Genomic DNA, 144,179 nt, shown 5'->3' on the forward strand with positions numbered 1-144,179 from the left:
TCTTGTTTTACTTAGTATTTTTTAATGACTTCTGAGGAGAAGAACTTAGGATATTTTTATACAGTATTAGGACAGGGGAAGAGATGACTTTAGAGCTTGAAGCTGTGACTCAGCGTGGAGAATTGATTTACAAAGAAAAGTTAGGGAAATGAATATGCAGAGACACAAATAGTCACCTAGGAGGAGAGGAGATAGCAGGTCTTTGAAATCTTAGTAAAACCCCGAATGTAAGATAGGTATATATAAATTTACATACATATAAGGAAATTGTGAATAGATTAACAAGTGTGGGGAAAAAGGATCCATCTTCCCTAAATAAGAATCGCAAATAATCTATGCAAATGCTCTCCTTCTAGGAGGTGAAACTTAACTCACTCCCTTTGAATTGGGTTGGAGTGTGGAGGGGTAAAATAGTAACTTTACTGTTAAAGAAAAGTCAACTGGCAGACACAACTTTAACCAAATGATCAAGGATCAAATTGCCATTCATAAGTCATGTCACTATCATGTGCCCCAGCTATGACATGAGAGATCCATGACACAATGAAAAGGGCATGTCACCTCTGTGGTATTTCCCCCTCAAACCCACAACTCAAACTCATCATGCGAAAAGCATCAGTCAAACCCAAAGTGAGAAAAAGTATATGTAATATCTGACCAGTACTCTTTGAAATGATCAAGGTCATGAAAGCAAGAACAGACTGAGAAGCTGTTCAGATCAGAGAAGACTAAGAAGTAATGATAACTAAATGCAATGTAATAGCCTGAATTGAAACTTTGAACAGGAAATAAAAATTAGTGAAAAACCTAGTGAAATCTGGAAAAAAATCTGTACGTTAGATAATGATCGTGCACCAATGTTCATTTCTTAATTTTGGCAAATTTACCACAGTTACATAAAATGTTGACTTTAGGGAAAACCAGGTAAAGGAATATGAAAACTATATACTTATTATCAAACTTTTTCATTAAATCTAAAATTATTTCAAAATAAAGTATTTATTTTTAAAAGGTTCTAGTAAAAACTAAAAAAAAAAAGGTAGAGTTTTCTAAAGCATATAACCTGATAATATCACCCACACACGTGTGTGTCTCATAAAACAGTATTTACTCTGAGGGCATGCACTCTATAATATAAACTAAGAATAAGTGAAAAAATTTGGAGTAAAAATTGGAATAAAAATTTAATTAGAAATAGATGGAAACAGGTTGACTTAATTGAAATGAAAAATATAAAGACTGAAATTTAGTATTTAATCTATTATTCACATATTTTGCCATTGGGAAACTTCATAAATCCACTGAAGTTTTTGTAATTGAAAACCTCCATAAGGCAGGCCCATGGCAACTATTCTGGCTGGAGATCCTCAGGAAACTGACATTTGTGTTAAAGAACACAGCCTTATGCAATGGCCACCCGATCTTCTGTTGTACTTTCCTAATAGTGCGGGGAATAAAGAAACAGTAATCTTTAGCCATCCTATCAAATAAAAGGGTGATATGCAAATTAACTGTCACTCCATCACAAAGATGGCGGCACCCAGTCCTCTCAGCCCAGCTGGAGTCCCCCAGTCCCGGGGGTTGGGAGGAGGGCAGCCACTGAGAGCGCACAGCGTGAGCAGCCTGGCGGAATGCTTGCTTCGTTGTCCCGGCGATGGGCCTCTGGGCGGGCGCGGAGCAGCCAGGCTCCGCAGAGAGCTACTGCTGCACAGATTTGTGCACAGGGCTACTAGTAGGATGTAAGATAACACAGACTGGGGAGCTGGATGAAGAAGGGTAGAATGCTGTGGTGATAAGTTCTCCAGACTTTCTAAATGAAGCATGCAATCACCATTCAAGAGTGTCAGGGGTTCTGGGCTGGGATAAGCAGTGTCTGTCTTCAGGGTTCAGAGATGAGGAGTAGCTCAGCTTGCTTTGTGGGCTGCACATTTGAGTCATAGAAAGCAAGAGGTTTGGAGACAAAAAGTGAAAGTCATTATTGACTCCTCTTTCCAAATTTAATTAAATAATTTATCAGTTCAATTAAATACTGCACAGGACAGCACATAATAGAACACTTCCATAGTAGTTCTACTAGACAGCACTACTATGAGGTATGGTTAGCGTAACTTCGATTATTTTTAAAAATATATATTTTTATTGATTTCAGAGAAGAAGGGAGAGAGAGGGAGAGATGATGAGAGAAAATCACTGATCAACTGCCTCCTGCTCACCCTCCACTGGGGATTGAACCTGCAACCCAAGCATGTATACTGACTGGTATCAAACTGTGATCTCCTGGTTCATAGGTCAACATTCAACCACCGAGCCATGCCAGCCAGGTATAACTTAAAATTCTTTAAGTTCTTTAAAATTCTTTAAGGTACATAACAAAAATGTAACTAAAACTAAGGAGAAAGATAGGATTTCCGTTTGAATTTAGCACTTTAAGGGCATTCGAGCTTATGTAATACTTTTGAACATGTGGGCCCAGTTTATGGCAATAGCCATGATTATAACGATACATTACAGGTGGTGACTGAGGGAATGAGACAGTGGTTGGCAAACTCATTAGTCAAAAGAGCCAAATATCAATAGTACAATGAAATTTCTTTTGAGAGCCAATTTTTTTTAAACGTAAGCTATTTAGCTAGGTACATTGTTATTAACTTAATTAGGGTACTCCTAAGCTGGCCTCCGCTAAAAACTCAAGAGGCCAAAGAGCCACATGTGGCTCGCGAGCCGCAGTTTGCCGACCACTGGCATGGGCACTAGGGCTAAGAACTTTTCACACAGGTTTTCAAAAGTGAGAGCTAAATAGATTCATTGGTGAGTTTATAAAAGAAACACAATTATTTGAGGAATTTGAAGGTAATGCAATTAAGAGGGATGAGCAATGATTAGAGAAGTGTGGGTTGATGCTACCAAAGAGACCTTTTTGTAGCCTTTACTGTAGTTATCCGAGCCAGCATGGACTTCCGAAGTTCACATTAATAAAGTTAACTAAAGGGAGATCACTTCGGAGAAGAATGAGGCCTCAGAGAGAAATTGTTATTACAATTTGATTTGGAGAGGAAAAAGCTGGAGTATAAACACCTCCTAAAAATTAGCCATAGGAAGGAGCTGGCTGTGTAATCAGAGCTGGAGGATTAAATAATTGCTGAGTGAATGAATGAGACCGAGGAAAGGCCCAATTGTGTGAATTTATAGGACAGTGGGGGCACTGACCTTCCTTAAGACATAGGATGAAAGATCAACCTGCTCCAATGGAAAGATGAAATTTTGTACTATATGAAACTTTAGTTGGCAATTGAATGTTTATAGATATAATTATTATAGATCTTATGTTATTTTATAACTTCTGCTAACATTTTATTAAGTTGGCATTGCTTATTTTAATATCATTAACGTTGTAAATCCAACTTCCTTGAAAGAGATACAGGTAGGTCATCAGATGATTACCAGGGTTTCAATAATAGCAGATGGAACATTTTCTTACATTTATACAAATTAATTAAAAATATGATTTTAAATCAATCCTAGGTGGTATCCCCACATCACTTTCTTAGGGAACTTAATTTGCCTAAAGCACATCTTGTAATATGTTTCCAGTGAATTTTTCACTGTCGCAGGAAGTTTAACAAAGGGGATCTGTGAGTATGACTCTGGGACACTCTAAAGGAAACACATAAGAAGGGGAATTACTTCTTAAAAGAGACCTGGCCACAAAGAATGAGTATTTTTAGTAAAACATGGTGATTAAGCACTAACACCATTTTGTCAAGCTAGAAATAAATAAATTAATATTATATATATATATTTTCCCTTGGAATTTGTTTTCTGCATGATTTTAATTTAGAAGGAATGTTACTAATGATTTTGTGGAGTGTTGTTGGTTGTTATCAGAAATTTATTTCTGCTTTACCCAGGTCATTGCTGTGACTTGTGAATTTGATTTGCTACAAAATTGAAAAGCGGGGTTTGGTTATTTTTACCCATATAATAGAGAAATTATTTTATTCACTAATTTTTTTGTTTCTTTTATTTTGTAAATGATCCTAAATTTTCTCAAGTCAGTACAATTACTTATAACATTTATGTTTGGCATGTGTCATTTTAATCTCTTGACTATTAATTTATTTTAGGTTGGTATATATTCTCTTCCATATCTATCCTTATCTATAGTCTATAATGGCATTATAAAACCAAGATAGATTTACAGAATAATTTATAGCTTAAAATTATTTGTGAAGAAGAATAAATGTTGAAAATAAATTATCTAGAATTCATTCTGAAAATCAATTAAAAAACACCAACACCATAAAATAAGCCCAAAAGTGTAGAAGAAAGAAAATTGATATGAAGGCTATATTATTAAAATAGAAAGTTAGACAAACCATATAATAGAATTGTCAAATTATCCACAAACTGCTTTTTGGAAATATTAATAAAATAAAAAATAAATTCTAGCAGAATTAATGAAACAACATTGGGGTTTTAAAAGTGGGTATTAATGGATTTAGTAAAGAGTAAAAGATAATAAAAGAAGGTAAACTTTATTTCAAGTGGTTTGAAGTCAAAATGTGATGAACATTTTTATTGAAAATTATAAATGGTTATACTAGTAAGAGCCAAAGGAAAAAAAACTACAACCCATAAATATGCCCGTTACCATAAAAATGAAACCTAATGGCAAAGTAATAACTAACCTAAAAAGTCCCAAGCGCTTATGTGATGGGGAATTTCAGGATATAAAAAAGACAGAAAACAAAGTCATCTTATGAGGCTAGGCTATCACAACAGGAAAATACCACAGCCTGACAAAAAACAAAACAAAACAAAACAAACAAACAAACAAACACAAAACTTGAAACAAATTAAGCTACAAAAACACCCAATAACTGTTATCCAATTGCTATCAGCCTCCAAATATATTACTAGACATAGACCTGATAAAATTTTATGAGTATAATATGGAAGCCAGTGCATAATTATATCCCAAAATACCTCTTGTCCATTTCCCCCCAAATATCCTATATAATGAAAGCCCAGTGACTGAATAGCAGAAGGACCAGAATGACCCACAAACCAGTCACTATGAGGGGCCCTGACCATTATGGAGCAGACGCTCAATGCAGGAGCTGCCCCCTGGTGGTCAGTGCACTACCATAGCGGGAGGGCCACTTGGCTGCCCAGGATGAACAGCTGCTCCCACTGAGAACCCTGGGCCGATGGCAAAAACCCGGGCTGTGATCGTTGCCTCCTTGCCCCAGGCTCCTCCTCCTCGTTCCCTGCTGCCTCCTCTGGATGCCCACAGGCTGTGCAGTGCCGCCACCACCAGGTTGGCAGAGTTGACCCTGGAGGTTGGGAGGCGGGTTCATGGCCACTGCAGGATTGAGGTCTATTCCACCGCCTCACAGTGCTATTGTCCCTGGGCTGGCCCTGACCGGGTTCCTGGAGAGGCGAGTGCTCTGGCTCTATGGAAGATGCTGGAGCAGGGAGCAGCCGCTCAGAGAGTGGGTCCACAGACACTCAGCTGACCGGGATGAGCGGCGCTCCCAAGGTGGGCCTATCCCTGCAGGCCATGCCCCCACCAGGGCATGAATCTCGTGTACTGGGCCTCTAATACATATTGAGTGGCCAGATTATGATGATCTCTGAACGCATAATAATCTGGCCGCTCAGTGTATATCCTATATAATAAAAGGCTAATATGCAAATTGTCCCCTCAACCACTAGTTCAACCAGCAGGCAGCTGGTCAACCGCCCATGTCTCCTTCCCCTGGCCAGACTGGCCAGACCCCACCAATGCATGAATTCATGCACCTGGCCTCTAATATATATATATATATATACTTAAAACAGAGAAGCTGATTGTAATGCTATTTGAGAAGTTTTGTGTCATAAAATACATGTGAATTGTTGCATTTTCTTCAGTTCCTCAAATGGGTATACTTCTCTCTTTACTGGATCTTAGCGTAAGCTTTGTTCTCTTTTTCAGGTTAACTCCTCATCCTCTCTCAGAATGCAGGTCTGTCATCACTCTATGGGAGCCCTTCCCGATCTCCCTCCCTTGGCCCAGGCCTCCTATCGTTTACCATGGCACCGTATACTTCTAAATTTACTGTTTATGATGGCTGTATTTATATATTTATTTGTATAACTCTTTTCATTCACACTAAACTCCATCAGAACAAGGAATTTATACCTCTTTATCTACAGTTAATTTGCTTTACTATGATATTCTCAGCTTTTAATAAAATGCCTGGCATATAGTAAATGCTCAATAATTATTTATTAAAACAACCAAATTTAACATTTTCCAAGATACAGATAATACTATTTATTAAGTTTAACTTAAAAATATAACTTGAAAGAGAAGGATAGATATACAGACATCTACACTTCTTCCTATGGCACCGTGTGCTTGGCAGATGTTGTGCAGCCCATTGCATCTCCTTGCAACAACCCGTATGCCTCGAACCAGCCAAATACCTCCAGCTAGTCTCTGTTCGAACTGGCCCAAATGGACCCATGCATCTCAATGCCATCCTTCCCAAATGGTGTCATCCATCTTCATAAATGATACCGTGCTACCTCCTCCTGGGCACTCTTTGTTTGATTAATCCAAATTGCTACCATGCTGTGTCAATCCACTCTCTGTTCTCACTGCCACTGCCTGGTTCAGGTCACTCTCTGTTGTAAATCGCATTGCAAACTAGGGAACTTTTCTAAGTGCTATTTTAACCACCTCAATCTTCTGCTCAAAATCCTCCACTTCCTTAAAAAACAGAAGAATTTTTCAATATGGCACCTGACATCAGGCCCTACTCTGGCCATATCTCTTTCCTTCACCTCTGGTCCCTAAGCTTCAACATCCACTTCCCTCATCTAAGCTTCTGTACATTTCGCCTGTAAATTAACACTGACTTTCTAGTATGTTTTACTATGTGATAAGGCAGGTCTTCCCTTCATTATTTTTCAGCAAAAATATGTAGGATCTTACTCCTTCCCCTCACCCCCAGGTTAAAAAAAAAAAAAAAGTCAAATCTACTTGAACTTTCTGTAGAACTAAAGGGCTGTTACTCAAACAGCCCCCCCCACCTCCCCGCTCCCCTTTATATTTCATGCTCATGATGCAATGGATCCTTTAGTTTCTAGTAAAAGCAAAGGACGGGCTGTAGGGGTCCAGATGCCGTAGTCCCTGCTTGGATTTCCTGCAGGTTCAGTACCTGTTTTCAGGATGGAGTAATTTCCCAGGCTTATAACTCTGCTGAGAGACATTCTTGGGTGACTGCCATGACCAACTGCTCTTACAGCCGGAAACTCAATAAACCAGTGTTACTAAATAATTCGCTGGCTATTATCAGCAAGACCAGTAATAGTAAGTGTTGGAGAGGCTGTGGAGAAAGAAACCCTCACACACTGCTGGTGGAAATATAAATTGTTATAGTCGCTATGAAAAACCAGTATAGAGGTGTCACAAAAATTAAAAGTAGAGTCACCTTATGACCCTGCAATCTCTTAGTTGGTTGCTACCTGAAAAATTGGAAAGCATATAAAAATATATGCTCCCTTATGTTCATTGTAGCATTATTCATGGTGCCCAAGACATGGAAACAACCGAAGTGTCTCTCCATAGATGATAGAGCAAAGAAGACGTGGTACATAAAAACAAGGGAATATACTCAACAGTAAGAAAAAATGAAATACTTTCATTTGTAACAACATTGATGGATCTTGAGAATATTATGCTAAGTGAAATCAGTTAGATGTAAAAGAGTAAAAAACTATGATTTCACTCATAGTGGGATGTAAAACTGAAAGCAACACATGAACAAACAAGACAAACAAAATAAAACTTATACACAGAGACAATCAACAGTATGGTGGTCACTCGAGGGAATGGGGGTTGGGACGAAGTAGAAAAGAGTAAAGGGGTCAAATACATGGTGACTGAAGAAGACTTAATTTGGGTGGTGAACGCACATCACAAATTACAGAGAGTATATTATAGAATTGTACAATTGAAACCTCTATAATGTTACTAACCAACCATTTAAAATAAAAAAAATTTTCATTTTTATATTTTGTATGCTTTTATGTACACTTATGATATTTGCATTCTAATATTTGTATTATTTTTCTTTTGCATGTATTTTGGGCTGTGGATTTAGAAGCATTTTATCTGCTTTCCTTTTTGCTTTACTTTTTTCCCCTCTCTTTTTTTGTTTAAAATCTATTTTTATTGATTGCAGAGAGGAAGGGAGAGGGAGAGAAAGATAGAAACACATGATAAGAGAGAATCATTGATTGGCTGCCTTCTGCATACCTCACACTGGGGCCTGAGTCTGAGACCCAGGCATGTGCCCTGAGCAGGAATTAAACTGTGACCTCCTGGTTCATAGGTCAACCCTGAGCCATGCTGGCCAGACTAAATTAAAAAAAAAAATATATATATATATATATATATATATTTGTTGTTGACCTCTTCTCGTCCATCCCTGCCACCTGCCCCAGGCTTTCACTTACCCTGCTGTCTGTGTCCATGCGTTATGCACATACCTGTATAAGTTCTTTGGTTGGTCTCTTGCTACCCACCTACCCTCCCTGGCCTTCCCTCTGAGATTCTACAGTCTATTTCATTGCTTCCATGCCTCTGGATCTATTTTGTTCATCAGTTTATTTTGTTCATTAGATTCCACATAGGAGTGAGATCATGTGATACTTGTCTTTCTCTGATTGGCTTATTTTGCTTAGCATGATACTTTTCAGGTCCCTCCATGCTGTCTCCAAGGGTAAGAAATCCTTCTTTTTACTGCTGCCTAGCATTCCATGCTATACATGTACCACAGCTTTTTATCCACCCATCAACTGATGGGCCCTTGGGCTGTTTCCAGATCTTAGCTACGCTCTGAACATAGGGGTGCATACATTTTTTTCTGAATGGTATTTAGGGTTTCTTAGGTTATATTCCTAGAAGCGGGATCACTGGGTCAAAGGCAGTTCCGTATTTAATTTTCTGAGGAAAATCCAATCTGTTCTCCGCAGTGGCTGCACCAGTCAGTCTGCATTCTCACCAGCAGTGCAGGAGGGTTCCTTCTCTCCGCATCCTCGGCAGCACTTGTCCTTTGTTGATGGGAGCACTTCTAGCAGGTGGGAGGTGATAGTTCTCTGTAGTTTTAATTTGTATCTCTCTTTGAGCATTTTTTTCATGTCTCTTGGCCATCTATCTGTATGTCCACTTTGGAGAAGTGTCTATTTAGGTCATTTGCCCATTTTTTTTTTTTAAATTGGGCTGTTTATCTTTCTTTTGTTAAGTTGTATGAGTTCCTTATGTATTTTGGATATTAACCCTTTATCAGAGGTATCATTGTCAAATATGCTCTTCCATGCAGTGGCCCCGATTTCATTTTGTTGATGGTTTCTTTTGCTGTGCAGAAGCTTTTTATTTTGATGTAGTCCCATTTGTTTGTTTTCTCCTTAGTTTTTCTTGCCCTAGGAGATGTATTCACAAACATATTGCTAAAAGAGATTTTGCTGCCTATGGTTTCTTCTAGCATTTTTGAGGTTTCACGACCTAGTTTTTTTTATTTATTTTATTTTAGTTTTTTTAAGTCTTTTATCCATGTTGAGTTTATTGTTGTGTATGGTGTAAGTTGGTGGTCTAGTTTCATTTTTAAATGTATTGGTCCAATTTTTCTAACATCATTTTTTGAAGAGACTATCTTGAGTCCATTATATGCTCTATGCCAAATATTAATTGAGTGTCAAATGGCTTGGGTCAATTTGGGGGGGAGGGTCTCTGTTCTGTTCCATTGATCTATATGCCTGTTCTTGTGCCAGTACCAGCCTGTTTTGATTACAGTGACTTTATAGTATAACTTAATATTTGGTATTGTGATCCCTCCAACTTTGTTCTTCTTTCTCGAGAATGACTCCTTTTAGCCCATGTATCACATCTTTTTTAAACATTCATAAATCCAATGGCACAAGTAATTTTTATGTCTTGGCTACTGTGAACAAGGCAGCAATGAACATAGGGGTACATATATCTTTATGAATAAGTGTTTTCAACACTTTAGAGTAGATACCCAAAAAGGGATTACTGGGCTCTGTGGGAGCTCTATTCTTTTTTAATTAAAAAAAAATAAATTTATTGTGTGCCTACCACCCAAAGCCAAATCGTCTTTTGTCAGCATATATTTGACCTCCCTTTACATTTTACTAAACTCTCACCCTTTCCTCTGGTAACAGCCATTCTGTTGTCTGTGTCTCATTTTTTTGTTTGTCTTTCTTGTTTGTTCATCTGTTGCTTTCAGTTTTATATCCCACACATGAATGAAATCATGATGTTAGCTGAGGTTTAATTACCTTATTATGTTGAAGTAATTTTCTTCTATAACTAATTAATTGGATATAGATCCCTTTGGAGGGGAAGGAAGAGGGAGAGAGATAGAAATATCAATGATGACAGAGAATCATAGATCGGCTGCCTCCTGCATGCCCCACACCGGGGATCCAGCCCACAATTCAGGCATGTGCCCTTGACCAGAATAGAATCTGAGACCCTTCAGTTCGCAGGCCAATGCTCTACCACTGAGCAAAACCAGCCAGGGATAATTGGGGGTTTTAATTATAAATGAATGTTGTATCTTATCAAATGTTTTTCTGCATTTATTGATATGATCATATAATTTTTATCCTTTGTTTTGTTAGTGTAGTGTATAACATTGATTGATTTGCTTATGTTTAACTATCCTTGTGCTTCAGAAATAAACTCCATTTGATCATGAAGTATTATCTTTTTAATGTATTGTGTTTGAATTGCTAGTATTTTGTTTAGGGTTTTTGCATCTATATTCATCAGAGATATTGGTCAATAGTTTTTGTTTCTTTGTTTTTGTGGGGGATTTATCCTTGAAAAGTTTTGGTAATGTTGGCATCATAAAATGTGTTTGGAATTATTATCTTTTCTCTAATTTTTGGGGAAACATTGAGAAAGATAGGTGTTACATTTTCTTTGAATATTTGGTAGAATTCACTAATAAAGCCATCTGGTCCTGAACTTTTACTTTTTGGGAAATTTTTGATGGTTCTTTTAATTTCCCCACTCTTGATCTGTCTATTGATGGTTCAGTCTAGGAAAAATATATATTTATGGGAACTTATCAATTTCTTCTAGGTGGTATATAGTTGTTTATAGATTTTTTGCGTGATCCTTTGTATAATCTTTCTGTAGTGTCTGTGATAACTTTTCCTTCACTTCTGAGTTTGAATATTTGAATGTTCTCTATTTTCCTTAGTGAGTCTAGCCAGAGGTTTGTCAATTTCATTATTTTTTTTTCAAAGAACCAGCTATTTGTTGATTTAAATTGGTATTATCTTTTTGTTCTCTATTTTATTTAATTCTGCTCTAGTTATCTTTTTTTTTTCCTTTTTCTGCTGACTTTGGGCTACATTTGTGTTTCTTTTTCTAATTTTTAAAGATATAATTTGAGATTTTTATTGTGTGTGTGTTTTTTTTAAAGATAGGCTTGTAGTGATATAAACATTTCACATTACTACTTCTACTTCTTCCTAAAAATTTTGATATGTTGTATTTTCTCTATATAATTTTTTATCTCTCCTCTTATTTCTTTTTTGACCCAGTCATTTCTAGTAGCATGTTTTTAATGTCCATATATTTGTGTGTTTTTTTCTGCCTTTTTATAGTTGATTTCCAATGTGAAAACATTGTAGTCAGAGAAAATGCATGGTATAATTTCAATCTTCATAAATTTGCTCTGACTAGTTTATACTTTGATATGTGGTGTATCCTTGATAATGTTTCTCATACTCTAGGATGAAAGGCTCAGTATATGTGAGTTATGTTCGTTCGGTCTAGTGTTTCATTTAAGGTGATTTTCTTCCTGATTTTCTGTTTTTCTGATTTGTCATAGCTGTCAATGGGATACTGAAGTCTTCTATGTTAACTGGGTTTTTATTATTTTTTGTTTGTTTGTTTTTAGTGCTGTTAGTAGTTGCTTTATATATTGGTCTTCCTGAATTGAGTGCATAGATATTAAGAAGTGTTGTGTCTTCTTAATATATTGTTCTTTTAGTCATTATAAAATGTATATCTTTGTCTTTTGTTACCTTTTTTATCTTGAAATTTATGTTGTCAGATATAGGTAATGCTATACCTCCTTTTCTGTGGATATCATTTGCCTGGAGAATTATTATTTTTTGCCCTTTCAGTTAGAGTCTGTATTTGTTTTTGCAGCTGAGATGTGTCTCCCTAAGGCAGCATATGTTTAGGTTGGTTTTGTTTGTTATCAAATCTATGCCTTTTTATTGGTGAGCTGAGTCCAATGACATTTAGTTATGGGTGTTTTTTGTGTGTGTTTGTCCAGTTACCACGAGGTTTATGTAAAAGAAAATTTTATATGGACAGTATTCTTTGTTCTTCTGAATGCATGTATTCACCATCCCATTTCACAAATTCATTCTTTTACTTCTCTTTTTTTATGCTTTTGTTGTTGTCACGGATTATCCCTACTTATGTTATGTGTTCATTTCTGAATTCGAGTAGCTTTTGTCTTCTTCCTTTTTTAAAATGCTATTACCTGCTTTTGCCTTCGTGTGATATTTAAGTGTACAGTACAGTGCCCTATTCTAAAAAAGGGTTGTAATATCATGCTTCTGTCTGCCTGTGGGTATTCTTCATGTAGTTTTATGACCTTTTGTTCTTTTGTTCTTTGTTTCAGTTGTATTAACCGCCGTGAACATTTCTTGCAATGGAGGTCTTCTGTGGCAAATTCCCTCAGCTGCTGTCTGTCTAGAAAATGTTTTATTTCTCCTTCATACCTAAAGGATAACTTTGCTGGGTATATTATTCTTGGCTGGTAATTTCTCTCTCTAAGTAGCTTGAATATTTTATTCCCAGCTCTCCTTCCTTGTAGGATTTCTTCTGAGACATCTGATGATAATCTAATGAGATTTCCTTTTTAGGTCTTCTTTCTGGGCTACCTTGGTAATTCTTTGATTGTTATTACTTTTTGACAGTTTTAATATAATGTGCCTTAAGTAAGGCATTTTTAAATGGAGGCAATTAGGTGTTCTATTTGCTTCTGGGATTTAAGGATTTAGTTCTTTCCATAAGTTTGGAAATTTCTCACCAACTATATTTTTTGGAGTAGGTTCTCTGTTTCCCATTTCTTCTTATTTTTTTTATATGCCCATTATTCTTATACTGCTCTTTCTGATGGAGTCAGATAGTTATTGTAGAGTTTTTTCATTAAAAAAAATTTCCAGTATCTCTCTTCTTTGCCCTGCATCATTTCTAGATTTCTGTATTAATAGCACTAATTCTTTCCTTCATCTGATCAACTACATTTCTTAAGATTGCTGTTTTATTCTATATCTATTTTATTGAGTTTTTCATTTCCAGAATATCTATGTGGTTCTTTTTTTTTTTTTTTTTTTTAAAGTTTTAATCTTGTTAGTAAAGTACTAGTTTTGCTCATTGATTTTATTTCTGGGTTCATTAAATTGCCCATCTGTGTTTTCTTGTATCTTGTTGAGCTTTTTGTAACTGCAATATTGAATTTTTTTTTTTTACTTAAATCACTTGTTTTTATGTCTTTAAGTTCATTTTCTCAAGATTTAAAAATTTTTCTTTCTGAGCTGCCTAATTATCTTGGTTATTCATGGTGTTTGATGGATTTCTTTTCTGTCTAGGTATCGATGTGTGCATGGCACTACCCTCGTAGATTGATTCAAGAAAAGTCTGATGATTTCTAGTAGGTGACACTGAATCACAGGTTTTTTAGTCTCTTGAACTGTTCTGGCTTTTCAGATCTCTGTGAGTTGGTGGAAAATGTCCTGTGATTTCTGGGAAGTTGGACTTCTTTTCTGTGTCTAGGTCGCTTCAGTGTCAGGGGACAAACTCTGCAGGGAATGCGGTGAACATTAGCTTTCCCAATCTGTAACATCCCTATGATGTCTGCTGAAGCTAGACACTGCTGGCAGGTAAGCACAGTGGGTGGGTGTGGGGTTAGCTGGGAGAAGCAGGCTGCTATCTTTGTGGCTTTATATCCAGGAATGGTGACTGGCAGACCACAGTAGTCTCCCCTTTGTGTTTCCACTGACTCTGGAAATTGGTTGCAGAGTGCAGCTCTTGCTCAGGGAAAAATGTTTCTGTAGTATTAGCCGTCAGGCTTGCAGATAATGCACTCTGCAATCCCACACTCACTGCTACCGTTTCTTCTGGGCCCTGCTTCTAGCTCTGGGAGGGTGAGAGGAGCAGTGATGGGAGGTGGCCAGGCTTGGTGGCTTTGTTCCTCAGTCTGAAATGCCAATTGCCAGACAACCATAGCCATACGTCTGTTCTTTGTGCTTGCCCAGGTCCCTGGGTTCAGCTGCAGCATACACTGACCACTTCCCTAGGAATCTCACTGTATTGCTCTGTTCCTCTCTGAAGGGAGTGCCAGTGACAACCCAATCCCTTCCCTCTGTGGGCTGAGACTCACAGTGAGCTCCAGGTTGCAAGCTCAGGGATTCATCCCCGGCACCATCTTAGCTCTTCTCTCTCCCAGCTCCCTGGTTTGCTCCCCTTACCCTCCTTCAGGTGTTTCATTGTGCAGCTCTCTTAGGTGTGTTTGTGGGTTGAGGAGGGAACTCTTTGTTGAATTACCGCTGTTTAAATAGCGGAAACTTCAAGGGGAGAAACCAAGGTGACCTCTCACTGCACCATTTCTCTGACCTCTATTATTATTATTATTATTATTATTATTATTATTATTTATTATTTTTTTTTGTGGGAGGAAGGGGGGAAACTCTATACTGTTTCCAGAGTGGCTGTATAAATTAACATTTTTGCCAGTATGATAGCTTCTTTTCCTCTATACCCTCTCCAACTCAAGTTATTTCTTATCTTGTTGATAATAGCTATTCTAACAAGTGTGAGGTGGCAACCCATTGTGATTTTAATTTGCATTTCATTTTGACTAGTGAAGTTCAGCATCTTTTCATATACGTATCTGTTGGCCATTTGAATGCCTTCTTGGGAAAAGTGTCTTTTCAAGTCCTCTGTCAATTTTTAAAAATTGATTGTTTTGTTGTTGTTGTTGAGTTATATGAGTTCTTTATGTAATTAGCTCTTTATCAGAGATTTTGTTTGCACATATCTTCAAACTTTTAGTTAGTTGCCTTTCATTTTGTTGATGTTTTCTTTTGCTGTGCAGAAGTCTTTTGGTTTGATGTACTCCGATTCATTTATAAAAATTGCTCTGTCTGGCATGGCTCAGTGGTTGGAGCATCAGCCCATTGCAATTTAATTCCCAGTCAAGGCAAGTATCTGGGTTGCAGGTTCTACCCTGATCTTGGTTAGGCACCTCTGGGAGGCAACCAATCAATATGTCTCTCTCATTGTTTCTCTCCCCTTCTCTCTCTCTCCCCATCCTCCACTCCTTGCCCTTTCACTCTCTCTAAAAAAATTTATATAAATATTTCTTACGTTATTCAGGTAAATTTTTGGTTTGATTCAGATAATTAATTTCATAAGAAGGATTATGTGACATATTCTTTGAGTTTTGGAGTGTTCAAATATGGATTAATTTTGGCCATATAAAATAATGATAATTTTTCTGAACAAAAAAATTTAAGATTCTCACATTACCTCAGAATTCTCAAATATTTCTCCCCAGCATTGAACATGAGGTATCTGATGTTAATGTCTTAAAATTCAGACAACGGGTGAGACTGAGTGTAAACTTTTTTCCATACTGGGAGCACAATTCTGTGAGTCCTCTATAAGCAGAAGAGTAGAGGTTTTAGGCTGGGTTTTTGTTGTTGTTTTCTCCTAAGGACATCTATCTGAAATATTAGTGGCTGGCATACCTTTAGAGCTCTGAATAAATGCCAGTTGAATGCTTATATGAAAACCAAACAAAGAAATAATAGTTATACTATCTCCTTAGCAAGCATTAATGAAAGGGAAAAAATAAAGACTCAACACAGTAATTAATTCTCCCATGAGCACTCGAGTCCCCTGAGTCACTTCTCTGCCTCACACAAAACTCCTCTCTAATCAAATGCCACCCAGGGGACACCTGAGCTCCCAGGCCATGAACTGTCAGCAGAAAGCTGCATGGCTGCTCTTCAAACTCGGAGCACCTGTGCACACACTCAACTCGGTAGAATGGGGTTCCGAGGCCTCTCCCTGTGTATTCCCAACAGACTCATTCATACAACATGAGTGAGAATGTCTATCAGCACACCACTTCCAGGTCAATGCCACTCACGGTTTCCTTCAACAGCCACAGTGTGTCTAACTGGGGAAACTGAGAAGAAGCGCATCTTCCTTCGATGATCTGACCCTCTGTATTGCTACTGCTGCTCCCTTTTCATTATGGAGTATGGAGAGTTGTCTGTGATGATACAGCTACACTCAAAGTGCCTCGTGTCTTCTAATAATGTCTTTGTGAAGAGCAGAATAAAAAGCTAGAGTCAGAGGGGATAAGGAGAACAGGCAGGGGAATGAGAAGAATGACGATAGACTCCAGAGGAAAGAGTAAAATGATACCCAGAGGATAAAGAAGAAAGCAAGGCTGGGATGCTGAGAGGTGGGGGAGGAGACCGTAGAGAGATAAGGAGCGGGGGCACTGCTGGAAAGGTCACTGGCCACTACCAAGGACCTTCTCTCACCTCGTTTTGTAGGAAAGGATACGAGAACCCAAGTATGAACTTGATTTCTCCAAGGCCAAGGGGGACATAATTTCCCAGCCAGACCACAGACTTGCAGACCTCCTTGGAAGCCAGACTCATTTCATAGTGGTTGGCACCATGGGGAGGTTAGGGCACAGACAGGAGCAGAAGAAAATGTGGAGGCCAAGATAGTGGTCTAGATGTGGGGAAATGAGAGAGCTCGTGGGAGGCTGTGGCGAGGGAGGCTGTGGTGAGGTTGCTTTGACAGAGAAGTGAGCAGAAGGAGAGGGGTGTTTGTCTGTGTGGCAGGGGAAGTTAGATAAGAGCGCAGAAGGGTTTGGAGGGGAAGCTGGTCTCCGAGTTCTGAGGAGCACTTGTCCTGCTATGGCATCCTTTACCCACCAAGCTTCAGTGCTGCTGCTGCCCCTGCTCTTCCAGGGAATTCTCTGTGTTGGGCCAAGCCCAGAGGGTAAGGAGAAGCCGGGAGGAATGATACCTGTGGTTGGGTATAGCAGAGTGGAGAAAGGTTCCAGGGAGGATCTGGGGGCAGGGAGTAACGCTCCCCATGGGTGCCCTTCTAAATTGCATGCCAGGCTAGTTCTGGGCAACATATCCTTGACCCCTCAGTTTCCCTCTCTGATTTTGGGGAGAAGAAATTGGGTCAGGGGGAAGGGAAGATGAGAATATGTGCAAACTTTATCTGCATTTCTCTTTTCCCATATGGGCCCATCTTCCCCCATCCTTTTACCCTCTCTCCGTTGTCATTTCTCTGTCTCTCAGCCGGCCATGTCCTAGGACCCCATCATCCGGCAGGAGAAGAACCCCTCTCCTTTCGCTTGATCCAGATCTCCTCGTTCGCCAACCACAGCTGGGAGAGCACCCAGGGCTCAGGCTGGCTGGGTGAAGTGCAGACTCATCGCTGGGACAGGGCGTTGGGCACCATCATCTACATGTTGCCCTGGTCCCGGGGCAATTTTACCAAGGAGGAGCTGGAGGGCATCCATGCGCTGTTGCAGCTGTACTTCCGTCTCTTTCCCGGGCAAGTTCAGGAGCGTGCCAGTCAGTTTCAGTTGGAATGTGAGTTTGCTCTTCCGAGCTGGTTTTTGCCCGAGGGGTCCGCTAAGGTGAAGATGGTATATGGGCTCCGACCTTCCTTCAACCTTCCCGACCGTGTGTTCTGTCTTCGTCATTCACTCTCTCCTCTTTGCTCCACCCTTCCTGTCATTCCCGCTCTACCTCCACCCCAGCACCAACACAGAAGGACCTACATGCACGTATCTCCTCACTGCCCTGAGTGTACCCTCACACTCTGGCTCTTTTGATGTTCTTTCCTCACCCTTGGCCTGAGATTCAGCTTCTCCCAGCCAGGGTCTGCTCTCCTTTCTTCCTGGCCTGAGTGTTCACGTGGCCTAGCAGTACCCAAGCCTCCCAAGTAAGCTCTTCCTGACAAGTCTGCTATGTTTCTAAGCCTTCCCATCTAGCTCCTTCAAATTAATTATTTATTTTAAAACATATTCCACAACCCCAATTCTTTATTGTTGAAAGTATTATATATGTCCCCCTGTTTCCCCCATTGACCCCCCCAAGCCTGTCCCAGGCCTCCCCTCCTCCATGTGCGGCCCCCCCCCCCCCCCCAGGCCCTCACTGTCCCATACAAGATTCTTGGTTGATTACTTCCCACCCTCCCCCGCATTCTAAGATTCTGAACTCTGTTCCATGCTTCCATGCCTCTGGATCCACTCCATTCTTCAGTTTATTTTGTTACTTAGATTCCACATATGAGTGCGATCCTGTGATACTTGTCAGATTAATTATTTTTACGTACCCCTATTCTCTTCACATTTTCTTCCCACAATCCCCCCCTCTCCTTTTCATCCCAGCACGAGTATCCCATGTGATTCACCAGATCATTTTTCTCCCCTTGATTCCCTTTACTTTACAGACTGTTCTCTTTCCCTCCCAACAATTATTCCCACACGATGGACGCTCTCTTCTTTGTCCACCCCCAGATCCCTTTGTGATCCAGATGTCATCCGGCTGCACAATGCGTCCTGGGAAGGCCTCAGAAGCCTTCTTATATGGGGCATACCAAGGATCCGACTTCTTGAGTTTCCAAGGGTATTCCTGGAGGCCGGCTCCAGGAGCAGGAAGTCGGGCTCGGGATGTCTGCAAAGTGCTCAATCGCTACCGAGTTGTTAAAGAAGTTGCCAAGAATCTTCTCAGTAACACCTGCCCTCGCTTTCTGGCCGGCATCGCTGCAGCAGGGAAGGCAGAACTGGAGCGGCAAGGTCAGCCAACTCCCCCTCCTCTTTTTGCGGAAGACCAAAGAAATACCAAAAGGGAGGGATCCATTAAAAAAAAAAAATATATATATATAGATAGATATATAGAGAGATATAGATATATATATATATATATATATAGATAGATATATAGATATAGATATATATAATATTGATTTTTTTACAGAGAGGAAGAGAAAGGGATAGAGAGTTAGAAACATCAATGAGAGAGAATCATTGATCAGCTGCCTCTTGCACAACCCCTACTAGGGATGTGCCTGCAACCAAGGTACATGCCCTTGACGGGATCGAACCTGGGACCTTTCAGTCCACAGGCTGACGCTCTATCCACTGAGCCAAACCTGTTTCGGCATAGGGATCCATTTGTTAACACCAGTGGACTTGGGAATAATTTCCAAATCAGAGTGAAGAGATATGCAGAGGGCTTCACTTTTTATAACCTTCTGGGGTCTTTGTCTTGTAGTCATGGTAATACCCCCTTTCTTGGGCTTACAGGAAGGCCTCCAGGTGTTGGGGTTCCCAGGCCATATTGGGTGATCTGTCTTAGGGCCAGCAATAACAAACCCTTCCCTCCCCCCATCCCGAGGGTAGTGCATTGTTCACAGTTTTTATGGCCTGACACGCCTGGCAAGACCAGTTTCCTCCTCATTCCCACCTCCTTAGTGCTTTAGTTGTTGTATTTGCGTTTTTAACTCTTTATCATCTCTTTGAAGCAGGAAATAAGAGGCTAGAGGATGAGTTTTCAAGAGAAGAGACAGAAGTGGTTACTCAAACTGCTCAGACTCCTGGCTCACTAAAGTTCACTTCTTCTCCTCTTTCCAGTGAAGCCAGAGGCTTGGGTGTCCCAAGGCGCTAGTCCTGGTCCTGGGCGTCTGCTGCTGGTGTGCCACGTGTCTGGCTTCCACCCCAAGCCCGTGTGGGTGCGGTGGATGCGGGGGCAGCAGGTGCAGCCAGACACTCAGCAAGGGGACGTCCTGCCCAATGCTGACAGAACGTGGTATCTTCGAGTGACCCTGGAAGTGGCCGCTAGAGAGGCCACTGGTCTGAGTTGTCGAGTGAAACACAGCAGCCTCGGAGGCCATGACCTAATCATCCCCTGGGGCAAGGAAGAAGGAGGCCATCATCTAATCATGCGTTGGGGTGAGGAAGGAGGCCATGATCTAATCCTGCACTGGGGTTGGGTTTGGCGAGCCTGAGGGAGGGCTGGTGAAGGATGAAGAAAAAGACAGACAAGAGAATAAGCTGGGTCTCGGTGGATCTTCTGTGCCTGGCTGAGGCCACAGAACAGATCCAGACTGCAAAGCTGATGCTTTATTTATAGTCAGGTGTAAACAAGGTAATTTACAATGTTCTTATAAGTTTCACTTGTTTTGGTAGTACTTGCTGCCCCTCCCACAGCCAACTAGCTAAAAGGAAAGATCTAGGGCACATGTGTCAAACACAAGGCCCTCGGGCCAAATCCGTCCCACCAGGCCTTGCAATGTGGCCCGCACCGCGCTGTCATCACTGCACTCCGCTGCGTTTCCATCACAATGACAGTTTATGACTGTTCAGTAAACCATTCGGCCCGCGATTTAGGCTGGATTTTAGATTTTGGCCCCTTCTCTGGTTGAGTTCGACACCCCTAATCTAGGGAATAGTCACAAGATCAAGCTTAATTATGCTTAGAGGACTGTGCTTTCTAAGCTGGGGTCTGTTTGCGACTTTATAACCCTATAATCGCTCCCTACATGGGATGAGGAAGAGCGAGGGCCACTGGGGGAAATGAGAGTCTCCCCCATAGTTCCAGGGCTAGTGAGAGCCCCTGGGGAAATGGATAGGAATGCCCTGCATAGAGGATGAAAGTGGGAAGATCCAAGTAAAGAAGGGTAAAGAACGAAAGCAATTAAATTTCAAGAAAAAGGTTAGAGGTAGTAAAGAGGAAAAAGAGCCCTCACCGGTTTGGCTCAGTGGATAGAGTGTCGGCCTGCAGACTCAAGAGTCCCAGGTTCGATTCTGGTCAAGGGCATGTTTGTACAATGGTTGTGGGCACATCCCCAGTGGGGGGTGTGCAGGAGGCAGCTGATAGATGTTTCTCATCGATGTTTCTAACTCTATTCCTCTCCCTTCCTCTCTGTAAAAAATCAATAAAAATATATTTAAAGAAAAAAGGAAGGATCTAATGATGTGGTTAAAAGAGAGAGAGAGAGAGCGAGTTGAGATCAGGAGCATAGAGCAGGCAGAACTGAAAGGGGAGCTCTAGAAAATACAGAGGAAAAGGCGTGGAAGGCCCCATCCCTGTGAAATGAGAAACATTACCTGAGGCTGAAGAGAGACACTTCATAAATTGGCATTCTTATTTTATCCCCAACCAGGTGGATACCACATCCTCCCGGTATTGACCTGTTTGGCTATAATGGTTACCCTGGTTGTGTTGGTTGTGGTTGGTCGGTGGTTTCAAAAGCAAAGGTGAGATTTTCTTGTTCTGTTTCTTCAACTACTTATCAAATCACTCTTTTTTCCTCTATTGTTTTCTAAAAAGAACTTTTTTGAGCCAATCTGTGGATAATTGCTGGGAAGCAGAATCTCAACGGATTGCGATAGTGCTCCAGAAAATGGCGGGTTTGCATCTATTTCATAGATTGCCATCCAAGGAGGGGACGGAGGTGGTTACATGAAATCCACTGGTGATAGATTAGAGAGGCGGGAGGAAGCAAACGGAGGCGGGGCGGGGGAACCTCTGGATTGGATAGAAAGTAAAATGATACTCATATACTTAGGTGGCTGCAGGATAGTTAACAGTCCACAATTAATAGGATACCAAGAACAATGAAGGAATTTGTGGTGTCTGTCCTGGCGCCCTGGCACATTAGATTGTGCCCCAAAGGGTCCAGAAGAAGGGAAGTTACAAGTTACCCAGACATTCCAAGGATATGTTATCACAGATGCAAAAAGACAGATTGGCTCAGTTAAGGCAAAAGCTGACCCTGTCAGACTCCCCCTTTCTTGATTTATTTTCTTTGAGATCAAGATTGTCTTCTTCTCCCACAGCTCCAGCTGGGCCGTCTCCTCTCCCCATGCACCCAGCCTTGCCTTTCCCACAGAAGCCAGCATCCAACAAACCAGAAGTTTAGGACATCAGCTCTACTTGGCACAGAAATCATGGATGAAAAACAGATTCCTGAAGGAAGGAAAAATAAGCCTAAGCAAACTCTGATGGCAGGGGAGTGTTGGAGAGGAGGGGAAAGAGATCAACCAAAGGATTTGTATACATGCATATAAGCACAACCAATGGACACAAGACACCGCGGGGAGGGGGGGGGGCGGAAGGGGGAAGGAAGGGATGAAGGCATGCGACGGGGTAGGGGGGACTGGGAGAAGGTCAATGGAGGGTGGGAGGAGATATATGTACTACATGTAATACTTTAAACAATAAAAATAAAAATAAAATTTTAAAAAAAGAAATAAATCTCCTTTTATTCTAATTTTGCTAGACTGGATTTCAGAATAGTAGTGAATAACTCCTCATTTGACATTTAAAGTATGACAACTGTATTCTGTTGCATTATACACAGTTGTGCTAATTGCAAACTTGGCCCCCTTTCTTTGACTTTTGGGTGAGCCTAGGTTCTCCTGTTGCTTCTTCTATGCTAAACAATTCCTCGTTTCTCTGCCCCCAGCTTTCATAAACATACCCTCAAATTCACCTGAACTCATGTTCTGAACTATTTCCTGCATGTAGTCAAGAACCCATACACTACTGACTGGTCCTAGGCAGGCCCACTCAGGGCCTAGCAACAGTTGGATAAAATTGGGCAGCTAAAATTTTCAGTCCCATGTACCTCCTAAATAAAAATAGCAAGTTTGAAATTGACTTACAGACACACAGTAGCAAGCATCCTGCATGATTTTCGTTTTCCTTTTTTTGTAAATGGGAGGAATTTCCCATGCAGGCACATTCCATTCAGTTTTCTGGTGTTGATTCCACAATGGTATAAAGCAGCAAAACTGAAGCAGGGGTTGATGGTTACATACCCTTTGAATTGTTTTGCATGGTCTCATTGGAGATCATTGGTGTAAGAATCTTTACTTTTTAAATATTTGGAAACATCAAATAAACATTAAAATGAAAAACAAACAAACAAACACACAGACTCATAAAAAACAACATAAAGTGATAGAAGTCAGGATAGAGATTATGTTTTGGAAAATAATACCTGGGAAGAGACAAAATGGAATCTTATGGTATTCTCATAATATTCAATTTATCTGGTATGTTTAATTTGTAAAAATTTATTATGCTATACACTTTTATTTGTGTATTTTTCATTATGTATATTATCCATAAATTGAAACATTTAATTTTATCTTTTGGGAATGGTGGATTGGAAAATTTGGATCAACTCACACACAGGTAGAATTGGCAAAGCTACATTACTGGAAAAAAATGATTGGAAGACATCAGGATCCTAACAAAGGATTAGGGTCCAGGAATAACAGAAACCATGGAGAGGTTGATCTGGTATTTGAGGAGCACTTATCTCCCTAGGAAAACATGGTGATCTGGAAGAGACCATTGAAAAGTCAAAGGTTGAGACGCATGCAGCTAGAGGGCAAAATTACAGTTCTTGGACCACCAAAGACTAGTGGGCTAGTGAACTTTGAGTTGAGTCCCCAAAAGAAAATATAATAAAAATGAGACTAAAGAAGACATTTTCCAACCACTATACAGGAACTGAGTTCAGTTTCACATAATCTCAAACCCTGGCAGGCTTGAGAGAAGACCCCATCTAATATGTGACCTCTATAAGTCCCTACTTTGATCAGTAAGTCATTTTGGATCTCATTAGATCGGCATAAGTTTATAGACAGTACCCAATGCTTACAAGAAGTTTAGGTATTTTTGTTTTTGCAGTGTGTAGGGACTTAGGTAAATGCCAATGGTCCTTCTGAGGAAATATTGAATTAGGATTCTCAGGAGATACTATTGACCATGTTGCAATGTTCTTCCTCAAAATTTTGCATCTTCTTCCACAGTAAAGGAATTTCAGGCTTGGGAACTGGTCCAGGTCTGAAAATTGGGTAAGAGGCCTTGTATTGCCACACTGGTAACTTACATAGCTATTCATCAGACGTGAACTACATTAGTTGGCTTCTCATCTCTTCCATTGCCAGAAACACCTTGAACAATTAGCCATTTCCACAGATCTCTGCAGATGAAAACACTAATCGTTACCCTAAACTTCAATTTATATTAATTATTGCCCCCCATCTCATCTCTGATCATTTTGTGTGAACTCCTGGGCTTCTATCCTATTTTATACTATTACCCTAATTTAGATCAGTGAACTAAATTCCTCTGTATTGTTCACGCTCTCATCTCTGGTCTACTGATGGTGATTATTAAAGAACTCTTTAAGGGTGTTTCTATCCCTATCTCCATTACATTTTACAAATGCATCAGGTCCCCTAAACAATGATGGCTAGGGGCTGAGGAGGTTGTCTATAGTTTTTATTTTTTTTTTTTTATTTTTTTTTTTGTGTGTGTGTATCAAAAATGGTGGCATTTCCAAATTATTGACCATGAGTCAATGTTAATTTAAGTTTAGTCTTTAATTACTCACCCTAGCAGACTATCAATCCCATTTCTGGATACATGAGCCAATGTATTAAATTATGAATCCCAGGGGAATACTCCTATATCAAGGAATTTTACTAGATTGAGATATATGTGTCTTCACCCTTGGCCTAAGATCTTTACAATTCTCTCACATATATAGCCCCCATCTCCCAATGATAAAAAATGATATGGTTTTGAGTGGTGTGTGTGTGTGTGTGTGTGTGTGTGTGTGTGTGTTTAAGCTATCTCAGAACACCCCTTGTACCTCTTTATCCAGTGTGCATTGCCATCTATTTCCTGTTGTAGGCCTAGAAATAAAGTCAGGTGTTGGAAAAGTTGCCCCAGGTGTAACCACTGAGCCTTTTATGCAGAAGACGGTTGATTTCCTTAGATGTATAAACGCAGGAGGGATGGTATCTTCTTCAACAAAAACAGGTGGGTTAAGGGAATTGGAGAATCAAGGTCAACTTCAGTTAGAGCAGTTAAAATGCATCATTCCATTGTCTCAGGAGGTCATTTCTTATTTAACATGAGTGCTCTGGGAAGGGACATGTTACTTAGCCTCCATGTATTGGTTTGTTTTTCAAATATTTCATGGCAATTGATTCTTAGTTTCATATTATTGTGTTTGGAGAAGATGCTTGATGTAATTTCAATCTTCTTGAATTTATTGAGACATGTGTCATGTCTTAAACTGTGGTCTAGTCTAGAGAATGTTCCTTGTGCTCCTGAAAAAAAATGTGTTTGCTGCTTTGGGGAAAAATGCTTAAAAACTATCAATTACGCCTGACCGGCATGGCTCAGTGATTGAGCATCTACCTATGAACCAGGAGGTCATAGTTTGATTCCTGGTTGGGGTGCATGCCCAGGTTGTGGGCTCGATCCCCACTGGGGAGTGTGCTGGAGGCAGTTGATCAGAGATTCTTTCTCATCATTGATATTCCTCTCTCTCTCTCTCCCTCTCCCTTCTTCTCTGAAATCAGTAAAAAATATATTTAAAAACATATTAATGAATTCCATCTGGTCTCTCTGTATTGTTTAAGGCCACTTTGTTGTTGTTTTTCTGAAAGATCTATCCATTGATGTCAATGGAGTGTTAAATTCCCCTACTGTGACAGGGTTATACTCTGATAACTATTTTTAATGTCCAGCATAAGGCCCTGAGATTTGACGCTGCTTGTCAGCTCCTCTGTGCATGTGAAGAGGACCCTGTGCTCTGAGGCTGGCTTTTACTAGCCCCGTGTCTTGGTGCAGGTCAGCAAAAATCTCCAAGTACCCAGAGATCTGCCTCTCCATGTAGCCTATTAGGCTTAGTCACTGAAAGAGCCGCCATTTCTACTCCTCAACAAGGTGCAAGCTCTTTAGGGTGAAGTGCTGGTAGGAGGGCAGGGGGGCTATTACTTTCCTTCAGGCTGATGCCACTTGGAGAGATGTGCTCTGCCCTAGAAAGATGGCTTCTGCAGTATAGGGGAATGACTCAGCACAGGGTTCCTGTAGCTGACCATCCTGCTCTCCTTACACAGCTCTAGTCTACTCTGTCCTCCCTCTGTCAGAGCCCAAGGTGAATTGCTGCACACAAAATCTTGAGCATTGGCCCTTTAAGAGGTGCTTGCATCTCTGGCTGTCTCTCACTGGTGAACAGAGACTCTGCAGCTTTTCACAGCTGGATGTTATGTGGATGCTTTTTCTGGTTTTCCAGTTTCAATGTAGCTTCTTCTGTAAGCCCTTGGTTATAAAGCTTCTCTCCAGCTAGTCTTCAGTTGGTTATTCAGGATGATTTTTCTATAATTTAGTTCAAATTCCATTTTTTCCCCCCTGGGAGGAGGTTAGTGTAGCTTCCACTTAATTCCCACCATTTTGGATTATATATTTTTAATTTTTAAAAAATGTAAACTTACCATTGAAATGCAATATTATATTAGTTTTAGGTTTACATAGTGATTAGACATTATATGACTTACAAAGTGATCACTTCGATAAGTCAGACTAGTGCACATCCGACACCATACATAGTTATTACAGTGCTACTAGCTATATTCCCTTTCTGTATTTTACATTCCTGCAAATATTTTTATAAGTGGCAATTTATGCATATTAATTCCTTTCACTTTTTTGCCCCTTTCATAACCTCCCTCTCCTCTGTCAAGCATCAGCTTCTTCTCTGTTATTTGTGAGTTGGTTTATGTTTTGTTTGTTTATTTTGTTCTTTGGACTCCACGTATAAGTGAAATCATGTGGTATTTGTCTTTCTCTGACTTATTTCACTTGGTGTAATACCCTCTAGTTCCATCCATGTTGCTACAAATGGCAATATTTCATTCTTTTTTAAGTCTGAGTAATATTCCATTATATATATGTACCACATCTTTGTCCACTCACCTATTATAGACACTTAGGTTGCTTCTATATCTTGCATATTACAAATGACGCTTCAATGAACACATGGGCGCATATATTCTTTCAAATTAGTGTTATGGGTTTCTTGAGATATACTGTATACCCAGAAGTAGAATCACTGGGTCGTCAAGCAGTGCAATTTTTAATATTTTGAGGATCCTCCATACTGTTTTTCATAGTGGCTGCACCAATCTGCATTCCCACCAACAGTGCACAAGGGTTCCCTTTTCTCCACATCCTTGTGAACAGTTGTTTGTTTATTTATTGATAATAGCTATTCTGACAGGTGTGAGGTAAAATCTCACTGTGATTTTAATTGCATTTTTCTGACACTTAGTGATGAGCATCTTTTCATATGTCTATTGACCATTTCCTCTTTGGAAGTGTCTCTGCCTGTTTTTTAACCAAACTGTTTGTTTGGGGGTAAGTTGTATGAAATCCTTATACATTTTGGATATTAAACCCTTATCAGATATTCCATTGATAAATAGCTTCTATTCAGTAGGTTGTCCAAGAAAATACTTTATTTTTTGATTAAGCCATTCTGTACTTGTTCTTGGTGACACCTGCTGATTATAACCTCCCACTGGCATATAATGGGAGGACCAACCCAGATGTGTGCCAACCGTGTGGCACACCGCACACCCATTCTCTTTTTTGAAGTGGTGCAGCTCTGTGGTTAGAGTCATGTTGTTTTTATGGCAGCAATGGTTCCTATGATGTTTCTAAGTAGGTGGCAAACAAATGCTTTCAAGGCTTCAAAAACCAATCACCCATCTTTTCCACCCAGCCCTACAGCCCCCTCCCCTCTGACAGCAGCCGGTCTGTTCTCTATGAGTCTGTTTCTATTTTGTTTGTTTTATTTGTTCATTAGATTTCACACATGAGTGGAATCATATGGTGCTTGTCTTGCTCTGACTGGCTTATTTTACTTAGCATAATACCCCCCAGGTCCATTTATGCCTTAGTAGAGGTGAAGCAATTAAGCAAAACAAATAAACAAATAGCACTTCAGAGATACAGACAGCAGTATGGTAATCACCAGAGGGAAGGGAGAGGTGGGGGGAGGTAGAAGAGGTTTTGGGGGTATAAATGGTGATGGAAGGAGACTTGAACTGGGGTGCTGAACACATAATACAATCCACAGATGATGTGTATAGAACTCTATTAACCAGTGTCACCCCAACACATTCAATATAAGTTTTCTTCAGTCATTCAGAAATTCCAAAACATATGCTGATCCATGGGTTTTCTATCAAAACATAAAAGATCGATAAAGATTGATAGGAGGAAGATATTTCTTTTTAAAAAATATATATTTTATTGATTTTTTTACAGAGAGGAAGAGCGAGGAATAGAGCGTTAGAAACATCGATGAGAGAGAATCATTGATCAGCTGTCTTTTGCACACCCCCTACTGGGGATGTGCCCACAACTAAGGTACACGCCCTTGACCCGAATTGAACCTGGGACCTTTCAGTCCACAGGCTGACACTCTATCCACTGAGCCAAACTGGTTTCAGTGAGGAAGATATTTCTCTAGAAAGTAACATGCAATTTTATGGCTTGGAGTGCCCTTTAGAAAAACCAGTTTGCAAGGCTGGTATTTAGTCTTTCATGTGAATTAACTGTGGCATTTGCATAGTAATGATTTCAGTTTAATTTGAGAACGTTATGTTAAATCCTATATCTGCTGCATATAAAGCGTTTAAACAAATTATCTTAGGTGTTTTCTGTTTCTCGGTGTTTATGAAACCATGTTTGCCAATCACAGTCTTAGTTCCAATACACTGTCTGCTGGATTTCCTGACAGAAAATTTGTTTCTCAGGGAATGCTAGGAACAAATTCCCATATTTCAAGGTTGCACCAAATTCCATACTAACCTAAGCTATTTCTTTTAGCAAGTATCCAGGTTAGTGGTTTTCACATATGGAGTCTCGGTGTCCTGGTCTTAGAAACTGCACACGGCAATTGGTAGGCCGGAGGGGCTGTGTCATACATGTCAAGGTCATTTGTCATTTGTGTAGGAGCATAAAAGACGTGGGATGTGTCTGGTTTATGACAACAGATGTAGTGCATAAATATTTTGTAATTTACCCAGATGTACAAATCAGAACGGTTTCATTTGTTATAATAACTGAATTTCCAACTTCATGAGATGTATTAGAAAAATGATTGAAAATTTATTCTCTTGCCCTCTGAACTTAACTTTGGCTGATGCAATTAGTCTTCCTTGGTCACATTTCTTTGTCACACATTTGTTACCCTACAAGAAACTTAGGTATTGCTTTAATAAGAGACATAATCAGAACATATGCTGATTTAACTAAAAAATTTTAAACCTCAGTTACTCAACCTCAGGGCTGATGTAGAAATATGCATTTAAATTATAAGTAAGAATGTTAGAAAATTACCTAGAGATAATTTTTCTATAAATAAGCCATTTACATTTATTTAGTGGTTTATGCCTGAATATCTTAAGCTGTATACGTTAGCTATGAGTTTCTATCAATAGCAACAATAAAATATCACCGTAACATAGCTTTCTTATGAAAGTACACTCTGTCCTCTACTTTTTAAAAAAACCAATCAACCCGCAGAATAACATATTGCTCTCTCATCTCTATTTTTTCTCAGCTGTTGCTCAATTTCTCTGCTTCCTTTTGCAACAACATTTTTTCAAATTAACTGTCCCCCCCCCCCCCCCGCATCTATTTCTTCATTTTCATTGGCTCCCAATCCAATTTCAATTTATCTTCCAAGTTCACCGCTGATTAAGATTGTCAAGTGTATGAGACCTTCCTTGCTGCAAATCTGATGGTCACCAAGCATCTTACTCAACCACCAGCAGACTGGTACCCTCTGTGTGATACATCCCCTCTTCACTTTTTTAATTTTCCTGCCTTAGAGCCACTCTACTTCAGTCCTTATTATTGTTCTCCTTTCCTTTCTGGATTACATTCACGTTGGCGCATCCAGGTCAGACCCAAGTTCTCATCTCTTCACCAACTCCATTTTCTCCCTAGAATATATGCCTCACCATGCCTCATGCCCTTAAGTACCATCTACATGTCAATGCCATCTTAAGTTTTATCTCTATATTTGACCTCACCAGTAAGCTCCAGATCCTTTTATCGAACATGCTCTGTGGATTTCTAATGGTTATTATAAACACAGCATGGCTAAACCACCAAGCTTGCTTCCTTTTTAAACCTTCCCCTATTCTAGTCTCACCTATGTCAAATACTCACATCAAATTGCAGCCAGTGCTTAAGCCACATATCAAGAAGTAATGCTTTTTCTTTTATTCCAAATTCACTTTTTAAAAACAAACATTTAATTACAGTATATTTAATATTATATTAGTTTTAGATATGCAACATAGTGGTTAGACATTTACAGAAATTATGAAGTAATCTCCCTGATGGTCTAGTACCCCCTGATACCATACATATTTATTAAAAACCTTATTCCCGATGCTGCACTACATCCTCATTATTATTTTCTAACTCTCAATTTGTATTTCCTAATTGTTCATGCTTTCACCTATGCCCTCAATCGCCCACCCACCTAGCAACCATACATTTGTTCTCTGTATTTATGTATCTGTTTCTGTTTGTTTTATTTGTTTTGTGTTTTAGATTCCATGACTAAGTAAACTCATATGGTATTTGTTTTTCTCTGTCTGACTTCTTTCACTAAGCCTAGTACTCTCTAGATCCATTCATGGAGTCACAAATGGCAAGAATTTAATCTTTTTTATGGCTGAGAAATATCTCATTGTATATATTAATATGTACGACAACTCTTTTATCCATTTGCCTATCAATGAACCCTTAGGTTGCTTCCATATCTTGGCTACCTATATGTATAAAAGCCTAAGAAATTGGCTGACTGCCTGGCCAGTAGCTATGATGTGCAATGACCACCAGAGGGCAGACGCTCAACACAGGAGCTGCTGAGCGACAGCAACTTTGCAGAGTGCCCTCTCGCATTCTGGGACCCCTTGGGGGATGTTGGACTGAAGGTTTCTGTCTGATTCCTGCAGGCCAGGCAGAGGGACCCCACCTGCCAGAGGGACCCAGCTCACTCCCGCAGATGCCCTTTGAGTCCTGGCACTATCCCAGGTGCAGCCAGCTGGGGAGGGACTGTGGGAGATTGGCTCCAGGGGGCCTGGCACCCCTCGCCCAGTCCTGCTCTGCTGGCCTCCTTCTAATTAATTTCTTTTTAATGTGCACAAGTCTATGCATCAGGCCTCAAGTTGTAAATTATACTGCAATGTACATAGGGAAGTACATGTCTTTTTAAACTCATATTTTAAAATTTTTGAATAAATACCCAGAAGTGGAATTGCTAAGTCATATGATAGCTCTATTTTGGATTTGTGAGTAGTTTTTATACTGTTTTCTACAGTGACTGTGCCAAGTTGCCATACTACCGACAATGCACAAGGGTTCCCATTGCCACATCCTTACCAACACTGTGTTTGTTAATTTATTGATGACAGCCACTCTGATTGCTATGAGGTATTATCTTATTGTGGTTTTAATTTGCACTTCTCTGATGATTGGTGATGACACTAAGCATATTTCCACATGTTTATTGATCAACTCTGTGTCCTCTTTAGAGAAATGTCTACTAAGATCCACTGACCATTTTGGATGGTTTCATTTATTCCAAGGTGTTTATTAATTGATGCATTTCTAAATGGGATTTTTTTAAATTTCTCTTACTGATAGCTTGTTATTCATTAACAAAAATGTAACCAGTTTCTAAATATTATTTTTGTATCTTGTTACTTTACTGAACTTACTGAACTTTTACAAGTGTTATATTCTCTTATTGGATTGATCCTTTTATTATTATAAAATGACCTTCTTTATCTCTTGCTATAGTATTTTTTACCACAGCTTTTCTTTTTTTGTTTCTACTTGCATAAAATAACTGTCCATCTCTTTCCTTTCAATCTCTGTGTGTGTGTGTGTGTGTGTGTGTGTGTTTTATCAGAAGTGACTCTCTTATAGGCAGCATATGTGTCTTGTTTTCTTATCTAGTTTGCCACATTTTATCCTTTGTTTGCAGTATTTAATCCATTAACATTGAAAGTAATTATTGATTTTTATGTAATTATCACCATTTTATTATTTATATAATTTTCTTTTTTTCTCCTTTAGCTTTTCTTATCTTGTCTGGGAAGCTTAAAATATGGATATTTTAATCTTAAAATATGGCTATTTTAGCACAGTAGGTAAGAATTGTGACTTTGAAACATTTTTGCTTGGGAGCAGATCCCAGTAGACCCCTTTTTCAATTCTTTCAAGAAGGTGTATTTTAAAGTTTAGAGGAGAACAAATATTAGAAGTTTAAGAGAGGAATTTTGTAAATGAAACTGCTATAGAAGAACAGAAGTACTGAATCAGAGTATTATCTCTTCTCAAAGCCCTAATTACCAGGTTTCAGCGAAAGAAAACACATGCACAAATGAAAGCAAAACTTACTGTTGGAAGACTGAATGGCTCATGGTAAGATTTGTAAGTTTCATGTGCTTTTCAATGAATATATTCTCCCTGACTATTGCAGTAATTTGTGAGCTAAAGTTGGATTCTTTACTGCCCCAACTTGTCAGATAGCAGTAATCTGGAGTAGCAAAGCAAGCAGAATTTTAGAGAAGAGTCTCAAGATCCAAAGTAAATGCTGAACAAATATTTGCTGACAGCTAAGCTATGTATGAACAGTGTTTAGGAACCAACTTTTAAAAAACAGCGGCATGTGGAAACCAAACACATTCTGAGCAGAAACATCAACTGCTACAAAAAAATAGGTGAGAAATATCTTGAATTTTTTAGTTCAGAGAAGTTAACTGCCTGCTATCAATAAAAGCACATATTTCAACAAACAAAAAACAAGAAACCAAACCCCACAATAAAACAAATACAAAATTTGCAGTTACTGTTGTGTCTTATCTAAGATACTTTTTTTTAAAAAGAAAATTATTATTTTAACAAAAAATTAGTAAAGTGTAATCCATACACAGAAAATAACCCAGCTAATAGAAATTGATTCCAAGTGAATCCACAATTTGGATTTTTCAGCATTCATGATAGGTATTATAATTATGTTCAAAAGATTTTTTAAAAGTATTAAAAAATGAACAGATGTGAAATATTAGCAGACAAATGGAAGTTATAAAAGGAAGCAATTGAAAATCTAGTGATTAAAGAAAGTTATAATAGCTAAGATAAAATTTATGAAATGGGCTCAGTAGTATTTTGGAGATGATCAAAGAAAAAAATCAGTAAATTTGAAGATAAATAAATAGAAATTATCTGCTCTGAATAAGAAAAAATAGAGAGAAGTGAACAAATTTTTTGAGATTTTTAAAAATATATATATTTTATTGATTCTTTACAGAGAGGAAGAGAGAGAGATAGAGAGCTAGAAACATTGATGAGAAACATCGACCAGCTGCCTCCTGCACACCCCCCAACGGGGATGTGCCCGCAACCAATGTACATGCCCTTGACCGGAATCGAACCCGGGACCACTCAGTCCGCAGACCGACGCTCTACCACTGAGCCAAACCGGTTTCAGCATCTTTGAGATTTTTGAGACAATATCAAGTGGTCCAACATATGTGTAACTGGAATATCTAAAGGAAAGTAAAAGATAGAGAAGAAAATATTTAAAGAAATAATAGCTAAAACTTTCCAAACTGGTGGAAGAATTACAAATTTGAGATGTTCAATGAAACCAAAAGTAAAAAAAAATTAAAAAGCACGTGTAAGCACATTGTAATAAAATTGTTGATAGCTGAAGGTAAAAAGAAAATATTGAAACAGCAAATGAAATTTGACATACTACATTAAGTACTGGTGAAGCAATTAATGGTAGCATTCTCATCATAAACTATAGAGAATAAAGACATTAAAAATGGCATATTAAAAATGAATTTTATGTCCAGAAAAAAATACACCCTACATAAAATTACATTTTCAGATAAACAAAAATTAAGATAGTTTGTTGCTAGCAAAAGTTCACTATAAGAAATACTACAGGAAATTTTTCAGGCTAATAAAAAAGGAAACCCATGCTAACTTGGATCTGCAGGAAAGAATGAAGAACACTAAAAATGGAAAATGTATTAAGTATAAAAGATTCTATACACACATACACCTTTTCTATTAATTTCTTTTAAAAAGTGTATGCCTGTCTAAAAGTTATAACAATAATTATTAAATTTCAGTTAATGAAACTGAACCACAGTAACTTTTCTATATTTTACTGGAAGTAACTTAATGTACTTAAGTGTAAGTACATTATATTAAAACACATGCTTCACTCTAGACCAACAAATAAAACAATGCTACAAGGAAAATAGCTATAAAGTCAACAGTTATGCTGGTCTCCACCTCTTATTCACCTTTGGATCCTCCTAATTGGCACAGAATACCAGGAATAGTAGGGTAGTTAAGAGAATGGGTTCTTGATCCCATTTGCCACTGTGTGTATTTTGAATAAGTTGGCTGTATCTTGAATAAGTTATTTTATTTTTCCATGCCTCAGTTTTCCCATCTAAAACCATGAGGACAATACTAATATTCATGTCAAAATTATCATGAATACTGAATAAAATCAGCAAGTTTATTACAAGGGTTTTTACTTGCAAGCTGGGAAACTCAGGGCTACAGAAGGAGTGGGTGCTGAGTTGCTTACAGACTAAGGTGTTCTTATGGGACAAACACAGAAGTTTATATATCTTAGATTATTGGTTGCCTAGTGTTCTTCTTTCTTATTTGGATCAGGGTAGCTGAGTCAAGGGAGCAAAGAAGTTTAGCTATGTAAATATACTGGCTGTGTCTTCTGCTGATTCCTGAGAAGAGATGTAAATTCCTGTAAGGTTAGGTTAAGTGTTCTTTAAAGCACATACATTGAACTATCTTATTTGATTCCAGACATAAGTGATTCCATTTTAGGTGGATTCTGTAATCCTTCAATATTGTAATTTTAAATTCATATACTAATACCACCAAAATGTCAGGTATTGAACACATGTTAATAATTATCATTATTTCCTTTGAATCAGTGAATGGGCAAAAATGTATATTAGAGGTGCAAATATTCACACCATTTTTGTATTAGAGAAAAATACATGTTGAGAGTAAAGAGATAAAATAATTAATCTTGATGAACTTTCTGAACATTTTCAGGTTTTAGGACAATCTGTGTGATCAAAAGTAGATTAGAAATGTGGGTGCAGACATTACCCTATTGTAGGAAGAAGAAAAAAAGATAAAAAATAAGGTAAAGTTTCTTTTAAAGTTAAGATGTGTTTGAAAGAAGTGGAGTAGATTGACGAGGCCACAGGAAGAAATTGAATCTAAGAGAAATCAGCATATTTTTCAATATGTGAATATAAACGTGTATGTGACTTTGAAAATGGAAACAAATCAGAAATGGTTACTGCAAGCTCTTAAAACAACAGTATGGAAAAACTGAATTCCATGCATGTTATAGTGTCAATTTAGAAGTAAAAATCTTTAAAAAAATATATATTTTATTGATTTTTTACAAAGAGGAAGGGAGAGGGATAAAGAGTTAGAAACATCAATCAGCTGCCTCCTGCACACTCCCTCCTGGGTATGTGCCCGCAACCAAGGTACATGCTCTTGACTGGAATTGAACCTGGGACCCTTGAGTCCACAGGCCAATGCTCTATCCACCGAGCCAGACCATTTAGGGCTAGAAGTATAAATCCTGAATCCTGTTATTTTGGACTAGTCACTTAAAATCTATCAAGCTCAATTTCCCCCTATATAAAATGCAATTATTAATTTATTACTAAATAATTATAAGTTTTAAAAGAGATTTAACATGAAAAATTTTTAATATAATATTTAGCATTATATATACATACTAGAGACTGGTGCACAAAATTTGTGCACTGGGGTGGGGGGCGCCCTAAGCCCAGCCTGCACCCTCTCCAATCTGGGACCCCTCAGGGGATGTCAGACTGTGGGATAGGGCCTAAACAGGCAGTTGACATCTCTCTAACAATCTGGTACTGCTGGATCCCAACTGCTTGCCTGCCTGCCAGCCTAATCACACCCTAACCAATCCCCTGCCAGCCTGATGGATGCTTAACTGCTCACCTGCTGGCCTGATTGCCCCCAACTACCTCCAACTGTCCTCTCCTGCTGGCCCAGTTGCCCCCAACCTCCCTCCCCTGCTGGCCTGATTGCCCCAAACTGCCCTCCCCTGCTGGCCTGATTGCCCCAAACTGCCCTCCCCTGCTGGCCTGATCACCCACAACTACCCTCCCTTGCCAGCCATCTTGTGGTGGCCATCTTTGACCACACAGGGGTGGCCATCTTGTGCAAGGGCGTGAGGGTCAATTTGCATATTCCCTCTTTATTAGATAGGATATATATGTACATATGTATTATGGTTTGAATCATGATCCTAGCATGTTTTTGTTCATTTTCTTTTCTGATTTCCCCCTGAAGCATTCCCAGCTAATGATAAACACAATTATATGTGCTTCCTGAAACAGCACCCGTTGGGACTGGGGAACCCTCAGAGAGAGAAGTTGTTTTGACAGAAATAGATATGATTCACCACCTGGGGGTAGGGTGTAAAAGATTTCCTAGTATCATTTGGGAACATCACTCTTTGTTCGGAATAAGAGCTTCTGAGATGGAGTCCAGGTTCCCTCTGCCGCAGGCAGGCCTAATGGGGGGCCGTTAGTGCATGGCAGTGGAAAAGCAGGACTGTGTCACAGAGCCTCTGCAGGTGCGTGGAGACTCTTTCCTTGCTCAATCTTCCCCATGGCTTGGTCCATGTGAGTCAGTGGAGCCTGTGGCTGATCGTTGGGCTGAGGGTACACAACTTGCCCTGAGCCCTGATTCTTCCTTCGGTGATTAGCACAGACTCCCAGGTGAAAGGCTTGGGGTGGGGAAGGTACAGAGATAAGAGACTGTTGTGGAGCAAGATGCTTCTTATTCTGTTTTCACATTAGGGAACATCCCCTAGTGTCTGGGAAGGGTAATCAGGTTTGGGAGAAATTATGTTGGATGAGAACAAAAGACACTTTTCCTCCAGTCTTGCCTCTGTGTGAATGTGAGAAAGTCACTTCACCGAATTGGCTTTGTTGCCTGATCTCTAAAATCATATTTATCAAGCCACCCCACCTTAAATTCTAACTGGGAATGTGGACATGTCCATATGTGTATTCTTAGGTGGCAGCTTGATGTTGCCTGATGTTGGTAGGAACAAATGTGTGATGCATCTGAACATATATATATATATATATATATATATATATATATATATATATGCTATCTGAATATATATGCATTTGCATGACTGACATATTTGTGAATATTGCCATGAAGGGTACATGTGCTCTGCATAGTTTTGAATGAGTGGAGTGTGCATAATAATGTGTGCGTGTTTTGTATGTGGTATGCATGTATATATGTGCCATCATATTTATAGTGAGGTGTTCGCATGCGTGCGTGTGTGCATATTGTGGCACCTTTGTATGTCTGTATGCACAGAGGTGCCTGTGAGAAGGGATCCACAAATCTGTGTATCTAACATAACCAATGCCTTTCTGAAGTTAGTTGCTGTCTAAATCAGAGCTTCATTTTCAAGTTATAACAGGCACAGAAGAATGACAATCACAGTCACCCTGCCTTCAGAAGAAACGGGGCATCCGCTGGCATGGTGAAACGAGTCAGCTCAGCTGCCAGGGATGTCGCTCAGCACGGGGCAGCCCAATGCCACCTCCTGGCGGGGCTTTGTCTTCCTGGGCTTCTCCGGCTTCGGGGAGCTGCAGCTGCTGCTCTTTGTGCTGTTCCTCTGCCTGTATCTTGTCACCCTCACCAGCAACGTCTTCATTATCATCGTCATCAGGCTGGACAGCCATCTCCACACGCCCATGTACCTGTTCCTGTCCTTCCTGTCGTTTTCTGAGACCTGCTACACCTTGGGCATCGTCCCCAGAATGCTCTCCGGCCTGGCCCTGGGAGACCAGCACATCTCTTACGTGGGCTGTGCTGCCCAGATGTTCTTCTCCGCCTCGTGGGCTTGTACCAACTGCTTCCTTCTGGCCGTCATGGGCTTTGACAGATACGTGGCCATCTGCGCCCCGCTGCACTATGACAGCCGTGTGAATCCCATCCTCTGTGCCCAGCTGATCGGCATTTCCTTCCTCAACGGCTACCTCTTTGGGCTGGGGATGACACTGGTCATTTTCCACCTCCCATTCTGCAGCTCCCATGAGATCCAGCACTTTTTCTGTGACACGCCACCCGTGCTAAGCCTGGCCTGCGGGGACACGCACCTGAGTGAGCTGGGGATTCTCATCCTCAGCTTGCTGGTCCTCCTGGTGTCCTTTCTCTTCATCACCATCTCCTACATCTTCATCCTGGCCGCGATTCTAAGGATCCCCTCGGTGCAGGGACGGAAGAAGGCCTTCTCCACCTGTGCCTCACACCTCACGGTGGTCATAGTGCACTATGGCTGTGCCTCCTTCATGTACTTGAGGCCCAAAGCCAGTTACTCTCTTGAGCGGGATCAGCTTATCGCTGTCACCTACACTGTGGTGACCCCTCTCCTCAACCCCATTGTGTATAGTCTGAGGAATCGGGCGGTGCAGACAGCTCTGAAGAATGTTTTCCAGCGTAGATTTCTGGGGAAAGGATGAAGACTACAGCAATGGGACCATCTCCTCTGCACACTCAGGCGGATACTGGGACCCGTGGCCTATGGGCCAGGCATTCAGGATCTCAAGTCAAAGCTGCCCCCTGGGAGAGCTCCCTCTGCCCCCTGAACTTGTCCCCGAGCTGCAGGAGGGTGAGCTTAGACTCTGAATGTTCACTTCCAGCCTCAGAGATACCACCTCTATCATTATGGAAACCCAGGGCTGTACACCTAAAACTAGTTCACAATATTATTCAATGTGAAGTGTAAATAAGAAATGTAAAAGATAGAGGTGTAAAAGTAAAACCACACACGAGAAAGCATTTTATAAGTGATCTGAGCAAGATGAGGAGGGAAGTTTGGAGTGCTCAAGTTCAAAGCGGTGCTGTCTGGAGCCCTGTCGGTGATTCTGTAGCGAGTCCTAACATCATGACAGGACCAGTCTATTAGATCTTTAATGGTCTCCCCAGATCTAAACTCAGTGAAATTAGGGTGAATGCTTGGCTAAAGGAAAAGGGAGGTTGTTTTCTCTTTCATTGGGAGTTCTTCCTCTTTGTGCAGTGTGCCCTCTCTGTCCCTGGCTCATGATTACTTTATCTTCTTTATTTTATTTTATTTATTTTATTATTATTATTATTATTTTTTACCTTGTTTCTTTTAACTGGGTCTTCTACTTGGGTAGATTCTATTTCAGGAAAATATATGTATCTCCTGTTTCTCTTGATAGCTGCTATTGCTCTGTAATGACCTCATAATTGTGGGTGACAAAGACCCCCTTATTTGGGTCACTCTCCAGCACGTATACTGTCCTTTAGAATCTGTGGTGGAACCCCATATTGTGTCTATTTCCCCTCCCACCTTCCACATGTCATGCACAGCGCCGGGCATTCTTAGGGATAGGCAGAGGTGTAATTAATCCCGCTGCTCACAGGTGAGAGTTTGCATACAGGTTCTGCAACTTACTGTGTGGCCCTGGATAAATTATTTAACTTTCCTAAGCTTCAGTCTTCTTGTACCGTGTTGCCCCGAAAATAAGACCTAGTGCAACTTTGGGAGAAAAAATTAATATAAGACACTGTCTTATTTTCAGGGAAACAGGGTAGGTAAAATGGTTACAACTTAATAGTCTTGCTTTGCTGACCAAACAGGATCACACATGTAAAGAATTTAGCACAAAACCTGGATAATAATAATTCTCCCCTTGCTGAGACCGGTTTAGCTCAGTGGATAGAGCGTCAGCCTGTGGACTGAAAGGTCCTGGGTTCGATTCTGATCAAGGGCATGTGCCTTGGTTGCGGGCACATCCCCGGTCGATATTTCTCTCTCATTGATGTTTCTAGCTCTCTGTCCCTTTCCCTTCCTCTCTGTAAAAAATCAATAAAATATATTTAAAAAATAATTCCCCAATAAATGTCAGTTGCTGCAACTGAGAATGTGCTAAGCAAGGGTAATAGTGGCTTTTAGTTTAGGGAGAGGTTATTCTCAGAGGAGAATCAGAGACTTTATGACTAGGGTAGTACTTCAATGCGCTCCCAAAGGTTAGGTGCGTGTTGAATGCAGTGAGTGAGAAAAAAGCATATGCTAAGAAGAGAGAACAGAGTAACTAAAGTGTCAGTGGCAAGACACTAGAGGCCTGTCTCAGAGAGTCCAGGAACTAACAGTGTCTCTCAGATGGTGCTGAGAAGTTGGTCTGGGTTAAGATTCCTTTGCGGACAGCAGTCTGAACATGCTGTTTCAGACCGGAGCCTCTGCAGTGGGCGACGGGACACAGTAACACTGAGCGGAGGGCGGAGTGGCCTCTGGAGGATGATGTAGGATGTTTAACCCAGCAGCAGATAGATCACGGACCTCAGTAGGGAGAAAATGAAGGAGGTTAGTAAGACATTTATTGACAGCATCCTAAAGAAAGGCAAAAAGCCCCGAACATTGAGAGTGGTGTTGGAAACTGAAGAAAATTATGGAGGTAAGATATTTGAAAATGATATTAACATGACTCATGTTGGAAACGGAGCAATACTTGAGAGATAAAGAAGGACATATTGGGGAGACATTTTTCAGATAGAAATTCACAATTTTTATTTTCTTTTTAAAAATATATTTTATTGATTTTTTTACAGAGAGGAAGAGAGAGGGATAGAGAGTTAGAAATATCGATGAGAAAGAATCATCGATCAGCTGCCTCTTGCAAACCCCCCACTGGGGATGTGCCTGCAACCAAGGTACATGCCCTTGACCGGAATCGAACCTGGAACCCCTCAGTCAGCAGGCTGATGCTCTATCCACTGAGCCAAACTGGTTATGGCCATAATTTTCCTTGCTCTCAGGGAAGAAATACTTCCCCAGGTGAGATTTGGTGAAAACCAAATTTGGAAAGAAAGAAGCTAGGTCCCGGAGAAGAGAACAGTGTGCAGGGAAGCAGAAAGTCAGTCAGATGGCACAAAGGGCCGTGGTCAGGGGAGAAAGGTCACGCCCTCTAGGCTCTTTCCACTATAAGCCAGCAGAAATCCCAATTGCCCAGAGGCTATCTGAGCACGTTTATTTCTGAAATCTATCCAGTTATCTAGCATAACATCCACTGAATGCAAACTGAGCAAGGGTGAGTAAAGATATTCCAGGATTGCTAAATAATACTCTAAGGTCCATCTAACTTTCAGAAGCAATGGTCTTAAGGATGAAAGGGAATAAAAATCACATGGGGGTATTTTTCAGAAAAGATGTTTCTAGGAGTTATCTCTACAGACTTTGTCACAATTGGTCTGGGGTGGGGGAGGGGAGACAGGCAAAAATAGTTTACAAAATGTCTGTGGGTGCTTAAAACTCCCTCCTCTGATTAAGAACGTGATAATATGGCCTGGCCAGTGTGACTCAGTTCTTGAGCGTCAACCTATGAACCAGGAGGTCATAGGTCAGGGCACATGCCCTGGTTGTGGGCCTGATCCCCAGTGTGGGATGTGCAGGAGGCAGCCGATCAATGATTTTCTCTCCTCATTGATGTTTCTATGTCTCTCTCTCTCTCCCTTCCTCTCTGATATCAATAAAAATATATCTTAAAAAATAATGTGACAATGTGGACCAATCCTTCTTTCATGCACATGCACACACATGCATACACAGTGAAAGAGAAGTTCCTTTGATGAGAGAAAAAGATCTGCCAGAGATACAGCTGCTCCCTTAAAGGACCACACACAAAACCTCATTCATAGCCACTACCCTGGTCTCTGGAGGAGGGAGGGCAGAGTGGATTAGAATCAGGTGAGGGTTTGTGGCTCTGGGGAAAAAGCTAAAGAGATAGCCACCAGGATCCCGTACTTCTCCTAGGGCCAGAGAAACAAAGGAGAAAATAAACACATGGAACTACATAAAAATAAAAAGCTTCTGCACAGCAAAAGAAATAAAAAACAAAATGAAAAGAGAGCCCACTGCATGGGAGAACATATTTGCCAATGATACATCAGAAAGGGGTTTATGTCCATAATATATAAGGAACTCATACAACTTAGCAAAAGGAAGACAAACAATCCAATTTAAAAATGGGCAAAGGGTCTAAATAGATACTTCTCTAAGGGGGACATACAGATGGCCAAGAGACATATGAAATGATGTCCAAAGTCACTAATTATCCAAGAGATGCAAATTAAAATGACAGTGAGCTATCACCTCACATCTGTCAGAATGGCTACCATCAATAAATCAACAAATGACAAGTGCTGACAAAGATGTGGAGAAAGGGAACCCTAGTACACTGCTGGTGGGAATGCAGACTGGTGGGTGCAGCCACTATGAAAACCATTATAGGATTTCCTACAAAAATAAAAAGTGGAACTGCCTTTTGGTCCAGTGATCCCATTTCTGGGAATATTTACTAAGAAATCAGAAACACCAATGAGAAAGAATTCATGTGCCCTATGTTTACAGTAGCACACTTTAAATAGCTAAAACCTGGAAACAATCGTAGTGCCCATCAGTAGATGAGTGGGTGAAAAAGCTGGGGTATATTCACACCAGGGAATACTACACAGCTGTAAAAAAAAAAAAAAAAAAAAAAGGATCTCTTACCCTTTTGCACCAACATGGAGGGACCTGGAGATTATAATGCTAAGTGAAATAAGTCAGAGAAAAGATAAATGCCACATGATTTCACTCCTATGTGGAATCTAATGAGCAAAATAAACTGATGAACAAAATAGATCCAGAGACACAGAAGCATGGAACAAACTGGAGAGTCTCAGAAGGAAGGTGGGGTAGGAGGGTAGGTGGAGAGAGATTAACCTGGGAATTATGGGAATATATGCTTAGCCCGTGGACACAGACAATAGTGTGGTGAAGGCCTGGGAGGAGTGAGTACAAGGTGGAGGAGGTCCATGGGGGGAATAAAGGGCACATCTGTAATACTTTCAACAATAAAGATGCATTTTAAGAAGATACAGAAAAAAAGAAACAAACAAACTTGAAAACAAAACAGAAACTCATGGATACAGACAACAGTATGTGGTTACCAGAAGGAAGTGGGAGGGAATTTGTAAAAGGTAAAAGGGGTCCACGTTTGGTGATGCAAGGTTTTACTTTGGGTGATTTGTACAATGCAATCTACAAATGATGTCTCATAGAATTGTATACTTGAAATTTATATGATTTTATTAATCAATGTCACCCTAAAACATTTAATTTATTTTCTTTTAGAAAAGAGAGAACTTGGCGCTCATCAGTTGGTTTAATTAGTTTCATGCAAAATAAGCCCCTGGTCTCCTCTTCTCCAACTCTACTAACACCTTATATCTCCCAAGGTTATTTCTCTTTCGGGTCCTGCAATGAATGTAACAACACACACACACACACACACACTACTATCTTCCCTCGGTATTCGCCTCTTTCTTTCCCCAATAACTCCACAACCAAGATTTTATATGATCTAGTAAGAGTCGCTTAAGAGTTGCCAAAGAAGGAATTGGTGAAACCAACATAGTCATAGCCAGCAGGGTGGCTTCGGCCCCGGGGGTCCACGTATTGCTGCATATGTGAGGCACAGAAGGACACTTGTTCTGGTGTTAGAGCCTGAAACATAAGAGGAAAAAGATGCAGTCATAAGAATTCAAAATAGTTGGCTCCTGGGGATGCCAATGTCCCCTACACTCAGGGAGTGGAGGAACTTTAGAAGGAAAAGCCAGCACTGTTCATATCTCATACCTTTCACAGTAATTCATATTTTCTAATGAATAAAACTAACGATTTCTTCAAGTCAACGGTTACTTGAAGAGTTCCATGTCACTTTGACTATGCTTCTTATCCTGTCCTCTAAATTTGGCTTATTAAATAAATGGGATAAAAAGCATTCTTGAAAACAAGTTTCAGGTTTGGGATTGACCTTGATCGTCATTAGAGGTTGACTCTGCATTTTGATCACAACATGAAATGGTGATCAAAGCAGATGATATCCACAGAAAAACATAGAGGTGGGGGATAATAGGCAAGTAGGCCTGAGATGAGCAAAATCTAGGTTGTTATGAGAGTACAATGAGGGTAGGTGCAATTAAAGTCATACCTGCTTCATCTCCTCTTTGGTAATATAGTTCTTGCCCTCTGCCAAGGCTTGGAAAGCATTCTCTATTTCATCGCTGGTCTTGATGTTCTCTGATTCTTTGTCAATCAGGAATGAGGTATACTCTTCCAGTGAGATATAGCCCCTCCTGTTGGATAAATGGATCAAGAACTGCGCCCTCTCAACACAGAGAAGAAACAGTCCCATTTGGTGTCACAGAGACAGAGGGAAACTGGATTTTCCAAGTGCCTTTCTAACTCAGGTCTCTAAGACTATGACCTATTTGACCCTTGTTCTCATCCCCTTACAGCCAAATAAACCATTTCCCAAGTTCCAGCCTCCGTTTCTATATGGGCCTGACACACTGTATAGACTTTCAAAATTTCCCATCAGCCCCAGGACCCATCTAGTACCTCAAGCTCTTCACATTGATTTGAGGACCTCTATTTCTGGTCTTCTTTGGTTTTGGTGTTAGAAAGAATTAGTCCCTAACAATAATATGGTACCTCTATGATTCTATGTCACCCTCACCCTCACAACAACCCCCCTCCCACATGTTAGTGACCCTCTCCTAAGACATTATACACTGGAAGGGACTCTTCTTGTCAAGTTCCATGCTCAGAACTAACTTGAAATTCGTGTCAAACATAAAGCAGGGATTAATCAAATTGCAGGACTGGAGCCTGAGTTGCAGTTAGTGCCATGAACTTCTGAGCTAATCCTCGAAGGGCACCAAACGCTGTTCATTTATTGTGGTCCACACATTCCTATTCTCAAGGCGAGTTAATGCCTATGGATTACTTTACTCTTTGTGCTTATCTTACAAAGCCTCATTCCGTGGTGTGTCCTGGCCTTGGTCTTCCTCCTACCTCCCTGGATCGACGACGTCCAGGAACTTCTCGAACTTGGGCTCAGGTTCCCCCTCCTCCACCATGGGCAAGTAGTAATTGAGTCCTCTCAGGCAGGACCGGAAATCTTTGTGACTCAAGCGTCCTGTCAAATTCTCATCAAAGTGTCTATAGAATAAAAACATTTTATCAAGTTCAGTAGAGAAGCATATTAACAATGGAAAAGAACAATTTTGTTGCATCAGCTGGGGTTTTATTAACATGGCATAATCTTTTTAAAAAATATATATTTTTATTGATTTCAGAGGAAGGGAGAAGAAGAGAGAGAGAGAGATAGGAACATAAAGGATGAGAGAGAATCATTGATTGGCTGCCTCCTGCCTGCCAAGGGGATCAGGCCTACAACCTGGGCATGTATCCTGACCAGGAATCAAACTGTGACCTCTCGGTTCATAGGTTATGACGCTCAACCATTGAGCCACACTGGCCAAGCAGCATAGCTGGCCAATCTTATCAAAGAAATGCGTGGACAGCTTGCCTGTGTTTCTATACTTTTTTTTTAACCTAATGGTTGGACGAAAAAAGGATAAAATGTTGAACATAAAAAAGATATTTCTAAAATCTAGGAATTTCAGAGACATATTACAAGCTATAACTTAAAGCTAAATAACATATCTAGATCTTCATTTAAAATCCTAATAAGCCACCTTGAAGGGAAAAAATTTGAGATTTATTTTGAATGATCTGAAAAACAAAGAATAAAACAATTATAAAGTTACTAGAGGCCTAGTGCATGAAAATTGTGCACTGGGGTGGGGGGTGAGGAAGGGAAGAGGGGATCAACCTGAATTGAAAGAGGGCACAGGCCAAGCCAAGATACCCCACCAGTACACAATCAGGGATTGGGGCCAGGGAGGGATGGGGGAGGTTGGCCAGTGGGGGAGCAACTTACTGGTCAGAGCCTCTGCCTCCTGGTGGTCAGTGCATGTCATAGCAAACACTTGAGAGGTCTTAGCATATCATTAGCATGTTATACTTTGATTGGTTGAGTGGCCAACTGAACAACTGGACACTTAGCATATTAGCCTTTTATTATATAAGATACTCACTTATAGGTTGTGCTAAACTCCTTCAGTGTCTCCTCACTCACACCTATAGTATCTCTGAAAGGAAAAAAAACTTTAATTATCTCATGAAACAAAACAGAGAAAAGCAGAAGCTAAGTCACATGAAATAGAAATTCTAGTGACTATTTCACTATTTGAGTCATCTACTTTAGGGCCAAATCCAGTCTGTCACTTGCTTTTGTACAGTCAATGAATTAAGAATGTTTTTTTATATTTTAAAATTGAAATTGGTTAATAAGTTTCAAGTGTACAATTCTAGGATACATCATCTGTGTATTGCATTGTGTGAAACTGTGTTCATCGCAGCATTATTCACAGTTTTCATATTTTTACATGGTTGAAATAACAAAAAAGAAGAATGCTTTATTAAGCATACATAAAATTTAAATTTAATGTTTATAAATAATATTTTATTGTATTAATTTCATGCTCATCCTTCTATGGATTATCAATAGCTGGTTTCTTTTCACAACAGCAGAGTTGAGTAGTTACAACTGAGACTGTATGACTCACAAAATTTAATTTTTAAAATTGATTTGAAAGAGAGTGAGAGATACTTATTTGTGCATTCATTGGTTGATACTTGTAAGTGTCCTGGCTGGAGATCAAACCCATAAACTTATTGTTCTGGGACAGGGCTCTAACCAAATAAGCTATCCAGCTAGGGCCTGGCTCACAGAGTTCAAAATGTTTATTATCAAACGCCTTACAGAAATCTCTGATTGAGATAATAATACTGCCAAAAAAGCTATGGAGTCCTAAAGCTTCTTTAAGGCAATTAAATTGTTTAGGGGAAAAAAATGAATTCTGCTTTTCTGCTCCATATCTTGACTATTTCTTGCACTTTAGACATTTTAGGGAAAAATTTATAAAAGGGAATGCTCTCTGAAGAGATTACATAAGATGGTGAAGGAATTCGAGAATTGGCGTATGAGTATTTTCAGGACAATGAGAGCACTGTTTCCAATTGCATAAGAGAATAAAGAGAAACCATCATTTGGTGGGGCAGTAAAGAGAATTTTGTTTCTGAATACAGTGAGTGTACTAGTTCTTTAGGAGTACTTTTAACCAGTACCCCGAAGTCTAGCCTTGGAGTTAACTACCTAAAACTAGTATCATCTACACCCTTCCCTAGCCCTGCCCTTAGTTCCCAGTACTTGGCTTGGATCTGTTGTTCCAGGTTGTGTTGCATTCGCATCCCAAGCTGATGGAGCTGGTCCCACTGCTGTGCCAACCCAATGGTGCTGTATTTGATGTCCAGAACCAGAGCCTCTTCTAGGTTGTCTCCCAGATCCTCAATCTTGGTCAGCTGGCGCTTCATTAGCTGGATCTCCTTCTGCTTCCTCTGAAAAAGGAGAAATCAGAGATTTACCCAGGGCACCACTCCAAACCTTGGGAGGGGAGGGAAGATAAGAAATGGGTGAGTTGGGGTTTCCTCTAACTGCTTCCATTCAATTCTTTTCAGGGATATTCCTGTCCTCCATGGTAAATAAACTACTCGGAAAAACTATTGGTATCTTCATAGGAATTGCATTGAATCTGTAGGTTGCTTTGGGTAGTGTGGACATTTTAATGATGGTCTTTCTTCCAATCCATGCACATGGTAGATGCTGGGATTCCCTTTGCTTCTCAGTTGGGACTTCTGAAGCTGAGAAATCCTGCCAGATTTTCAACTGGTACACGTGGGTGTGGATCCAGCCTGCTTTAAGTCTTCCCCTCCTCTTATCAGTCTGGATGGTGGCTTCTTCTTTGAACCCTTAGTAATACCACTTATGTTCAGCTAGTATTATGTTCTGCTGGTTGATCACGCTATAATTTAATTGTAATTTTGATGTGGTCATGGCAGGCAGTCAGCACACCAATTATGTACTCACCTTCTTGACGAGAACTCCCTATCTGACAATGACTTATTCTTTAGTATTTAACTTCTCTCATTAGGAAGAAATAAAATGTAGCTAGTTAACATTTTCTCCTAGAGGGGTCAATAATGAAAATAAGGGTAAGAAACACAGCTGTAGCCTATAGCTTCACTCAATTTTTAAGAGTTCATCTAGATTCAATTGCATTATCAAATAACTGTCAATATAAAATTTAAAAATTGTCAATGTTTCTAGTTGTAAGCTAGCAGCCTGCACTTTTTCCTCTTAATCAATAACAGTAACTCTACAATAGAAATATCATTAACATTATTACATAGATGCAGAAATTGCAGTTTAGAGAGTTCAGCAAACTGATGTCCACAAAGTGATGGCCAATGGTTAGAATAACATTTTGGCAAAGTTGGCACCAGAGCTTTAGACTCTTAACTTTCAGGCCAGGGAATTTGCATAAAACTGTTTATTTAAGAGTTTCCTTTAAGTAGTTTTTCTTGCACTCCTTGTAATGCTGGCAATATCTTGACTCGATGAATAAACATTACTTACTTTATTTGCTTCCAATTGGGATTCCAGAGTTCCTGTTTCTTTGAGCAAAGACCTAGTTAAGAATCAGATAAAAAAAATTTAATATCAGAGGTCCATATTTCACAAAGACAGACAAACTCAGAGCTCCTACATTTCTCTACTGCTACTTCTTTCAAGTTACTTGGCCTCCCAAAAATAAATGTACCCAACACCAGATTTTCATGAAACCAACCCCTCTGCTTATTGGCAACCTTGCCAGACATATGAGAAGTAACTTAGGCCCCTTCTAGTTCTTCTCTGTCTCTGAGAGGGATTCCAGGTCTTTCTCCTAGTTCTTATTCTCAAACACACTCTTAATTTAATATAAGCAAGACTCCACCTAATGGGGTATTGAGCCAGAATAATATATACTATGCTTCTCTTTCTCACCCCACATTTTCATTTGGGCATCATCATATTGAGATGAGATGAGATGCCCCAGTACTAAGGTCTCCTTGTTTAATCATTCCCGAATGCTAGAACAAAACAAACATGGTAACATAAAATACTGACCCATCCAGAAAATAAGCCCTGGACATGAAGGTCCGGAACAGGAATCAGAAGAAAGAAAGGAAAATCATATGTTAATATGGGTTACTTTAACATCTTTTTTACTTCAGATTTATGAAACATTCTAAATTCTTTTGTAGCCAAAAACATACGAACATGTTCCACCCACTGTTTCCAAAGTCTCTTTCACACCGAGAAGGTAACAGCCTTCCATGCAGCTACTAGCTGTAGTAGAGCAAGCACAGGTGATCATGTGATATGCTCAGTGTGGGGCATATGATGCCAGTACGAGGAGGGACCAAAACCAAAGGAAGAGCTATATTGCTTATGCCTTCTCTCAGGTGTTTTTTTTTTTTTTTTTTTTTTTTTTTTTTCAATGAGACTGATTTTCCTTTGTTAATTGTGTGATTTATCCTTGCCAGTGGTGTGTAGATTGTTTAAGCCAGTGGTTGGCAACCTGCAGCTCGGGAGCCACGGTTAGCTGCTCTGTTGACTAATGAGTTTGGCGACCACTGGTCTAAACCAATTCTTTAACTCTCAAAATTCCACAAATCTGACCCAGTTACTGAATACAGGCTACCAACTTAGAGCATTTATTCTAATGTGTATTACACCTTTTTTTAAAAAAAAAAAAAATTGATTTTTTACAGAGAAGAAGAGAGAGAGATAGCTAGAAACATCGATGAGAGAGAAACATCGACCAGCTGGGGATGTGCCCGCAACCAATGCACATGCCCTTAACTGGAATCGAACCTGGGACCCTCCAGTCCACAGACCGACGCTCTACCACTGAGCCAAACCGGCTTCGGCCTAATGTGTATTAGACCTTCTAAGCCTCCTCCTTTTCAAGGTCATTTGCCCAGAAGATGTGACAAATGTTATTTTCACATACAGAACACTTTGGATTCCATCAAAGCACTTAGCATATACTGTCTCACTTGATTCCCATCACTGCATTACTCAGGCCACAGATGAGCTTCATACAAGATGTTTACAACGTGCTCTACTCTGCTGTGTCAATAAATACACCGGTGGCCGTGAGCCCATTTATGCATCTACTAAACTTCTTTCCCTCAGAGGTAATAAGGCCTTCTCTGTATACTTTTCCAGGGCACTCTAAAAGTTTAGTGAGTTAATGGACAGAGAAGTACTTTGTAAAATGCAAAGATAATGTCAACGTTAAAAATTTCAAATAAAAAAGAACTGTTATTATTTTTGAACTGTAATGATAGGCAACAGAAAAAAATTGAGAGTATCAAGAAGAGAATATTGAAGGGTTCACAATGAGTAGAAGGCTGAACTTCTCATTTTTCGGTTTTGTAAGGATTGATTCAGAAAGTAACCAATTACCAATAGAAGGCACGTGCAATTTAGGGCAGCATAAATGCTGTAGGAGTCCCTCCCTTATGAACTTTATCCTTATGGGAAACGGAGTGTGTGGCATAAGGACCATAACTTTCGAGGTAACCTAGCACCTGGTTTCCAGGATCCACTGAAGGAAGGCACTGGCATTCTGTTCAAACTCCTGGCACATCTCAAAGTTCTTGACCTGTCTTTCCTCTTCCTTTTGCAGCTCTTGCTCCCGTTCCTAGAAACCCAAATCACAGACAGCGAATTGCACATTGAAAACCTTTCTTTGCAGTAAAATAATTGGTTCCCAAGCTCAGACATACCTCAACTCTCCCAAACTTATATTCCGGAGGCATGTACCTATGTGCTCATATTGCTTCCGGCCTACCTCTTCTCATCTCGGAAAGGTGAGGAAAACTCATGTCACTTCCCATAAGTATTTACAGATGTTTCAAAGGTAAAACTCAGTAAAAATAATAGGCAAATCTTTCTGCTTATTTTTTTCCAGGTGAAATTTCATTTAAATGAACATAAAAACAGCCTTAAAGGGAAAGGTAGTTATAAGAGTTGCCATCTAAAATTGGCGATTTTATGGTAAAATTTTTCTTTGTTAAACTTTTAAATATTTTCCCTAGCTTCTATAATGAACATCATGATAGACAGACAAAAGTTAAATGCAGACACATTTAAAAGGCACTTTTGGAGGTGTGTATAAAATAGAGAATGCATTGGATGAAGGCATATAGAGACTTAAAAGATATCTGCAAGACTTGTGAACTTTCTATAACTCATCTTCAGAGTCATATCCTGGAGCTTGTGTTTGCTACCTTACATCACGGCTCAACACCCTGGAGCTTAAAGCTGTCCAAACTAAGTCACACTGGGCTCTACTTATTGTGAACATATTTTCAAATATCTCTTAGACTATTTTTCCCAACTAAACATGTTCCTTTCTTTCTCAAAAGTCCCCCAACTTGGATACTTGTGATGATCACTATAGCCAAAGGAAGTCCCTGCTGTGCCTCAGTCTACCTTGATGATGTCAGGTAGGTGGTTCCACATCCTTTCTAGCACCTCCATGGTCAACCAGGTGTATGGGCTGGAGGGCACATTTAAGGACTTAATCTGCTGGTCTAGCTCTCGCAGATGGTTCAGATCTTCCTGGGCCTTGGCCAAGGAGGCCAGGAAAGCCTCGTGGTCCTTCTGGAGCTGGCGGATCTCATTCAGGGAGACGCAGTGCACATTTTCTGACAGGTCCTCCTCAGCGTTCTCACACCAGTGGTTGAAAGCTGAAGCCTTGTGGGCAAATTCCATGAATAGCTCCTCGGCCTACAGAGAGAGAGAGAGAGAGAAAAGACACTCATCTTTCCCAATAGAAAGAGAAGAGAAAAGGAGGAGAGAAAAGAAGACTTCGAATAAAAAATAAAAAAGTAATTGTCTTCAATATTTTCAGGGCAAACACTTCAAAAGATCAGAATTGAAGCCAATGGGAGCCACACAATTGGACAGATAGACAGGTGGGTTAGAAATACAAGTCCTGATCCTGGCATCTCATTGTGAAATTGGTCAAGTTTTCTACTGTCTGCAAATGAGCAAGTTCAATGATTTCTAGAGACGTTTTTAGCTCTAAGATTCCAAGAGTGACAAAGGTTGTTTTCAGTGAGAAGATTTTATGATTTCTTATCCTGAAATCTGTTTCAATTCTATTTGGCACATAGTAGACATGCAAAATTAGATGTTAAATGAATGATTAAATGAATGAATCATTCATGGATAGGCAAATCTATCTTATCCTTTATCCACTTCCTCTTTCTTCTGATCGCCTATAGACGATACTTCTCTAAAGTCTCTTTGAAGACCGAGTTCTTTTCCTATCATCCTTCTAAAACATGTTCAGGGCTCATCTCATGCTTGCAGTTCCTGTTTAAATCCCTTTCCTGGACTCTAGCCTTTATCCCTACTCCTATAATACTCTCTGGAGTTATCCGTATGTTCTGAATGACTGAACTTCCTAATGAGAGCAATAACATGGATTGTTCCAAACAGCATGTCATCAAAAATATTTTAAATTTAAAATAATCATAGATTTGAGGTCAGCAGACAGTTCTTCCATGGAAATTTGTTATGCAAATTCGTTTTCTCCCAAAACATAGGCATTAAAGAGGTTGAGCACTATTATATCTTTCCGGTACTGATTTCTGCAATCTATATGTTAAAATAGACCAACACAGAGAAAACTCATATGAAGAATATAAAAATCTATAAAGTACTTCTTATTATTTTCAAAATAGTATGGATCAACTGAATATTTTAAATATATTTTATAATCAGAAAGTAAAATAATGGAATCAGATTGTGAAATATCTTTCATATCTTTCTCCATATATAGATATCTTATCTCTCTATATATATAGAGAGATAAGATATAGATATATTCCATTAATTGATTTATATTTTTTTCATTAAAATTAGGTCTCATGTCTTTCAATAGAGTAAAAATTAACTAAGGATCCAGTCTATTTTTTTTCAAACTGACTGATTTTTATTTGTATGTTTGTTTTTCAATTTCCTGAACTCCCTACCTTATATGGTATAATACTTATGGGGTAGGAGTGCTCAGTCATTTACTGACCATCCAACTTCCTTTCATTATTGATTTTTTATTATCAGCATCTAATACATTAGCAACCAATTAGAAAGGACATTTTAATCACATATCCATATAGAGCTTAGTGGTTTATACTGAATTTTTCAGATCCATTATCCTTTTTAATAGTAATAACAGAGTCCAGCCAGAGATGGTGGTAATATTATCCTATTTCATAAGTGGAAAAATCAAGGTTCAGAGATGATAAGTGACATGTAAAAACGCAATATTTACTTGTTTAGCTATTTCATTTGAGCTGGAGAAAAGCAGTTGTAGGTCTGCTATACAGTAAGATCGCTCACCCTGTTGTGCCACCTACCGCTTCTATTTCCTGTGCCGAGCTTTCACCTCAGGTCAGCTGGGTAACTGATAAAAGTCTAAAAGAAACCTCCCTGGCAATCTAAAGTCTTTTTTGCTCAATAAGAACGTTTTTCTGGTCCTTTCCGAAGTACGCACTCAAATATATCCAAACAGAGTTTCCACTATTTGTTTCCAGATTCCGTGGCTAATATAGAATCCAGGTCTGATCACGCCTCCTCATTTTTCAGCCTTTACCTTCTGCAGGGGCAGCTGCTTCTCCAGCAGCTTCTGCCTGTGGGCCGCACAGGCTTCCAGCAGCTGCTCCCAGCGCCTCAGCAGGGCAGAGTGGCGCTCCTCGATGGCTCTGGACTGGCTGTGCTGAGCGGCCACCAGCTGGTCCTTCAGGTCCGTTATCTGGCCCAGCCTCTCCTGCTGAAAGCTCTGCACACTGGCATCTAGTGTATCCTGGGAAACCGGAGGGAAGCAGTGAGCAGAGAACGAATGCTGATTCCCGAAGGGTCATTTACACCCGGGGTCCACCATGTTTTTATCATGAACAAGATAAGGACTAGAACAGAGTTAGGATGGCCAAGGAAAAAGAAATATGACTTAGAGACTCAAGAAAACATTTGGGATTGGGATTGTGGCTACATTCCGATTTATGTTTTGAAATTAGATCTGAGCTCACATTCTTTCTAAGAGTCTTTTGAATCATTTCTTAGATTTTTCATTCTAGTTACCAGCAGTGCACTACTGGAGATCTTGGAAGAATGGGAATTTTAAGAAGACCTACAGATGCTATATTACACAAATGATATTTTTGGGAGGTATTGGAAGAATCACAAAGTTAGGGATGTTCCACTTTCAGCTTTAATTGAGTAGCTTGTATTGGACCAATTCTCTCTCTGAGAAAAGCTTTAACCGCTGTTTGAAATTCAAGAATTAAAGTCCTGGAGAGGAGGGATTGGTAGTAGAATAAGAGTAATAATCTCTGTTACTTTTGTTTTTGAAGTATACACTGAACAGGGGAAGAGGGGAAAGCAGCTGATGAGAGCTTCAGATGGAGCTAAAAAGACAAAAACTGGAGTTCTGGGAACTGGGGCAGCCAGAGTGTGAGGGCCCATGAAGGGGGAACTGCAGAAAAGTAGGTTCACTGTTCCCACTGTCCTTTCCTCTCAGGACCTTTACAAAGCCCTAAGCTGTGTAGGACACAAGTCCTAGAAGCCAAGCGGAAAACAGCAGCTGTGGATCTAAATGCCACAGACAGTTCTCCGGAATCACAGAGTGCTGGTTTCAGGACACAGTCAGCATGAGCAGCCCCAGAGAAAAAGATTAGTTGAAACCCCTGCAAGGTCCCAGGTGTAAAAGCAAACTGAAAAGGGACTAGTCCTCAGATAAGTGAAAAACAGACAGACAGACAGACAGACAGACAGACAGATAGATAGATAGATAGATAGATAAAACTGAAAGATTGCTTTGAAGCAATTCAATCCCTAGCTAAAAAGTAAGGGTTGGATAGGGAATGGGAGATGTTAGATTACAGTTTAAGTAAAAACTTATCAATGAATTAGTTTAATTGTAAATGATCTCACTATTCCAATAAAATGATCAAATTAGTTTGGCAAAGCCATACTCATTATATAATATCTATAAAATTTTAGAAAATATAAAGGCACTCTGCATTTCTATGTTCACTGCAGCATTATTCACAATAGCTGAGGTATAGAAACAACCTAAGTGTTCAGCAACAGATAAGCAGGCAAAGAAGATGCAATGTAGCCCAGGCTAGGTGGCACAGGTGGTTGGAGCATTGACCCATACATCAGTAAGGTTTGGGGTTCAATTCCTGGTCAGGGCTCATACTTAGGTTGTGTGGTTCAATTCCCAGTCAGAGCATGTAGGGCAGTCAACCAATTGAAGTTTCTCTCACATCAATGTTTCTCTCTCTCTCTCTCTCTCTCTCTCTCTTTCTCTCTCTCTTTCTCTCTCTCTTTCTCTCTCTTTCCCTTCCTCTCTCTAAATCAACAAAACATATCTCAGATGAGGATTAAAAAAAGAAAAAGATGATAGAGAGGTATATATATATATATATATATATATATATATATATATATACACATACATACATACATACAATGGAATATTATTTAGTCATGATAAAGAAGGATACCCTGCCATTTGCAACAACTTGGATGAAATTTAAGAGCATTGTGCTAAGTGAAATTAAGTCAGAGAAAGACAAACACTGTATGATGCACTTATATGTGAATCTCAAATAGTGGTTATCAAGAACTGGGGGCCAGGGAGGGATACAAAGGGTATAAACTTCCTTTTAACAAGTTCTGGGATCTAATATACAGCAAGGTTATTTTGGCAAATAATATTGTATTATATATTTATATATTTGAAAGTTGTTAAGAGAGTAAATATTAAATTTTCTTATTAAACACAAATGGTAATTATATGACAGAATGAAAGTATTGTGTAATTCTATGGTGATAATCATTTTGCAGTCTATAAATGTATCAACAAGAAAAATAAAATCTATAATAATAAAAGGGTAATATGGTAATTAGACCGAATGTCCTTCTGGACATCCTTCCTCCCAGACAAAGCTACAGTGGGTGGGGGCTACGGCAGAGGTGGCAGAAGCCCCTGGTTGCAGCAGTGGTGGGTGGGGCTGTGGCCAAGGCCCCTTTTGTGCATCGGGCCCCTAGTAAATATAAAGACATGGAAACATAAAAAACAACAACAGAAGATGAAAACAGATATATATTATAAACAAACAAAAAAGAAATTGGTGTAGTATTCTAGTATGCGTAAAAGACTAAATTAAGAAATGTTATTAGAAAGATGACCATTTCATAATTAAAAGTGTCAATTCATCAAGATGATTAAATTTTTCTAAATGTCAACACAACTTTTAACCTAGCCTCAAAATATATAAAAACTAGAGGCCCAATGCATGAAATCCATGCAAGGGGCTTGGCCCTTGCAGCCACAGCAGCTGCCTCAGCCCCTGCAGCCACACAACAGCCCAGGCTCTTTCAGAAGGACGTCCAGAAGGTTGTTTGGCTGTCCAGTCTAATTAGCACATTACACTTTTATTATTATAGGTGATAAGTATTTAAACAACATGATTAACACCACTGAAAAAACACACATTCTTTCAATTGTGCAAAAACTATTCATTAAAACAGGATAATTAGTGGGTCAAATAAGAAATTAAGTTAGATAGAACATATTTAAGTGAATAACAAAAACATAAAACTTCTGAGGTGTAGTTAAGCTTTACTTAGAAATTTATATCCTTAAATTAACATATTATAAAACAATAGCTAAATATTTGAAATCTCAATATCTATCTTAAAAATCTTTAAATCAAGTAATCAGGAAGAAAGTTAAAGAAAATGGTAAAAATATAAAGATATAAAAAGTTATTAATGGGATATAATATAAAGATAGAACAGAAAAAATTAAAAAAGCCAAATGCTGATTCTCTAATAAAAATGATAAATATCTGTTGCAAAATTAATTAGAGAGAGTGGGCAGGGAGAGGCAAAGAGGGAGGAAAAACTAGCAAATGATCAATATCGGGAAGAATAAAAGGAACAATATTACAGGTCCTACAGATAATAAAACCACACAACCTAGCAGTGGATAATTCTGTGTTCAGCTTCTGTCTGTGCGATATGGTCTTGGCCCTCACGGGCATCTATTACCAAGACAACCCTGCTCTCACCTGCTTTGCCAGGAGCGTGAGGAAGGCAGTGAGGTCTGCACCATTGCCATTGATCTTCAGGCTTCTTTCCTTCTCAGCTAAAGAGCAAAGATCATGAATAGGTTGAGAAAGATAGTTGATCTGGGATCAGACTTGATAAAGAGAACAGGAATATGTCCTACAGTTCACAAGAGAGCCTCCTAACTCTACAAGTCGGTGATTCCTTGGGCTGTGAGTAAATATTAAATTGGGGGCAAATGGATTGTTCCATAGGCTTATTCAGGACAAAGTGGCAGAGACAAAGCTAGCCCCAAGGGAACACCTGGGTGTTTCATAGGACAGAAAAATTCCATATTAGACATAAATTTTAATTAAGTCAAACACACATTTATTCCCTAGAAGTTTTGGCCACAGCCCTATCTTTCTGAATATCACATGTGGAATCGCCAATTATCAAGAAGATGTTTTCTGATACTTCAGCATGTGTGTGTGTGTGTGAACACATGTGAGTGTCATTGTAATGCGTCCCAGAAGGACAGGAATGGGTGATGGAGGGAGCACCTCTCTTCACAAGGTAAGTGAGAAAGCCCCGGGAACCATAGTATTAGAAAACGTATCAGCATTTCTCCAGCCCAGCACCCTGGCCTTCCCCCGTCGAACCTATCCAGGCCTCCGCCACATCAGCCTTCCAGTTGAACTCCTGAAAGGCATGGTCATCCTCCAACTGCAGCTTCCAGGAAGCGATCGCCTGGGCCAGAGACGGTGTCTTTGCTTTCAAAGCCTCTATCTTGGCGGAAATCTTCTCCTTGTGCCGACTTTCCTCCTGCAATGCCGACGGTGAAAGGAGGAAGAGAGAGGCAGAGACCAAAAATCTGAATTCTTTGGGATTGTGAAAAATCTCTCCCCTCCCTCTTTCAAAAATGTTTAACGACTCTCCTCTAGGGGTAGTGAATTTATTCTGCGATTTCTTTATGTCCCGATGGTTATTTCTGCCCCAGCACTGGGATGACCTTCTCATGCTTGTTCTCGAAACTGTGATCTTCTGAGTGGGTGTAAGCATCTAGATTCTAGAAAGTATGAAGTCATCTCTGTTTAGGGTTCTTTGTGTAGCATGTAGACCAGTGAGGCTTTGTAAAAACAAGCACTTAAACTAAAGAATGACACTCAAGTTACAGATAAATTTCCAACTGGTCCTCCTCCTAGAGGCTTACAAGAAAGTTTTTCCTATTCTTACGAATTTTCTATGACCAAAGCAAGTCATTTATAAAAACTGCATAAATGCCATGTTGTGCAGAGGATAAGAGTAAGTGTGTCAAAAACTAATTTAAAGAATCTGAAAGGTGCACTTATAAGAGCCTGAAAAAAGAGTTTTCAGAAAACAGAAATTAAATAACTATTGGCTAATAACAACAACAACAAGAAAAATGGCAGCTTAAAGAGTGGATTCAATTGGGCCACCTTGGAAAAATTTATTCCCCAGAAATAATCAGTTGTGGCATTTATTTTTTGGGGAGCAGTAGCTGGTTGTTAAGGAATCACCAGCACATCACTTCTAACTGGCCACTGTGGCTAGTAGCTGCCATATTGGACAGTGCATCCCTAGACACTAAAAATAAATATATGTTTGTTAGATGTTAAAAAGAGATTATTGAAATTCTATGTCTGATTTTAGCACTGCTCATGAGTCTATATTTGGGCCAATCCCTTTTGAAAATGAAAGTTTGACCGGGAATTCCTGGCTTTTCTCACCTTACTCAAGATGTCTTCCCCCTGAGCACACACATCTTGCACCCGGGCCTCGTGGACAGCAAAGTCATTATCCAAGGCTTCATGCTTCTTCAGCAAACTCTGCATAATTAAGTCGATGAGAATCAACACATCTGGACAACATACCCCACTCACATTCCGCTTCACAAATTCTTCACTTGCCAAAAAGGGGCAAACTTACCAGAAAAAGGGTCAAAGGTATATAAGTGATATTGAGTCTATCTCACCATGTGACCTTACAGTTTTCTGGATTTTAGAATAAGAGTGTTGATCAAGGATTTCTCCATATTGAAATTTAAACATTTCTAAGCAACAGTGCATTTGCCAGGAAAATATTAAATATCAAGAACATCCTTGCCGAAACCGGTTTGGCTCAGTGGTAGAGCGTCGGTCTGCGGACTGAAAGGTCCCAGGTTCGATTCCCATCAAGGGCATGTACCTTGGTTGCGGGCACAGCCCCAGTAGAGGGCGTGCAAGAGGCAGCTGATCGATGATTCTCTATCATTGATGTTTCTAACTCTCTATCCCTCTCTCTTCTTCTGTAAAAAATCAATAAAAATATATTAAAAATAAAAAAAAAGAACATCCTATTTTAAGGGCTGATGTTAAATTTGTTTTTCCCTACCAGAAGGGAGAGTCTAATTTTAAGGTGAACACTGAGAATTGAGGAAGAGATTCATCTTAAAGAGAAGAAAATGGATTCGTTCAGCCTATTGCTCACCTGAGTAGCAGCCAATGTGTCTCCAGAATCTCCTCGGGCAACCATTGCTTCCTTTTCATTGATCCAAGCTTCTTCTTCCTCAGCATTCTCCATAAACTGCAAGTATTCTAGGGACTCTTCCAACTGAAGACCTCTACGACAGGCCAGTAAGCCCCAGTAAGAATCAGAGAAAACCAGCAAGCATGGTAATAGAGCCAAAAAGCACAACCCCACAAGGCAGCCACCGTTGAACTGGGCCACAAAAGAATGGAGCATGTGTCCACTAGTCAGCTGTGGCGATCTCCTCTGAAAAAGGGGAGACCCTTGACCCACAAGTTCCATTTTGTGGGATCATCTGCTCTCCAGGAATGTTTGTTGGGGAAAGAAAATCTTGTCCAAACAAAAGGGCTAAGACTTTGGAGTTGGAGGATAATGGCAGTGAGTCAAAGCACAGCCGTTCATCTGAAGTGCTTTTATTCCCCAGAAAGAAATGTCTTCCTATGCTAACAGACATGAAATTATAGCGGAAGTTATTTTGTTTGGTTACATGACTATGTGATTCTAAAAGGCTATATGGCTATAAGGGAGAAAAAAGCATTTCTCTCTCGCCCTGACCAGTTTGGCTCAGTGGATAGAGCATCAGCCTGCGGACTGAAGGATCCCAGGTTTGATTCAGGTCAAGGGCATGTACCTTGATCGCAGGCACATCCCCAGTGGGGGGCGTGCAGGAGGCAGCTCATCGATGTTTCTAACTCACTATCCTTCTCCCTTCCTCTCTGTAAAGAAATCATAAAAATATATTTAAAAAAACACATTTCTCTCACTACTAACTGGACTGGGGCAACATATAAACAGACATGGCAAATAGCCTTGTACAAAGAGCATCAATGATGTAAGGTGGTTGTGAGTACATACAGGAGTAGAGGTCTACATGCACAGAGGCAGCATCACTCCTGTCTGAGGCAAAGGGGGGGTGTTTTATGGAAGACTGCGCTTGAGGAGGGACTTAGAAGACAGAGAGATGGGTGGTGGGCGAGAAATGCTAAGCCAGCACGTGGGTGTCCTCCCCAACACCGGGCCAATACTGGCCACACAGGCGGAGAGCTGGGCCTCCGTCCCCCACTCACTGCGCCTTGGTCAGCTCCTGGAGCTGCTCCCAGTGCTGGACAAACTGCGCCAGCCGCTCCTGGATCTCCTCTCGCCCCACCTCCGCCTTGTCTCCCAGCCCCTCCGCCATGCCCAGCACATTCTGAGAAAAAACAACAAAAACCCCTCCATGTTGCCTCACCTCATATACCTCTTCTGATTTAGGCACAGTTCCTAGGCTAAGTGTCTAGGTAGATTATTTCTTAACTTCATGGCACTTGGGGTGGTGTTAACAGCCTGGGAGGACGAAGAAAGCTGCAGTAATAGACCATGTTCATGTTACCCAAGTATTTGAGTGGACACACGTGTACCAGGCCCTGCACTCCATGACCTGATGTATGGATTAGTCACCCTCACAGGGTGACCCTACTGTCAAGCCACAACCAGAGTTGTCTTTTTTCCATACGGCTCGGCTCAAGCACAGCTTCTCCGAATGTCCCAGCCTGTGTCTTAGTTATCAACACCTGTGCCCTGGCACTTTCAAGTGCCCCTTCCAAGGAGGAGCACGAGTCCCTGTGCAGGATTCTTCTAGTCACAGGGTACAAATGTGGAGGAGGAAAGACACTTCTGAATATCATGACTAAGTGACCGCGGCATGCCGCCTTCACATTTTACAAACCATCCCAGTTATCCCAAAGGGAGCGCCTATGATGAGATTATCTCTGCCTTCCCAGGCCTCAGTCTCCACTGTTCCTACCTGGATAGCAGGCTCATGTGCCATCAGCTCCCCCTCCAGGCGTCTGTGCTTCTTCAGCAAGTTCTGAACCCCCTGCAGATCCCTGCCCTGGTCCTGGGAGCGCACTCGAACCAACTTCTCTCTGCAGAGGAAGAACACAGTTTAGGCTTCTGAGGTCATCCTAGGCAAACTCATTAGTCCACAGAGCCAAACATCAACAGCACAACGATTGAAATTTCTCTTGAGAGCCAATTTTTTTAAACATAAACTTCTTCTAACGCCACTTCTTCAAAATAGACTCGCCCAGGCCATGGTATTTTTGTGGAAGAGCCACACTCAAGGGGCCAAAGAGCCGCATGTGGCTCGAGAGCAGCAGTTTGCCGACCACGGTCCTAGAGTAACAGTTTTCTGAGTGTGTGTGTGGCTGGGGGTGAGGTGCTGATAACGCTCTGGAGTCAGTAATCCAAAGATAATTAGTACCAAAGGCTTTCAGCAAAATTTCTGACTTAGCTAATGCAGTTAAGATAACAACTGGTGCCGAAACCGGTTTGGCTCAGCGGTAGAGCATCGGTCTGCGGACTGAAAGGTCCCAGGTTCGATTCCGGTCAAGGGCATGTACGTTGGTTGCGGGCACATCCCCGGTAGGGGGTGTGCAGGAGGCAGCTGGTCGATGTTTCTCTCTCATAGACGTTTCTAGCTCTCTATCTCTCTCCCTTCCTCTCTGTAAAAAGTCAATAAAATATATTAAAAAAAAAAAAGATAACAACTGGTCTCCACCAGGTGGGCAGCAGCACCAGCCTTCCCTTAGATCCCTGCCCGTCTCACGGCGCATCTTCCCTTCTTTGCTCAAGAATGTAACTAGTGTCCCTCATTCAGTAAAAGTGAAAATTATATGCACACACCCACCCACAAACATATATGACTTCATGGCATTTGACATTGTTATCTACCAATACATTTAGTTAGAATGAGTTATAAAGAGCTGATATTCTAGAAGTAATGGCAGAAATGGTTCTGAGTGTAAAATATTTGAATATCACTATGAAGCACAACAGTAAAAGACTACAAAGACAAGATTATGTTATCTCACTGTTCCTAAAAGCGTTTCTAAAAGGCCCTGCTTGTTGCTCTGTGCACGATGTTTTTCTCTAATTCATTGATATCTATGAAGAATCAGCAGATGTGTTGAAGACAAATGTGATGAGGCGGGTTAAACAGAAAATAAATTGAATAATTTGATTTGCTAATATATTCCTAATCCTATTTTTCCAAATAAGTATAAAAATTTTGTTTTTTGTCTTATTTTAAAAATCTAATTAAATTTATTGAGGTGACATTGGTTAATAAAATTATGTAAGTTTCAAGTGTACAATTCTATGATGAATGATCCGTACATTGCACTGTGTCTTCCCCACCCAGTCAATCTTCTTCCCTCACCATATATTTCACTTCCTTTACCCTTCCATTCCCATTCCCTTCCCTCGTAACCACATGCTATTGTATTTATCTGTGAGTTCTGTTTGTTTGTTATTCTTATTTGTTTATTTGTTGCTTCCAATATTATACCCCACATATCCCAGTAAGGGGCATCTTGGAGGCAGCCAATCCATGATTCTCTCTCATCATCATTGATGTTTCTGTCTTTCTCTTCTTCTCCCTCTCTGAGACCAACACACACACACACACACACACACACACACACACACACAGGATTCTTGCCAATTGTATGTTTTTGCAACAAAGGTAGAATTAATTAGTAATAAAACCGTGGTAGGTAATGTGTAACATTCCCTGCCCAGTGTCCAGATTAGTATCAAATTAGTTACAGAGGATACAGAAAAAAGAAAGTGATCTCATCAGCTGGGTAAGTTGTAAATGTCCAGCTATCTCATTCCAAAGGAGCATTACACATTCTAAGAACTAGCCATGGTTTCTTAACTTTGTTCGCAGACTACATGTGAACTATTCCCCACTCCCTCTTTTCTTATCTCCTCTGCATGTATACAGCAAGGGAATTTGGGAAAAGAAAGTAAGTGTTAACTTTAAGCGAAGGCAAACATGAATCAGAAGTAAAACCAACTGTATTGAACATTACATATTTCATTTCAGCATCAAATAGAAATGTGTTGTGTGGGTTTTCTACTCTCTTGAATTACCAACGCATTGTATGTTGGCAGTACATACTCTATCCAGGCCTCCTCATCATCCAGGTCCTGGAAGAACTGGAACAAGGCATAGGTCTCTTTCAGTTTCTCATGGTGTGCGGCTGCTAGGTTCTGGACGTCCAGGAAGCGCTTGTTGACACTGTCTCTTTTCTCCACAATCTGGTCAGCATTGAAAGTCCCGCTGGAGAGCAGTTCAGCAGCCAACTCATTCAGGTCCTTCAGTGCATCCTAGAAAACCCAAGTGTGTTCAGTGACTAGAACAGTACAGGCATTAAGCTGGGTAGCAGGCTCGATCCCCAGTTAGGGGCATGTAGGAGGCAGCCAATCAGTGATTCTTTCTCATTGATGTTTCTGTCTTTCTCTCCTTCTCCCTTCCTCTCTGAAACCAACACACACACACACACACACACACACACACACACACACAGATATATGGATGGACTTGGAGATTATTGTGTGAAGTGAAATAAGGTAGTCAGAGAATGACAAATATCATAGCGTCTCACTTAAAATGGAGAATCTAATGAGCAAAATAAACTGACAAACAAAATAGGGCCAAAAGCATAGGTACATGGAACAGACTGACAGATCTTAGAGGGGAGAGGAATGGTGAGGACTGAAAGAGATTATCCAAAGATCATGTAGCCATGCACACTGACAATAATGTGGCAGAGGTCTAGGGGTTGGGAGCGAGGGTTGGGTGGAGGGATACAGAAAGAGGGAAATGAGACATTGGTAACAGTGTCAACAGAAAAAAATAATTTATAATAATAATTACAAAAAAGACTGTTGCAACCTCTCTTTGCAGCCCATGATATGACTTAATGATAATGACTAGGGGCCGAGAACATTAAGGTTAGTTTTGCAAGATAATATTCTCAAATGACCTCCTACGATGGGAAACATTTCCATTCTTGGACTGCAAGTCCCAGAGGAGTGGATTCCAACACTACTTACATTCCGGGCCAACATCTCTGTTTCCAACAGCTGGTGCTTCTTGAGCAGGTTTCCTGCAGAAGCCAAGTCCCTGGCCTGATCTTTCATGGCCAGCAGTGTCTCCGCCTGGGAAGAGAAGAATAAGCAAGAAAGCTGCCAGTTAAAACCACCTTTAGAAGGAACAAGATTGGCAACCGTGTCCCCAGACTTTCCCCAAGAAGAGTTAAGGAGGTTATTCACACATAAATCTGATTATCTAATAAGCATTTCTTAAACTCCCATACCCCTCCCCCCCAACTCTACCTCCAGTCCAGGTGCAATTACCTCTGAGAGCCAGAACTCAAAATCCCGGATGCCTGTGTTGAATCTCTGTTGGCGACTAGCCTCATTGAGCTTCTGCCCTTTGTCAATCGTTCTCTCAAGCAAGTAGTCCCAGTGTTTCTCCAGCTCTTCCAGTTGACCCTAACCCAGAGAAATTGAGAAGGTCATTATGACCTTTAGAATCCTGGGTCCTATAACAACTTGAATGGATAATATAGGAAGGCTATGAAGGTAGGGACTAACCAAAATTTTCCAATACTTGAATATCATAGGTTTTTATTTATTTCATAGAAAGGAAGGGAGAGAGAGACAGAAACATCAATGATGAGAGAAAATCTTCAATTGGCTGCCTCCTACTGAGGATCGAGTCTGCAACCCAGTCATGTGCCTGACCAAGAATGGAACTGTGACCTTCTTGGTTCATGGGTTGATGCTCAACCACTGAGTCATACTAGCTGGCTGAATATCATGTGTTAAACCAGTATGCTTAATCTGGGGAAAAGAACAGAAGGTGTGAGAAGTTTGAAGAAAGGGTGCTGGACTGCTTACAGGGACTGATGCCTGAATGGCAATGACTCTTAGCAGTCAGGATATATAATGTAAAGCGAGTATGATGATGCTTAGTAATTAAGTCTAAAGCTTTCTTGGAGTTTCAAGTACTAGGTGTGGTAGGAGCAATCAGGTCCCAGCATCACCATTTTCCTCTTTCCTTATGCTACAATCAGAGAAAAGGCCATAAGCAGAAAACATATTCCATATCTCTACACATGGAAACAATAAAAAAAGTCAAAAAAATTATCTTCGTGTGACTCTATAACCCAAAACCCGTGCTGGGCAGAACCCCTACCTTCATGGTCTCCTCATTGCCTTCGCATGCCCTTTGCTCAATCAGAGAGTTCCCCAAGTTGATGAGTCCTTCTACTTGCTCAGCTCGGCCGTTCACCTCATTTTCAAAGGCCTGGTGTTTCAGGTACTTCCTCTGCAGGGAAAGAAGAAACGAAGCCGCCTTCTCACTTAGGGAAGCAAGAAAAGGTAACTTCTGTTGACAGCAAGAGGCCACGTTTCCATCATGATGATGGCTTCTGAAGAACCCACCCCACATTAGGTGCAAACGTTTCTGAGGATAGCAGGAGGGATCACAACAGTAAGGAAATGTTCACTGTAAGGAGGTGGCCATTCATCTGGCAATCTCCGAACGCTGACTTTCCCCACGGGTTTATTCTGAGCTTGCCTGAATGTTGGTAGGGTCTTTGTAGGACTCATCACAGGCGGTGGGCAGCATCTCACTGATCCATTCTTCCAGGTCCTCCAGGTCGCGGTAGAATTGTTTTAGGTCAGCATAGTTTCCCAGCTTTGTCCGCTCAGCAATTAGCTGGGCTTTGAGAGCCTTCCATCTGGAAGAGGGGGCGGGGTCATTTTCTGCCCTCTGCCTTCCCCCAAGCTCAAATGGCATAGCCACGACTCTTGCCATTTGCCAACTTGTCCCTTCCCCGCTCATTATTTATATTTATGAGTTATGTATAATAGAGTTAAAAATTATTTAGTCACATATCATATGATTATATGTCATATTATTATATATACACCATATTTCTATGTTATATGTGACATAGTCTCATAATTTTTAGATATAAAATATAGTGGGTAAGTCAAGTAATTGCTAAGGTAACGGCTATGTCTTTCATTCTGGGAGTGTAGATCACAAAGTTTCCCAAAGTATCAAGGTCGTTTTAGGCATCTAGAGATAAGAAAAGCTCAGCGTTACCACCATGCTCAATGCTAGCAGAGGGGCCACTTTCTGTCGCTCAAAAGCAGTTGCTCAGGCCTGACCTGTCTAGCACCCGTTGGAGCCGAGCGGCAATCTCTTCCTTGGCATAGTGGTCATCAGCTATGAGGCGCTCGGCAAAATCTTCTAGCTCAGTGATCTTCTTTTCCTAGTGCCAGGGAGAGAGAGAAGAGAGAGAGAGAGAGAGAGAGAGAGAGAGAGAGAGAGAGAGAGAGAGAGAGAGAGAGAGAGAGAGAGATTAGGCCCTTGTACAATCCCAGAAAAGAACAGAGATATCCTTTTGTGACTTCATGAAGGGAAACCAAAGCAGGACCAAAGGGCAGAAGACTTACAGGGAGGTGGACCTTAAATAAGCAAAATGAAAAATATTACTAAGAATACTTAGATGGGCTACTTGTGTCGTACCGAATGCCTCTCTTTATTACATCCCATGGCCATGTGGAGGGTTACTTCTGCACCGGGTGCAATGCTGGAATAGACAGAATAAAAAATCTCTTCCAACTCTAAAATTCTGGTTGGCTTTAAAAAAAATCCTCAACCGAGGATATTTTTCCATTGATTTTTAGAGAGGGTGGAAGAGAAAGGGAAAGAGAGAGAAATATCGATGCGAGAGAAATGCATCGATTGGTTGCGAGGAACCTGCAGCCGAGGTATGTATGTGCCCTTGACTGGAATTGAATCCGGGACCCTTCACTCTGCAGGCCGATGCTCTATGCACTGAGCCAAAGTGGCTAGGGCTAAAATTCAGGTTTTGAAAGGTTGGACATAAAGTAAGAAAGTTCATTTTCATGTGTGTCTTAAATTAGAATAAGCCCAAGTGTCAAACTACCTCGGAGTTTCCTATAGCAGCAAATGGGAATATTTTAAATCATAAACCACAAACATATGCAGAGTTTCTGTTATTACTAATAGTTATGTTTTGAATTCTTATATTATTACCTGGGCAGCGATTGCTTTGTCCAAATCATCGCGTTTCTTCATCAAGGCCTCCAGAGTGTCTAAGGAACTCTTATCATCTGACCTCAGGAGGTTCTCACGGGCCGCCATCCAGCTCTCTGCCTGGTCACAGTTGCCTTGGAACAACTATGAAAAGTCAGGTTAGAGGTACATGAGTCCTTCCTCATCCACAGTCCTATTTTCTGCAGTTTCAACTAGCCAAGGTCAACCACGATCAGAAACTATTACATGGAAATGCCAGAGGTAAACAATTCAAACTTTTTACATAATGTGCCTTTCTGAGTAGAGTGAGAAGTCTCCAGCCAGCTTGCTCTGCTACGCGCCACATTTTTATACCCTCCCCAACTGCCAGTCACTTAGCTGTCTTGGTTGCTAGACCTGCTGTACCAATGCTTGTGTTCCAGTAGCCCTAATTTTACTTTATAATGGCCCCCAAACCATTCACATAGCTTGTATTATAGTGTATTGTTATAATAGTTGTATTTTATTATTTAGGTATTGTTGTTAATCCTAATATGTTAATTTGCAAACTTTGCCACAGGTATATATGTACAGAAAAAAAAGAAAGACTGTATATGTAGGGTTCAGTACTATCTGTGGTGTTAGGCATCCCAAGCTCTCTCCTAGAAGAGTATTGGAACATACCTCCCATAAACAAATGGGGGACCACTGTACCGGACCTCTTACATTTCCCTGTACACACATATATGTCTTTACATAAGCTATCCTTCATTCTTGGGGTGCTATTTCCCACATCTACCCCTGGTGAATACTGGCTGCTTATGTAAGGTGGCTGACCATTCTCCCTCCTGCAATACTCACTCTTTTCCCTCAAAAGTGTTAGTCACTTCCTCTTCTTTAACCTCAAACCATTCATACATTTTGTTTCATTAACAAGAACTAGAATGATCTGCCTACATGTCTAATTTCACTCCTTAAGAAAAGGGATGCTGTCTTACTAAACTTTATTGGTTTTTATTGAGAGCCTACTGGGTGCCCTGGCTCTGCACACAATAGGTCATCAATAAAAACCAATAAATCAAAAAGTCAATGAATAAGTAAATTATAATCATCCCACTTCATGCTGAGAAATGACCCCCATTTTGTTTGACTCTTTTAACAGGAATAAGGGCCACGAATACCACAGTGGTCAGTCTGCAAAGCAGAGAACACAGTGTCAGACAACCAAGAGCTGCCCAGTGCTTTCTGCATGGGGAGACTAGTAAAATGATCACTCTCCTTCACCATGCAAAACTGCATGGAAGAAACAGACAGAGGCCAATATGCTCCACGGCTGTAGATTTGCTGTACCTGATACTCGAGACATTGGTTTAGCATCTTCTCGCGCTGCTCCCAAGCTTTCTCCAAATCATCTCTCTCCTGTCTGACAGCTTGAAGCTTTTTTCCAATTTCAGGGATGTCTCGGTGCCCACTGTCTATGAGTTCTTCACCGAAGTCTTCCAAGGCCTGGAAGGCAGGAGCCTCAGCCTCCATGTCCGCATGATGTTCCTGTGGGGAAGAAAGAGAAGGAACGGGTGAGGCCAACGACATCACAGCCAAGTCACGTGAACGGAAGCTACAGCATTTGTGGCCATACCTGGTGTCGCTCTATCATTATCTCAGTACCAGTTAAGTCCTCAGCCATCTCCTTTGAGGATACAATGCCATCCATGCCACTGATCCAATTCTGTAGGTCCCTAGAGGAAAAGACATGCTGGGATTGACAAGAAAATCTTGCAACTCGCTACAGGGCTGTCTGTCTTTGGGCTTTCCCCCCCCTTGGAAATGTTTCCAGATTAATACCTTTGATCTGGCTTTATATGCCTCACAGATCTTATGTGTTTGTTTTCACTGCCTGACTAACAACAGCAATCCCTTACATTAGAAAATTTCTTCACATATATTGCTTTCTTCAATTCCTGTACTAATTCTGTACAGAATCCTGGGAGTTCTTTTGTTTCCATTTTGGAGATAAGGTAGTCAGCATAGAGATAATAAGTGATTTGTCCATGTTACATAACTAAGAGAAGCAGACATCTAGACTGGAATCCAGACACTGGAGTCCTGAAACAGTACGTATTCCATCACTGCTAAGAGTTCATGCTCCTTTACAGTAGATTATTTTTTTATTGCTAATAATACTATAGTGCATATTCAAAAGTTTCCAAGAGTAAATACTTTTTACTTTTTTATTAAAATTTTTATTGATATTTAGAGAGAAAGGAAGGAAGAGGGAAAGAGAGATGGAAACACGAAATGAGAGAGAAACATCAGTTGGCTGCCTCCTGCATGCCCTCTGCTGGGGATCAAGCCAAAAAGCTGGGCATGTGCCCTGACAGGGAGGCAAACCAGTGACTTCTTGGTTCATGGGTTGATGCTCAATCACTGAGCCACACCAGTCAAGCTAGATTTAGTTAAAAATGTATCTTATTACAGAATATCAAGGAAGGCATACATAAGAGAAACAATCTCTTCTTTTGTAAACTCATTTATTCAATTATTCAAACAATTAAAATTTGTTGGGTGCTTACTAAATTCCAAATATTGTGAAAAAAAAAATCTGTGCATTCTAGGAAGTCACCTATTAAAAGAAATAATCTTAAAAGCAAAAGTGTCATAAAGAGGCAAAATAAGGTATTCAATTTGCTCTAAGGCTGGGAATATTTCTTCCCCAGCACTGAAAAGTAAGATTTTATAAAGGGAAAGGGAAATCTGACACCCAGGTAGAATCTATCTATCATCTATCTATCTATCTATCTACCTACCTACCTATCTACCTATCATCTAGGAACAAAATGTTATTTGGAGAAATGAGTATGGAAGCTATTTATTTTTACTGTATAAAAAATTATAGCTTCCCAGAGGTGCTGAATTGGGATGGGTGCCCCCAACAGCAACCGCATCATTTTTTCTTCAAAAGTATCACATTGTGAGTTAGTACTTCCTGGACCCTCATCTAAGTGCTCCTCCCAGCAGACTGATATGCTGGGAAAGAGTGTGGAAATTGATCCACAAAGTGTACATTTACTAATGTGTAATAATGTCTACACTCTTCAGTAAGGTAATGATAATTCTCTAGTATTTGATCTCAACGTTTCTAAGCTGCTTTCTTGCTACCTCTCCCTACCCCTCTGATACAAAGCCAGTGCTCTAGCTATCCCTGCCTGTTCCCTGAACAAGCTGCCCCTTTCTTAGCCTCGTGCCTTTGTTTGTATACTGCCGTGTTTCCCCGAAAATAAGACCTAGCGCATGGAAAGCTAAGACATACCCTGAAAATAAGACCTAGCAGAACTTTGGGAGAAAAAATTAATATAAGATACTGTCTTATTTTGGGGGGAACCGGGCAGTATAGTTTCATTTACATATTAAGATGAGAGTTTGGGCTTGTACTGCATTCTACCATGGTTATCTGTATTCCTCTGTGCTTTCTCAGTACAATGAAAATACCCATATCCTACAACTCCTCACATAGCGTTTTATATATGTACAGCATACACTCTATTGAAGTTTATCTGATTTTGCTTTGATAGCTTCACATTCCTTCAAACGTCAACATTTTCTGGCTCAACATATTGAACTATAGATTTTTGTGCCTGATCACAAATACTATCTGGACATTGAGGTACCCTCCAGATCCGCGGTGAAGAGCACCTGTACCCAGACTGCTCCTCAGGGTCTGGGCAGGAAATCGCCCGCCCACCTGGTGATTGATTTTTACCTGGCCTTGCTGAGGAACAGGTAGAACTTCTGGGCCTCACTTAGATTCTCCTTCCGGTCCTTTGTAAGTCCAAGCAGGTCATCCCAGGCCTCGTTCAGCTCCGTTCGCTGCTTCTGCAGGTCATCGGTGGCGTCTGGGTGGGATTTGCTGAGCTGCTCGGCTGTCTCTCCCAATTTGGTCACCTGAGGAGGTACAAGAGCTCTGGTCATCACACCTAGATCCTCACAAAAGAAAAACCCGCAGTCCTGAGTGTTCTGGCTCCTCAAACTGACATCAATGAGGTACAAGGACATCTTGCTGTTTTCTTCACTAAAATGGCATCTCTGTTGGTGATTCCCTGAAGTAGGCCACATTGACATGCCGATACATCTTTTAATACATATATATATATATATATATATATATATATATATATATATATATATATATATAATTGATTTCAGAGAGGAAGGAAGATAGAGAGATAGAAACATCAACAATGAGAGAATAACTGGTTGGGTGTCTCCTGCATGACCCTACTGAGGATCAGGCAGCAACCTGGGCATGTGCCCTGACCGAGAATTAAACCATGAACTCCTGGTTCATAGGTTGATGTTCAGCCACTGAGCCATGGTGGCTGGGCCATAGTCTTCTTAAGATAAGAAGGAGTTTGGAGAAGGTGGTTAAGTAAAAGCTGGTGAGTGACAGCATCATTAGGGAACCAAGGATCCTGATTTTTCTTGTGAAGATCTTCCCAATATCAACATTTCTGGGCTTCTTTTTGCTCTGCATGATAAAGCCATGCTGTATGATGACTCTGATTTATCCCAGAGTGTATCAGGCAAGCTCCAAGGTTCACTTTTTGGTTGGGATAGGATTAAAGTCATTCAATTACAATACTTGTGAAGGAAATGATGCACCATGCTCAGGCACAGGCCTGGTCATCTTGGCTGTGACCATTTCCTACTTACTTTAGGCTACAGGCTTCCAAATAGCTTCTGTACGTTCTGCTCGCTTGTAGCCCATTAAATAGGCACTTGGACAGGAGGTTTATTTAGAATATATTTTCTTCCCCTGCTAATGGGTTGGGGCATGTCTTTCCAGTGGTCTTGCTTTAAGGATAGGATACAAGGACAAGGACAAGTATGGAGTAATAGAAAGATAAATGTAAGAATATGGAAGGGAAAATAAAACCACAGGAGAGGGCATTGATAGGTAAAGAAGAAAATGTTAGAAAAGCTTAGAAGCTCCTGTCTCACCTTGTCTCCCAGAGGTGCAAGGTCTCTCTCAAACCCCTCGTGCTGTCGCTGAAGGGCCTGAACACTGAACAGGTCGGAGCCAGGATCCGCAGCATTGAGGGCCTGGCACTTCTTCTCAATCTGCTCCTTCACATCATCTGCTTCTCTTTTAACGAGAGGAAAAAGTTTAAAAGTAAGAATGTGCACCAGGGGATGGCTAGCTGGCCTCACAAGGAAGTCATCCCTACCACCACATCAGCATCATCATCACCACCACCACCACCACCACCACCACCACCATAGTCATCATCACCACTATCATCATCATCATCATCATCATCATCACCACATCATCATCATTATCACCACCACCACAACATTATCATCACACCACCACCATCATCATCACACCACCATCATCATCATCACCATCACCACATCATCATCACCACCACATCATCATCACCACCATCATCATTATCACCACTGCCACCACCACCATCATCACCACATCATCATCATCATCATCCCTACCATTATCATTATCACCAACACCATCATCATCATCACCATCGTTATCATAATCATCACCATCACCATCATCATCATCATCATCACTATCACCACCACCATCATCCTTTTTAATGTGCTAGAACATATGCTTATTTCATCTTCACAAGTTGAGGCATAGTTACTATTACCATTCCTACTTCATTTAAGAGAAAACTGAATTTTAAAGATGCTAAGTGTAAGTTTTCAAAGTTGCACAACTGCTAAATGACAGCCTATGTTTGAACCAGGTGGCCTGCCTGCGAAGCTGCATGCTTAATTGTTATACTTCACCGCATTCCACCTGAAGCCACTCTGAATAAACACAACCATCTGCACTTCACTGTTCCCTTCTCTGGATATTCAAAAATACATTTATGCACAGAGAAGGTGTTTGGTTTTCTGTTTGTTTGTTCATTTGTTTGCTTGCTTAGTTACATATGTGTATTTCTTAGTATAGAAACAGAACTGGAAATCATAAATAAATTGTTGAAGCAATAGTTAATGTCGCTATGATATCTGCTGTTCTCTACCATCTACATTTAGTTCAGAAATATAGTTACTTAAATGTCTTGCTTCTACCTAAAGTTTTATTCACTGACATGACAACACACATGGACTGCCCAAGCCTAGGCACTAGAAAACTGGCATTGGTTATCTGGGAGTATGCTATGTGCCAAGTGAGGAATATACCACTGAAACACCTGATCTATTAGGTCTAGTAATAATTAATGTCGTTTTCTAATACTTTTTTAAATCGAATTTATTTAAATAATACAACAAAATTTAATCAACAATATAGTTGCCGTTGTTTTCTACTACTTGTGCCCAACGCTCAGGAAGCATTTTAATCCCTCTGTTGTAAAATTCTTGTGATTTTGATGCAAAAAATTCGGTCAATGCATTTTTGAGGCATTCTTCATTATTAAATTTTTTTCCAAGAAGAAAGTTTTGCAAAGAACGAAACAAATGGTAATTGGAAGGGGCAATATCAGGAGAATATGCAGGTTGAGGGAGAACTTCCCATTCCAACTGGCGCAGTTTTTCAGCAGTGATTCTTGCAGTATGCGGTCGTGCGTTATCCTGGTGAAGAATTACGCCCTTCCGATTAATCAGCGTGGGTTCTTTTTCTCTTAAAGCTTGGGCTAACCTTTACAATTGGGCACTATACACTGCACTTGTAATGGTTTGGGTAGATGGTAAAAGTTCATAATGAAGAATTCCTTTAAAATTCCACCAAACACACAACATCACTTTTTTCGCATGCAAGTCAGGTTTTGGCTTGGGCTGCGGAGCCTCATTTTTGTCCAACCATTGAGGCTGCCTTTTCAAATTGACATACAGCACCCATTCTTCATCTCCAGTAACAATTTGCTCTAAAAACGGCAAACGGTTTTGACAAGACAGGAGCGAACTGCAAATTGTGACTCTTTGATTACGGTTGTTGTTGGTCAACTCATGAGGAACCCATTTTCCAAACTTTTGGACTTTGCCAAGTGCATGCAATTGATTGGAAATTGTTTTTTGTGAACAATTTAAAGTTGTTGCAAGCTCTTGTTGGGTAATTTGAGGATTTTGCACCAAAAGAGCTTGAAGAACTTCTTGATCAAAATTGGACACATGGCCTCGACCACTCTTGTCATCTGACGAAAAATTTCCCTCGCGAAATTTCTCAAACCAACGCTGGCATTTTCTGGCGCTAACTGCATCTTGACCAAGAGCACTACAGATGTTTTTTGCAGCCTCACTTGCTTTTCTTCCTAATTGGAACTCGTAAAGTATACAGTGCCGAATATGCTCTTCATCCGCCATCTTCTTAGCCCTAGTTTTGCAACAAAAACCAAACCAAACACAAACTTTTTCAAGCAAAACTTGTTAATTGCACTTCACACGTTCTGTAGATACCACGTGTTTGAAGGTTATGTCAATACAAGTCAACGCCAAGCAAGATTTTAAACGAATGTTGAAAAACGACATTAATTATTACTAGACCCTCTATCTCGGGGAGAAGAGCTATACTACTGTAATAGCTATGGTTCTACTATGATAATTAGACATGGGGGCTGTTGAGTGGCTTCTCGAACAAGGCTGTTTCTCAGGGTTCAAGTGCTTACTTACCTGTGGAACATCTGGACAGCATGGGCACTGCCCAGCAGCTGGCGCTGCTCCTCTGCCAGCCTCTGCAAGGAGCCCCAGCGGGTGTTCAGCTCCTAGAAGAGGCAGACACATCAGACCTAAGCCAGGGAACTGACTCAGACAGCTCCGTGGTGTATGAACACTAAACAGGGTTTAAATCAAGTTTGTTTTCATGTCATCACCTTCCAAAATTGGATAGGTTCATGTCTTTGTTGGATATTTCGAGTTCGGGCCTGATTTATGCCAGTGCAGTGAAGAAGGGGATCACTTTCCTTCCCAAACTGATGCTTCAGGGTGAAGCCATCAACCCTGGAGTGGCCATCAGTGTTTGCTGCCACAGAGACTATGCTGTGTCCTCTAAAAAACGGGCGGGAAGCATTGCCTTAGTAATTAGAAGCTACTGCATTTCTCCAGGAGAAATGTGTGTCTTTCTTCATCCTGCTTTCATGAAACAAAGCGGTCTCTTAGAGTCCTGCTCTCTGCAGATGGCAAGTAAATGGTTCCTGTGAACATTCTTGTTCCATTTTTCCACATCCACCCCCACAAAAAGCGGAAGAGTACTCATACTCATTAGTTCATTACAACCCAGAGAGCTGGACATGACATTCCATTAATGTTCATTAGATATTTCATGAAACCATAGGTCCAAATTTGAGTCAGCTCTAGAATGCTCCCTTCCCATCTCTATTGACCCATATTCTTTTTCTTTTTTCATCAGATTTTATTAGGACCTCTCTCTTCCAATACATCTTTCTGATGTATCCCTTCCATTATCATAACTCCTTTGTCTGCATTTTCATTGTATTCATATTCGAGCACTGAATTTCTGTGTCTGTGATGATAGGGGAAAGGTGAGTATATGTTGCAATCTATGGACTTCAGATCAGTTCAAATGAATGGTTGAACAATTTGATCTAATGTCTTTAACCTTTTTGGTGGCAGCTCCATACCACCTTGACCTTCTGCATGTCCTAGCTGAACTGAGGAATATGAAGTTGAGTATGTTTAAGGAATGAGGACTCCCCAGGCTCAGCCTGGTAGAGAGGAGAAATGGAAGGAGCCTTCGTTACCTGCCGTATTTGAGTTCCTTCTGGTGTTAGAAGCCCTTCAAATAGCAGATCATCAGCTACCTTGTTGATGTCCCTCAGTCGAGGCTCATTGGTCTTCAAATCCTAGATGGGAAAATGTACGCAAAGCAGTGTAGATCCCTTCTGATGAAGCTTTCAATACTTGCCTGCTTATCTTTGCCCTGACATGGCTAAATATTAAAACATATTGCTAACCTTATATTCAGTACAAAACAAGCTGCCCTCCCCCAAATTGGCACTTAGTAGAGTACCTTTAATCTCCCTTACATCCATGACTATCAGAAATTTGGTCAGAGACTTGCTATTTATCTGAAGTATGGAGCACATCCATTTTCCTAGATTTCTCTTTATTTTTCATTTTCCAATGTAATGCTTTAATTGCCTATTCTTCTTGTTTAACAGTTTTTATTCCCTCCCTCCTCAATTTTTTAGATACTTACATACAGACATATTGGCCCTTTATCTATAAGAAATCTTGCAAATATTTTCTCCCAGTTTGTTGATGGTATTCTGATTTGTTTTATCACCATATTTGCTATGCTAAAGTTTATCAATCTTTTCTTTTAGTGCATTCTGTGAACCTGAACTTTGAGTAGTAGTTAGAAAGCCTTTCCTTACGAGGTATTAAAACATAATATAGAAATTCTGTAATTAAAGCAGCGTGGTGTTAACGAATGAACATACAGGCTACTATGGTTTATCAAATCCATCATAGAAAAAACAAATAATTTACAGTAATAATTTTAAATACATATGGACCTTTGCTATATGATACAGGTAGTACCTCAAATCACTAGTGTAAAAATGGACTTTTTAGTAAATGATCCTGAAAAACTTGGCTAACTACTTGGGAAAAAGATAAAATGTAGCTCTCCCTCACACCATATTCAATAATAAACTCCAAATGACCAGGATCTAAATGTAAACTGAATCCATTTATTGAATACATATTAAGAGAAAACAGGGTGAATTTCTTTTTTCTAGCTTTCTTAAAAATCTCTCCATGGGTTAAATAGCACCGTCAGGGGGATCTACACCTGGCTGTGCCATATTCCTTTCTGCCAAAAAAAACCTGCTCCACCTTCTATAGAATTTCATGAACAAGCTGCGATCTGCTTCTGCTGAGGTGTGTTGTAAGAAACAGCCGTAGGGGGCTCATTACACTGTCCACAGTGACAATATTGTTCATTGTATTACACAATAGCTTTTCAAAGAGTTTTCCTATGGAAGTCTCATTTTTGTAATTTTGTTATTTTGTAATTTTATGTTTGTTTTTCTTTCTTTCACTTTTCTCTTTACATGTTCCTAAAAAAATAAAATATAATTTCGGTAACTATCCATCAATCATCTATTACTTTGAATTTCACTGGAACCCATCATAAAAAAGAAAGACCTGGCCAGCGTACCTTAATGGTTGAGAGCCAACCTATGAACCAGAGGTCACAGTTGGATTCCTGGTGAGGGCACATGCCTGGGTTGCAGGCTCGATCCCCAGTGTGGGGCATGCAGGAGGCAGCCAATCAATGATTCTTTCTCATCATTGATGTTTCCATCTCTATCTCCACCACCCTCCCTCTTTAAAATTATAAAAAAAGATATGTTTTTTAAAGGAAGGAAGAAAGGGATTTATGTTCACTGCTAGTTAAAATACTAAAATGAGTCTGAAAGAATAAAGGAGCATGGAAGGATTTTAAGTAGATGGGAAATTAGAAATAGTCTAGCTTTAAAGTCAGGTTATCCTTCCTATAGTCCACCCAACCTCGATCCCCGGCCTTGTATCTATGCATCAGAAGCACAGCACAGGATACGGCACATTTTGAAGAATTCAGGGACATCACCACTTCTTCTAGGACTTTGGAACAGCAGGAAACTCAGGCTGCAAAGTTGAGGTGACTATTTTCCTCTGCATCCACAATACCCAGAGAAAGATTTACAATGTGGAACTCTCAGCAGGTTTGTGATAGACATTTATCAAATTTGAAATTAAAGTGATATTCAGGAGGAAATATGGGGTAAAAGGAAATAATAATAACCCCTAAAAAACTGCCTGGGAGAAATGGATCCTCTTTCTCACCGTTTGGAACTCATCAAACTTTTTCTGCAGCTCCCACACGTCATCCAGTTCTATGCCAGTGTTCTCTGCCTTCTTTTCCCGGATCCAGTCCAGCATGTCGCCCGCCTCATAGGCCAGCAAAAACTCATTGTAACGTTGCAACAGACCACGTCTGCGTTGTTCTGCTCGGTCGAGGAGAGAGTGATACCTAGATGTACAAATGGAGAGAATGGGAAAGGTGAAATATAAGATGAAGAAAACATAGAAGAGATGAAGCAGGGTGAGAGAGGGAGAGGAGGGGATGGACAAAAAAGAGAGAGAAAATAAAAAGAAAAATAGTAAAGAAGTGAAGGAAATACAGAGAGAAGGAAAATAGCATTGAGGGCAGAGAAACAAACATAGTGTTCCATTTAAAAATAATAAAAATGACATCTAACAGAAGCAAAATTTTGAAATTTCTGCTGACAACTGAATAGGAAACAGCCTGGCAGAGTGAACAAAATTCACACGGAAGCCAGCAAACCTTTTTCTAACCTTGAGAGAATGCCAGGCAGGGAATCAGAAGACATGACTTTACTAGGAACCTAACCTCAGGCAATTGGCTTAATGGTACTGGGGTTCTCTGGATGCATTGACAAAATGAAGTATTTCAGCCCTAGCTGGTTTGCCTCAGTGGACAGAGCTTCGGCCTGTAGACTGAAGGGTCCCAATTTCGATTCCAGTCAAGGACACATGCCTGGGGTTGGGGGCTTGATCTTCAGTGGGGGTGGGGTGCAGGAGGCAGCCAATCAATGATTCCCTCACCATTGATGTTTCTATCTCTCTCTCCCTCTCCTGTCATTTCTGAAATCAATAAAAATATTTTTAAAAATAAATACATAAATAAATGAATAAATAAATGAAGTGTTTGAAAGACACCAACTTTACGTTTAGCTTTTCTGCAGCCGTGAGAAGTGCCTTTGGCCAGAAGGAAAAGTGTGGCCAAACACCTGCGCAGCCTCCAGAACTTACCGGTCCTCAATCTGCTGCTGGCGCTCGGTGATGCTGCCCGGCTCTTCCCGCCACCGCTGGGGGAGCCCAGGGAACTCGTCGTGGGCCAGCTTCCTGACGTAGACAGCCGGCACGAAGCCCTGGTGGTCCTCGTGCTCCACCTTCCACCAGTCCTGGAGGGAGAGCAGAGCCCACGCCGGCGTTAGCTCTTGGAAAGGCCACCAACAGGAGACGGTTCAACCAAGTCCCTAAGCACAGACACAGGCTGATAGCCAAGAGGAGCGAACTATCACTTGTGGGAGGAGCATGATAATTTCCACTGATAACCAAAGAACATATATCTTACATGCACAGCTCATGGACGTGGGCAGTGGGGTAGTGAAAACCTGGAGGGGAGGCAGGGGCTGGGAAGAGGAGGTAAATGGGGAGGGGGAGAACCTGTAATACAATATATCAATAATAAAATGTAAAAAATAAAGGCTATTAACTTTATATACAAAAAAAGGGGAAAAAAGAATGTAAATTATTAATTGCAGGGATTGCAGAAATAAGCTTCTGAAATCAAGAAATACTACATTTGATGTTAGACCTTTAACTTTGATAAGGATTTTAAAAACCAAAGAGAGTTCTTTTTTTTTTTTTATTGTTTTATTTGGGAAAAGGGATTCTAACAAAAGTCCTCTGAAAAACACAGAGACCTCTGTGACAGGACTTGGTTTTTCTTAAAGGGAAGTGTGGGTGAGATCCAAGCAATCAAGGCAGCAGATGGGACAACTCAGGAGCATCTCCAAGTCATTTTCAGGAAACACCATAAAACGCAAGCTAACTTTTCTAACCAAGGAATCCTTCTAACAACTCAGCTTGTCTCGTGGATTACCAACCCCGCCCCCATTTAGTGGGAAAGCAAAACGGAACGCTGCAAACCAATGACTCCAGACAACAAACACCTTCGAACACAGTTTTGAATCACATCTGTCTCCCTGCAAAGCACAGGCATAGAATGAGGCAAATGCCTACAAAAATAAGCACAAAGACCCCACAACAAAACCCCTCAAAGGTGCCTGAATTGGAGAGGATAAGAGATCATTCAGCATTAAATACAACTGTCTATCCAAGATCCAGTTTGCATTAAGATATGGGATAACCAGCTAGTTTTACCCTCTATGGCTAAGCCCACTGACTTCTACAGACAGACAAAGCTAGCTCTGCTCCAGGAACAGCCACCACCACACTGCTGTGCCCTGTAAGATCTGTCTGCCAGCCCGAGCTGGTTTGGCTCAGTGGATAGACACATGTGTCAAACACAAGGCCCGCGGGCCAAATCCGTCCCGCCAGGCCTTGCAATGTGGCCCGCACCGTGCTGTCATCACTGCACTCCACTGCGTTTCCATCACAATGACAGTTTATGACTGTTCAGTAAACCATTTGGCCCGTGATTTAGGCTGGATTTTAGATTTTGGCCCCTTCTCTGATTGAGTTCGACACCCCTAGGATAGAGTGTCAGCCTGCAGACTGAAAGGTCCCAGGTTTGATTCCAGTCAAGGGCACATGCACAGGTTGCAGGCTCAGTCCCCAGTGCGGGGCGTGCAGGAGGCAGCCAATCAATGATTCTCTCATCATTGATGTATCTATCTCCCTCTCCTTTCCTCTCTGAAATCAATAAAATATATATATATATATATATATATATATATATATATATATATATATATATATATATATATATATATAAATATCTGTCTGCCACACGGGGCTAAGAACACTGCATCCATGCAGGAATGAGGAGCTTCCCACACACATACTCTCCCGCAGGCCAAGTCTATCAGCTCTTGGGAGTCAACCTCAATTCTGCCGTTTTTAAATGCCAGTAAACCTTTCATAGGTGTTCTTTCAGAATTTTCCTGTCATACTAAACACAGCAAAAATCTCAACACATTCACGCCTGGTTATGGTTACCCGGTAGTTATTACTTTCGAGTAATGAAATAAGAGACCAAAAGCACGGAACGAGTGCGCGGGTGGGGACTGGAGTAGGGAACAGAGATGAAAACACGGGTAAGCGGATTTCACTAGGAGCCTGAAGTATCCGCTCCTACGGCTGTGGGACAGGCTGCTTGCCACAGTTCAGACCCTTCACCCATCACCCCCCGTTCTCGGACCCCAGAGCAGGGCCAATGCTGCCAATGCTGCTCCTTTTGAACCGGGGTCCTCTGAATGAGGGCGGCCGGTCCACGAACAACACCTTCCAACCATGTGAATCTGGTGGAAACCAGATGATGCGACAGAAAAAACAACAACCTTAAGGTTTATTTTTGTAACTTTTTTTAACCAGGGAAAGCAACACCAGAAAAATGCTGACGGACTGAAACAGGAATATCTGGCAGGACTGTGGAGGAGGCCCTCGTGGCCGGGAAGAAGTCGGAAGGAGTACGCACCTTGTTGATGGAGCTGAGCAGCGTTAAGACATCCCCTTTCTTCATGGTGACTTCTCGGTTGCTGCGGGCCTGGAAGTCATACAAAGCCAGCACCCTCTCTTCTTGAGCGGCGCCCTCCACGGGGGCAGCCTGTTGCTGCTGAACAAAACCAGAAGAAATCCATGTAAGTCACCCATCGGGAATGTCTCTCTGTAGAACCTGACGAAGGGGCAGGGAAGGGGGCTGCAGGGGGCTCTCCCTGGGCCTCACAAGAGAAAGGAACCTCTGATTGGAACCTCTTCCATGGCTGACAGTAATAAAGAGATCTCAACGTGGCATTTGCAGAGATATTGCTCCATCCTAACACTTCTCGGGGGACAGGGAGGCTGGCAATGCGAACACATAGTGAGCAAGCGAGTGTGCATTGTGTTGGAAATATATTAAATGCTCTAAGCTAGGGGTGTCGAACTCAATCAGAGAAGGGGCCAAAATCTAAAATCCAGCCTAAATCGCGGGCCGAATGGTTTACTGAACAGTCATAAACTGTCATTGTGATGGAAACGCAGCGGAGTGCAGTGATGACAGCGCGGTGCGGGCCACATTGCAAGGCCTGGCGGGACGGATTTGGCCCGCAGGCCTTGTGTTTGACACATGTGCTCTAAGCCATCAGCTCTTAAAGCAGATATTAAATCATTATATACATAATGCTTCAGAATATTATTTGAGAAATGTAAAGACTCATTACCTATCTCTCATCACCCTTTTCATTCCCTGGGCCTCCGCTAGGAATCCTCTAACCCTTTGACCTTTAAATCATTAGCTTCCCCGGCCCTGGTCTGACACAACCAACTGGTGTGTCTCTATCACATGGATGTTTCTCTCTGTGTGTCTCTCCTCCCGCCTTCCACTCTCTCTAAAAGTCAATGGAAAAATATCCTCAGGTGATAATTAACAACAAGACAAAGACTACAATTTCCCTGCAAATTTGGATTATTTTTTATTCATATTTGCATACGGTGGACAATTAAAAGTGTTGGTACAGGAAAAAATGAATAAAGGAAAGAAAGGAATCAAGAAGAAGTGTATGAGGAAGAGATGCAAACAAAAGAGATAATTAAAAAAAGAACAGTGAAAAATAACACTTATCTAGAAATCCTTATTATGTACTAAAACTTTGTTGATGCTATGAAGATGCTACAATTTTTGTACATAAGGATCATAGAACTTACTATTTTCTTTGCCATTATTTCCTGGATTATAGAAAGCAAAACCCAGTAGCTAAGAGAATTCCTTTATCTTTGCTGTGGGCATTGTGATTCCTGTCATCCCTAACTTTTTCTCACCTGGCAGGCTTCAGCCTGATCCCGCAGGGCCTGCATACTGTTTCCAAACGCATTGAGGTCCACTAGGAAGGCTTCGTGCTTCTTTAGAAGAACCTGGATTTGTTAATGAGAAGATCATGAGAAGCAACCCAGAAAGGTCAGTAAGCATCCCTGGGGGTGTTTCAAACATTATTCTGGGTTATCCCGATTGACCCAATTCCTGGCAAAACACATTTAATATTAATATTTTAACCTTACATTAGCAAGTACAAGAAAATAGAAATTAAAAAATAAATAATTCCAAAGAGGATATACAGATGGCCAAGAGACATATGAAAAGATGCTCAAAGTCACTGAGCATCAGAGAGATGCAAATGAAAACGACAAAGAGATATCGCCTCACACCTGCTACCATCAATGAGACAAACAAGGGCCGGCGAGGATGCAGAGAAAAGGGAGCCCTCGCGCACTGCTGGTGGGAATGCAGACGGTGCAGCCACTGTGCAGAACAGTTTGGAATTTACTAAAAAAATTAAAATTGGAACTACAGTTTGACCCAGTGATCCTACTTCTAGGAATATATTCTAAGAAGCTTGAAATACCAATCACATCAGTAAGGACATATGCACCCCTATATTCATAGCTGCACTATTTATTTATCTATTTATTTATTTATTTATTTAAAAAAATATATTTTATTGATTTTTGTGCAGAGAGGAAGGGAGAGAGATAGAGACTTAGAAACATAGATGAGAGAGACAGTCATTGATCAGCTGCCTCTTGCACACCCCCTACTGGGGATATGCCCGCAACCAAGGTACATGCCCTTGACTGGAATCAAACCCGGGACCTTTCAGTCCCCAAGCCGACGCTCTATCCATTGAGCCAAACCGGTTTCGGCCATAGCTGCACTATTTATAATAGCTAAGATGTGGAAACAGCCTAAGTGCCCATCAGTGGATGAATGGATAAAAAAGCTGTGGTGCATTTACACCAGGGAATACTGTAGAAAAGAAGGATTTCTTACCCTTTGCAACAGCACAAAGGGACCTGGAGAGTATTAAGCTGAGTGAAATAAACCAGTCAAAAAAGCCAAATATCACATGATCTCACTTATAAGTGGAATCTAGTGAACATATAAACTGATGAACAAAAGAGGTCCAGAGAGAGACATGAAGACATGGAACAGACAACCTCTGACATGTGTTAGAGGGTTGGGAGGGGAGACAGGAAGAGATTAATCAAAGAACTCATATACATACAGTATATGCATAACTAATAGGCAAAGACAATAGTGTGGTGAAGGCCTGGGGCGAAGCAGGGCTTGGGAGGAGGGAGTAAAAATGGGGAAATTCAGGGGACAGCTGTAATACTGTCAAAAATAAATAAATAAATAAATAAATAAATAAATAAATAAATAAATAATTTTAATGTATTTGCCTCAATAAACATGAAGTCAAAAGTGCACAAGCATTTTATCAAAACATATAGCTAAAAGATGCTGCTGCTGATACTGCCACTTTGTAGGATTAAACATTTGTATAAATTTATATGCTCATTTTAATTACTTCTTGCACTAAAAGTTTATGAAATATTATATTGTATTCCCACAGGACAATGAGCAAAACAAATAAATTGATATAAAAGGTAACATGATCTTTATTTTCTTTTTCTTGTCCCCAGATGTCTGTCTGATTGTATTTAAAAACACACACACACAAAAAAAAACACACACAACTATTTAAGGTGATTAATTCTTAAAACTAAAACTATGGTTGACTTGTGAAATCTGAAGGTGACTCTGGAAAATTTAAGCTGGGACCAAGACAGGCAGGGATCTCCAGTCACGCCTTTTTTACTTTAAATTATCTCTAGGGGATCTGTAGATTTCTGTGGGATTGGGAAAATGTAATGTATCTTTTGGGATCTCTGCCAACTAGGAGGGTATCGGGTGAAACCCAAAAGCTATCGTATCACTCTGAAATACCCGAATAACTTAACAAGACCTGTTAACGCCCCACAAAATAATTTGGTGAACACTAGACAACGTCCACCCCATGTCTGCCTTACCCCAGCTGTTTCTTCATCAGCCCCATAGTTAGTGTTGTCCACAATGGGCTCCTTCTCTCTAATCCATGCATCTGCTTCGTGCAGGTCGGCCAGGTACTGCTGGAACTGGACATTGGCCTCCAGATCATTCTGCCGCCTCGCAGCTCGTCCTTGGAGAGACTCCATGTTCTCATTCAAGCTTTTGACCCGGGAGGCCACATCATCTGCTGCGAAGTGTCCTGTGGAGCAGACAGAAAAGGTGAGTGTGACCCTCGTGACCATTCACTACAATTCAATCCTTTTGGTGATCTTGGGGAGAGAAAGGGAGGATGAGTATGATGCTTGATGTACTCAATCTGCCATTTTACCTAAATTTCTGGAGATTAGGATGCTGGATGCTAATGTGAGATAGATGTATATGTGTGGTGGCGTAAGTGTTTCTATACGGTGGTTCATTTAGTGCTATGTTCTGTTATACAGACCTGAAAACAAAATACACATGTGTGGGTGCTACTCAGTGTTCCAAAAACATGTATTCTCTAGACTAAACAGAAAATTTAACATATTCCCATTTCTGTCTATAAAGGACATATTACTATAGGAATTGTTCTGCACCTAAACAATTAGAAAACTATAAAATGCGATGATTTCCAGACAATAGGCAGAGGATTGTGACTTCTGAGAGAAGGGGAAGAAAGAAATGAGGCATGACCTATGACTGCCATAGTGTATGTCTGGATCAGTTTCTAGACAGTAGTGTTGTTGGGGGGGGGGGGGGGTGTAATTAAGGGAGGGAAGGTGGAGGAGTAGATGTGGGAGGGGGAGGGGTAACCCAGACAGAACTAGCGATCACACTGAGAAGAGGAGACAGGAATGAGTTATGGGGAGACCAGACAGGTAGAGCCTGTGGAGCCCAGTACAGAAAAGTGCTGCCCGGAGATGGAGCCTCAAAGACATGCAGAGAGGTGCTTAGGGCAGGCTGGGGAACCTTCTCTCTGCCAACGGCCATTTGGATATTTCTAACATCATTCTCGGGCCATACAAAACTGTCAACTTAAAAATTAGCCTGTTATATGTATTTGGTCAAACATTTAATTAATTCACCCTAATGCTTTGGCAGGGCCAGACCAAATGATTTCTAGATCCTTATATGTCTGGCCTGCAGGCCAGATGTTCCCAACCCTTGCCCTAGACTCTAGGGCCCTCGGGCCAAATCCGTGCCGCCAGGCCTTGCAATGTGGCCCGCACCGCGCTGTCATCACTGCACTCCACTGCGTTTCCATCACAATGACAGTTTATGACTGTTCAGTAAACCATTCGGCCCGCGATTTAGGCTGGATTTTAGATTTTGGCCCCTTCTCTGATTGAGTTCGACACCCCTACCCTAGAGGATTAAATTGATTAGTCTTAAAATTTTACTTCCAGGATTCCTTTATAATTTTAAAGATTATTGGGGACCACTTTAAGCTTTAATATATATGGTTATATCTATGGGTAAATGCCATATCAAAAATCAGATAAAAAATAAATTTAAGTGGCCCTAGCCTGTTTGGCTCAGTGAATAGAGCATCGATCTGCGGACTAAAGGGTCCCAGGTTCGATTCTGATCAAAGGCACATGCCAGGTTTCGGGATCAATCCCCAGTGGGGAGCATGCAGGAGGCAGTCAATCAATTATTCTCTCTCATCATTGATGTTTCTATCTCTCTCTCCCTTTTCCTTTCTCTCTGAAATTAATTTTTAAAAAACACATTTAAATGTATACACAAATATATATTCCAGTGGCCATTAAACCCCAGAAATCTTCACTGTACACTTGTGAAAGAATGAGTATGAAAAAGGCAAATGTCTTAGCATCATGATGAAAACCATAAAACAAACTTAGAGAATCACTACCCTATAATAAAACACATGCATGTGCATGCACACACACACCACAGGACTATAGCTAATAAACAAGTAGAGATAATAGATAAAATTATAATGAATATATCGCTAATCCAAAGAAAGCAGAAACTGATGAACAACAACAAAAAAATATCAAAATGTTACATTTAAATTTAACTATATTGACAATTGCTTTAAATGTAAGTGGTCTAAATATTCCAATAAAAAGGAAAGATGACCAGAATGCATATAATAAAAGCAAAATTTAAGAATATGCTGCCTAGAAGAAATCTGCTTTATTCTTGCACAGGAGCCATACTAATCTTCTCTGCATTGTTCTGATTTTAGTGTACTTGCTGCTGAAGCAAGCATGATAAAAAACCTGCTATAATATATATATATATATATATATATATATATATATATATATATATATATAGCGCAAGCAAAAGGATGGAGAAATCCATATTATGCAAACAGGAGCCAGACACCGGCGTGTGTGGCTTTGCTAAAGTTGTCCTAAGTAGCCTTTAGGGTGACACCAGGGATAAGGAATGCTATACCATAATGTTAAAAATTTAAATTCATCAAAAAGACATAACAGGCCTATATACATGAATCTAATAACAGGGCTTCAAAATACTAAATGAAATAGAAATAGATAAAATATAACTAAAAGAAATAGAAATAGATAAAATTCACAATTACAGCTAGAGATTAAAAATAATAATAAGACAAGTCACTATAATAAAATAGAAATAACAAACAAATTTTTTTAGGTTTGAATCACTCAACTAAGCTCTGAAATTTTGTTCAGCACCCTTTTAAAGTATACTTTTGATAGCTGGACAATTTATTTTTGAGTCAATAGAAGGAGAATCCTAATTTAGTCTGCATTGGTTATACCACACCTGGTATTTGATATTTGGTCCTGAACAACATTTAACCAGTAGGGGTTTGTGAAGATGGGAGACCAAGAAGAGGAAAGACATTGAGACAATTCAAGCAAAAAATGTGAAGAAGTGGTGCTACTTACTACCATGACTATAAGACAGTGGGAACCTCAGACATGTCTTTACAGACTTGGAAGTTCCCATAGGGGAAAAGTGTTTGATTTGTTTTATGGGATTTGGATCATAAATTCTGAATTTTATAACTCCTACAGAAAATTATATTGATTATTAGGGTAATGTAGTTTATTTTAATAACTAGAAGCCCAATGCACAAAGATTAGTGCCAGAATGGGCCTTCCTTTCCCTGGCCGCCAGAACCACCTTTGCTACGGCTTGAGCTGCCTTCCACTTTCCTACACTGCTCAGAGGCCCAGGGGGCAGGGCTGAACACCTGCATCCCTCCCTGCCCCCCTCCACTCAGTGCATATGTATGCAAATTAACCCACCATCTTTGTTGAGCTAATTTGCATACTCACTTCTGATTGGCTGGTGGGCATCACAAATAGCATGTTACTCTTTTATTAGATAGATACAAACATTATATCTGTCAGAAATGGCCAAGGGGAATTTCTGTATTAGATGATAAGGTGGATCTCAAATTCCTAGAGTTTGGGTTAGGGATGATTGTTCAACTCAATCTGAATCATACATACCTTGCTCTACCATCTTGTTTCCCTTCTCTGTTATCGCTCGGATGCGTGGCTCATGGCTGGCAATGTCAGCCTGGATGACCTGGTGTCTATTCAGAAGATTCTTTGATGTAATCAGGTCTTTGCCTACAGAAGAAAAATAAGTTTAAGGTCTGGTGTTATTGTAGTATACTCAATAAGAAGAGGCTATGCTACTCTTGAATCCACAAGTTCTTTCCTTCCAGGTTCTAGCCACTGAATGGCTTGCTGAAATCTACCCCATTTGTCTGAGTTAACTCTGCTCAGTTTTTTTTATTTCCCTTGCCTCTCTGTACTAAGAAAATTCTACTCTTTCACTAACAACAACAACAACAAAAGATAAATAAATCACTATTCTCTTTGGAAGATAGTAGAAAGGTAAATAACTTTCCAGATCAACTTCCAATATTATGCAACCGATTTTCTTTCAGAATATTGTGGCACAAAAATCAGGGTCTTCCACTTTTAATTTCTATGGGTGTCAAGGAGTTATTTAATCCTCTAAATTTAGTTGTGTTTTTTTTTAATCATAAAATTGGCACGTTAGCTGTTTTAAATTTTTATTTGTAAGGAATAGATATAACATGAAAAGTGCCATACTCATTGCTTAATATTAATCATATTTTAAAAAATATAGTTTTCTTTGGATTCAGAGACAGGAAGGGAGAAGGAGAAAGAGATAGAACCATCAATTGGCTGCCTTCTGCATGCCCCCTACTTGAGATTGAACCTGCAAACTGGATATATGCCCTTACTGGAAATTGAACCATGACTTTCTGGTTCATGGATCATATTCAACCACTGAAGCACACCAGCTGGGCTCATTGCTTATCATTCAAAAGCATATAATAAATACAATATCTTTTAAAAAAATATATATTTTATTGATTTTTCACAGAGAGGAAGAGAGAGGGATAGAGAGTTAGAAACATCGATGAAAGAGAATCATCGATCAGCTGCCTTTTGCACGCCCCCTACTGGGGATGGGCCCACAACCAAGGTACATGCCCTTGACCGGAATCGAACCCGGGACCTTTAACTCCCCAGGCTGACGCTCTATCCACTGAGCCAAACCAGTCCCGGCTAAATACAGTATCTTATTAATTTCCTCCATCTTCCTAGGTCCCTAGTGAATCCTCCTTTCTCCCATCCATGCTTCCCCTCTTTTTCCTTCAAAATTTCCTTCCCTATACTCCACACTAAATGCCTTTCTAGAAATTTTCTATGTTGTCCACCTTTAAAAGAGATCCTTCTCTTCTAGGAAGTTTTCCCAGACTAGCCTTCCATTGTCACCATTGTCTACACCCTCATGGATGTCCCCAATACGGGCATATTAAGTTTACATTATATTGATGACCACTTTTTTCTCTATTTCAATGCAAGCATCCTGGCACTGACAATGGTCAACTGATAGCTTCCAAGAAAAAGAAAATGTGTTCTTTATCTGCTACTTCACCCCTTTTATATTTGTAATAGCTCATTTGCTTATAAAAGGGATTTGTCAATAATATAGACTAAAAACTCTTGGTACCTCAAACACTATGACTGCTCAACCAGGAACCTTGGCAATAACCTAAGTTAGAGAAAGTAGCCAAGAGCAGAGCACTGTAGCTCTTCCAAAAGACCTTGAGTTCATGGTCCTGTTCATGTCTATTTTAGGACATAAACTTTTAAGTTCCAATTTTTAAAACAATTTCTCATGGAAGATTGGAAGGAGCTGTGAGCAAGCTTTGCCCCACCCTGCTATTGTATTCCAGATCCTTCTAACTATCGATCGCAGACCTTGGGGCTCGCCTTCAGGCTCCACTGGGTCCGTCTGTACTAACCGAGGAGGGTGGAAGCTGCTGAAGGTTCGGTCTCTTGGATCCAGGCCTCCTCATCCTCAGTGTCTCTGCAAATCTGCTGCAGGCGAAGGATGTCCACGAGCTTCTTCTTCCGGGTAGCCAGTGGTTCCTTCAGGGCCTCAAACCGGGACACCAGGGACGCCTGCCTTGCCCGAATGTCCCCGGCATCGGGGTGGCCAGTTTCTTCAAAATAATTTGCCAGGTCTGTGATGGTGTCGACTTGTTCCTAAGGAAGACATTGAATGTGGGTCAGGAAATGCTGCCATTTAGTAGAAAGGGATGAGGGTTTGGTGAGAGGCCCTGGAGAGAATCAGCCCCATTAGGTACTGTGATTCTAATCAAATCAGTGAACTCGAGCAGAAGGGGTTGCTACTTTGAGGACCATTTCATCAATCTAAAAGAGCGATTTGTGGGAAAGTGTTATATTGTAAATCAGAAGACGCCTTAATTTACAATAAGCCAAATTTATGTGGAGTCTTTTTCATTTGGCTAGCACTAGCGGACCCAGAGAAAATATTGCTTCTCAAATTCTGGGGCCCAATATGGTGGAAGTCTTTTCTATTTATATGTTTTTTTCAGCCTTTTGCCTTCCAAATTTGGCATGACTTCCAGACCTGAGAAAAAGTCCTCTGTGCTGGGACAAGGCTGTGAGACCATATCTCAAGGCCTGGCTTGGTGCCAGCACTGACAACTCTGTCTGAGGCATAGTTTATGGCTTCTCTGGAATGGGAATAGTCTTATTTCCCCCTGTCATTTAAGCAAGAAAATATTTACAGAAGCCAGAATAGCAGGGTTAAAATTTTAAACAGCAGTTTTTACCCAAGATGGAGGTTACTATGCTTCAAAAGTAACTTTCAAACCCCATTTCAGAAAGGACTAAATATTTATGGTGTGTGCCAAGGAAAGCAGAGATACCAGAGCTATAGAACCTTAACTGTATGGGACTATTGATAAATTTGGCCCTAAGGAAAATGGTGCTGGGCTTTTTCAATCTCAGTTCCCCTTTCATCCTCGTCACCTCCCTTTAAAATGAACTAGAATTGTAAATAACATAGACACTTCTGAAGCTGAAGTCTGTTGCATAACAGGAATGATTGCTAGGAGATTACATGTGATGTCACAAAACAAATGTCAAAACCCAGAAAAAGAAATGTAAAGGCATGCCTTGGTCAGTACCCAGCTGTGTGAAATGGAATAAATCACAGTCCTCATTTGAGCCATTATCTAAGAAAGGAGAAATACAGAAATCTGGTTCTAAAAGATCTCCTTGGAAAAAAAGTTTCAGTAGTATTTCTGTATGCTAAAATAGATATACAGATGTGTTCCTTCTTATTAGTGAGGTCAACTATAAATGGGCTGGCAGAAACAGGTAGATAGGATTTTTGTTTGTCTGCTTGTTTTGCCTTTTTGCTGGAGTAGGGGAGAGAGGTACATAAGGAAACTTCTGGTGGTTGATGGAGACTTCACTTGGGGTGGTGAGTGCACAGTACATTGCTGCATTGTGGAATTGTGCACTTGAAATCTGTATGGTTTAGTTAACCAGGGTCACTCCAATGAATTCATTAAAACACAAATAAAAATAAAAAATTACAAAAGTGCCCAAAAATAGTTCTTCAAGAGGTAAATGAACAGTAAGCGCTGGTTTTACTTATTCTATTTTGATATCCAATTCTCAACCTATAAAGGTTTTGATATACCTTGTCTCAATTTGGAACAAACCATTAACCATCAATAGCTCCTTAAAATATATACACATTTATTAGCCAACTGTTCTCATCTCTTAGGATACTTTAACTTTGGAAAACAACATAGTGTACTAGAGTGATTTTGAAATATCACAATTGTCATCATCATTATGGATCTACTGCATTATTTGAAAACCTCTAAGTGCTGTGGAAGGTGCACAGACTAAGAAGATAGAAGACGTGACTTTTATTCTTGGCTGCCAGTCAGTTGTCACTTGATCTTGGAAAAGCTCTTTTACCTATTTTAATTTTAATGTCCTTGTCCATATAGTAAGGACTTTGGGCTGGAGGGCATTTTAAGATCCTTTCTAACTATAATATTCCATACTTGAAATTACTTTTGCAAGCACATATCTTAGCCTCTTTTCCAACCAGAAGAACCAATTCCTAGTGATTGGATGCCCTAAATTTCCCCAAAGGTTCACATATTTATTATATTTATTATGTATTTACATATACTGTTCTTTCTCTTTTTATGTTTTTGTTTATCTTTCATCAAATCCTTTGAAAATTTGTTGCAAACTCTCTCCCTCCATGTTAGATTTCAAACCATTTTCACACAGTTTGTGTTTTTTCTATCCCCAGCCTTTTATTTCAAGCCCCATCAAGCCATTCTTAGAGCCATGTAAATGACTGAGTTTGTTAGCTCTGTCTTCTGTAGATTGTTCTTTCTTTCCCATATCACCCAAAGTGACCAAAAAGTAAATAGCATAAGAGTGTATTTTAACAAGACAGATTAGTGAGACCTTCTAGGAAACAGCAGAATCATTTTAAAACACAAGCTAAGCTTCCCAAGGTTGAAAAATTGAGTCAACTGGAATTGAACTTCCATTAAGGATTCTGGAAACTCATGCACAGTGTCTATAGTCTAGAAACTTACTAGATAAATGTATTTTAAATAACAGTCTGGGGGGACTCCAGGGGGTATAACTTCAAAGTAAGGGCCTGGACATCTGTATCACAGTCCTGGCCTTGGTGTTAATTTTCTCTATGAAGTTATGTTACTTGTACAGGTTTCAATTTTCTAAACTAAAACAAACAAATAAAACTGGTAGGATAAAAGATATGTTCATGCTTTGAATTGCAGAATGCTCAAACAAGAAAAGGCAATTTTATCCAAACCCTTATATATTGAGACCAGGCAACCAAGCGAATGGCTGTGTTAAAGGAAATATTGGAAAGAGGCTGTTTACCAACTAAAATCTTTGCATTTTTACCTTTAATTTTTTTTTTATCTCTTTCTCTTGATAATAATTACTTGGGATGAGTTTGCTCAGGTGCTTTGGCCTACACCTGGTAAAGAGCTAGCAACAAACCTGACGAGCAGCCACTCCAGACTCCAAGAAGTTGTGCTTCCTGAGTAGATTCTGTACATCAGCCAGGCCTTTCCCATAATCCTCCGAGGTGGCCTGCCATTCCACCTCCTCCAGCCAGCGCTTCAGGTCTTCGGCATTATTTTCAAACTGCAGCTGCTGGTTAGCTTCGAACAGCTGGGTCCCTGGGAAAGGACAGCAAGTATAAGACAGGTACCGTCACTGCTTCTCCTGACAAATAATACCTCCTGCCAACTTAAGCAGAAATACATTTTGATAATCCAATGAAATATGATGTCATACAAGAAATCACTTTACATTTGTAGAACTTCTTGGTATTTGTTTTCACATAAAGTTATGTTCTCAAAACAAAGAAAAACGGTAAGTCAGGGCTGCTGTTAGATTTTAAACAGCTTGGGTGTTTTCATATGTCATTTCTTGCTCTTCGTTGAGACCTCCTTTTCAAGGGAATTTAAACCCAAGCACTGCATTTTCCAAGAGAAGTATAACACCGGGGGTTGGCTCCATTTACAGTTTTGAAGTGTCTTCTTATAAATACCTTTCTCAGAACTTTGTTAGTCCCTCTTAGTGCCTGTCCTTCACCACAAACCAGGCACCACACCTTCTCTTCCAAAAACAGTCTTGACTATGCACACTGTTCCCTGATAAACTTTTAATTATATGAACTTATAGCAATTAATGACATTCTTTCTGCATAGCAATTACTGTATGGCGATTTCTTATTGTTACAGTCAAGTTGGATTTTCCCCTTACTTTTTAGAATGACATCAAACAAAATCAGTATGAATCCTTCTCTAATCAGGACAGAGCATGTTCAGAATAAGAGAACCTCATTATTTGTGTTAATTATAACTGATTATAAAAAAAAAACCCTAGAGAAAACTGACCTAGAGGTCACCAGATAAATTCAATGTTAGTAGAAATATTCAAGTAGATATGTGGAGTTTTTAAAATGAGCTTACTGCAGAGTCTGAACACTTCAAGATAGGTAAGAAACAAACAACAACAAAGTCATTAAGCCCTTTTTATAAAAATAAAATATTGTGGAAACATCACATTTGGCACTGACAATCTTTTAATGTTTAGTTACCTGGGTTATAATATCTTGTCTATGGAACCAAAACCTTAATTTAGGGACACTAGTATTAGTTGCATAGACAACATAGAATTCATGGTTGCTGAATATTTATTAAGAAAAATTTTAGCCCTGGCTGGTGTTGCTCAGTGGATACAGTGTCAGCCTGCAGACTGAAGGACCCAGGTTTGTTTCTGGTCAAGGGCACATGCCCAGGTTGTGGGCTCCATCCCCAGTGTAGGGATGTGCAAGAGGCAGCCAATCAATGATTGTCTCTCATCATTGATGTTTTCTCTCTTTCTCTCTCTCTCTCTCTCTCTCTCTCTCTCTCTCTCTCTCTCTCTCTCTCTCTCTCTCTCTCTCTTCTTTCCTCTCTGAAATCATAAAATATATTTTTTTAAAAGAAAAAAATTTTCAAATGGAAGAAAACAAAAGAAGTTTCAGTAAAAAAAAACACACACACACAAAAAACAAACAAACTACGTGCATGAAGGAAACATAAAATTTGTAAATGTATAGTGTGATAAACTTAGGTTGGACTTTGAAAACGTCTTGACTAATGGAGGAAGATACTGGGAAGCGGATGAGTAGCATCTTTCTCAAAGAGGTCACCAGGGAAATTCAAGGAGATGAAGGTAAAGATGAACGTGGTAGGTTTCAGAATTTAAGAATTAGCCTTTCCATGAAACCTCTGCTCCTCACCTTTCTGCGCTGTGGCCTCCAGCAATTGCTCCCACAGGCTGGCCACTTCCGCCAGGCGAGCAGCCACACTGTCCACAGCGTAGTGGCCTCCCTCGATCATCTCCTGGCCGGTCTTCTCCAGGTTACTGAGTAGGATCTTGTTAGCTGCCAATTCTTCTTCAAAGACTTGCTGCTTCTGAACCCGGCTCTTCAAGTTCTGTGTATCCTGAGACAAGGCAAAAGTAAATAAATAAATAAATAAATAAATAATAATAATAATAAATCATTACTTGAAAAATGAGGGGGAAACATTTTGAGGACAGGGGTTACTTCTCACTATGTCCTAGGGAGAAGAGAGAAGACAGAGCTGTCCTTGTCCTAGTGCAGAGTCAGACATGTGACTTAATTTTTCCTTCTATACATGTGGCAGACATAGCTAATCAATCCCTAAAATTATTTCTACTGAGCCTGGAATTGTTTTTGAACACAAGAAATAACTATCAGTCAGAGCTGTCACGAAGGATGAAAATTATGGTCCATTTCTGTCCTAGTATATCTACCCCCCATCCTTTTGCCCCATGTAGAAGACATGTTGACCCTAAATGCACCAGAACCATAACTCCCCTAGAGAACACAGGCAGATGGTGCTGAGTTTTACAGAAAGAATAGAAGGTTCAGGTAAGATGGTAATTTTAATCGTATTTAAAAAAAGCCCAGTGACTGAAAAGCAGAACAACCAGAACAACCATTGGACCAGTCACTATGATGCGCACTGACCTCCAGGGGGCAGACGCTCAATGCAGGACTGCCCCCTGGTAGTCAGTGTGCTCCCACAGTGGGAGTGCTGCTTGGCTGACCAGGATGAGCAGTGCTCCCACCGCAGGCCAATCCCCACAGGCCCTGTTCCCCACCAGTGCACGAATTCCGTGCACCGGGCCTCTGGTAGTTCTATAGAGATATACAAAAGAATCTGAGGTATACATTTAAGAATACATGATAATCTAGGCATTTCCCAAAGAAGCCCAAGTTCACCTCCAAAATTCATGCCTCCAACCCCCTTATTTAAAATTGCCTTCTAAACAGTTGGATAAATTGGGCAACTGACTTCACAATTTATACGCCTGGTTTTCTCATCTATTAAACTAGAGGTTGTTCCCTCCGAGCTACAAAACTCTATGTCTATCTTATACCAAACCCAAGTAGCTTCCAAGAAATGTGAGTGTCCATTAGGATTAAACACAAGGTTTTTCTACTATCAGGGTGCGGAGGGGAACACAAGAGGTGATAAAAGATCAACAAAGAGCTCAGTAAGGAGCAGTCCCTCCTTTACACCACTCTGTTAAGGCCCTTTGGAAATTTTGTGCCAGAAAAAAGGGTGATGGGCAGCAGAGTATACGAAAACCAAAAACTAGATTCTTGGCTCTTCCTTATATGCAGAGCCTTAGGGCAGTGGTCGGCAAACTGCGGCTCGCAAGCCACATGCGTCTCTTTAGCCCCTTGAGTGTGCTCTTGCACAAAAGACCACGTGTGGGTGCCCACATAAAGTGCGATTGAAACTTCATGGCCCATGCGCAGAAGTCGATTTTCGGCTCTCAAAGGAAATTTCAATCGTTGTACTGTTGATGTTTGGCTCTGTTGACTAATGAGTTTGCCGACCACTGCCTTAAGGGAACCATTGCCCTTCTTCGAGACTCTGTCTCCTCATCTGTGAAGTGAGGCTTACTAACTGAACCCTGTGGTCTTTTCAGCTTTAAGACTGTAAGTTCACAAAATGAACCGATCCTGGTGACTATGTCCAGGGCTGAGAAACCCTGCCTACCTTATACTCTTCATCATCTGTCAGCTTTTTCTTCTTGTTGATCCAGTTCTTCAGGTCATCTGAGTCCTGGTACAGCTGCTGCAGAAGCAGGGAGTCCTCCAGCAGCCTGCGCCGAGTGGCAGCCCTTTCGCGCAGGGCATCCCGGCGAGCCAGCAGCTGAAAAAGCCAGGAGCAAAGTCATTGTCGGCTCAACGAAAGGTGGGCACAGGAGAGTCATTGCTCACATCCATCATCCAGCCCCCAGCATGTTCCCTGACCGGGTGCACAGACCAGCACAGATGAGCCCTTGAACATACCCCATCCCGGATAGAAGCGATGTTCTCCGAATCATAATGATCATTGTCAATCAGCTTGGTTGCTGTGTTGTCTAATGTCTGAAAAACAAAACAAAAGAACACAGGGTTGTTTTGATTAACTCAGTGACCACCCATGAGTATGTTTGGGTAGCTATTTAAAGAAGGAATCATGGTAATGTGGAGAGAGTTCCTACTCTAATTTCTGTTATAAAATATATTTTAAAATGTAGACCTTAGTTCTATTGTAAAATTTCTGAAGGACCTCCATGCTGCTTTCCATAGTGGCTGCACGAATCTGCATTCCCATGAGCAGTGCAAGAGTTCCCTTTTCTCCACATTCTCTCACTTGTTTGTTGATTTATTGATGATAGCCACCTGATAGGTGTGAAGCTGTATCTCATTGTGGTTTTAATTTGCATATCTCTGATGATTAGTGAGGATGAACATCTTTTTATATGTGTGTTGGTCATCTCGATATTGGAGAAGTGTCTATTCAGGTCCTCTGCCATTTTTTAATTGGATTGTGTGTGTGTGTGTATGTCTGGTGTTTTTGTCTTGTTTTCTTCTTTTTTTATTTCTTTATTGATTAAGGTGTTACATATGTGTCCTTATCCCTCCACTACCCCCACCCCCCACTCATGCCCTCACCCCCCTGTTGTCTGTGTCCACTGGCTAGGCTTATATGCATGCATACAAGTCCTTTGGTTAATCTCTCCCCCTTACTCCCACCCTCCCCTACCTTCCCTCTGAGGTTTGATAGTCTAATCGACATTTAATGCTGTGCTTCATCTAATTTTCTGTTGATTTTTTCTAGTGTATTCTCCATTTCAGTTACTGTATTCTTTTTATCTGACTAGTTCTTTTTTATGGTTTCTATGTCCTTTTTTATGCTATCACTTTGTTGATGTTCTCACTGAACTGACCTATTTTCCTCTAAGTTCCTTGACCATCCTTATAATCAGCTTTTTTAATTCTGTATCTGATAGAGTACTTGCATCCATTTCATTTGGGACATGTTTCTTTATCTCCCCATTTTATCTGTCTCTGTGTGTTTGTTTCCATGTATTAGGTAAATCTGCTGTGTCCCTGAGTCTTGCTGGGTGGCCTGTGCATTTGGTGTTCTTTGGAGCCTAGTGATACATCCTCCTCAGTCACCTGAGCCAGCTACTCCAGGGTGTCCCTTGTGTGGGTTGTGTGTTCCCTTTTGCTGTAGTTGAGCCTTATTTGCTATTGGTACATCAGTGATTTAGAATGACCCTTAGACTGGATAACTGTTAAGAATGGCTCCTGTGCAGGGGCTGATGCATGGGGTGGGATTTGCCCCAGTGGAATTTGTTGTCTATAAAGACCTCCTTTCAGTGTACCACTTGTAGAGCTAGTTGGTGGTCTTAAATTGGTCACTGAGTGAGTTGTTTCTGTGATTTCTTTGAAGGAACTGAAGTGCAGATCAGTGTTAGATGCTGTCGGTAACTCTCCCAGGGCTACCTGTTAGGAAGTATTATACAAAGAGATCTGCGGTGCAGGCCGCCTGTGCTTGGCCTGGATGCATATGGGAGGGAGCACAATGCAAAGTGAAGACAGCTTCCACCAGCATTAAGGCTGATGCAGGTCAGCCAAAGGTTCAGGGCATCAAAGCCTGCTGCCACCAGCCAGCTGCCCATTTGTCTGCAGAGGTAAAATTTTATTTATATTTATTCATGGATCTCCCTCCCCCTAAATGGCCAGAGTGAAAGATGGATTAATTAATTCATAACAGGAAAAGAATCTAAAATAAATGATAACACTTTATAACTAAAAACATTATTTTATACCATTTGCTTTTACCAATGAGAATAAACCAAAGAATTATATGTCTGATGATTAACAGGGAAGACTTAGAATTTGATTGTTATTTTAATTATTGCAATGATGGTGGCATGTGTGACTTTCAACCAGTACCATCTTAGGAGATGACTAAAGACACAATATGTTGGACCCCCCAAAATTTTCATACATTTCTCTGGGCTCTGCTTATATATTGACCAGTTTTCCTAGACATTGTAATCTACAGTTCACAGGAAAATTGTAGTAGCATTAGATGAGAAATACAAAGATGAAGATATGCTTAAAAAGAAAAATAACAACTTTATTTAGTTTTTGTTTTCCCCCTCTCTATTACTAAAAAGGAAAAAAATAAAATAATACAGTCAAACTATGAATATAATGGTTTCTATTTATATTGAAGAAAAAATACAATCATTTACTTGATCAAAAAATATAAATGTTATAAATACTCAAAAAATTCTAATTATTTTTTTGTGGAACAAATACTGAATCAATAGAAATTATTGTAGTATAATTATTTTCTGGATATTTTCTCTTAAGAATAATTCTCATGTTATATCTAATGGTTACAAGAGTGATTCTCCCTAAGGATAAGTGTTGGAGGTTTTATATATATACATGAAACCAATACCCAAACCAGGGCCCATTTCTTACTGTGATCTTTTCTTCCTGGGCAGTGAAGGCTTCTTCAAAGTCATCGTGCTTCTGAAGAAGGGTTTCTACAGCACCCAGAGAGTTTCCCAGGTCCTCGTTTTCCAGGAAAGCCTATAGAACACAGAAAGACACACCTGTGCTGTACCTCATTGGTGCAAAACATGCCTTTGGAATATCTCTGAGACAAGGACTAAGGAAGGAAGTGAGGGAGTTGGAGAGCAAGGTGGGAATTAACATGAAAAGTTTAGTAATTAGAGATTAATCTCAAAAGCAGGAACTTCTGACTTTCTTCCCAGGCCTCTCATAGAACTAATCACCTTTGTCTCTAGGTCTGTTCACATAGAATTCTCCCAGCCAATGTAGGCACTATTCTTAGCTCTCGAATCTGCCTCATGAGGATCACTCACATCCCCCAGAAAATCTCTGGTTAATCCTGAGATTATATATTGACCAGTTTTGTGATGACCGACTCATCACAATCCCTTTACAATTTGATATTATTTTTTCCTTATGTTTATTTGAGATCAAACTCTCTGCTATATATTTAGGTATTTATTTCCATACATTTGTTCATGAGGGACTAATAACAGCCTTGTATAATAAGGAGTCAATCTTTTCTGAGTGGTTCACTCTTCAGTTCCCAGGACAAGCTTAGGACCAAGGAAATGGTTGTGAGACTGTAGATACTCATCATGGTGGTAATTGAGGGGTAAAATACTGGTTCCGGACACTTGCTGAATCCTTTCTGTTACCTCTTGTCTGCTCATCCAGCTGTCCACTTGCTCACTGTCACGGTAGAATAGGTGCAGGTCCAAGCACTGCTCATACTGATGCTGGCGCTTGTCCCATAGGTCCAGCAGCGCGGCCCAGTTGTTGGCAAGTTTTGTCATCTTTGGAAAGGAAACGATAATGTATCAGGAAGGCATTTAATTAATTTATATCAGTCCACTAAAAAGAAAGTCTACTTTATTGAGCATCTAATAAATACAAGGTATTTTGAAGGACACAAAAATGAACAGTAAGTGGGCTTTTCTCTATGGGCTCCAACAGCTAAGTGAATAAATGTAGCATAGAAAAAAATGGGACAAATACCATAAAAGAGGTAGAGCACATTTACTATACATAAATAGACAAGAAAAGATTAACTCTGATTGGAAGACCCAAGGAGTAGAAATATGGGAAGTATATTACTAAGTGGATATTTAAAGGGTGGGGAGGAGAATCAGGATTGTAGGAGGTCATAATGCCACAAATAAGTAATTGTTCCAAGTGATTGTTATGATGTATGAAGTGCTCCAGAGAAATGGATGTGCCTTTAAAAAGTGGACATTTGATGAATTTCAAGTTCGTAGAGCACTTAAGTTATCAGACTGAGAAGTTTGCATCCTATTATGAAAGCAAATAAGAGCCACCAAAGAGAAAAGTGACATTACCAAACCCATAAAAAGCCCGTGTTTGCCCAAGCATCTATCCAGGAGACACCAGTCTATAACCACAGCTGCTGTGAGCTCCACAAAAAGGCAGCACAAATTCTCAAAACCCAAGGATAATAGGTAGGTTTTTAAAAACGTAGGGTTCTATCATTCCTTTGGTAGAAATGGTTAATAATAAAAGCCATATTATAAGGAACCCATAGATTACTGAGGAAATTCAAGTTATGATTATCTCAACGTCATCCATCACACAGCACTGGAGGCTGTGCTTAGAATGTAACGAAATGCAAAAAAACCTACAGATATTATTTTGAGTATCATCCCAAAGAGCTCCTGGGACTTGGTGACTGGAGCAAAATGTCTCTTAGGGATCAGATAAATTGAGATGAGCCTCTGCGATCCAGGAGGTTAGGATGATGGCAAACCTAGTTCTTTACTTAGTGGAATTCTTAATGTTCAAAGCTTTTTGGTTTTGAAAAACACAGAAAAAGGAAAATCAGTTTGATTTGAAATTGTATGGAGGAGAAAAGAGGAAGTATACATCTCAGGCACCCTGGGGAATCCAAAGATAAGTGAGGTGCAGTCCTCACAGAATTCATCATCTAGAGGTGATCATGGGAAAGAAACAAAACAGATTCTATGTGACAAGGAAAAATGGTATGTAGGCTTCAAATTAGGCTGTGTGTAGATTGGTGAAATTAAATAGGTTCATGATACAAAGGTAAGCACACATCTTGTCCAGAGAATTTCAAATTGCTCCATTTAGCTAGAGCAATATGTGAAGTTAGCAGTGTGAGTTGTTGTCATGTTACTAATATCTTTGTATGATGTCTATCCTCTTCCCACTTAAAGATTATTATATTACTATGAGGTTAAATGAGAGCTAAATATACATCAAAATTGCACAACTTCTGGTAAACGGATTACCTTTTCCAAAATTTCACTGGAGGCTTCATGGTTGACATCCAGCAGGGCTTGACCAGTCTCATCAGCCGTTTGGAATCGGTCGTCATAAGAGTCAATCTCATGCTGTGGCCACAAGACAAAATGTCTTAACATGCAGCGAGGAACTTGATGGCATCCTTAGCTTCTCTCTTTTCCTCTTCTAGAGGAGGCCTTTTTTCTTTACCTTATGCTGCTGATGCCTGTCCAGTAGGGCTTCTCCACCAGCCACGTCTGTGGGCAGCTCGTCGGCATTGATGAGGGCAGTCTTTTCTGTCATCCAGCCTGAGAGTTCATCATAGTCAGATAGGAAACGCTGGTACCTGTGGGAGAAAGGTACAAGGCCAAGAAGGAGAAACCAGATGTAAACTGACTTTGTCGAAGGGTATGGGTTGAGTTGAGCTAAAAGGGCAATATGCTCCTTGCCCTGATTCTACCCTTCCTCTTCCCCTGATGGACTCTCTGTTCCTTTAATGATTCAAGTTGTAATTCCTTCACTCCAGGTTGTGTATTTCTTGGGTAGACATGCCATTATGTGATGAGGCACATAGGCATTACATCTCAAACATCACAAGGTCACACCTACCCCCGAGGCGCTTGAAGTAAAGTACCCCCAATGAGGCCGATAAATTAGCACATAATATAGAAACAAACAAAACAAGCACCTTTTGAGAATCGAGTACTAGAGTTAAGGTGAGGAGGCCTCATGTATCTGAGTTCACCCTTAGCCCTATTAATACAAACAAAACTCACTAAAACAGTTCAAAATAATTAAATGCTCACCATTTAATTTTAAATCATAACCTTAAGATAAGCAGTATTTTCTGATGATTTAATGACTCATCATAAGATTAACTACTGAAATGATACCCATGTTTTTGACAAGCCAACCCACATTCAGAAAATAATTCTAGATTTATTATTAATACGCTCATCAGAATGGAAATTTCTTTCAGTTCCTTCATTAGAACCAAGATTTTGACATTTCTTTAACTGCTTTCCCAGCTTCACGGGCCACTTCATAGCATCTTACAACTAAACAAACAGAGGAAGAGGAAAGATGTGCAGGTGAGCAGAGCTGTCATGCTAGGACAATAGGCCTGCAAAAGACTTCTCTTGGCAACTGAGTACTTCTTTTGCCTCTACTGAGTGGGCAGGGAGTTTGAGTGCCTCGTTGTTTTACTGCTTTTGCTCTTTCATTTCTGTTTTGAGGATTATGCCTGAATTCTGTAGAGACAAATAGAATAATAGAAAGGAAGAATTCTGCACCAAAAAGAAGCCTGCAGCTTTGCATATCTGATGGTAGCCAAGCCACGGATGTGCTCCCAGTTGGAGACCAAGTCTTCCTTCATCTGCTGGATCTGAGGTGCGTCTGCAGGATGGGAGAGCTTCAGCTTGTCTGCTTTGGCGCATAACTCCTTCACCTTTAGGATGAAAAGGACTCCTAGTGGGAAAAGTATCTGGGTTCTCCTGGAAGACTTATAGTGGAGTGATGCAACTAAACGATCATATAAATAATAATAATTTATTAATGCACATTAATTGACATATTTCTATTAATATGCTAATGAACTATATTAATAATAATTTACTAAGCACTTTTTGTCTCTCATGCTAAGCACTTCACATGTGCTTTCTTGATTTATAGTCTTTATTTAATAAAACTATAAAGTAATACTATTCCTAGTCCCTTTATGTGATACCTGAGAGTTCAATATTTTATTTGCTCAAGATCACTCAGCGAGGAACTGACAGGAGCAAGGTGTAGACTTAAGTCTGTTCTTCACCAGCCTGCATACTGTTTCCATAAATATTAGTGTGGGAATCAGAAAGGCATTTCTGCTTAAGAGGACAAGAAATGCCAGTAATGCTAGCTCATTTTAAGCAGGGTTATCAGGCAAAACTATGGATATGAGTGACTTTCCACATGTTTACCATTAGTCCTTTATTAAAACTAACTAAAATCAGGTATTGTCTAGGGCAGTGATTTTCAACTGTGTATCGCAGAAATTTTTAAAACATAGAATACCCCACTATTTAGTTAGGGGTACTGACCTCTTTTCCTTCAGATTGTTAAACAGAAAAATGACAATAGCCAATACAACAGCAGCCACCTGGTGTGACTGCCCTGTCTTGAACCATAAATATATAGGTCATATAATAGAGTTGCATCTGATTGGTCATGTCACATAAAAAGGTTGTGTCTCATTGGCTAATTCTTGGTACCAGAAAACCTTACGTACAAATATAGGCAACTAATTTTTTAAAAGTTACTTGGAGAAAAATATATAAAATGAAGGATATCCAATATTCAAATACAAATTATGAACTTAAATGAGAAAGCACTCTCAAGGACCATGAAACTTCTACTTTATTGAAATCGTACATTTACTGTGTTCTCTGGAGGCAAGAAGATCAATAAATACCTCTTTAGCTCCAGGGGTCGGCCACTCCTCCAATAACGGCTTACCTTGTCATCCATGACTGCAAGGTTCCGCTCAAGTCCCTTGTGACTGTGAAATAGTGCCTCAGAACTAACGAGGTCTTTGCCATAGTCCTCAGAGGTGAGCTGGGGCTCCTTCTCCTTGATCCACTGGATGGCTTCAGTCACGTCCCTGTCAGACATCCACATGAGCCCCAACAAAAGAAGATAGCAGGCATTCCAGAGCAAACAGAGCAAGATCCAACCTAATTCACCCAGCTAGAAATTATGCTATCTTCCTACACGCCAGCAAAAGCAATGGTTTCCTTTGAGATGTAGAGACCTGCTCAACCTGACCATTGAGCCTCCAAATAATTCTCATGTCATGGCCAACACTTCATGAATGTCTTTCTTCTTCTAAGCTCCATCTTCTTTCCCCATCCAATTCTTAATCTGCTTTCTTTGCCTTTCCAGAGCTTCCATCACTAATTCCTGGTGCTATTTTCACTGCTTTGGGCTCCAGCCAACACAAGTTTAGCTATAGAGAGGGTTACAGTTTTCTTAAAACTATTTTCTCCCTCATTGTCTTAAAGGCAACACATGGTTTTCTTTGCAATATTGGCCACTAATCGCTAACAGTAGGTCATGGTGCTAATGCAGTGCCTGGGCTCATACCTTTTGAATCGCTGGAGGTCTGCGGCGTCGGACAGTGTTTTCCGTCGCTGGAGAGCAAAACCATGGAGACGGTCCCAGGCGGCGTTCACCTCGTCCTGCTTTGCCTTAATCAGAGGCAGTTCTGGGTGGTTCTCCTTTGAGAGGAAACAAGTGCTGGAGTTATGCAAAGAGGAAATTCTTCCATCACTTAAACACGTTCCATTTCTCACTGGCTCATGCTTTCTCAGAAGTGAAGAATGGCGACAGGGCCAGATACTGACATTCACATTAGCCAGGCTCCCTGGCTCTAATCTGAATACATTACAAAATCTAAAAAACTAACCTGCCAGATGCTGTATCTTTTCTCACAGCACCAGTCTAGCCTACTAACACAGTTGCCCAATCATGATGTTATTTTCATAGCTCCAACTTGATGATGCTAGCTACACCCCCTGAACATCATTGATACAAAGAAAAAGAAAAAAAAAATTTCCTTTGTGAAGCATGACTTAAGTTTCCAAACTTAACACTGTATTTCTTAAAACTTTCGGGGTCCTAACACCTTTAAAAATCAAATGAGAACAATTTTTCTCTACCCAGAATTATATACAAATTCACACACATTTAATTTTTGCTGAAAATTAATACTGGCTTCCCACTTCTCTTGCATATTATTATATTTATTTACATACATTTTTGCAAATCATCTGAAGTGAGGATATTTATGAATAGAACATGAATCTGTTTTGATACTTGGAAATTTTGAGTAGTTCCTCTATGGCTATCTCCCTAGTCCTCTTGTCTCCATTTCTTCCCATTTCCATTCCCATTCCAAAGCCTCTCCAGAATTTTCCATTCTTCTTTCTGAGTGAATGACCCCCTTTATTGCAGCCGTGTGAGCCCCACTTCAAAAGAGCATGGGATAAACTCTGTATTGGATTAGTCCTTATTATGGTAGATTAAAAAAAGTGGCCATGATATGTCAAGAGACAGACTCTATTTCCTCATTCATTGGCTATGGATTGGCCTGGGTGTTGCTTACTAATAGTATGTGGCATAAATGTTCTATTAGCTTCTGCACTTAGGCCTCAAGAGGCATTTCAGTGTCTGTTCTCACCTGTTGAAACACTGACACACACAAAAAAAATACAGAGCTACTGAAATATGAGACGGTATGGAGAAAGTTTTCATTACCCTTGCCAAGACCCCAGACACTGGACAAAGTCATCTTAGACCTTCCACTTTAACCACCAAATAACTACAGCAACTTAAAAGCGATGTGGAGACCTACCCAGCTGAACAACTGAATCACTGAGTCATGAATCAGTGAATCTGACTTACTAAATCATGAAAAAATAATTTTAATTTTCAGCAAAATCATGTTTGCTGTTTTAAATTTTGTGGCAGTTGGTGATAACAATAGATAAAAGTTTCTAAAACAAGAGAGATATGGTAAATTTAGGAACTGTTGGAATGGTAGCCTGGAAAAAAATTGAGAAATGTGTCATTTTTTCTACTCCATTATGTATTTATCCTGAAATCTTGGTTCTATTAACTCGGAAAAAAATAATTGCCATTATAAAACTGTAGTGATAATAAAACCATGAATGGGAAAGCAAAAGAGCCAACTGTTAGAGTCTCTACTTTTGTATACACATATAAAACCATACTGGCTTCCAAGTTTTCTTGGATATCATTCTATTTATTTGCTCAGATATTGAAAACATATTTAAGCATTTCTTAAGCATTTCTCCCTCTGCCCTTGCATAGAAGTGATCTATAATGATATTATTCTATATAATAAAGGGCTATGATGCGCACTGACCACCAGAGGGCAGACGCTTAATGCAGGAGCTGCTCCCTGGTGGTCAGTGGGCTCCCACAGGGGGAGTACTGCTAAGCTAGAAGCTGGTCTTAGTGGCAATGGGAGGAGCCTCTCCCACCTCCGCAGCAGTGCTAAAGATGTCTGACTGCTGGCTTAGACTCCTGGGGAGTGGGCCTAAGTAGGCAGTTGGACATCCCCCCGGGGACTCCCAGACTGCGAGAGGGCACAGGACAGGCTAAGGAACCCCTTACCCTCCTGAGTGCATAAATTTCATGCTCTGAGCCTCTAGTATATATTATAGTAGCTCACCATTATATTATATTCTTTACTTCTTTATGAGGAAAGATTGCTACATAAGCATGAGTAATTAGTATAGTGCACAATGCAGTAGCTACCTCCCTGTATATTTCATTTCTCTATATGCACTCACTCACTCACACCTCCTTTCCCATGGACAGGCAAGGCATGGATCCAGAGAGGAGAAGAAACTGATTTAGGCATGTCACTCCAGGGACAGGCATCTCTATTTTACCACAATGCCCTACGTACCCCATGTCACAGCTGCTAATGACCACAAGTTCTTCTTGAAGGTCAGGACCCTATTTCTGGGTTGGGCCTTTTGCTCTCTGCCTCACCTCAGCACACTTATTAGCGTATTCGTTCACTCCGTCCACTCTCCCCTTCCGAGCTGCCAGGTCTACTTGGAACTCTTCAAACTTCTTATGCAGAATCTCTGTGCGTTCCCAGTCTTCACCCAGATCTACCGATGTCACGATGGCCTCCTGTAGACACAGAAAAGTCTGTTGAATCACCAGCAATCTTTAGGAGTTCCTTTTGGTAAAATGCCTCAACTGCCTTCCTTCTTCCTAGAATAACTGAGGAGGTACAGGTGGAGCCTGGGAGAACCACTTCTAGAAAGAGCCAGAAGCAGAAGTGTATTTCCTAAGGTGGCACTAGAGCTCAGGGGACAGTGCTCTTTGGGCTAATACTTTTTAGAGCAATCAGGGGTATTGTTGGCCAGGGCCTGTGGAAGCTCCCTTTATGTTTTGAATTGTAAAATGTAAGTTTGGAACATAAAACTAAATTTATCCTTGTTCTATTCAGCTCAACATACTTAATATCTACAAAGTCATTAATCTTTAAGTATTTTTTTTTTAAAAGAAACCTTCATAATTCTAGGCACTGAGAGACAAGGGACCAGGGAAAGATCTAGCAATACTGTCAGCCTAGACCTAGAGTAAGAGTGAAAATCTAGAAAAAGGAGTGAAATATCATGGAAGGTAGAAGGGAACAAAGCCTAGATTGTCTTCCAGTGCATATTTTTTGTGTGTGTGTGTGTGTAAGTCATGTCTTCTTCAGAGCCAGAGTCATAATTTAGCTTACCCTCTCACCTACTGTGTTAACAATCTCCAGAATATCTCTAAACCTTTGCCCAAATGTCTCCTTCTTCCAAGGAACAAGTCCAGGAGCAGACACCGGCCTTTTTTATGAGTAGCCTATATTTAGTTGCTCTGGGTGTTTGGGATAGACGGCGGCGGGTCCTAAAGGCATGCTAGTTAGCCTCACACCTTGTCTCCAATCCACTCCAGGATGTCGGCACACTCCTGCAAGTACTGCTGGAGCCTCAGGGCCTGCAGAAGGAAGGTGCCCTTCTCCTGAGTCAGCTCTAGCAGCAGGTCCCACAGGCGCCTCAGTTCCTCCAGATGGACCTGCGGGGAAAAGAGGCAAAACTGCTCAGAGGCTGTGGGTCAGGGGCAGACGCAGAGACTTGTGCAGAGCAGGGCCCAGGTAGGAAAGTCTCCTCCCACTCACTGTGCATCAATTGATCAACAAATATTTTAAAGGGAAGATAGGATATATATAGGAATAGCTATTAAACTAAGCCATATATAATAGTATCTTTCATAAGACGAAAATGGTTAGAAATGCTTTGGGCTTTTACACCATAAAATGATTACAAACACAAAGATGGACAGTGTCAAGGATTCATGGAATGAGTGCTCATTGGAACTGGCCTTTAAGAAACAGAACTTGGGCCCTAACTGGTTTGGCTCGGTGCATAGAGTGTTGGCCTGCAGACTGAAGGGTCCCAGGTTTGATTCTGGTCAAGGGCATGTACCTTGGTTGCAGGTGCATTCCCAGTGGGGGGTGTGCAGGAAGCAACTGATCAATGCTTCTCTGTCATCAATGTTTCTAACTCTCTACCTCTCTCCCTTCCTCTCTGTAAAAAAATCAATAAAACATATTTTAAAAAAGAAGCAAAACTTCTACAAATAGGTAATAGGCAGAGGGTATCCTAAGCAGTGACAAAGTCACAGAAGAAACGTAGCATGAGCAGCTTGCCAGAAAATATCAGAACTACAATTTTGCTAGCTTTCAAAAAATAAAAAAATAAAAAAATGTATGGCCCCAAAGCAATAAAATTTTGAGAGCATATAGTTGAGGGCTTTGATGGCAGGTTATTTTGGATATTATGTAATACATATCTTATAAAAATGAAGTTATCGTCTTTGTCATGTCTTATAGGATCTTGTATCTTACAATTACTCCATTGTTCAAGGTAATAGGTAGGCCACATTTCTCTCTAAATCTAGCAGGATGGAATCTGACATAGCCCTAGTGATTCCGATGGAAGTGAAGACGTTTTAAATACTTCTCAAACATTTTCGTTAATGTAGGAACTTGGTGGCAGCAAAACTGTGTTTCATAAAAAATGATTTCTATTTTATATCAATAAATAATTTTTGAAATTGTCTTGTTACAAATTCTTTTCTAATAGAATTATATTTTATTACCTGGCTATATTTTATTGACAGTAAAATGGGGTCAAATTTGCTAAATATCAGAAGTCAAGCTCCAATTTTTAAATATGTGACACAAGCTGAAACCTGTTTGGCTCAGTGGATAGAGTGTCGACTGCTGACTGAAAGGTCCCAGGTTTGATTCCGGTCAAGAGCATGTACATTGGTTGCAGGCACATCCCCAGTAGGGGTTGTGAGGAGGCAGCTTGTCGATGTTTCTCTCATCATCAATGTTTCTAGCTCTCTATCCCTCTCCCTTCCTCTATGTAAAAAAATCAATTATATATATATATATATATATATATATATATATATATATATATATATAAATATATGACACAAATGTATTAACAATTTTAAAAGTACATAAGCAGTACCAACTCCACTTATAGAAAAAACATCCTGAATTGACTATATAATGTATGTTGGAACAGTACATAGATTAAATTAGAAGAGAGCTGATACATTAACAGCGGGTTCCACAGTGGTGTGATCTTCAGTATTCAGTGTGCAAGAAGAATTCCCTGAAGAAAGGGGTTTGTAGGGTTTTTTTCAAAGTGATCAGGAGGATTTGGAGGTCTACAGTAGTGATCATACCACGTGGGCTGTGAAGAGAAAGAGTTATGGACAAAGGGGTAAAGATTTCAGAGAAGATTCAAAGGAAGAGCATCCCTTGTTAAAAAGTTTAAGGGACAAGGACTCTGAAGTCTGAAGAAATAATTGGGATATTTGGGAAAGCCATTTCCTCTGGGAACTGTGGAACCAGACTGAAGTGAGCTCGATCTTGAGTCCATTTATTCTGCAGTGGCGTAAAGAGGAATGTGATGCCATCAACGACAGCTTTTGGGTCATATCTCTTCTCCCCAACAAACACAAGGACATCCCCATTGTTTTTCTTACCCCACCCCCAGTAGAAGAGTCAGATGCCTTAATTTCAAGCCAGCTGCATCAAAGCTCATATTCCGCATAATCAATGAAAGCCCTGATGAAGTAATCAACAATTAGAAGCCGACCTTTGAGAGCCCTCCCACGTCTTTACCTTGGTGTCCTCATGGGCAAAGTGCCCCTCAGCAAACCGGACTTTCCTGATCTCCTCCAGCTCAGGAATGACCCTCGATTTTGCTTGCACCTCTGCTTCAAAGGATTCATGCTTCTGATATTTCCCCTAAGGTTTAGAAATTACAGTTTGTGGTTAATGGAGCCTTGCCTCCTTGGACCACAAGGGGGTCCCTTTGTTCCCCTTCTTACCTTTAGTCAGAACTACTTGTTGCCCAACCTAGGTTAAGTGACAACCTATGACCACAGCTGGAGCAGTCACACCCTAAAAGAAATGGGACCTCTCATTTGGACTTAACAAAGGGTATGACTCATGTTTTGTAGAAAACCCAGGAAAACACTGGTTAACTCATTCTTCCTGAGGAGAGTGGACATCGGTTGTTTCAGACACACTGCTGTTTCTTCACCTCAATTCCATCCTTAACTACACAGAACATGAAAATCACACAAACAAATTCCTTAGACTCTCAGTTACGGTTTTGCCCATAGTTTATACTCATTGAATGATAGAATGACACTCCTTTGTAAAAAAGGCACCGGGGCTTAAAAAGTTGAAGGCATAGGCTACTTATAGGCAAAATTACTGCCTCTAACAGATAGTCTAATCTTTCTATTACATCCTCCTCCTGCAGTTAACCAAATACACACTTGTTACAGGAACATTTCCTTTTCTAGAGATCTAGTGGTCTGTTCTGGGGAAGTTCATAAAACCCAGTGACCTGCTGAAACCGGTTTGGCTCAGGGGATAGAGCGTCAGCCTGTGGACTGAGGGGTCCCAGGTTCGATTCTGGTCAAGGGCATGTACAGTACCTTGGTTGCTGGCACATCCCCAATAGGGGGTGTGCAAGAGGCAGCTGATGGATGTTTCTCTCTTATTGATGTTTCTAACTCTCTCTCCCTCTCTCTTCCTCTCTGTAAAAAAAAAATCAATGAAATATATTTAAAAAAAAAACCCACAAAAAACAACAACAACCCAGTGACCTGTATGTTAGTTGGGTCTTCATAGCTCTTATCTCCTGCGATCTTGAGTTTCTCCAAGATCCACTTCTCCAGGTCATCCGCGTCCCGTCTGAACACCTGGTAGTAGTAGGACTCCTCAAGCTTCTGGCCCCTCTCGGCAACCAGGTCCTTGAACCTCGCGTACCGGGCCAACACCTCCTGCCGCCGCTCCTGGATCTCCTCCGCTGTCTCCAGCACCTTGGGCCCGCCGCTCTCCATGGCCTGCAAGTGAAAAGCTCTGTCTGCTGCTGGCCCTCAAGTTTCCAGTACACCGTCACTTTAAGGAGTCCCAAGGCATTTGCTCACGTTCAAACTTACTTACATTCCTGTATCTGTAAGCCTGTCCTAGTAAGAAGCCTGCTGTTAGTACATTTATATAATTTTACCCATATACGGCTAACACTAGGCTAAGAACTCCTGATCAGCCAGGACACTTTTTGTCAACTTTTCGCATAAGCCTGTGTCATTTATTGAGTTACATACATAGAATTGATTTGGACTAATAATAAATGCTATGTTTAAGTTAGCAAAATCACGGTTTCAGATGGGTAGAAATATAATTTTATTGCTTCCAAAGGCGAATAAAGTTGACAAGTACTAATCATTCTGAACTCAATGTAATAAATAATGAAAAATGGCTTGCAATTAATTTTACTGATGCTATAACAGAAGTTTTAAAATGTTTTCTTCTTATTAAAAAATGTAGCTCATAGATTCATTACTCTTTTTATTTGCTTAATTCATAAGCACTCCAAACTGAAAGTTCAGCCCTTCTTCTCTCAAACTTTCACAAATGTCAAATTATTAGTATCTTTGGAATTAGCTTTTGAAATATAAAACACACAACATAAAATATTGCCTTTCTATAGTGGGAGCTAACTAATTTGTGATGATATCTTATAAATTTCCACAGTGTCCATCTCCGTTCATCTGGATAAAGGTACAGTATTCCCTAGTTTATCTCAACCAGACCATTCAATATAAAGTTCAAATTCCCATCTCTTTCTTTCTAAATATATTACTGCCCTGTGGCTGTCCTTTACTAGTCTGGCTAGAAAACCAAATCATCCTATGGAAACTTAAATAAGTAATTATGTATTATTTTTTCCCACGTTACTTAGTCGTTCTCCATGGAAGCAGGTCATGCTGGGTTTTAGTGCTGTATAGCCAAAAGTTCAAGGACACTGTTCAAAGGGAAACATTCACCAAAAAGAGAGTTAGACTTTAACTTTTCTGTTTTGTAAGAGTCAAGGACAATTTTTAATCCTCCTGTCAAGGACAGCGCAGAAAGTTCAAGGACAACTTGCACTAGGAAGAATTCTGGCCCTGCCAGTATGGCTCAGAGGTTGCACAAGGACCTATGAACCAGGAGGTCACAGTTCAGTTCCCGGTCAGGGCACAGGCCTGGGTTGTGGGCTCATCCCCAGTAGGGGGCATGCAGGAGGCAGCCGATCAAAGATTCTCTCTCCTCATTGATGTTTCAATCTTTCCCTCTCCTTTCCTCTCTGAAAAATCATTAAAACATATTTTAAAAGAAAACAAAAGAATTCTTTACTCACCGTTTCCTTTGGGAAGTGTTCTAGTTTTCCTAAAGGTCTCAGAACTGGGAAGATAAAATGTATCCAAAAGAGAGAGGCAAAGAAGGAGAGAAAGACAGACAATTCACACGGAATTGTCTAGTCTAATTCAGATAGTGACTAGAGAAATGTTACATGTGTCAGAGAAAGAAAAAAAAAAAAAGCCTTTTCCTCAGGCTCAGAATCCCGCCAGCTACCACCTACCTTATCTCCAGAGACAGAGGCAGCCTGAGGCAGCCGCAAACTTTCTCAGATGCTGAGTGACTCAGCAGTTTGGGAGGTTCGGTGGGGGGACAGTGGTTCTTAAGGTTTCTCAGTAGGAACTTCATAAAAAATAAAAGCAAGGTTCTTAAAGGAAAAAATAGGAAAACACACACAGTTACAGATGTAAGATAAAGAGGCTGTGCTGAGATTGTGTTTTGTTTCTTTAGTTAGTTTATGTCTGAGAACCATAAATTAAGAAATAATTTCATGCCGCCCATTCTTCAGACTCTGAACAGAATTAAAAGAACTCAGGGCATGCATAAGTTCCTCTGCCAACTGGTCCCTAGGAAACATAACTCAATAACGGCATCCAGACCCCACCGCAGATTTCTGACAGCCGTTAATTCAACAAGGTATCCTAATTCTTGCTGTAGAACCGCTGCCTAAATAGAAAGAACATTTTCTTTCTGGCCTCACAGATTGGGATTTAAAAATCTGACTTGGGAAGAAACTGGTTTGGCTCAGTGGATAGAGCGTCGGTCTGTGGACTGAAAGGTCCTAGGTTCGATTCTGGTCAAGGGCATGTACATTGATTGTGGGCACATCCCCAGTGGAGGGTGTGCAGGAGGCAGCTGGTCGATGTTTCTCTCTCATCGCCATTTCTAGCTCTCTATCCCTCTACCTTCCTCTCTGTGGAAAATCTATAAAATATATTTTTAAAAAAATCTGACTTGGCTCCAAAGGAAGTAAGATGTATACTTTTATTTGCTCTTCATGAAGCAAAATGTAAGAGACCTCATTTAACAAACAAATGGAGTTGCAAAGCCTTTGAAAATGGGACAGAGGATCTAAAATGTGAGATAAAGTCATCCTATTTTAAGTGTAAATGCATTTTATTTTATTATTTTCAATGGAGAGAAAAGGAAGCAGAAATTCTTTCTCAAAGGCATTGTTTGTTTGTTGTTTTTAAGGCAACTTGACCAAAATGAAACAAAAGGAAGATCGTGGAATGGTTCAGATCCTCCCACGAAGCAGTGGTGTTGCCAGAGGGAGTGGGTTCTGTCATAGAGTCACAGGGAAAGCTTTCTGGGAGACCAGGCCTGGGAGGGTGTGATGGTTGATTGAAGAAGGTGGAGCAAACAAAAACGACTGTGTTTGCAGATCTGGTGTCTCATTTCCATCCGTTGCGCCATGGAAAGAGTCCAGCCTTGTCTCTATTAAGCCCAGACATAGGGCCCGTGTCTAGAGGGTCTGAGCCATTGGTTTAGTCCATATCTGTCCCCATGAGGCAAACACATGAGGACAGACATTGATCGGCCGCCTCCTGTATGAGCTCACAACCCAGGCATGTGCCTCTTGGTGCATGGGATGCGGCCCGGCCGACTGAGCCACACTGGCTGGGCCTGCTGCTGCTTTTTCCAACTAAGTAACCAACTTCCCAACCTTTTGTGGGCTTTGCTGGTTCCTACCCCTAACCAACCCATTTCCCAGATCTTCAAGTTCTGTGTCCTGTATCCAGTCTGATCCTTTCCCCAGCCTGTGCAGACAGACCTGTATAGTAACCCTCTTGGCTTCTCCTGTGCAGGCCGCATGGTGGAAGCACCTTCCCCAATGCCTTCTTGGCTTCTGTTGGGCATGCTCCTAGCAGAGGAATTTCTCCTGCTAGTTTTACTCCTTCCCCCATCGTCTGGCAGAAGGGACGGTCGTATTCTGGGAAGGTTGAAAAGAGGTCCCTCCTCCCTAAGGGGTGGGAGGACTGAAGGATGCTCATCCCCCTGTCTGGGCGATGCTCTGATCCCCTGGGGTACCTTGGAGTGCTGCAGCTTCCTACAAGCAGGCTTCTGCTTCCTGTTTGCTTATCTTAATAATGTCCGATCCTCTTTACTCCTTTCCTTCATTGATATCTAGGTACCTACGGTATGTTAACAATGGCATGATCCATGCCAAACTGCATTCTAGTATAAATCCAATTTGAATAATCAAAGTTTCATGACCTATTAGCTTGAATCAAGGTTCTACATTTCCAGTTTTCCCTGTTCCTGGATCATGTCACCTAGAGAAACAGAGCGAGCTTAAATTCCCTTCTTGGGAGTCTAGTACTACTTTTTCCCCCCATATACTTTTATTATGTTCAAATCAAATTTGAGTACTAAAGGCAGGGGCATAAATCTTTTTAAAAAAATGCATTATATCACATACACCTAAGAAACTCTGACTGCAATTGAGGTGGAGAGGTAACATTTTTTATCTTTATTCAAGAGATAAGATGGACTACCTTCAATTAGAATCTATCAAATCTTAATTTGCATATCAATATGATTACTTTATTATTTTCTAATTCTTAGAGGGTTTTGCAAAACACCTCAGCAGTTTGGCTCAGTGGATAGAGCTTCCACCCACGGAATGAAGGGTCCCAGGTTTGATTCTGGTCAATTCCCAGTACAGGAAACAGCTGATTGATGTTTCTCTCTCATTGATGTTTCTAATTCTCTATCCCTTTCCTTTCCTCTCTGTAAAATAAAAATAAAATAAGAAGCAGTTGAAATTATAATAAAATTTTTAAAATGCATGGTACAAGTTTCTCTGACACCTCCTGGCTGCTAGTTTGGCACTGGCTGACTTGAAGTTTAGTCCCACCTTATGTTCTAAAAGGCTGACCAAGTTTTACCAGACTCCAAGCATTGTTTACCATTATTAGTATATCATGGTGCAGCCTTAGGATTTATGAATAGGCACGATGAGAAAATCTTCAACCCCAGTGGCTTAACATTTGGACTCTGACCTCTTGCCACTTTTATAGTTTTTTAAGAATGCCTATTGGCTCTGATGACATAGAGACCTGGTTAGAGAAGCTCGGGTAAAGAATGCAGGACGGATACTGTGGGCATTTAGATTCATGTTGAAAACTGCATGTTGTTGCACTGTGCATACATGAGTGCTGAGAGGTTACAGAGGGAGCTTGAGTTCACACGGACGTTTCATTAAGGAGACGTCTTCAATGAGAAGTGGGAGCGATTCGGAGGGCTGTTTTATTGGTCGTGGATATCAGCCCTGAGCAGATACATTCTTCACACACGGGTTTAATCTGCCCTGCCCAGCCTGCCTGAACTCTGCTCCGTTATCAGATGGTCCTCTCCTGGGCTCAGTAACACCAAGAGATGCTTTATATACAAAATTTCTGAAGTCTTCTCAACCTGCATCACTAAAATTCATATGTTTACTGTAGATCTTTGGAGGCAAACTTTCTCAACTTATTTACCAACAGGAAAAATGTGTTAATTTTAAAGCAAAAACACTTATTTTTTTTTTTTTAAAGAGGTCATCATTATTTTACTATGTTTTATTTTTGTTTCTTCAGAATTAGTTCTCATTTAAAAATGTCTCCAGTTTTTGGTTCCTAAATGGATTAGAATATTAGACAACATTATTCAGAAAAGTAAATAAAAATACTTTCTGCAGTTTATTGTATTCACATCAACCCTTATTGCTTCAGGTCCTCTAAAAGTATTTATCTCTTGATTGTATTTAAAAAAAAAATCATATATTTTTCAATTTTTTCAATCCTATCTATTAAAAGAGTAATATGCAAATTAACCAGCATGCTGCTACACCCACAAGCCAAGCCCACCAGCCAATCAGGAGCGGGTATGCAACTTAACCCAACCAAGATGGTTGTGGCCACCGAGTGAGCAGGAAGCTTGAGTTTCCCTGACAATGGTGGAATCCAAGCTTTCCACACACCCTGGCCTGTCTCAGCCTCCACTTAAGGCTACAAAGTTTCAATTATAGAAAATAAATAAATCCCAACAAAAATGATGGCAGTCATGGAACTGGAGAGAGCAGGAGGCTTGAGTTGCCCCCAGCAATGGAGGAAGCCAAACTTCCACAGCCCTGGCCTGCCTTGGCCTCTCTCAAGGCTACAAAGTTTTAATTATGGAAGACAAATAAATCAAAGATACCAGGGCCTCCGCTTGGGTTGCTGATGGGGGAGGGGGTATAGGTGGTTTGCAAACCACCACAGGACCCTCACCTAGGCTTCCCCATGCCCCAAGGGAACCCCCACCCTGATCTGGGATGTCCTTTAGGGAAAACCAGCTGGCCTCCACCCAAGCACCAGGCCTCTATCCTATCTAATAAAAGAGTAATATGCAGATTGACCATTACTCCAACACACAAGATGGCTGCCCCCTTGTGGTCAATGATGGCTGCTCCAAGTGGATACAAGATGGCCACCACAAGATGGCCAGCAGGAGAGGGAGTTGGGAGGAACAGGCCTGCAAGGGAGGGCAGTTGAGGGTACCAGGACTGCAGGGGTGGGCAATTAGGGGCAAACAGGCTGGCAGGGGAGTGGTTAGGGGATGATTATGCTGGCAGGCAGAAGTGGTTAGGGGCAATCAGGAAGGCAGGCAGGCAAGCAATTGGGAGCCAGCAGTCCTGGATTGTGAGAGGGATGTCCAACTGCAGTCGGACATCCCTTAATGGTCCCAGATTGGAAAGGGTGCAGGCTTGGCTGAGGGACACCCCCACATGCACAAAATTTGTGCACCCAGGCCTCCAGTTGTATAATAAAAATAGAACTCCTTTTTTCCCCATATTATTATCTTCTCTCACTCTACCTTTTTTATTTTATTATTTTCTGTTTTATTTATTTGGTATTACTATAATGTAGGGGTGTCGAACTCAATCAGAGAAGGGGCCAAAATCTAAAATCCAGCCTAAATCGCGGGCTGAATGGTTTACTGAACAGTCATAAACTGTCATTGTGATGGAAAAGCAGCGGAGTGCAGTGAGGACAGCGCGGTGCGGGCCACATTGCAAGGCCTGGCGGGACGGATTTGGCCTGCGGGCCTTGTGTTTGACACATGTGCTATAATGAATAAGAAAACCCATTATATTTTTGCAATGAATTATGTAATCTATGATAATAACATGTATATGGGAGTAACCAATCTACACTAATAAAGGAGAAACATGCAAATTGACCATCACCCTGCTATACCCACCAGCCAATCAGGAGCTAGTATGCATATAAACCCAACAAAGATGGTGACAACCACGAAGCTGGAGCAAGCAGGAGACTTGGGTTGACCTTAGTGATGGAGGAAGCCAAACTTCCTGCCTGCCCTGACTGGACCTTGCCTCCGCTCAAGGCTACAAAGTTTCGATTATAGAAGATAAATAAATCCCAAATACCTGCTTCCAGCCAGCCCTGGCCTCTGCTCAAGGAGGCGCTGATAAAAAAAAAAAAAAAGAAGAAGAAGAAGAAGAAAAAGAAAAAAAAAGGAGGGGCTGGGAGCTTGGGTCTCAAGGGTGTGTGGCCAGACTGCAAACAGCCAACAGCCCTTCACCCAGGCTGGCCACACCCCTATGGCCCAATCCCTGTAAATGGGCAACAAGCACTCCTCAAGGGATCCCAAATTGGAGACGGTGCAGGCTGGGCTGAGGGACACCTCCCAACACACACTGAACAAATTTCATGCACTGGGCTTCTAGTAGAATTATAATTAACAGATAAAGTTAATGTTTAATGAGATTGGAGCTCAGAGGACCAAGATGCAAATTCTTCGCCATCTTGTGTTGCTTATGTGAACTGGGGCAAGCCTTTAGCTTCTCTGATCTCTCTATCTGCAAAATAGAAACAACTTTTCTTGTCTGCTTCATACATTTACAGTATAAAGCATGTAACATAAAATTGACTATCTTAACCATGCTAAGCATACAAATTATTTGAGTAATTAAAAAGTCAGTGTTTACAGAGGACATGTAAAGAATCAAAGGAGGTAATGTGTATTTTAAATTTTTGAAACACATTATTATTAGTAGAAGTAACAATAGTATATCAGCAGAAGAAATGAAAAGCAGAGTAACCAGTGAGTGAAAGGCTGAGAAGAAAGTGAGGTGTATGATTGTGTATTCCACAGAAGCATGATCCTAACTGAAGTCTATTCCGATAACTACACCAGGCACCCACTCCCCCCCCCCCCCCCCAGGTGCACTCTCTGTGAGAGACAATGTTGTTGAGCTGCCTGGAAGTTTCTTCCATCTCACCCTGGGGAATGTCTAATTACTATTAGACACTTTTCCCCTAATTTGTCCCTTAGAGGAGAGAGAGGTGCACCATTTTCCTTTGATCTTGCATCATCGAAAGAGGAACTCCCAGGAAAGACAATCTTTCATTTGGGATATTCCCTGACATCCCTCAGAGTCATTTATATCCTCATTGACGCAGTAACAGAGGGGGACATGTTGCTGCAGAGATTCTGAGGAGGATTCTTGTGAGCTCAGGCATGGTAAGTGCTAAGACTATCAAAGGGGCCATATCCAATCCAGATTGCTAACCTGTCTTTTGCCTTTACTATTGCCCAACACATTTCTTAAATCCTAATTCCCTGATTTTCCCTAGTCTTTCAGGATAAAACTTTCTCAATATATGGGATAAAACTTCACAATTTGGAAACTTTATTATATGAATGAATAATTCTTGAAGGAACATTAGAAAGGATATAGTTCACTGAGCGCATAAAGATACTGATATTATCTAAGGTCTTCCCAACACTACAATTTTGTTGAATCTCAAAGAATGGTGGTTCATTGGGGAGTAACAGAGAAACTCAGTGCTTTTGTTCCAGGACTAACTCTAATTCAGGTTTCTGTTTACAATACAAGGATTATTTGTAGACAGAGCTCTATGGCACTGCGTATTATCCATCTTTCCAGGAAATTGAAAATGCCCATTCAGAAGCAAGAATAATGTTGTATTCCATTTTATATAGCCCTTCAATCTGTGGCAGTGATTGGCACATAGCAGAGGATCAATCAGCATATGAGTATCAATTAAATAAATGTATGAATGATGAATAATGAAGAATAATGCAGCCTTATTAGTGAGAAAGAAGGGCCTCACCTAGAGCCACAAAGTAGCCACTTTATTTGGCCTTTATGGGCCACACAGTGCTCACATTTTTAAAAATATATATATTTTATTGATTTTTCACAGAGAGGAAGAGAGAGGGATAGAGAGTTAGAAACATCGATGAGAGAGAGTCATTGACCAGCTGCCTCTTGCACACCCCCTACTGGGGATGTGCCCGCAACCAAGGTACATGCCCTTGACCGGAATCGAACCCGGGACCTTTCAGTCGGCAAGCCGAGGCTCTATCCACTGAGCCAAACCGGTGCCGGCGAGCACTCACATTTTCCTGCATTATCTCATAGCCCCCATTGTCTCCGGCTTTGTTGACTTGTTTTTAATAATGACTACTTAGCATGGTTATCTGCTGGTACTTTAAGCCGAGAAAGACAACACAGTAAAGATACAGTGAAAGAAGTGGCTGGCAGCCTAGGCCAGAGCACCCTCAGATCTGTCACACCTTTCCCCATGTGGGCTCTACCATTCTGCTAAGCATTGTTGCATATTCCCTTCCAAAGCCCATCATTCCTATCCTTTTTCCTCAAGGCTGAAGGCCTAAGGCCAAGGGCATCGTCTATAAAGTAATTTTTGTAGTCTGCAATGCATTCATTTTCATCTATTTTTACCTAAAAAACAAACAAGCAAACAAACAAAAACATATCAGCTCTATCATTTCATACCAAGCATAATTCTTATATATAGTGGTGTTTGGAGAAGGAAACAGACAGAATGACTGAAAAATTCCGACCTGAATTTCCCACTGTGGCATAAAAAATAATAGTGGGCTTCTAAGACCTGCAGACCAGACTTCCCGTTTTTGTTTTGTATCCTCCCTGTGTGAATTTGGATAAGTTATCTCTCCCCTCTAGTTTTCAGTTTCTCTACCTATAAAACAGTAATAATAATAATAATAATAATAATAATAATAATTTAAATGAAATAAAATATGAAAATGCCTAGTCTCATGACCATTGCATGGGAACTATTCAATAACATTATTTTGTTTATCCTTCGTTCTACTTGAGGGAGATCATGCTGATTTACATGTAAATATCTAAAATGCAAGAAGAATATGTTAGAAGTCATCAAAGAGGAAAAGAAAGTACTCCTAAGAGTCAGAGGAGAGAGTGTTTACTTCTGACAGGAGGATGGATGAGATTTCCATGATAATGGGTACATTTAATGAACATTGGCAACTAGGATTCCTACAGAAAGAAGATTTTTATAAAAGGAAGGAAAGAGTGACATGAGCAAAAAATTAAAGTGCAAGAAAATGGTCCTATTTGATTGAGCTGATAAGTAGGTAGAAAAATATTTGCCTCTAACATTTAATTAGAACCAGATAAAAAAAGACAAGGAATATCAGGCTAACACCTTTGGGTTTTATCCATAAATGTATTAGAAAAGAAGAGAAACAGTTTTTTATCTACGCCTCTACTGATGGGTTAGTGGCACATTCCTGGTGGGGGGTGTTAGCGAGGCAGCTGATTGATGTTTCTCTCTTGTTGATGTTTCTAACTCTCTATCCCTTTCCCTTCCTCTTTGTAAAATATCAATAAAATATATTAAAGAGAGAGAAACATCAATCAGCTGCCTCCCAAACATCCCCCACCAGGGATGTGCCACAACCAAGGAACATGCCCCTGACTGGAATCAAACCTGGGATCCCCCAGTCCACAGACCGACACTCTATCCACTGAGCCAAACCAGTTAGAGCTAAACTTTATTTTTATTGTTGACATCATTACAGATGCCACCCATCCCCGTACTTTGTACACCTCCCCCCAGCCCCAGTCTTTCATCTGTCTGGCCATCACCACACTATAGTGTCGCTCTATCCACTGAGCCAAACCAGTCAGGGCCAATAATATATATATATATTTAAAAGTTTTAAAATTTTAAAAACAGAAGAAAGACAGTAAAAGCCATTCTTAGGAATATTCATCTGTAGAATGACTTATTGGAGGTAAGAAGACAAGTGAAAAAGATGCTTAAATAGTTAAAGTAAGCAGTAATGCATCCTGCTGACACTATAATTAGCCTTGCAAAAACTTTTGTTGCTCTTCCTCCCCAATAGGTAGATGCTATTCTGATTTCTATTGTAGTTGACTTTTGTGACACCTCTTTCTCAATACAGCCATAGTTACACAGAAGTAATTTTTTAAAAAAATTCAGAATGATTTCTTTTTTTGAGGTCTTAGGTGTGACCTTCCTAAGACAGATGAAATATGCAAGGGAGGAATTATATGTTTCTCAAAAATTCAGCATCCACTAAATAGGTTCAAGGTCATTCTGGAGAGGCTCTTGGTCTGAGTAACTATCAATATGAACTACTGAGAGAGGAGGAGAAAGGAGAAAGAGAGAGAGAGAGAGAGAGAGAGAGAGAGTTAATATTTTCTGACAATTGAATATTTATTATCTAATGATACAAGCATGTTATTATTGCTACCCTTGTAATTTATCTAGTTATAAATAACCAAAAAGGAGCAAAGGGAAGGCCAAAAATTATAGGCTTTGCCAGGAAGCTGCAGCTTAACACTTCCCAGGGAGCTACCAGACAATGCCCCATAGATCACTTCGGGGAGGACTGAGCAGGGCAGAGAATAGATGCCTGCCCAGAAACGTCTGCCTGGCATATAGAAGGCACTTGTCTGTCAGTCACACCGAGAACAGGCCATTGGCCAGAGTAGGCACGGCCAATGTAAGCATGGGAAGATATAAGATATTTAACCCCCCAAACAAAGGCTTTTATACTCTTGTCTCCTGGCTCTCTTGCTCACTCTCATGCTCCTCCCTCCTACATCTGCCCTCATAGCCCATAGCCATGTGGACACCACACTCAATGGACTAATGGTCTCCAACTAGCCTAATGCTAACTGGACCCATTTTTAACATGGAACGGAAACTCTAGACACTGGCTTTGCTTTTAGCTCTGCTGAATCCCCAGCTGTGCTTCTTCCAGGACTGGATTGAAGTAAATGGGGCCTTGAAAACCCAGGGATGTAATTCCACACAAATAAAAATCACTCATCCTCCCATGTGAGACTCAGATATCATAAGGACCCCATACTCAGCACCCAGTGGGAAAAGGGACACCACAATTCCATCAATAACACTACAAAATCAGCAGAAAAAGGCAGATACATAAAGACGAGTGCTTTAGTCAACCTCAGATTAAATAACATGGCTAGAAAAGATGGGAAGAGCAGCATGAAGAACTATTAGAAGGGCTTTTGACAGTTTTTTTTAAACCTTCTTTTCTGAAAAACAAAAATAAAGAATAGCTGGAAAGATAGGTACATGTTTTCTACTATTTCATAACTGTAATTTTGCTACTCCATAACTATAATTTTGCTACTGTTAATGAATTGTAATGTAAATATCTGTGCTTTCCGATGGTGTTAGGCTCTACAGCAGCAGTTCTCAACTTGTAGTCATGACTCACAGATTGAGAACCGCTAGGAGGGTCATCTGAGACTATAGGAAAACACAAATATTTACATTATGATTCATAACAGTAGCAAAATTACAGTTATGAAGTAGCAACAAAAATAATTTTATGATGGGGGTCACTACAACATAAGGAACTGATTAAAAGGGTAATGGTATTAAAAAGGTTGAGAACCAGTGACTCAGGGCTCCAAAAGCAAATATTTCAGCTTTTTCTCTCACTTTAAGTACAACTGAGAGATATTTCTAACTGGCCTGTTTAGGGTCCCAGAATTAGCTTAAGTAACTGACTACAGAAAAAAGTGAAGCACTTTGCAATGAATAATCACCATCCCATTTCCAGGAGTTTGTCCCCTTTCTCCATTCCACAGAATCAGACCATGGTCACTGACTTTGTCTTCTCTGTCTTCCTGAATTTGCATGAACGTGGTCTGTTATTCTTCATTCCATTGCTTCTCATCTACGGATTTATCATAACTGGGAACCTAGTGATATTCATTGTCATCCAGCTGGACACGGCCCTGCACACCCCCATGTATTTCTTCATCAGTGTCCTCTCTTTCCTGGAGATCTGGTATACCACGACCACCATCCCCAAGATGCTACGCAGCCTGGTTAGCGAGCAGAAGAGCATTTCCCTCCCTGGCTGCCTCCTGCAGATGTACTTCTTCCACTCTCTTGGGATCACAGAAGGCTGTGTCCTGACCGTGATGGCCATTGACAGGTACATAGCCATCTGCAATCCTCTCCGTTACCCAACTATCATGACTTCCAATCTTTGCATCCAGCTGACAGCTGGCTCCTGCCTCTGTGGCTTTCTCCTCGTACTCCCCGAGATTGTGTGGATTGCCACCCTGCCTTTCTGTGGCTCCAATGAGGTCCATCAGATCTTCTGTGACTTCATGCCTGTGCTGAGCTTGGCCTGCACGGACACATCCTTGGTGGTCATTGTGGATGCCATACATGCGTTGGAGATCCTGTCCTCCTTCATGGTCATTGCCCTCTCCTACATCCGGATCATCATGGTGATTCTGCGGATGCCCTCAGCCGAGAGCCGTCACAAGGCCTTCTCTACCTGTGCTGCCCACATTGCAGTGTTCCTGCTGTTCTTTGGCAGTGTGGCTGTCATGTATTTGCGCTTCTCGGCCACCTACTCAGTGTTTTGGGACACAGTTATCGCTGTCACCTTTGTTATCCTGGCTCCCTTCCTCAACCCCATTATCTACAGCTTGAGAAACAAGGACATAAAAATTGCTATCCAGAAGCTTTTCTGCTCTCAGAAGAGAGCAGGAAGGATTGGGAGCTAGATCTACATCTTAGAGAATCTGAAAAACCTTCTGGAAGTTCAGCATTTCACATTCTATGACTCCTTTGTGATTTTGCTTTTTCTATTGCTACAGATACTTATTCTGTTATTATAAATAAAGATGAAAAACTGCCGTGTCCAGGTCATTTGTGGCCATTCTATGGCCTGTTTACATCAAGGCCCTACTATGGGTATGTTAGCTGAAGCAGTATACTTGGTTTTCCTGCCTTTATAGCACAGGTTAGCGTCTTCCTAACACTCTCCCCACTGGGCTTCTGCCTGCTCTTCTGTGGTTCCACATGCGGGTGAGGCTAGAGAACAGGATAGAGGAGACATCATAGTTCTGAAAACTGCTAATGTTAACTTTCCTCCGGTCTTCCTTCCAGGAAGAAAGCACTGCTGTTCATCATGCCATGGTAACAATTTCCTGAGCCTAGAAAGAAACAATCTGAACTTTTAGCTGATTTAGTCCATAAACTCAATGCACTGGCCATGGACTGGCAATGTAAACCATGTGTTATAGCATTTTGGGCCCAATGAAGTGATATAAAGTTAATAACAATAATAGCACACGGTATTTCCCTAGCGATTTACTATTTTAAAGTTTCACGTATATGAATCATCTGGAAATTTAAAATATTCTAAAGGAAGTAAGCCAGACATTAGCTTTATTTAAATGTTGGAAATAAAGCTCAAAGATGATGAATGATCTGCTATAGACCATGTAGATATTTACTGACAGAAGCCACATAGCGAGGGGTGAGAAGGCAGAGACACAGAAAGGGAAAGCCCCCTGCTCACGTGAGGAAGCCGCTGAGAAGCTGGAAACATATTGCAGCTGCAAAACTCCCTTCCCCCACGGAGTGTAGAGTGTCAATCACACACAGGGATCCCCAATCCAGAGCATCAGACAGGGGAGGAGGAGACCACACAGAATCCAGCAATGAAAATCAGTGGGGATTCAGTGTGCCAGGTGACCCAGACCATGCTCTCCCAGGGACCAGAACTCCTAGTGTTACAGCACCGGCCTGGGCAGAGCACAGTGCAGACTTCTACTGCTGGCAAGGCCACGCTATCATACGTGGTTCCTGCAGGGGGGTCTGCTGGCTACTCCTAGCAGTGAGTTTAAGGGGCCTCTCTTTTCTGAGAGAGCTTTTGCCAGAGACCCAAAGAGTGACTAAACTGTGCACCGGGAGAAAGAGCTGGTCTGCCCACCTCAAGAGCATAGCTGGCTCCCATCCCTCCACCTGCTGGATGACTTAAGCCAACCTCATCCTGTTGAGCTCAGCTGGGTTAGGAGATCAGAGTGCAGTGCCGACCTGGGACGTTGGACCCTGTCCTGTGGAGTTCAGTGGCAAAGGGAGACCGGAAAGCTACCCACAGATGGGATTTTCAGATTGTGTATCTCAGGGAACCTTTGTCTGGGAACCAGACAGGTGAGTGCTGGGCTGTGTGACTACATTGCAGGGAGGCAAATCCAATCTTCCCTGAGTTCAGCCTGCTCTACCCTGGGAGGGAAGTAGTGCCTGTCCCCCTCCTACAGGTTTGTGGGCACCACCCACAAAAGTAGACTGTTTGGATCATCCCTGCCTCGTCCTGGATACCCTGCCTCACTGTGTGCAGTTCTATATGTTTGTGGTGATGGTGGTGGGGGAAAGTTGGGGAGTAGAGTAGCTCAGAAATGAAACATTCAAAATGTAAGACCCTCAGAGGGTACTGTCTGAAACTGGGATGAAGTGCTTTGGCCCCTCCCCCAGGCTGGACAAGCATCATCCCAATTGGAGACTCTTGATATGTCCCCCTGAGACCAGGGTGGCTGAGCTTCTGAAGAGGGGAAATCTGGCTGCGCCCAATCTCAACCTGCAGCGAGCCCCTCTAGAAGGAGCTAGAGCTTGAGATTCTAGAAGAGACTGAGTGCTTTGGCTTGAAGCAGGGGCCATGGCACCCTCACTGAGTGCATGTCTGCCTGATCCCAAGGAAGGGGATCAACTAGCCCTGTCCTCTGGACACTGATGGCCGCACCCTCTCAAGCTTGCAGCCTGTGAAAGGGCTGTGGATCCTGGCCAGCCTCGGCCCATTCTACAGTCTTTCTTCAGAAAGCTCTGGAATAGACCAGGACACCTCAGGAGGAGATGGGTAGTCCACAGGTGGGTGCAAACCTCAGGGAGCCTCTGTGCTCTGACAGATCTGCCCGCAGCTCTGAGCTGGAGAAAGCCAAGCCTTTTACACTGATTGGCCCCTTCTGTGCACACCGAGGTACAGCAGATGCAGACACAAACAGTGAAATGTGTGGCAGCTCAAGACAGCTGGCTCCATGCTGGTGACACACATATGACAGTGACCTGAAGCTGAACCCCACGCAAGTAAACCCACAACCAACACATCCAGCTGAGGGCCTCAGACCATACTAGAACTTTACCCAACTTGCCACACAAGTGGCACATCTAAAGGAAGATTTTGGCAGGAACCATACATGCTGGAAACAATACTGTCTTGGAGGGCAGGCCCTGTACAAGCATCTAAAAGGAAAAAGAATATTCCACTTGTACATAGTTATTGAGATTTCTCCTTTCAGTTACTCAGCCTAGAGTGTTAACTCCACCCATGAAAAGGCCAACAGCATTCAAGATTCAACTGCAACAGCTGGTGTATGTAACTCCTGAGAACCATTCCTTGAACAAAAAGCTTGAGATTGTGTATTATTATCTATCCCCTAACAATGCATTGTCCTGCATTCCCAGAAAACCAATTACATAAATACAGATTAGCCATAGAGAGCTGGTTTAGTGATATTTCATAGAGAAAAATGTTTTGAACATTCTTTTCTTCTCAAGTACAACATAATGCAGAAGCAAAAAGAAAAGAGATAAGAAAAGAACTATATTAACAAAAAGCATAAACAATGTGACTTAAATGCATACAGTATACTAAGTGGACCCTGTAAACAAGGAGGACATAAACGAATGAATAAGTAACTTTTTCCAAGGGAGAGCTTCACCACAGTGCTGACAGACTTTATAATGAGTCTGTCTTCCCCATCCATTGGGATGATCTTTGAGAGTAAATGTAGTTCTTTATTAATTTTTGTGTATCCCATACCAATGCCTAAAACAATGAAAACTGTATTCTGAACTCAGTATTTTTTGAAAGTTCTAAATTTTTCTGTAGCCAGAATTTGCGATAGTTCTCAGATGCACCTAAACACATTCTTCCTGTTGTCTTCTTAGTAATGCAAACTCAACATCTCTAAATAAACTTAACATCTCATTTCTTGTTCTGCTTCCCTTCCCCTAATCCTGTTGAAGAACTCATAATTACTCTCCCCTAGAGAAATTAAATTTAAAAACTCAGAGAAATTTAAGATCTAGAGGTCTTCAAGTGTTCCTGACAAAATTCCAGGTTTGCAAGACTTTACTCAACTTACATGTTCAGTTGGCTTCCTCTCCTCTGGCTGAAACACCTCAACATGCTGCTCATTCTTTCTCAGAGTGGCTTTAAAATGTCTCACCCTAAAAATGACAGCAAGATTTATATGGTGTTCCCAAAAAATGTATATACACTTTTATTTTTATGGTGTTCCAAAAAATGTATAGTATACTCCTAAAAAATGACAGCAAAATATATATGGTGTTCCAAAAAAATGTATACACACTTTGAGTGATTAAAAAAAGTCAGTGTTTAAAGAAGACATAAGGAAGGTCAAGAGACATATGAAAACATGCTCAAAGTCACTAATCATCAAAGAGATGCAAATCAAAATGACAGTGAGGTACCATCTCACACCTGTCAGAAGGACTAGCATAACAAATCAACAAATGACAGGTACTGGTGAGGACGCAGAGAAAAAAGAACCCTGGTGCACTGCTGGTGGGAATGCAGACTGATGCAGCCACCATGGAGAATAGTATGAAGTTTCCTCAAAAAGTTAAAAATGGAACTCCAATTTGACCAGTAATCCCACTTCTAGGAATATATCCCAAGAAACCAGAAACACCAATTAGAAAGGATATATGCACCCCTATGTTCACAGCAGCACAATTTACAATAGCTAAGATTTAGAAACAGCCTAAGTGCCCATCAGCAGATGAGTGGATTAGAAAACTGTGGTACATATACACAATGGAATACTATGCTGCTGTAAAAAGGAAGGAACTTCTACCATTTGCAGCAGCATAAATAGAACTGGAGAGCATTATGTTAAGTGAAATAAGCCAGTCAGAGAAATATAAATATCACATGATCTCACTCATATGTGGAATATAATGAACAACATAAACTGATGAACAGTAACAGGTCCAGAGACAAAGAAGCATCAATCAAACCATCAAACCTCAGAGGGAAGGTACGGGAGGCAGGGGTAAGGAGGATAGATCAACTAAAGGAGTTGTATGCATGCATATTAGCATGACCGATGGATATATACACCAGGGGGGTGAGGGCATGAGCAGAGGCAGGCAACAGAAAGAAAAGGACACATATGTAATACCTTACTCAATAAAGGAAAAAAGTCAGTGTTTATTACCATACAGTTTACTTTCAAAATTTCAAAGAATCTACAGAAATGAGTAATTTTTTTGTTAGCACCTGTTTTCAAACTGATGACCCATCTGGTCCAGAGACTTCTGATAATGCAAAGTAATGGGATGGCAAACATCAAGAATCATTTCATTCCGTATTTGTGTGCCCTCAATTTATCAACTATGGCTAGTTCTGTTTCGTAAGCTTTATCTTTTATGCATCCTCATAAAAAGCCTAGTGGATAAATGTTCTTTGTTCAAATCTTAATCTGGCTTCACCCATTATTTAAAATCAGCTAAACCTGGAAAGGAGTGAAAAAAAAAGCAAGTTATCAGCTGTTAAAATGTATATACACTTTGAATAGTTATAAAGGCAGTACTTGTACTTCAGCTGTGATTTCAAACTTCCAGGATGTTTTAGGATGAAATTTCTTTGTTCAAATATTAGTCTGGCTGAAAAGAAAGAAACATCAAGTGAGCTATCAGCTGTGAAAGTGTACATACATATTTTAGAGACACCCTGCATGTATATTGCAAGCAACCCAAAGTCATTAGATAATTTTGAGTGGGGATTAATGCACAAAATTGCACCTTAATAGTGTGTAGATTGCATTTAAACCAAAGAATGATAGGAGTAGGTAGTAGTATCATTAATTTATTTAACTGTCAATTTTTGAACAGTATTCAGGCATCACACCTTTTTCAGCAATTGTCTTTTCTGTAATAATAAAGCTAAAGGATAAAGGAAATGAGGGTTTATGTGAATAACCAAGAGGATTTGACAACTGACAACATGGATGCCATGTTGAAAAGATCGTTAAAGATGACATTTGGTAGTTTGTGAGATACCACTATTGACAGATATTGGAACAGCTAAATAAGAGATAGTAGAAGAGCAATTATAAAATGAGTCATAGAGATGTTATTTTGAGTTTGTGAGAAAATTTATAAGTAGAGATTTCCAGTTGCCACTAAAAACGTAGAATTGGATTTCTACATTTAGATAAACCTATGGCCATAGATGTGTTATTTAAGTAGAGATTATAATTGAACTATAAGGAAGCACTGGATACTTGAACAAAAATGTAGGGAATAAGAAGAGACTGGGGAATCACAATTGTTGGCCGGGAGAAAAAGAGAACTGATAATATGTAGCAACTGCCATTTACTAAGTATGTGCCCAAAATATTCTAAAGCATTAATATATTTCATCTCACTTTATATTTTCAATGTTCTCATAAATTAGTCATTGTCTATATCCCCATTTAGAAATGAATAAACTAAAGTTTTAGTGACTTATGTATCTTTCTTATAGTCATGTAGCTAAGTAGGTGGCTGGGCAAAATAGAAAATGCTTTTTTTTTAATATATATATATTTTATTGATTTTTTTTTACAGAGAGGAAGAAAGAGGGACCAAGAGTCAGAAACATCAATGAGAGAGTCCTCGATCAGCTGCCTCTTAAACACCCCCGGCTGGGGATGGGCCCTCAACCAAGGTACATGCCCTTAACCAGATTCGAACCTGGGACTTTTCAGTTCGCAGGCTGACGCTCTATCCACTGAGCCAAACCGGTTTTGGCAGAAAATGCTTTTTAATCAACTATCTAAATTGAGTCATATAACAATTCTCTGAAGCAGGTCAATGATGATGATGATGATGATGATGATGATGATTTTAAGCCTCATCTTAGGAATGAGGATATATTTTTATTGATTTTTAGAGAGAGTGGAAAGGAAAGAATAAGGGGGGAGAGAGAGAGAGAGAGAGAGAGAGAGAGAGAGAGAGAGAGAGAGAGAAAGAGAAACATCTATGTGAGAGAGAGATAACTATTGGTTGCCTCCCATTTGCACCCAGACAGGGGCCTGGGCATATTTTTCTGTACACCAGTGGGAAAAAGTAGGCTTACATTTAATAAAATACAGTACTGGTATGATAATTATATAATAACTAAATGAATTATATAATAAATAAATTATATAATAACTGTTTCATGTACTCACAACAGTAACCCTACTTTTGCCTGCCTCTGTATTATTACCAAGACTGAAATGGAAATTGTGATACTGATTTTTTTGTAGCATCTGAAATTCATGAGACCTAGTTCCATACACGTGTAGATAGGTGGGAGAAAAGCAGGGATATGCTGACAGGCAGATGATCAGAACTGCTTTGTTTGTTTGTTTGTTTGTTTGTCTGTTTTTCTAAAAAGGAAATGAAAGTTTCAGAAATGTTCTGAAAGAGTGAATAAGAGTGGCAATAACTTTTTGTGTTGACCTCCGATAGTACATATCCCTTTTAAGGGGGGATGCTTCTTGGGATATATATTTATCCTACTTTAATGTTCCCTACTATTCCCTTCACAATCACCATGCTCAGAAACTTGTTTTTAAAACAGAAATGAGACTATTACTCTTGATTCTTGATGTTATTAACCTGGGCATCGGAATGGAAAACACGTCACTTTTCATAGTGTATAAATTACAATGAAAAGAAACCATGTAATCCATGAAGTTCAGTTTCCATGTATTTAAAAATAAGAGTCGGGGGAAGCATATGACCCACTTTAAGTTGGAAGTAATTAGTGACAGAACACAGATTAAGACGCAGACATCCTGATTCCCAGCCTGCATGTCCTCAGGCCTCTTGTGGATGCAGATAGACGCTCCTGTGTGCCGTGCAGGGAAAGCTGGGTCACGGGTGTCTCCTTATCAGGCCCTTGGAGAGGACTCCCAGAAGAACTGCATTCTGGGGCTGCTTCCTTCCGGGTCTGCATTCACATGTTCTTCATTAGTATTAACTGAGGAGGGCCAGAGGAGGAAACTGAGGTCCCTTCAAAGATCCCTGCTCCCCAACTCAGGTAGCAATTGGTCTCTGCAGAGAAAATGCTGGTAATTACAGAAGTTGAGGATGTGCTTCATTAAAAGAGCACAGCGCCCCCTGGGAACAGCTCCCTTGCCTCAACATTGGCTTCCCCACTCAATTGAAGCAGTTTATTTGACTTCTCATTAGCAGTTTGTTTGCTCTGTTCCCCTGAGTCATTCAAAAGAAAAGTTTTGTGAATTTCCTGATCTGGGTAGGCCAAGCTCCTCTGCCTCCCTGTGGAATGCCTAGGAACCCAGGCCCTTCAAACACTCTACATGTGGCAGCAATAATGCAGCAATGGGTGCCAGGCTTCTCTGCTTGGTCAAAGAGAAGCCGAAGCAAAAACCTGAATTGGCTAAGTATGGGTATGTGGACCTTAAATGCAATTGCCTGCTATCTAACTGAGAAGAATGGGCATGGATATGTAAGACTGGTGTGGCACACACTGCTGAAACATTGCCAGGAGCATACTGTGCTGTTGGGCCTCTGAGCCGAGGTACCAGGCAGTCTGCATGCCTTCCCCATGTACAGAATGCCTACAGGCCCTGTGTGTTGGTCCATCTCTTCACTATTCATCAAGCATCCTCATGTTTGAACAGCACCTACCCAGTGAGACAAGGCAGAACAGGACACATACAGCTATTCTCTACTTTTCAAATAGAGGACTGTGGCTTACCCAGAACAGAGCCCTTATTTATTAAGATCAGGTGAAATAACATTTAAAATTGACCAATCTTTAGTCCATTCAGATCATCCATTAATAATTTGATACCTATATTTTTACCGCCAAGAAATTAGTGTTAATTGCAGTGATACTGTTGGAGCCCACACTGAAATGGGTGTGTAAACATCAATAGATGAGGCTCAGACTAGTATAGGATCACAGCAAAAATGATGGCTCCCATGTTCATGCCTCATTGAGGGAAAGAGGAGGAGGACATTTAGGTGAAGAATTCAGGACAGCTGAAACTGGTTTGGCTTAGTGGACAGAGCGTCGGCCTGCAGACTGAAGGGTCCCAGGTTCAATTCCGGTCAAGGGCATGTACCTTGGTTGTGGGCACATCCCCTGTGGGGGCTGTGCAGGAGGCAGTTGATCGATGGTTATCTCTCATCGATGTTTCTGACTCTCTGTCCCTTTCCTTTCCTCTCTGTAAGGAGTCAATTAAATACACACACACACACACACACACACACACACACACACACACACAGGACAGGTAGAGAGATGAATTCATGAATTAGTAACAGTCCAGAATGGATGGAGAGGAAGGCTTGCCAGCGGGAATAAATGGGAGACACAATGAAAATCAATAGAATCAGAGAAAGTTAGTTTGCATTATTACCCTGACCTTAACCTTCGCCAGCCTGTGGCACCTGGATCTACTAAGAGACTCATTTTCAGGCAAAAACATACTTCATTTCTCTGTTAGCAAAACCAGGAGATTCATTGGGATATAAGGGGTCTCAAACAGACACTGCTCTGATTTTGCCATTGTCTCTGCCACTTACCATTTGTAGAAGTTTGCCATTGTTAGGCCATTATCCAGCCTGAGGTTCCTGGATCTCAGTCCATATGTCTGAAGAAGCCTTATATGACTGACCTTTTCCATGAGGGCACTAACTCCCATTATGTGTTTGGAGTGCACCCTTGTTTGTGTCTGCACAGGTAGGCAGGTAACCTGGAACTAGGAGTGTTCATTCCTTCTTCAGGTTAGCTCAGCAGTTACTGCATAACATTAGCAAGCAGACCAAATTTTCCTGAAGTATCAAAGACTACGCTCGGGAGATAGCTGATCCCATGTTTTCAAACAAACAGCATTTGAACTGTAACATAGAGAGAAGATAACTAAAAGTAGAAAACCAACTGGGAGAGAGGTGGAAATGGACCCGAAGCGCTGGCCATTCCCTCTGCCCCCTTTCCTCTGCTGGCTTTTAAACTACTTCCTCTGCTGAGATGACTTAGTTGAGGATTCTGATTACTCAGATAAGTGAATTGAGGACAAAGGGAATCACATGACCTGCAAGGATGAACAGCTCATGGGGGACCAAGAACTGGAATGTGGCAGAGACATTGTTTGGGTTATAAAAACTCTTCATAAATTTATTTGTAATCATGTTTTTGTATAAATAAAAATGGAAAGATTACTGGACTTAGAGCATGGATTCACACCCAGACCCAATGCAGTCGTTTGGTGACCTTGACAAGCCTTCCTCAGCCTCATTTTCTCTCTGTCTGCCAAATGAGAGCCTGGGTGGATGACTGCTCACATCCTTTCTTGCTTAGGGAGTTTTGATTCTAGGCTTGCAAAACTTCTTAAAGAAAGCAAGATCTGAACTTGATAGACCCAGATGGGTAAAATTTGAATATCCAGAACTGAGAGGAAAAGGAGTTGGTTCAAGTCCCAGTGTTGCCGTGTGTGTGTGTGTGTGTGTGTGTGTGTGTGTGTGTATGTGTGCAAGCTAGTTTGTGTGAAATGTAGGTTGATTTTTATTGCTCAGTGTGTATATATAAAGAAAGCCTGGTTGATTTTGCATAATTTATTCTTTTGACTACATATTGAAAATCAAATCAAATTCAAAGTCCCTTTAAAACCTAAAGATATTTTTTGAAGCCTGACATACTTGCATTAAAATGAAAGGAGAACCCACAGCTTTGAGTGAGATAAAGGAAGCACCTCATAGAACTTTGGGGCATTTTAGTACTGACCAGTGCTACTTTGATGGGGAGTTAGATATCCACAATTGATCATGAATTAATTACACACAGCAGTTCTATATTCTATTGTAAATTGACAGGTACAAGAAAGAAAAATAAAAGTCACATGGTTCGATGCAAATCAACCTAGTGGAATAAACAGATACTTTTTATATTTCTTTGATTTTTGTGTCTCACATCTACACAACATTCATTGGAATGTTTCATTGGTACATTTTTCTTTCTGAGTTTTTTTGGACAGTGTGTCCTTCTACTTCCAGCCACCATCTCAGCATTCCAGGATGCCAAGTTGCTCTAAGTGTGAAGGCAGCTGCCCCATGGAAGATGTGAGTGGTTTTGGGACAGGTGTGACCATTTTTGTGGCACGTGACACCTGTGTCAGCCATGAACAGGTAAAGCTTCTCATCTGCACACACACAAATTCCACAGAGTCTTTGTGAGTTGCCAGCAGGACCCGGAGTCACCTCAGGGTGAACCACCTGGGGTAAGTACACAGACATCAAGCACAAGGATTCCATCACTACCATAAAAAAGGATGTCCATTTGAGAGAAGGCCTTGATTTTCCCAGCATGAGCTGACATAGGAACACCCTTTCTGATCTCAGCTCCTGAAGTGGGTCTGCCCTTACAAGGGGTGTCTCCACTGAAGGCTCAGAAAGAGCCCGCTCAGGCCCAGTTACCTGAAGCCTGTCTGTACCAACACAACTTCGCTGTCATCAAGAGAGGACAGTGGCTTGCCTTCTTTGGAATGGATTTGAAAGTGCTTTAAAAATAAACATAATGTTTTAGTTGATTGCATACCTATATCATTTTAAAAATCAAAATAATTTGTAAATGGTGAAAGGGTTAACTGGAGAACACAAGGCTTGAGCCTTACAAAATCTAACAAATGTTAAATGGAAAGCTTATTCTGCTAGTCTAAGCCTTGCACAAACATGCCCCCTTTGAGTGGTTATTTTACAGAAATTCCTGAAGACTGTCACCCCTGCACAGCCCCCTGAGAAGGGATGTCTAGTGCCAGCAGAAAGACAAAGGACAAGGTCATAAAACTACACAGGTGGAGGGAGAAAGGGCGATGGGGAATGTGGGGATCTTGTTCCTCATACCTGGGTCAAGCTGAAGCCCCCCGTCTGCAGCTCTCCCTGAGCATATAAATCCTGCTGCCTTCCCAATTCACTTTTGGCTCTTTCTCAAGTTAGATCGCCTGGACCCAGGGGACAGGAACAAATATAGTTTTGATTACACTGAGCCTTGAGTCCGTTCTGTGTGACCCAGAACCTTTCAAATGGTATATGAGAAGAGTATTTCTTCAACCAGCACATGTGCCCCTTTCTCCTCCTAGCCAGCTCACACCTCACAGAAGGCTACAACTTCCACTGGTGGTTTCTACAACTTTGAAATGTTTCCTCATGCAAAAACAAATAAATATAAATATTCTTATAGCTCTCTGGAGATTGTTGCATATCACTGTAGAAATAAAGTTTTGGTAAACAGCTCTATGGTGTCCCATTGTGTGTGTAACTGTTCCTTCTTGGGAGATTCAAGGTTACTTCAGTCTTGCTACAACAAACAACTTTAATAAATAGCTTTTTAAAATCATATATTTGGCTCCCTTTATTGTTTACTATCCCACCTTCCCTCCGGTAGCCACCATACTGTTGTCCGTGTCTATATGTTTCAGTTTTAATCCCACATATGAGTGAAATCATATGTTTCTTAGTGTTTTCTGGCTTACTTCACTTAGCATAATATTCTCAAGGCCCATGCACATTGTTCCCAGTATTTCATCTTTTCTTATGCCTGGGTAGTATTCTATAGTATATATGAATACATCATCTTTATTCAATCATTTATAAAAAGACACATTGGTTATTTACAAGTCTTGGCTACTGTGAACAGAGCTGCACTGAACATTGATTCATGTATCTTTGGGAATAAATATTTTCAAATAGATAACCCAAAGGAAGGGTTGCTGGATCATATGGTAACTCTATTCTTAAATTTTTGAGGACCCATCATACAGTTTTTCATAGAGGCTATACCAGTTTACATTCTCACCAGCAGTGAATGAAGTTTCCTTTATCTCCACAACTTTTCCAACATTTATTATTACTTGTCTCATTGATAACAACCATTCTAACAGTTGTGTGATATGAATAATTTTATATATATATATATATATATATATATATATATATATATATATATATATATATATATATATGCATATGCCAGAGGTGCACAAAATTCATGCACAGGTAGGGTCCCTAGGCCTGGCCTGTGATCAGGACTCAGTTGGGGCCTTCCTTTCCCTGGCTGCCAGCTGGAATGGGGGCCTTCCGCCCCCTGGTGGTCAGATAATTGATTGCCTGTTTGGTTGAACTCCTGAGGAGGCAATTTGCATATTAGCCTTTTATTATATAGGACTACAGGCCCAGTGCACGAAATTCATGCACATTAAAAGGGAATTAATTAGAGGAAATATTTTAATATTGCTCTTTGCCCTTTCTCTATAATACAATAGAAGTATCAGAGATGAAAGAAAATTAATAAACTATATATGAAAATCTTCCTCCTGTCAGAGTCTGGGGTACACCAAAGGACCCAGAGTCAAGTCCCTACCCACCCACATCCCACATGGGACCCAGCCAGACCCACCGCCTTCAAGCCCCAGGGCAGGGGGGTGCAGCCTCAGGCCCCCTATCAAGCCCTGCTGGGGGGGGGGGGGCACTGGCTAAGGTCACCTGGCTCCTTGTTGGGCGGGGGGCACAGCCTCAGGTTCCTCAGCCCTGTGCTGGGGTGGGGTGGGGGGTGTGACTTCAAGTCCCCTGGCATGAGGGTGCAAGGTGTGAGGACCATTTGCATATTAGCTCTTTATTACATAGGATGTATATAAATTATTTTGTATATGCACACATACATATCTGCAAGATGAATTCTTAGAAGAGTGATTGCTAGTCACAAGTAAATGTGTAATGTGCATAAGTATAGCTAAATTTACCTCCAAATTTATCATGCTATCTTGACTCTTATAAGTACTATTTAAAAATGTGTGCTTTTTAAAACTTGCCAATACAATGTGTTTTAAAATTTTGTATCTTTGTGAATCTGAAGGCAAGGAAAGTATCTCAATGTAATTAAATTTGCATGTATCTTATTATGAGTTGTGTTGAATATCTTTTCACATATTTAAGATTCTCTGTGGCTTTATAAATACATACTTGGGGATGGGTCTCCCCCACTCCAAATTGAGCATTTTGAAGATAGAGACTATGTTTTATGCATCTCATACTTCCCATAGTATAAGTGTGGGAAATAGAAAGAATTTAATAATTATATTTAATGAATAAAGAACAGCATTGCTGTGATTTCCCCTGTCTTCATATTGGTTAAGGGACTTTAGATAGCATCTTTTTTAACTCTTGGGTCACATGTTTTTTTTCTTGGAAAACAATATTACATATAAGTACTTTTATAATACAGAATATTTAGCTAAAAATGAAAAGTCACTTATAAAATCATTTTGAAACAGATTTTCATTTATTGTTGCTAATCATTTCCTATAACATGCTTTTTTTCATCTATTGACAATCATATTGTAAAAGATTTACTCTTTTAGAGAAATAAGAGAGCACCGGGGGACAAGATGGGGATCGAACAGATGGACTTGTTCTGACCCTGGTCCCAGAACAGATAGAAGCAGCGTCTGAGTCGCTCAGGGAATGTTGATTGGCAGCTAAGGGGCAGCAGAACTCTAAAGGAAGGTAAGGAAGGATCCGCTGGACAGGATTTCCTGACCAAGCGGCCAGCACTGCCTCAGAGGCTCTCCCGGAGCTGTGGACTCGGAGGGAAGGCTGTGCCATCTTACCAGGAAAGGAGGATCTTCTCTGAGGCCTGGAAAACCCACAGCAGAGGAGACCATTGAGCAGCTGTGATGCCCCAATCGGCACGAACACGTGGTTTCAAGGGAGTTCTTCAATCACCCATGGAAAGGTCAGAGTTTGCGGGGATAGCTTGAGGGATCTGGGTCCGCACTGTGCTGGCAGCAACTGCAGCCGCCGCACGCCCTGAGTGGAGCCGAAAGAAGGCTGCGCTGCAGAGTATCCTGCCTGGGGAGACCCAGTGCCAGGTCTGGCGTAATCTTCCCCAGTAGCGGGACTCTTTTTAAAATGCCAAGGGACACGGAACAGATTGTTAAAAATCGGGGCTATCCGACCGGCGCGGACACGCGAATTCCACAGAAAGGTTGGATTTTGCCGGGGATAACGCGGGGTGTGTGTCCCAACAGCAAAAGCGACAGCTGCAGCGACTGCGCGGCCGCTGGGACCCCAGAAATCTGCTTCCACAGAAGTTCCCCACTGTTGGGTCTGGCATGATTCGAGAGAGTGGGTGGTTGCTACTAGTGAGGTTCCCTAGGGAGCAACCCATTCTGATCCGACACGGAGGGAGAACATAGGAGTTGGAAGGCAGTCTGTTTGTAAGTGCGCACAGACTCGCCCATTGCGCACCTAGGCTGGTTCCCCTGCAACACTTTGCTTCTGATTACAAAGGAGAGATCACCCAGATTGGCTGACCCTAAAAGACAGCAGGGGGAAACTGCTTTTCTGGAAACTGAGAAGCAGAGCAGGGAGAAATCATCCAGGATTCAGCTCTGAGGCAAAAAAATAAAAAATAAATAAAAAAATAAACAAACAAACAAAAACCCCTGGCATTGAGTGCCATAGAAAAAGAAGGCTAGAGAAGCCAAAAAGACTGGACATCAATCCACATACACTGCCACCTAGGGTCTGGAGTACAAACTGACTGTGTTTATTATTAGTTTTATTTGATCAAAAACCAAGAAACTAAGGAATCACCACTGAGGTGCAGCAGAACGCAGGGAACTGCAATACGGTCTGGACTGAGAAACGGGTGTGTCAAATAGAATAACAGAAGTGAATGGCTTTCACAACTGCACATTTTTTTTTTGCTAAATTTATTTTTTATTTTTTCTTATTTTCATTTTTTGCATCTTTTACTTAAGAAACAATTTTTTTCCCTTTTTTCCTCACTAGATTTTAACTTTTTAATTATTACATTTTTAGGTTCAATAAGCATTTTTACTACTGCGATTTAAATTTTTTTAAGTGCCATTTTATTTTCTCTTTATTTTACATTGGAATTAGTGTTCTTCATTTTATTTTCATTTCTCCTTTAACATTGTTTAACCCTAACTCAACACGACCTTTACACCATCATTCTCTTTCTACCCTCCCGCCTTTTGCTATCCTGTGTATCTTAACCCTTTCCTGCTTCAGATTTCCTTACTCTCTCTGTATCCCCCCTGCTAAAATTTCTTCCCTACTTATATATCTAATTTCCAATCCCCTGTGCGAAGTGCACACACACCCCTCTCTGAGCTGTATTAACTAGCAAAAAAAAAAAAAAAAAAGAAAAAAAGAAAAAAAATTGTTTCCTCATGGTTCTTTTGATGCTGTTTGGGGGAATGATGATTATATTGTATTTTTATGCTTTTTAGTGAGAGTATTTTGCTTATTCTTTTGCTGTTGCTGTTGCTCGGTATTTTCTTATTTGATCAGTTTTTGTTCATTGTTATTTTATTACTTCTGTTGTCCCTTCCGGTGCTGGAAATTAGGGGATGTTGTAGATTGTATTATTCTCCAGGTACTGCTGACAGCATTTGTTGGGGTTAGTGGTTGTTCAATTGAAATTCTCTCCCCATATATATAGTTTATTCCCCTTCTCTCTCTCTCTCTCTCTCTCTCTCTCTCTCTCTCTCTCTCTCTCTCTCTCTCTGTCTCTCTCTCTCTCTTTTCCCTGTTTCCCAAATTCATTTTGACACTCTTTTTCTTATCTTTTTCTTTTGCTCCCTCCCTCTTCTCTTTTTACTCTTCCTCTTTCTCTCCTATTCCCTAATTTGCCTTTCCCTAGTGGGTACCTTTATTGGAAGTTAATATTGCAAACACATTTCTGTTCAGTGCCTTGTGTGTTGTACCTGGTTGTGTTGTACTTTGTGCCTTTAAATCAACGCAGGAGAAACATCCTGTAAAGAGAGACCATGAGGAGACAAAGAAACAGCCCACAAATGAAAGAAAAGCAGGCATCACCAGAAAAGGAAGTAAACGAGTTAGAGGCAAGCAACCTACCAGAGCAAGAATTCAGAGTAACGATCATAAGATGGCTAAAAAGAATGGAAGACAAATTTGACAATATGAGTAAGACCCAAGAGGAAATGAAGAAAAACCAAGAGGAAATGAAGATGTCTCAGGAAGAAATGAAAAATGACATTGCTACTATGAAGAACTCAATAGAAAACATCAAGAGCAGACTAGAAGAAGCAGAGGACCACATCAGTGAGCTAGAAGACAAGATGGAAAAAAATACCCAATTAGAGCAGCTTCTAGAAAAAAAATTAAAAAGCAGGAGGAGAGCCTAAGGGAGCTTTGGGACAATGCAAAACAAAACAATATTAGAATAATAGGGGTTCCGCAAGGAAAGAAAACTGAGGTAGACATGGAAAACGTATTTCAAGAAATAATGACAGAAAACTTTCCCGAGATAGAGAAGAAAAAACCCACACAAATCCAAGATGCTCGCAGAGTCCCAAGCAAAATGGATCCTAGAAGACCGACGCCAAGACATATTATAATTAAACTGGCAAATACCAACGACAAAGTAAGAATCTTAAAAGCAGCCAGAGAGAAACAAAGTTACATATAAAGGAACCCCCATCAGACTAACTGATTTCTCAACTGAAACTTATCAGGCCAGAAGGGAATGGGATGAAATATACAAAGTCATGCAAAGGAAGGGTCTGAATCCAAGAATACTGTACCCAGCAAGGCTATCAATCAAAATTGAAGGGGAAATCAGGAGCTTCACAGACAAAAAAAGACTAAAGAAATTTATCTCCACCAAACCAGCAATGCAAGAAAAGCTAAAGGGTCTACTGTAAAAATAAAGAAATAGGAAGCAATGAAGGAACACAGGGGTATAGAATAAAAATGGCGTCAAATGAGTACTTATCATTAATAACATTAAATGTAAATGGTTTAAATGCTCCAATCAAAAGACATAGGGTAACAGATTGGATAAGAAAACAAGACCCATACATCTGTTGTCTACAAGAAACCCACCTCAGAAAAAAAGATGCACACAGATTGAGGGTGAAGGGATGGAAAAAGTTTTTCCAGGCGAAAAAAAAAAAAAAAAAAAGCTGGGGTAGCAATACTTATATCTGACAAATTGGATCTCAGAGTGAAGGACATAACAAGAGATAATGAAGGCCACTTCATAATACTAAAGGGAACAATCCAACAAGAAGAAATAACCCTGGTAAATATATATGCACCCAATACAGGAGCACCCAAATACATAAAAAAACTGCTGGAGGACATTAAGGGAGAGATTAATAGCAATACAATCATAGTAGGAGATTTTAATACCCCACTGTCATCCTTCGACAAATCATCTAAACAAAAAAACAGCAAAGAAATATCAGTCCTAAATGACTCACTAGACCAGATGGAATTAATCGACATTTTCAGAACATTCCATCCCAAAGCCACAGAATATACATTCTTCTCAAGTGCACATGGGACATTCTCAAAGATAGACCACATTTTGGGACATAGGCAAAGTCTCTTCAAATTCAAGAAGATAGAAATCATATCAAGCATCTTCTCAGATCATAGTGGTATGAAACTGGAAATTAACTACAATAAAAATAATCCAAATAAATCAAACACATGGAGACTAAACAGCATGCTATTAAACAAGGACTGGGTTACCAGAGGAAGAAATTAAAGGAAGGAAGAAATTAAATCAAGAAAGAAATTAAAAACATCCTGGAAACAAATAACAATGAAAACACAACAATCCAAAATCTATGGCACACAACAAAAGCAGTTTTGAGAGGGAAGTTCATATCTTTACAAGCCTATTGCAAAAATCTAGAAAAAAATGATAACAAATGATCTAACTCTACAACTCAAAGAGTTAGAAAAAGAGCAACAAGAAAAGCCCAGTGTAAGCATAAGGAAGGATATAACAAAAATCAGAGCACAGATAAATGACATAGAGACCAAAGAAACAATACATAAGATCAACAAAACCAAGAGCTGGTTCTTTGAAAGGATAAACAAGATAGATGGACCTCTAGCCAGGCTAACCAAGAAACAAAGAGAGAGGACCCAAATAAACAAAATCAGAAATGAAAGAGGTGAAATAACAACAGACCCCACCAAAATACAACGGATTGTTACAAAATACTACGAACAACTCTATTCCAACAAACTGAACAACCTGGAGGAAATGGACATATTCCTAGAAAAATACAAACTTCCAAAACTCAATCAGGAAGAATCTAAAAATCTCAATAGACCAGTGACTTGGGAAGAAATTGAAACAGTCATCAAAAAGCTTCCAGCAAACAAAAGCCCAGGGCCGGATGGCTTCACAGGAGAGTTTTACCAAACATTCAAGGAAGAACTAAAACCTATCCTCCTCAGTCTATTCCAAAAAATCCAAGAAGAAGGAACACTTCCAAACTCCTTCTATTAAGCCAGCATCACCCTAATACCA

The 144,179-nt window shown here is 40.6% G+C and overlaps 4 protein-coding genes and 1 pseudogene across 4 annotated transcripts; 3 read left to right on the forward strand and 2 right to left on the reverse strand.

Moving 5' to 3' along the window:
• The first annotated feature begins 17,008 nt into the window (after nt 1-17,008).
• On the forward strand, nt 17,009-22,167 carry LOC118721598 (T-cell surface glycoprotein CD1e, membrane-associated). Its single transcript, XM_036442738.2, has 6 exons — nt 17,009-17,137; nt 17,449-17,745; nt 18,678-18,956; nt 19,794-20,072; nt 21,326-21,419; nt 22,002-22,167. The coding sequence occupies exons 1-6, from the start codon at nt 17,053-17,055 to the stop codon at nt 22,165-22,167; spliced, it is 1,200 nt and encodes a 399-aa protein (XP_036298631.1). The 5' UTR covers nt 17,009-17,052.
• A 15,554-nt stretch (nt 22,168-37,721) lies between these two features.
• Nucleotides 37,722-38,675, forward strand: LOC118721662 (olfactory receptor 10Z1). The gene has a single exon (XM_036442853.1). The coding sequence runs from the start codon at nt 37,722-37,724 to the stop codon at nt 38,673-38,675; it is 954 nt and encodes a 317-aa protein (XP_036298746.1).
• A 4,670-nt stretch (nt 38,676-43,345) lies between these two features.
• Nucleotides 43,346-113,798, reverse strand: SPTA1 (spectrin alpha, erythrocytic 1). Its single transcript, XM_036442699.2, has 52 exons — nt 113,611-113,798; nt 112,034-112,273; nt 111,036-111,161; nt 108,764-108,904; nt 107,831-107,977; nt 105,392-105,525; nt 104,765-104,909; nt 103,564-103,718; nt 102,482-102,617; nt 102,280-102,381; nt 100,672-100,809; nt 99,920-100,030; nt 97,442-97,519; nt 97,146-97,301; nt 95,348-95,552; nt 93,553-93,734; nt 90,474-90,717; nt 88,633-88,755; nt 85,162-85,379; nt 83,113-83,205; nt 81,791-81,928; nt 79,378-79,529; nt 78,388-78,574; nt 76,296-76,397; nt 75,208-75,299; nt 72,562-72,706; nt 71,324-71,505; nt 69,203-69,302; nt 68,917-69,114; nt 67,588-67,731; nt 66,693-66,796; nt 66,094-66,256; nt 65,710-65,841; nt 64,866-65,003; nt 64,563-64,667; nt 63,625-63,833; nt 61,462-61,582; nt 60,746-60,867; nt 59,640-59,772; nt 58,901-58,999; nt 57,812-57,974; nt 57,173-57,249; nt 53,686-53,895; nt 51,516-51,812; nt 50,609-50,721; nt 49,137-49,154; nt 48,606-48,657; nt 47,340-47,527; nt 46,165-46,218; nt 45,077-45,223; nt 44,211-44,355; nt 43,346-43,723 (listed from the first exon to the last, which is right to left on the reverse strand). Exons 2-52 carry the CDS (start codon nt 112,268-112,270, stop codon nt 43,595-43,597), a joined length of 7,230 nt encoding a protein of 2,409 aa, XP_036298592.1. The 5' UTR covers nt 112,271-112,273; nt 113,611-113,798; the 3' UTR covers nt 43,346-43,594.
• Nucleotides 87,294-87,394, reverse strand: LOC118721830 (annotated as a pseudogene).
• Nucleotides 113,799-124,569: 10,771 nt separating the features above from the next.
• On the forward strand, nt 124,570-125,499 carry LOC118721663 (olfactory receptor 6K6-like). The gene has a single exon (XM_036442854.1). The coding sequence runs from the start codon at nt 124,573-124,575 to the stop codon at nt 125,497-125,499; it is 927 nt and encodes a 308-aa protein (XP_036298747.1). The 5' UTR covers nt 124,570-124,572.
• The last annotated feature ends 18,680 nt before the right edge of the window (nt 125,500-144,179 follow it).

The sequence above is a fragment of the Pipistrellus kuhlii genome, unplaced genomic scaffold (genome assembly GCF_014108245.1).
Source record: "Pipistrellus kuhlii isolate mPipKuh1 unplaced genomic scaffold, mPipKuh1.p scaffold_m20_p_18, whole genome shotgun sequence".
Classification (NCBI taxonomy): domain Eukaryota; kingdom Metazoa; phylum Chordata; class Mammalia; order Chiroptera; family Vespertilionidae; genus Pipistrellus; species Pipistrellus kuhlii.

Bases quoted from the DNA above. Each gene is read 5' to 3' on its own strand.
- LOC118721663 (XM_036442854.1), top strand. From the start codon at position 124,573: ATGGTCACTGACTTTGTCTTCTCTGTCTTCCTGAATTTGCATGAACGT.
- LOC118721598 (XM_036442738.2), top strand. From the start codon at position 17,053: ATGGCATCCTTTACCCACCAAGCTTCAGTGCTGCTGCTGCCCCTGCTC. The intron at 17,138-17,448 runs GTAAGGAGAAGC...TCTGTCTCTCAG, and splicing joins TGTTGGGCCAAGCCCAGAGG to CCGGCCATGTCCTAGGACCC. The intron at 18,957-19,793 runs GTCAGCCAACTC...TCCTCTTTCCAG, and splicing joins GGCAGAACTGGAGCGGCAAG to TGAAGCCAGAGGCTTGGGTG.
- SPTA1 (XM_036442699.2), bottom strand. From the start codon at position 112,270: ATGGAGAGCGGCGGGCCCAAGGTGCTGGAGACAGCGGAGGAGATCCAG. The intron at 65,004-65,709 runs GTAGGGGTTCTG...TCTCTGGGTTAG, and splicing joins GCAATGAGGAGACCATGAAG to GGTCAACTGGAAGAGCTGGA. The intron at 47,528-48,605 runs GTAAGTAATGTT...CTCCTTTTTCAG, and splicing joins CCCAATTGGAAGCAAATAAA to AGGAAGCAGAAGGAGATCCA.
- LOC118721662 (XM_036442853.1), top strand. From the start codon at position 37,722: ATGTCGCTCAGCACGGGGCAGCCCAATGCCACCTCCTGGCGGGGCTTT.